General features: G+C 61.8%; 7 protein-coding genes and 1 long non-coding RNA gene across 18 annotated transcripts in view; 5 read left to right on the forward strand and 3 right to left on the reverse strand.

Annotated features, from left to right (window-relative positions):
• Positions 1 to 5,781: 5,781 nt before the first annotated feature.
• Positions 5,782 to 12,751, reverse strand: LOC125644576 (tubulin alpha-1D chain). Of its 3 annotated transcripts, none has more exons than XM_048868723.2 (5): positions 12,648 to 12,751; positions 11,446 to 11,668; positions 10,879 to 11,027; positions 7,352 to 7,438; positions 5,782 to 6,864 (listed from the first exon to the last, which is right to left on the reverse strand). In XM_048868723.2, exons 1-5 carry the CDS (start codon positions 12,648 to 12,650, stop codon positions 5,881 to 5,883), a joined length of 1,446 nt encoding a protein of 481 aa, XP_048724680.2. In that variant the 5' UTR covers positions 12,651 to 12,751; the 3' UTR covers positions 5,782 to 5,880. The 3 variants fall into 3 exon arrangements, with proteins under 3 accessions (XP_048724680.2, XP_048724683.1, XP_048724682.2); XM_048868726.1 differs by lacking the exon at positions 12,648 to 12,751 and adding an exon at positions 11,804 to 11,821; XM_048868725.2 differs by lacking the exon at positions 7,352 to 7,438.
• A 3,322-nt stretch (positions 12,752 to 16,073) lies between these two features.
• LOC142068510 (uncharacterized) lies at positions 16,074 to 22,383 on the forward strand. The gene is made up of 3 exons (XR_012664317.1): positions 16,074 to 16,276; positions 19,497 to 20,162; positions 20,790 to 22,383. It is a non-coding gene; the product is annotated as an uncharacterized LOC142068510 (long non-coding RNA).
• Positions 22,384 to 33,724: 11,341 nt separating this feature from the next.
• On the forward strand, positions 33,725 to 39,581 carry LOC125644587 (tubulin alpha-4A chain). Its single transcript, XM_048868748.2, has 4 exons — positions 33,725 to 33,833; positions 37,078 to 37,300; positions 38,030 to 38,178; positions 38,522 to 39,581. The coding sequence occupies exons 1-4, from the start codon at positions 33,831 to 33,833 to the stop codon at positions 39,494 to 39,496; spliced, it is 1,350 nt and encodes a 449-aa protein (XP_048724705.1). The 5' UTR covers positions 33,725 to 33,830; the 3' UTR covers positions 39,497 to 39,581.
• Positions 39,582 to 40,856: 1,275 nt separating this feature from the next.
• On the reverse strand, positions 40,857 to 46,306 carry STK16 (serine/threonine kinase 16). 2 transcript variants are annotated; one of them, XM_048868787.2, is made up of 7 exons: positions 46,115 to 46,301; positions 43,827 to 44,046; positions 42,770 to 42,903; positions 42,370 to 42,490; positions 41,918 to 42,013; positions 41,689 to 41,810; positions 40,857 to 41,602 (listed from the first exon to the last, which is right to left on the reverse strand). In XM_048868787.2, exons 1-7 carry the CDS (start codon positions 46,198 to 46,200, stop codon positions 41,464 to 41,466), a joined length of 918 nt encoding a protein of 305 aa, XP_048724744.2. In that variant the 5' UTR covers positions 46,201 to 46,301; the 3' UTR covers positions 40,857 to 41,463. The 2 variants fall into 2 exon arrangements, with proteins under 2 accessions (XP_048724744.2, XP_048724745.2); XM_048868788.2 differs by lacking the exon at positions 41,918 to 42,013 and having other exon boundaries at positions 46,115 to 46,306.
• Positions 46,307 to 53,148: 6,842 nt separating this feature from the next.
• GLB1L (galactosidase beta 1 like) lies at positions 53,149 to 75,040 on the forward strand. 4 transcript variants are annotated; one of them, XM_048868707.2, is made up of 16 exons: positions 53,149 to 53,259; positions 54,640 to 54,812; positions 55,380 to 55,530; positions 60,130 to 60,190; positions 60,549 to 60,643; positions 68,704 to 68,884; positions 69,483 to 69,541; positions 69,902 to 70,023; positions 70,877 to 70,917; positions 72,032 to 72,150; positions 72,439 to 72,513; positions 72,596 to 72,685; positions 72,864 to 72,977; positions 73,433 to 73,564; positions 73,825 to 74,040; positions 74,312 to 75,040. In XM_048868707.2, the coding sequence occupies exons 1-16, from the start codon at positions 53,206 to 53,208 to the stop codon at positions 74,537 to 74,539; spliced, it is 1,911 nt and encodes a 636-aa protein (XP_048724664.2). In that variant the 5' UTR covers positions 53,149 to 53,205; the 3' UTR covers positions 74,540 to 75,040. The 4 variants fall into 4 exon arrangements, with proteins under 4 accessions (XP_048724664.2, XP_048724665.2, XP_048724668.2 ...); XM_048868708.2 differs by having other exon boundaries at positions 72,599 to 72,685; XM_048868711.2 differs by lacking the exon at positions 54,640 to 54,812.
• On the reverse strand, positions 74,864 to 90,288 carry ANKZF1 (ankyrin repeat and zinc finger peptidyl tRNA hydrolase 1). Of its 3 annotated transcripts, none has more exons than XM_048868702.2 (16): positions 90,217 to 90,288; positions 87,361 to 87,503; positions 86,782 to 86,891; positions 85,977 to 86,079; positions 83,078 to 83,268; positions 82,407 to 82,522; positions 81,673 to 81,826; positions 80,033 to 80,255; positions 79,585 to 79,686; positions 79,108 to 79,248; positions 78,689 to 78,814; positions 77,478 to 77,802; positions 76,974 to 77,085; positions 76,480 to 76,614; positions 76,284 to 76,354; positions 74,864 to 76,134 (listed from the first exon to the last, which is right to left on the reverse strand). In XM_048868702.2, the coding sequence occupies exons 2-16, from the start codon at positions 87,485 to 87,487 to the stop codon at positions 76,014 to 76,016; spliced, it is 2,157 nt and encodes a 718-aa protein (XP_048724659.2). In that variant the 5' UTR covers positions 87,488 to 87,503; positions 90,217 to 90,288; the 3' UTR covers positions 74,864 to 76,013. The 3 variants fall into 3 exon arrangements, with proteins under 3 accessions (XP_048724659.2, XP_048724660.2, XP_048724662.2); XM_048868703.2 differs by lacking the exon at positions 90,217 to 90,288 and adding an exon at positions 89,050 to 89,270; XM_048868705.2 differs by lacking the exon at positions 79,585 to 79,686.
• Positions 90,289 to 90,412: 124 nt separating this feature from the next.
• Positions 90,413 to 105,090, forward strand: ATG9A (autophagy related 9A). Of its 2 annotated transcripts, XM_075117675.1 has the most exons (15): positions 90,413 to 90,495; positions 90,923 to 91,044; positions 91,437 to 91,479; positions 92,116 to 92,181; positions 92,567 to 92,728; positions 94,382 to 94,523; positions 95,718 to 96,466; positions 97,012 to 97,165; positions 97,604 to 97,783; positions 98,415 to 98,660; positions 99,054 to 99,271; positions 99,977 to 100,094; positions 100,576 to 100,798; positions 101,303 to 101,445; positions 102,111 to 105,090. In XM_075117675.1, the coding sequence occupies exons 2-15, from the start codon at positions 90,942 to 90,944 to the stop codon at positions 102,114 to 102,116; spliced, it is 2,553 nt and encodes an 850-aa protein (XP_074973776.1). In that variant the 5' UTR covers positions 90,413 to 90,495; positions 90,923 to 90,941; the 3' UTR covers positions 102,117 to 105,090. The 2 variants fall into 2 exon arrangements, with proteins under 2 accessions (XP_074973776.1, XP_048724657.1); XM_048868700.2 differs by lacking the exons at positions 90,413 to 90,495; positions 90,923 to 91,044; positions 91,437 to 91,479 and having other exon boundaries at positions 92,128 to 92,181; positions 92,571 to 92,728.
• A 7,871-nt stretch (positions 105,091 to 112,961) lies between these two features.
• ABCB6 (ATP binding cassette subfamily B member 6 (LAN blood group)) overlaps positions 112,962 to 133,493 on the forward strand; it is a 25,839-nt gene continuing 5,307 nt past the window's right edge. The window contains exons 1-15 of one of the 2 annotated variants that reach the window (XM_048868698.2): positions 112,962 to 113,060; positions 115,669 to 116,200; positions 118,423 to 118,560; positions 122,316 to 122,505; positions 124,232 to 124,324; positions 125,015 to 125,207; positions 125,575 to 125,696; positions 125,986 to 126,095; positions 126,364 to 126,429; positions 126,788 to 126,913; positions 127,141 to 127,217; positions 127,579 to 127,642; positions 128,215 to 128,300; positions 129,124 to 129,181; positions 129,430 to 129,534. In XM_048868698.2, coding sequence (XP_048724655.1) covers positions 115,685 to 116,200; positions 118,423 to 118,560; positions 122,316 to 122,505; positions 124,232 to 124,324; positions 125,015 to 125,207; positions 125,575 to 125,696; positions 125,986 to 126,095; positions 126,364 to 126,429; positions 126,788 to 126,913; positions 127,141 to 127,217; positions 127,579 to 127,642; positions 128,215 to 128,300; positions 129,124 to 129,181; positions 129,430 to 129,534 — 1,944 coding nt within the window. In that variant the 5' untranslated portion in view covers positions 112,962 to 113,060; positions 115,669 to 115,684. Of the gene's footprint in view, positions 113,061 to 114,151; positions 114,493 to 115,668; positions 116,201 to 118,422; positions 118,561 to 122,315; positions 122,506 to 124,231; positions 124,325 to 125,014; positions 125,208 to 125,574; positions 125,697 to 125,985; positions 126,096 to 126,363; positions 126,430 to 126,787; positions 126,914 to 127,140; positions 127,218 to 127,578; positions 127,643 to 128,214; positions 128,301 to 129,123; positions 129,182 to 129,429; positions 129,535 to 133,493 lie in introns of those variants that run through there. The other variant, XM_075117676.1, reaches the window with a different exon arrangement.

Below are 133,493 nucleotides of genomic sequence, written 5' to 3' on the forward strand. Positions count from 1 at the left end.
ACAGTCTGGTACACTGTGCTGCAGTCAGGTCCATAGCGTAGACATAACCTAGGGAAAACTTTCTCTCTGCGTCATTAAATTCTAGAATAGGCTCCCAAGGGAGGTTGTGGAATCCCCATCGGTGACCCTCGGTAAACCCTGATTCACACCGTAAAACATTACTGGAATAATATCTGTACCAAATATGCCTCGTGAGCGATCACATGAAAGCTAATAACGTGCCGGTTGTTAGTATCAGTGTAAAAGGCAAGAGTTAATGTTCCATGTGAAGTTAGGGATTCCCTCTGTTTGATGTTACTTGACCATGTTTAAGACAAGACAGACCACCCTAGGTAAAGGTGATAAACAGGGCTGTCCTAGATAGAGGAATGTGGGTTTACCTCAATTTACATATTAGCAGTAAACAAAGCCATCGAGCTAACGTAGCCGGGGTTATCCTGATCCTGAACTCGAGAGACAAAGAATTGTTAACACAGCTCCTGCACCACAAAGAGACACAGGAGACTGAATCCCAAACAGGCCTGGGATGTAAACCAGGGTCAGAACCTTTGGGAATATAAGGAACAGAAAGCGACTCCATCTTTATCCTTCATTTAAGGAGACAAAGAATTCTTCTGTCAGCAGCCCTCTGATAAGGCTGCCTTTTTTATGCTTACCTGTGTGCTTTTGTCACCTTCCCCTTGAACCTAGCTTAGAGCACTCCTCGCTAGGTTTCTGAGTCTGTGTCCTCCATCTCCTCCCACTGACCTCCTGCCTGGAACAGCATCCCATGGTCACGGAAGCCAAAGCCCTCCTGTCAAGGTTCCTTCCCCACTCTGAACTCTAGGGTACAGATGTGGGGACCTGCATGAAAGACCCCCTAAGCTTATTCTTACCAGCTTAGGTTAAACGCTGCCACCACCAAAGTGTTACACAAAGAACAGGGGAAGTGCCCACTTGGAAACGTCTTTCCCCCCAAAATATCCCCCCAAGCACTACACCCCCTTTCCTGGGGAAGGCTTGATAAAAATCCTCACCAATATGCATAGGTGAACACAGACCCAAACCCTTGGATCTTAAGAACAATGAAAAAGCAATCAGGTTCTTAAAAGAGAATTTTAATTAAAGAAAAAGTAAAAGAATCACCTCTGTAAAATCAGGATGGTAAATACCTTACAGGGTAATCAGATTCAAAACCTAGAGAATCCCTCTAGGCAAAACCTTAAGTTACAAAAAGACACAAAAACAGGAATCTACATTCCATCCAGCACAGCTTATTTTATCAGCCATTTAAACAAAACAGAATCTAACGCATCTCTAACTAGATTACTTACTGACTCTTCACAGGAGTTCTGACCTGCATTCCTGCTCTGGTCCCGGCAAAAGCATCACACAGACAGAGAGAACCTTTGTTTCTTCCCCCCAGCTTTGAAAGTATCTTGTCTCCTCATTGGTCATTTTGGTCAGGTGCCAGCGAGGTTATCCTAGCTTCTTAACCCTTTACAGGTGAAAGGGTTTTTCCTCTGGCCAGGAGGAATTTAAAGGTGTTTACCCTTCCCTTTATATTTATGACCTCCCATGGACACCATCTGCACAGCCATGAGTTCGTCTCCAGCACACTTGGGCTCCTGCCTGGCCCTTGCCCTCAACCAGGAGGATGGACAAGAACAACCTGTGCCCCTGACTCCCAGGCAGTTGGTATCTACAATCATCTCCAAATCAGTGTCACTTCCTTCCAGACTGTAATTCGCCATTCCGTACGTATGACCTGCAGTCTTTGTCCCTAGATGTGTGACGTTGTGATTGGCCATATTAACCCGTGCTGTTGATTATGCCCAGCTGTCCAACCAATCCAGATTGCTCCATGTAGGGGTTTGGTCCTTGTCACTATTTACCGCCTCACCCCAAGCCTTACGTCATCTGGAAACTCTCTGAGCAATGATTGGTTTTCTTCCAAATCATTAATAAAAATATTAGATAGTGTTGGGCCAAAAACCAGTCCCCGGGGATTCCACTAGAAACACCCCCACTTGTTGGTTATTCCCCATTAACAGTTATATTTTGAGATCTATCAGTTGGCCAGTTTTTACTCCTTTTAATATGTGTTGCACTGATTTTATACAGTGCATGTAGTTTAATCAGAATATTGTGCAGTAATGAGTCAAGTGCCTCACAAAAATCCATGTATAGTAGGTCAACACCAATCCCTTTTTCAGACCCACTTGTAACCTTGTCAAAGAATGATCTCAAGTTTGTCTAACAAGACCTGCTTTCTAGGAAACTATATTGACTGGTATTAATTACATGGTCATATTGATAGTCTCATATCAGCTGTTCAATAATTTTTCCTGGGAGTGATGTCAGACTCACTGACGTATAGTGACCTGGGTTATCCTGTTTACCCTTTTAAAATAATTACACAACTTTAGCTTTCTTTCAGTCCTCTGAAACTTCTCCAATTTTCCAAGACTTACAAAAAATGAATACCATTGATTTGGAGAGCTCCTTGGCCAGCTCTTTTAAAACTCTAGGGTGCAAGTTATCTGATTTTAAAATGGTTAGCTTCAGCAGGTGCTGTTTAACATCTTCCTTTGTTACCGATGAAAAAGCAAGTAAGTGATCGTCGTGTATAATGTGGAGACATCATTCAGCTTGGTTTGAGATACAGACCGGAAATATTTATTGAACACTTCTGCCTTTTCTACATCATTATTGACATTTTTACTGCTCTGTCTCGAAATGGGCCCATACCATTGCTAACACTAGTATTTTTCTGATATATTGTATAAACTTCTTCCTATCTTTAAGCCAATTGGCCACAGATGTTTTGTTGATACTCTGGGTGAGATCTGAGCAGCTTCCCTCGCTGTGGTTCTCAGACATGCAAAGAGAGCTTTAGCCCACAAGCCAGACCCATCCCTGTCCTGGCAGGGGAGACCTGCTGGGGTCGGGAGGGTGTTGCGCTCACCGTTGGCTGAGGTTTATGGCCCTTCCCAGGGCAGAGCGTGGGGCCAGGCTCCTAGGCCGTGGGTATTAGGCCCATGCCCAGGAGACCAGCCCTTGTCTGACCCTCATGCTTTTTCCTACATCCCCTTTCCACTCTCTGCTCTGCACCAATTGCGTCAGGCGCTCTCCAGTCACCACCTCTCCCCTTCACCATCCCCCGTCCCTCAGGTCTCCACCCAGCTCGTCCCTCTCCAGGGTATTTCAGTGCTTGCTGGGCTCCCCACCCCTCTGATAAAGCCCAGGCCCTACCTTACTGCATCAGGAGAGATCTGCACTGCAGGTGGTCTCGGTGGTACACAGGGGTGCAGGGCAGGAGCTCACCAGCAGCCCATCACATTCCTCCCCTGCTGACTGGCAGCTGCTGCAGCCAATGGAAAGCTCAGGCTGATTGTGATGTCAGGGCAGTGCACTGGGAGGTTACAAACTCTTGATGTGCCACTCGTACAGTCATCGAGGTGAAGGCCAGGAGGGACCTTTAGTTCACAAAATCTGACCCCCTCTCTAGCCCAGGCCATTCCCTGCCTGGAGCCCAGGGACTTGTCCGGCAAAAGCATCATCCAGGAAGGCACCAGGCCGGATGGGAAGCCAGCCAGTTGGCAGTGCCCGTGGCTAATCACCCGCACTGTTAATTTGTGCCTCGTTTCTCATTAGAATTAGTCTGGCTTCAGCTTCCAGCCCTTGGCTCTGGTTCTGCCTGGCTCCACTAGACTAAAGAGCCCGTTAGCACCCACTGTGTTCTCCCTGAAGGTCCTGACACACTCCAGGCAAGTCACATCTCGAGCTTCATCTCGAAAAGCTAAACAGATGGATCTCTGTAAGTCTCTCGTGGCAAGCCGTTAGCGCTGGCCCTCAGTCATTTCTGGGGCTCTTTTTTGTCCCATCTCCAATTTTTCTACATCCCTAGAGAGGATCCTCCTTTCAGGACATGCCTTTCAGTTCCTTGTGGGCGTCACCCTCGCTATTAACCCTTTCGCTGCTGACGTGTGTTACTGTTTTTATTTATTATCCAGACATTGCCCGACTTGTGCAGAACCCCTGACATAGACGTGCTCCATCGGGTCACACAGGACACCTAGTCCTGAGCCCCCAGAGACACTGAACATGCTCGAATGCCCTGCTGAAATTCACAGCACCCAAACCCAGGTTGTTGTATGAACTAATAGGTTCTGTGTTGGTCGGTTTGTGGAGCTGGAAATTATTGTTCTGAGCCTAGATCATCTGTCCTGTGTTTCTAGCGCACCTGTCTCCTTGGGGTGGAGCCGCGAGGTCAGCCACTGCTGGGCTGGGTTGGTGAGTGCCAACACGCACCGCTCCAGGACGCTCCCAGAGTCCCCCCGGCACGGACAAGGTGCTGTTCCGAGGGCGCTGGCGCTGCCTACTGGAGTCCCAGGTGAGCTCGGATGGGCACTGCCAGACACCCAGCACACACGGCGCTGATAGGGCGTGGGGAGGCTGACGTCCCTTGTGTGAGGCTCCTAGAATGAGCGGGGGAGGGAATCGCTTCTATTGGACCCGTTTCTGTAGGTGAGAGGGACAGAGCTCTGCCTCAGGCCTGCTGAAGAGATCTGTGAAAGCTGCTCTCTCTCACCTACAGCCGTGGGTCCAATAAAAGCTATTCCCTCCCCCACCTTGTCTCGCTAACGTCCTGGGACCGACATGGCTACCCCCCTAGAACGGGCTGTTCCTCTTTGTAACCTCTCCATGAGTGGTTTCAAAGCTGTTTAGATTCCAGCAGCCGTTCCTCCCAAGAGCACAGTTGCTAGGAGCCAGGGGGCATTTTGGGACAGTCTCCCTTGGACGGGGTGACACAAAGCGAGTCAGCCCAGGGGACAGAGCAGAGAAGGGGTGGAGAGCACTTAGGTTAAAGGAAAAGAGAAACAGGAAAGGATGCTAGCAAGCAGCCATCGGTCCTGTGGGGGTCCGAGCTCTCAGGATCGGCCCCTGCAGCGCTCTCCCTCCCTCCCGGCTGACAATGTCATCGCTAACGGCTGTCCAGGAGATAGGGGAGCTCAGACAGCCTCTCCCACCCAATCTGACTGCCTCATGGAAGGAATTATTATTGCCAGACGGGTGACCAGTGGATGGCCTATGGGTCTAAGGTCAGGGGAAGACCTCTCCCCTCCCCCTGTATTCTTAACCCCACATTGAAGGAGTGAACCGGGTTCCAAGGTGCCAGGGTACTGGAACATGGAAATGGATGGATACAGTCAGTCCTCTCATCGCCAGTATCTGTGTTGTACGAGGTCCCGTGTGAAAGGTATCGGAGGTGACATGGGAGGCAAAGGGAAAAGCTAACCAGCAGAGATGGACGAGAAGACCTGGGAGAGCAATGAAGAGACCAGGGAGGGTTATTTCTTAGCAGCACCATGGAGGAGGGTTCCGTGTCCCCAGCCAATATATAGTGTTGGATTGGGCCCATGATCCGTGGGGCCCATGTGCTGGCCCCAGCATCCCGACCCCAGGGATCTACACAGCCCACCGGTTCCCCTCTTCCCCTCCATCTGATTCTCCCTGTCACTCATGACCCAGTCGGCATTGTCTAGGGTTAGGGTCTGTGCGCCTCACCGGGAGCCCCTCGCCCAGAGCGGTGCCAGGGGATGGGACAATGGCACAGCGGCTCTGTCTCGAGCCAGTGAAGTGCGCTCGGCAGCTGGCAGATTGTAGAGTTCAGCCTGGCAGACAACGGGGGTTGCGTCCACTTCCTTCCTGTGGCTGCACCAGGCGTGGGATGAAGGGGCATAGCTCAGACTGGGAACAGGTAAATGGATGCAGCAAACTAAAGCCCTACAACGTGACTGGAGGAACTGTTTTATTTAAGGTGGACAATCGTCCCAAGTGCATCAGTGAGGAAGACATCAGGTTGATTCCCAGCCATCCAAACAGGACATTTACCCTCTAGTATTCATCACCTTCCTCTTCCTCTTCTTCTCCATCCACACTGTCTGTCCCCACCTCCTCGTAATCCTTCTCCAGGGCAGCCATGTCCTCCCGGGCCTCTGAGAACTCCCCCTCCTCCATGCCCTCTCCCACGTACCAGTGCACGAAGGCCCGCTTGGCATACATCAGGTCAAACTTGTGGTCCAGCCGAGCCCAGGCCTCGGCAATGGCCGTGGTGTTGCTCAGCATGCACACGGCCCGCTGCACCTTGGCCAGGTCGCCGCCGGGAACCACCGTCGGGGGCTGGTAGTTGATGCCAACCTTGAAGCCAGTTGGGCACCAGTCTACGAACTGGATGCTGCGCTTGGTTTTGATGGTGGCAATGGCAGCGTTGACATCTTTGGGCACCACGTCCCCGCGGTACAAGAGGCAGCAGGCCATGTATTTCCCGTGGCGGGGGTCACACTTCACCATCTGGTTGGCTGGCTCAAAGCAAGCGTTTGTGATCTCAGCCACAGAGAGCTGCTCATGGTAGGCCTTCTCTGCAGAGATGACGGGGGCGTAGGTGGCCAGCGGGAAGTGAATGCGGGGGTAGGGCACCAGGTTGGTCTGGAACTCTGTCAGATCCACATTGAGGGCACCATCGAATCGGAGGGAGGCGGTGATGGAGGACACAATCTGACCTATTAGCCGGTTGAGGTTGGTGTAGGTGGGGCGCTCGATGTCCAGGTTCCTGCGGCAGATGTCATAGATGGCCTCGTTGTCGACCATGAAGGCGCAGTCCGAGTGCTCCAGGGTGGTGTGGGTCGTCAGGATGGAGTTGTAGGGCTCCACCACCGCGGTGGAGATCTGAGGCGCTGGGTAGATGGAGAACTCCAGCTTGGACTTCTTGCCATAGTCAACGGAGAGACGCTCCATCAGCAGGGAAGTGAATCCGGAGCCGGTGCCGCCCCCGAAGCTGTGGAAGATGAGGAAGCCCTGGAGCCCCGTGCACTGGTCGGCCTGCGGGGATCCAGGAAAGAGAGAGGGCTCAGCCTGGGAAAGGGGCAGGCAGCCGGGAGTGAGATGTGTGTCCCAGCTCGGCTCTCCCAGGCCGTGTAGCAGAGCAGCCTGTATCACTCAGCACCCTGCCAGGGGCTCAGTCGTCCCATCCCTTGTGCAGTAGGGCCCCAGGATTTCACAGCTGTGCTGTGAGATGACAGGAGGGCTCCGGAGGACTTTCAGTGCTCAGGAGCCCGTGGGGGAAGGTGGAAGTGTTCCAGCAGAAAGAGATTTATGGAAAATGTGTCAGCTTCCAGGACCCCCGTACTGATTCGCTGTCACCCACTCTCTGTCTTTCACCCCTTGCCTGTCTTTATCCTGACTCCTGAAAGCCCCCTACACACACACCCAACTCACCTTCTGCTCCCAGAGCCCTATTACTAATCCTCGCTTTAGTCTCCTTCTCACCATGCCGGGCCCGGGGCTTCTCTCTGCCATAACCACTCACCTCCCGGCTCACCGAGGAGCATGCTGGTGTGAGCTCTGGTGGCACCAGCATGGCTTCAGCATTGGATGCGCAGTCACACCAGCACCACTGAAAGCAAGAAGAGGCTGGAGGCACAGAGCCTGTCCACCGGCTCCTTTCCCTGTGTGGATGGAGAACCCATCCCCTCTCATCGTCCCCCGTCCCAGGCTCTGCCATCCTGGGCCTCCCAGGCCAGAGCCTGTCCTGGAGGTGCACTTCTCTGCCTCTTCCCTGAGAGCAGTTTGGGGTCCGCTGCCCCGGGCGTGAAGGGACCTGTTCTAGCTCCCTGGGAAGGGGTGAGACAGCTCCAGCCAGTGCCCGAGACAGCTTGAATTCACGGCACACACTTGGGCACCGAGTTCCCCTGCACCCTGAGGGCATGGACAGAACCCAGATGAAGGCTGCATAAGCAGGTCACATAAACACCACCCTATACCGGAAACCTACTGACCGCTATTCCTACCTGCATGCCTCCAGCTTTCACCCTGACCACACCACACGATCCATCGTCTACAGCCAAGCTCTGCGATACAACCGCATTTGCTCCAACCCCTCAGAAAGAGACAAACACCTACAAGATCTCTATCAAGCATTCTTACAACTACAATACCCACCTGCGGAAGTGAAGAAACAGATTGATAGAGCCAGAAGAATTCCCAGAAGTTACCTACTACAGGACAGGCCTAACAAAGAAAATAACAGAACACCACTAGCCGTCACCTTCAGCCCCCAACTAAAACCCCTCCAACACATTATCAAGGATCTACAACCAATCCTGAAGGATGACCCAACACTCTCACAAATCTTGGGAGACAGGCCAGTCCTTGCCTACAGACAGCCCCCCAACCTGAAGCAAATACTTACCAACAACCACATACCACACAGCAGAACCACTAGCCCAGGAACCTATCCTTGCAACAAAGCCCGTTGCCAACTGTGCCCACATATCTATTCAGGGGACACCATCACAGGGCCTAATAACATCAGCCACACTATCAGAGGCTCGTTCACCTGCACATCTACCAATGTGATATATGCCATCATGTGCCAGCAATGCCCCTCTGCCATGTACATTGGTCAAACTGGACAGTCTCTACGTAAAAGAATAAATGGACACAAATCAGATGTCAAGAATTATAACATTCATAAACCAGTCGGAGAATACTTCAATCTCTCTGGTCACGCGATTACAGACATGAAAGTTGCGATATTACAACAGAAAAACTTCAAATCCAGACTCCAGCGAGAAACTGCTGAATTGGAATTCATTTGCAAATTGGATACAATTAACTTAGGCTTGAATAGAGACTGGGAGTGGCTAAGTCATTATGCAAGGTAACCTATTTCCCCTTGTTTTTTCCTACCCCGCCCCCCCAGATGTAAACCCTGGATTTGTGCTGGAAATGGCTCACCTTGATTATCATACACATTGTAAGGAGAGTGATCACCTTAGATAAGCTATTACCAGCAGGAGAGTGGGGTGGGGGGAGAGAAAACCTTTTGCAGTGGTAAACACCCATTTTTTCATGGTTTGTGTGTATAAAAAGATCTTCTGTACTTTCCACAGTATGCATCCGATGAAGTGAGCTGTAGCTCACGAAAGCTTATGCTCAAATAAATTGGTTAGTCTCTAAGGTGCAACAAGTCCTCCTTTTCTATTAGCAGGTCACTGTGACCCTGAGGGCTGCGCCTAGCTGCCGTACAATGGTGTGGATTCTAGCCATCCTCGTATTCCAGACTGAGGTGTGGCCTGGGCAGGCAGTTGCAGGTCTCAGCCTTGCAGCCTTCCAGCTAGATCCAAGCAGAGAGGCCATTCACCTTTCAGTGGATCCCTGCATGCTGGGCCCTGCAGACTCCGCAGTCCAGCTGCATGTTGGCCACCACTGCTCTTGCCCCAGGCTGACGGAGGAAGCTGGTGATGCCCAGCGAATGTGTGGGCAGCAGAAGCTGATTTTGCTCTGTGACGAAGTGGGACTGTTCTTAATGTTTCCTCTGAATAGTGTGGGGGTGCCTCAGTTTCCCCTAGGCAGTTCTTAAGTATCTAGGGGGTGGAGTAAGGGTGTATGATCATTGCAGAGCCCTAGAGGGCATGTGTGTGCAGGAGTCTGGATGCAGAGAATGGCCAACACCCTGTTTCCTGGCAACTGATGGCCTGGGCCCTTCCCCCCCTGCAAGGTGAGAGCTGAAGGGTTGGAGAACAAAGGGATCAGGTGACTGTCACGGAGTCCCCGGTGATGCTCTGGAACTGCTCCCCATGAAGCCAGTCAGGACTCTGGGGCAGTCGCCTTTCTGTGAGCAGCCTGTCTTCAGGACACACAGCTCACCCGGCTTCCCCCTTCCTGGGTCTGACCTCGGAGCATTCAGCATCCTCTGCCCCTCCGTGCGCTTCCCCCCAGCGAGTCCGCCCAGGCGGGGCTCCTGGGGAAGCCAGAGGGTCCTGCACCCCAACTTCGCAGTCAGACGTGACTCTCAGCCAGCCAGTAAAACAGAAGGTTTATTAGACGACAGGAACATGGTCTAAAACAGAGCTTGCAGGTGCAGAGAACGGGACCCCTCAGCTGGGTCCATTTTGGGGGGCAGTGAGCCAGACAACCACGTCTGCACTTCACTCCATGTCCCAGCCAGCCCCAAACTGAAAACCCCCTCCAGCCCCTCCTCCTCTGGGCTTTGTTCCTTTCCCGGGCCAGGTGGTCACCTGATTCCTTTGTTCTCCAACCCTTCAGCTCTCACCTTGCAGGGGGGGAAGGGCCCAGGCCATCAGTTGCCAGGAAACAGGGCGTTGGCCATTCTCTGTGTCCAGACTCCTCCATGCCCTCTAGGGCTCTGCAATGATCATACACCCTTACTCCACCCCCTAGATACTTAAGAACTGCCTAGGGGAAACTGAGGCACCCCCACACTATTCAGAGGAAACATTAAGAACAGTCCCACTTCGTCACAGTGACCACCTGGCCCGGGAAAGGAACAAAGCCCAGAGGAGGAGGGGCTGGAGGGGGTTTTCAGTTTGGGGCTGACTGGGACATGGAGTGAAGTGCAGACGTGGTTGTCTGGCTCACTGCCCCCCAAAATGGACCCAGCTCAGGGGTCCCGTTCTCTGCACCTGCAAGCTCTGTTTTAGACCATGTTCCTGTCGTCTAATAAACCTTCTGTTTTACTGGCTGGCTGAGAGTCACGTCTGACTGCGAAGTTGGGGTGCAGGACCCTCTGGCTTCCCCAGGAGCCCCGCCTGAGCGGACTCGCTGGGGGAAGCGCACGGAGGGGCAGAGGATGCTGAATGCTCCGAGGTCAGACCCAGGAAGGTGGAAGCTGTGTGAGCTGTGTGTCCTGAAGACAGGCTGCTCACAGAAAGGCAACTGCCCCAGAGTCCTGACTGGCTTCATGGGGAGCAGTTCCAGAGCATCGCCCAGGGACTCCGTGACATGCTCCCTCACCATCCAACCACCACTCAGCATTATCTCCACCTGGAATCCGAGAGCTTCCCAGAACCCTGCCTGCCCTAGCGTCTTTACCAGCTTCCGGATCCTGTCCAGCACCAGGTCGATGATCTCCTTCCCAATGGTGTAGTGCCCGCGGGCATAGTTATTGGCAGCATCTTCCTTGCCGGTGATGAGCTGCTCTGGATGGAAGAGCTGGCGGTAAGTGCCGGTCCGAACCTCGTCTGGAATTCACAGCACAGCCCGGTTAGCGCCCGCCCCACCTGGAGGAACCTTGGTGCCCATGCACACCTGAGCAGGGCTGCATGGATTAGCGAGTGAGAGATGAAGGGCTCACGTAGCTTTGTTCCCAGCAGCTGTTCCTGTGACACTGACCAGCCCATGGACCCTGACGTTCCCGCCCTAGATGTTTGTTGCCCCTGCCGGCCCCACAGAGGGCTCATAAACCTGCTCTGTGCTATCTGATTCCAGAGGGTGGCCCAAAGAGTCAGAGCCGGGATGCAGAGCCTTTCACACCAGACCAGTGGGGCTGGGTGGCTCAGTTTATTGTGACTGGTGCGTGCAAACGCCGAGGCAGGCCGTGCTCACACAGGGATCACTAGGTCCCCAGCCCCATCCCTCCCCCCGGCGCTCAGCACTCACCAATCACTGTGGGTTCCAGGTCCACAAAGACGGCTCTGGGGACGTGCTTCCCGGCGCCCGTCTCGCTGAAGAAGGTGTTGAAGGAGTCGTCCCCTCCCCCAATGGTCTTGTCGCTGGGCATCTGCCCGTCCGGCTGGATGCCATGCTCCAGACAGTACAGCTCCCAGCAGGCATTGCCGATCTGCACGCCGGCCTGGCCGACGTGGACGGAAATGCACTCGCGCTGGGGGCGAAGAACAAGGAACCGTCGTGGGACAGGGGCCCAGCCGCTGTCTGTGGGGCATGTCGTGCAAGGACAGGACCCGCTGCAGACAGTCTCTGGGCGTGAGGGATCCCGAGACCAGGGAGAGCCACCTACCATCCCCGCCCACCTCAAACTGGGCTCGGGGGGGCAGGGAGAAATTGGCCAGCTGCTTGTGCATCAGAAAACCAGATTTGTTCACTGGCCTCTCCCCGGTTCTGGTGCTGCTTCCTCCAAGTTGCTAGCTGCAGCCCGGAGTTATCTTTCCTCTCCATCCCTCTGCTTCCCTGCCGAGCACTGCTGTCCTGCCTCTCGGCCCGGCTCAGGGCTTTGCTTCCTCACGTTCGCCCCACATCTGGCCTCTCCCGCTGCATTCCCCTACAATCGCCCCTTCCCATCATCTGCACAGATCCAGCCCCCGTCACCTCTCCCCTCCTCCTCTCTGGCCTCCCTCCATCTCTCTGGCCCCTCTCTCCCAGCTCACCTCCCTTCCCTGGCTGCCCCTCTCCTTCCCCAGCCAGAGTCAGGCTGCCTACCCTCCACACAGCCCCACTCGCCTCCGTCTCAGCCTCCTTCCAGCCTTCACCTGCCCCCCTCCCACTGCGCGGCCCCAGCTTGTTCTGTCTCCTTTGCCCACTCCTGAATTTGTGCTGTCTGCACCCCCTTCCCCCTCCCAGCCAGCAACAGCTGCTGGACAAACGCCCGCCAAGCACCGTCCCACTCCTGTGACGCCTCTGAGCTCTGGAGTCTGCTCTGCTCTGGGGCTGCTCCGCGTGCTTCTGCCCACATGGATCACCTTTAGGAGCAGGGACCAATCCCCCCGTACAGCTCTCTTACGTCTAAACCCTCCCAGGGCACCACAGGAACCAGGGAGCTCAGGAGACCCTGCTCCTCCCTAGCCTGGGACTGCCCCCCACTCGCGCTGGGGGGACGGGCAGCCCCAGTCCCAGGCGGGACTCACCATGCTGCAGAGGTTCTTCGATCCGACAGCAAAGGGCTCGGAGGACGAAGGCTGGGAACGGGGGGGGGCTCCAAGCTGCACCTTTTATAGTAACCGGGAGGGAGGGTTTGTTGTTAGTAACAGCTGCGATGGGGTGGCTGTGCTGGGCGCTGCTCATCACGCTGCCCTTTGCTGAGCTGTCTCTGGGTTACAGCTCCTTGCCACACACAGCAAGGGCCTCATAGGGCCTTGGTTACACCAAACAAATCAGTAACTGGGCCTGGCTCCTCCCTGCCACTGCCCGGGGGTCTCATGCTGGCCCCAGCGCAGCGCCGAGCTGCATGTCTCTGCAGAGCACAGGTCTCAGGGGCACAGGAACGCAGGCATCACCAGAGGGATCAGGCCTCAGGTCCTTCGAGCTCCGTCTCCTCTCTGGGACAGTGCCCGGCCCCAGATGCTGCAGAGGAAGGTGTAAGAACTAAGCAGCAGCAGAGGTGGGATAATCTGCCCCTCACCCACACCCACACATTAGGTCTCATCCTGGTCTCTAATAGTTCGAGGTTGGCTGAAGCCCTGCATCCAGAGGGACCAGAGCCCTGCCACAGTCTGTTCTAACAACCTCGGAGGGTCCTGTTTTCCAGAGAAATGTCCAGTCCCTTTTTCCATTTTGTTAAATTATTGGCCTCAGTGGCTTCCTGTGGCAATGAGTTCCACCGGCTAATTAGACAATATGAAAAATATTTTTGTTTCATCAGTTTTGAATTTCCCACCTTTCAATTGCATCCATTGTCCCCTTTTTCTTGTTCTATGAGATGGGAGAACAGACCCTCCTTCTCTCCCTTTTCTCAACCAGTCAGTATTTTATAGACTTCTGTCACCTCCCTCTTTTCCATCTCTATAGGTTCTGTTTAGGGGTTGGGGTGCAGGAGGGTAGTCTGGGCTGGGACCGAGGGGTTAGAGGGTGGGAGGGGGATCTGGGCTGGGGCAGGGGGTTGGGGCACGGCAGGGGGTCAGGGGTGCAGGCTCCAGGCGGCGCTTACCTCATGCAGCTCCCAGAAGCAGTGGCATGTCCCCCCTCCGGCTCCTACATGGCGACATGGCCAAGCAGCTCTGCACGCTGCCCTGTCCGCAGGCATCGCTCCTGCAGCTCTTATTGGCCACGGTTCCTGGCCAATGGGAACTGCGGGGGCAGCGTGCAGAACCCCCTGGCTGCCCCTATGTGTAGGAGCCGGAGTTAGGACATGCTGCTGCTTCCAGGAGCTGCGCAGAGCCATGGCACGCACGGAGCGGGGTAAGCCCCAAACCCTGCTCCCCTGCTGGAGCCATGGAGGGGCACAAGCCCTGGACCTTGCTCCCTGGTGGGAACTTGAGGGCCAGATTAAAATGTCTGAAGAGCCAGATGCGGTCCCCGGGCCGTAGTTTGCCAACCCCTGAGCTAGAGGCTGGATGAGATTCTGGAGAATTGCAGCATCTTCAGCAGGGCGCTGGTGTGGCACACCCCAGGCTCTGGCTGTTCCCGAGCCCTGGCCCTAGGAGCGAGGTCGGCCTATCTCTGGGGCCCATTCACAACTCGGCCTCTCTGGGACTCACTAAGGGGGCAGCTGCCCGCTAGGAACAAGACCGAGACACCCTCCAAACTCATCTCACATGGTGGCCGCCGCACAGCCACCGGGTGGAAAGGACTTTGTCACGTGGCCAGCGTCTCTCCCAGTTCTCAGCACTGGAGCTAGATCCGACTGCGGGGAGCAGATGAGTTCCCCCTTCTCATAAATGTGTTAGTCTCTAAGGTGCCCTAGTCCTCCTTTGCTTTTTGTGGATACAGACTAACACGGCTGCTCCTCTGAAAAGTGTTCAGCAGCTGTGTCAAGTTCCCAGCGTCCTTGTTACACGCTACGGGGATGGGAACAAACCACAGAACAGTGGCAAGGGACTCGGACTCCCCTCCCCCATCAGCACAGTGTGTACCGGGATGCCCCTCACAGCTGGGCACTGGTGATTGCATGGGGCGGGGCGTCACTTGGCAGCCCTGCAAAGGCTCCTTGTCTAGTCTAGTCGCCCGTCGCACCACGGAGAACCCATTTCCAGAGCCCGGTCTGTGCCGATCGCGCTCCGCCCAGCCGCACGACAGCTAGTGACAGGCAATGACTGGAGACTGTGCCGTCACCCAGGCCACAGTTCACCCCGGGCAGCAGGCCAGCTAAAGGCCTCTGCTCCCCTGAGCACCGAAGCGCTCTGCCCAGGAGGAGCTGCACAAGGTGACCAAGTCAGGGAAGGAGAGTAACAAAAAAATACCCAGGTTGCTACAAGTCTGGGGCCTTCTTGGCCATCCCAGGTGGGCAGGGCTCGGCCTTGTTTGCACAGCAATTCCCTCAGCGTGCCGTGACTATGGAGACGTGGCCTGTGAAGGGGAAGGAGTTATTCCTGCCTGAGTTCAGGCAGGTGGGGCAGGCTCTGGGTGCTGCCCAAAGGCTGGGCAGTGCTCTAGGGTCGGCGACATCCCCCCAGGACCCAGTGGCCCAGTAGTCAGCATCAGCAGCCTCCCCGGGTACGACTGAGGCCTGCAGTCCTGCTGGGCGGGGAGCAGCAGGGTGGCGGAGGAGTCCCCACCGGCCAGGAGCCGTGCCTGGGAAGGAGAACGGCAGCACTCAGTGGGATGTCCTGGGCTGCGCTGGAGGCCCAGAAGGCAGAGACCCCGAACAAAGGCCTGTCTGTCTGTGCACCTCTCCCGGTGCCGAACAAACGGCCAGTGCTCAGGACCCCCGCTGTCGCTGAAGCCCAGCGGGCGTGCCCAGGAGCAGGGGCTCCGCAGGTAAGAACAAATGCAGCAGCATGGTCAGGAAAGGGCACACACCGGAGGCATGGCAGTGGGTGTCTGTGCTGCGGGAGCTCCCAGGGGCCCGTCAGGAGCAGGCTCCATTGTGCTGGGCACTGCCAACACCCTCCAGTACCCTTGACTCAGGCACATTCTGGGTGCCCCCCACAGAGGTTCAGCCAGGTCGGATGCCACGTCCCTGCGGTGTGCTGGCAGGGGCTGCCCCAGCCTGGGGACACCCTGGTGCCCAGAGTTCATCCCCTGTGTCCCCTCTGGAGGAGAAGGGCCATGGCGCCTTGCATGGGGCTGGAGCACCCTCTTGTGGTGGTAAGTGGCACCGTGACAGGCTGGAATCTGCAGTGGGGCTGTAGCCGTGTGGGTCCCAGGATATTAGCAAGACAAGGCGGGCGAGGGAATATCTTTTATTGGACCAGCTTCTGCTGGTGAGAGAGACATGCTGTCAAGTCACACAGAGCTCATCTGCAGAGCTCACGAGAGCCCTGGGCAAGCTGGAACGCTGGTCTCTCTCCCCAGCAGCAGCTGGTGGCTCACCCGCCTTGCCACATGAGGCTGGAGGGCAGCTCTGGAGTCAGCAGGTCCCATGGTGCCTGAGCAGGGGTCCCTGTAACGGTAATAAAGGGAAACACAGAGGAAGAAACATCTCGCTCAGCCCTGGGAGGTTACTATTGCATTTCTCTCCCTCTCGCTACAGGGGTGAGCCACTCTCAGCTCCGGCGCTGAGGAGCTTCTAAAGAACTGGGCCTGGCTTCTGGACCCTTCCTGGAGACGAAACAGCTGCAGGGTTGTCCGGCCATGGCTGGTTCAAGGCTCACAGGAGGTAGGTCGAGTACCCACCAGGCCTGGCACTGGACAGCAAGTGTCTAGTTATTGCCGATTCTCCAGTAACTTGACAGCATGGATGGATGGACAAATGTGTCCAGGAAGTCCCTAAAGCGCCTCCCTCAGGCCTGTTCTTGTCTCACTTTTGTGGCCAGGATGGCTGAATGTAATTCAAGGGAACAAGTGCGTGATTCCTTCTGGGCTGCTCAGCTGCTGGTGCAGAATCATAGACATCTAACTGGTCCCTGTGGCTAGACTGAGCCCAGCGCCCCTGGACTAGAGCAGGGGAGCCCAACCCAGCCAGTTAAAGAGGGCGGGGTGGCACCAGAACCTATAAAGGGCTGCTCAGGGGCAGCTGGGAAGGAAAGACTGAGACAGGCTGAGCCTGGGGAGGGAAAGCCACGCTGGAGTGGAGCTAGCTCCTGTGGTGAGTCCCTAGAGCAGGGGGCCAAGGGCTCAGGGAAACAGCCCTGCAGCTGCAGCTCCAGGAAGGAGCTCAAGTTGCAGTGGGGGAGGTTTAGATTGGATATTAGGAAAAACTTTTTCACTAGGAGGGTGGTGAAACACTGGAATGTGTTACCTAGGGAGGTGGTAGAATCTCCTTCCTTAGAAGTTTTTAAGGTCAGGCTTGACAAAGCCCTGGCTGGGATGATTTAATTGGGTATGGGTCCTGCTTTGAGCAGGGGGTTGGACTAGATGACCTCCTGAGGTCCCTTCCAACCCTGATATTCTATGATCCTATGATTCTATGAACAGTCGGTCAGGGGGTAGCCAGGAGGAATCCCAAAAGAACAGCCCCCCCCCCCCCCCCCCGATGCAGAGAGAGAGTCACCATGGGGCCTCCCAGCGGGGAAATAGGGGGAACCCCCTCCAAAGGGGAACGCCTGGCGTCGGGCCCCTCCGACCCGCTCGAGGGGACCAACGTGACCGGAGCTGCTATCACTGTGGCCAGAGAGGCCACGTACGGACCCAGTGCCCCGGGCTCAGGGACAAACTGAGCAGACCCAACCTACCCAGGGTTAACCAGGTAGGGACCCAGCTGGACGAGGGGCAGACGACCCAGGCAAGGGGGGCTACCAGTTTACCACCTGTGCAGGAGGGAAGAGTACCCCAGGCCAGCTCCACCAGAGGGCTGGAGGCTCTGGACTCAGGGTGCTCGGTTTACAGGGTGGGCGCGGGGCTGTCCCTCCGGAGAGAGTGCCTTGTTCCCCTGGAGGTGAATGGGAGGAAGATCAATGGATACTGGGATACGGGCGCGGAGGTGACGCTGGCCCGGCCCGAGGTGGTGGCCCCAGATCGGGTGGTGCCCAACACCTACCTGACCCTGACAGGGGTGGGCGGGACCCCATTTAAGGTGCCCGTGGCAAGGGTACACCTGAAATGGGGAGCCAAGGAGGGCCCCAAGGATGTTGGGGTGCACCACCATTTGCCCACTGAAGTTTTGATGGGGGGAGAGCTAGAGGACTGGCCAAGCAATCCCCAGACCGCCCTGGTTGTGACCCGTAGCCAGAGCCGGCGAGCAGCACTGCACCCTGACCTTGGGCAGGGTACCACACCGGAGGTGCAGGACCCTACCCTGGTGGGGAGGGAGCGCCGAGGGGCACGGCTCAGAGAGGCTGAGGCCTCAGACCTGGCCACTGAGGGGGAACCGGGCCCCATCCCTTCCCCAGCCGCTGAGTTCCAGGCCGAGTTGAGGAAAGATCCCTCCTTGCAGAAGCTCAGGGACCTGGCTGACCTCAGTGTGGGACAGACCATGAGGAGAGGCTGCCAAGAGAGGTTCCTGTGGGAGAAGGGGTTCCTGTACCGAGAATGGAAATACATTCTGGTGGTGGTAGATTTTGCCACCCGCTACCCCGAGGCAGTGCCCTTAGCTTCCATTGAAGCAGACACCGTGGCCGACGCGCTCCTGACCATTTTCAGCCGAGTGGGGTTCCCCAAGGAAGTCTTGACAGACCAAGGCTCCAACTTCATGTCGGCCCTGCTCCGGTGCTTGTGGGAGAAATGTGGGGTCCAGCACGACTGGGCCTCAGCTTATCACCCCCAGTCCAACGGGCTGGTGGAGAGGTTTAACGGGACGCTAAAGATGATGCTGAAAACCTTTATGCACCAGCACCCGCAGGATTGGGACAAGTACTTACCTCACCTGCTCGCGTACAGGGAGGTGCCCCAGGAGTCTACCGGATTTTCGCCTTTCGAACTGTTATATGGCAGGAGGGTGAGGGGCCCCCTGGACCTGATGAGAGACGAATGGGAGGGGAAGGCCACTCCCGATGGAGAGTCAGTGGTGGAGTATGTCCTGATCTTCCGAGAGAGACTGGCTGAACTCATGGGCCTGGCCAGGGAGAATCTGGCCAGAGCCCAGAGGAAGCAGAAGGTCTGGTATGACCGCACGGCGCAGGCCCGTGCCTACGCCACCGGGGATCCGGTGATGGTTCTCATCCCCGTGAGAAAGAACAAACTACAGGCCGCCTGGGAGGGCCCTTTCAAGGTTGTCAAGCAGCTCAAGGAGGTAAACTATGTGGTGGAGCTGTCGAACCGGGCGCACCACCGCCGGGTGTACCATGTGAATATGATGAAGCCATATTATGCCAGGGGGAATGTGGTGTTGGCCGTGTGTGGACAGTGGGAGGAGCAGGGAGATGACCCTTTAGTAGATCTGTTCCCTGGGACCAGAGCTGGTTCCCCCCTGGAAACAATTCCCCTCTCGGATCAGCTAACCCCTGCCCAGCAAGCTGAGGTCAGGGGGGTGCTGCATTCGTACCGACAGCTGTTTTCCAACCAGCCTGGAGGCCCTAATCTGACTGTCCACCGGGTGCAGACAGGGTCGCACCCGCCGATAAGATGATCCCCCTTCCGAGTCACAGGGAATACTGCTCAGGACCTGGAAAGAGAGGTCCGGGACATGCTGGCTTTGGGGGTGATCCAGCCATCTGCCAGCCCTTGGGCCTCGCCGGTGTTCCTGTTGTCCAATAAACCTTCTGTTTTACTGGCTGGCTGAGAGTCTCAGTGAATCCCTGGAAGAGGGGTGCAGGGCCTGGACTCCCCCATACTCCGTGACACTCTCATTCTGTTTGTGATCCACTGTGACCCCCAGGTCCTTTTCAGCAGTGCGACCACTGAGCCAGTTAGTCCCCAGTTTGTACTTGTGCATCTGAGTTTTCCTCCCTACGTGTGGTACTTTGCACTCATCTTTATTGAATTGTGTCTTGTGATTTCAGACCAGTTCTGCAATTGTCAAGGTCGCTCTGGATTCTAATCCTGCCTCCAAAGTGCTTGTGACCTCTCCCAGCTTGGTGTCATCTGCACATTTCATAAGCATCCTCTCCACTCCATTATCCACGTCATGACTGAAAATATGGAATAGTGCCAGGCCCAGGACTGACCTCATGAGGCCCGACTAGTTCTTCGCTGCGTGACTGCTCATGTGCATTCCACTCTTGGAGTGTGCTCGTCTCCAGCCCAGTGGCTGGAAATTTGTATCTCAGCGGCTTGAGCACCCTCTGCTGCCACGTGCCACTGCACGCAGGTATAAAGGGCGAAACCATCTGTGATGGGGTACACCAGACCCCCTGAGGCCCCCTGCTGGAGGCCTTGTGGCCCTGCCACACCCTGCCCCCAAAGAGGGCAGTGGAGAGAGTCCTCCAAGCTGCCTAGAGCGGCTGTGTGGCACACAGCCAATCAGGGCCCAGCAGCCAACTATAAGAAGAGCTGCAGCGCCAGGGGGAGTCCAGTTCCTTGCTGGTGCTGAAGGAGTGAGGATGGGGTGTGGCTGGCTGGTGGGCGGAGCTACAGGACCTCGGACAAGGCCATGCTGCCAGAAGCCAAGGAGAGCAAGAAGGAGCCCAGAGCTGGCTGCTGGGTCTCCATCAGGACAAGGCCCTGAGGTAAGAGTGAAGATGCCGTGGGGAAGTGGCCCAGGGAATTAGAGCAGCAGCATGACTTAGATAACAGCAGACAGCTGCTATCTACAGGTCCCTGGGCTTGGACCCGGAGTAGTAGGTGGGCCTGGGTCCCCCCTAACCCCCTGGAGGAAGTGGCCTGTACAGTGAGGCACCCCAGAGAGGCAACTGAACTGGAGTGGCCTAGCTGGAGAGCTGTGGCCAAGAGGGCAAAGACATTGTCTCCCAGGAGGGAACCCTGGGGCACTGCTCTCGTCCGGAGCAGAGACAAACTGAGCGACAGTGTGCAGCCACATGCACTCAGCCAAGGGGGGGCCCCACAGGGTCACCATCCCTGACCCCCTCACTTCCTCCTTACTGCCTGTAATGATTGTTGGAATCTGTTTATCTTGCTTCAGCAAGTTTTCTCAGCATCCAGATGCACAGTTACCTGTTCATAGACTCCTTTTTTGGTGTTTTTGTTTAGTAGGCGTTTGTTTTTTGGCTCGCCAGTTCTGGGGTTCTGTTCCTTGGTACCAAGGAACACCGGGGTCACCGGGCTTCAAGCTCTGCCTTTCATGCTCTAAACCAGGCCCGTGAGTGACCCACACTCTAATTTTCTAACGTGTCTAGGTGAGTCTCACATAGGGATCAATGCCAGATTTGTATGGACTTCAAGCTGAGGACCAAGCACGAGAGAGAGGCCAGGCCGAAGTTTTCTTTGTTGGAGGCTGCTCGTGAGACCGTCTTCAGTCCCAGGGGTACTGAGCACTTCGGCCTGTGTGAGAAGTGCACCTCCAATACTGTCCCGGCACCACTCAGCCTTGCTGGTGCCCAAGAAGGAACACCAGGCTTCCAAGGATGCTGCCAGGAGAGGCAGATCACCGCCCCTAAATCTACCACACAAGGGGGTGAAGGGTCGAGTAGAGCGCAGGCAAAATCGAAGCGCTCCTGCACTCGCTCATCAGGTAAGACAGCACCGGGGCAGGCACTGTCAGACCTGGGCCCAAAGTGGCACCTTCATTGTCTGGAGCACCGTCTTCATCTCTTGTGCATTGGTCAGAGACTATTCCAGGACTGTCCATGCCAGACGCATAGGCAGTGGCCAGGGACTTGTTGAGCTTGTGAGTTCTGGTGTGCCCAGGGGTGCAGGAGATTCCTTCAGTGGTCCCTGTAGACTGCATGGCACCAGCCTCCTCAGTACAGCACCCGGTACCATGTCATCCTCCAGCCTCCCAGAGCTCTCAGCCATCGGTGCCATCGGTGATGGCTTCTCCATTATTCCCCAGACCTTGGTACCAGTCTCCAGCCCTGACAGGTTTGGCCCCTCCGTGGTTGGGAGATGATGATTCTTCTTCTTTGGACTCTTATGTCTCCCAGCCCAGAGTGTGTCTCGCCACCCCATGACGTGTCCATATTTTCATAAGGAATATGGCTTATGATATGAATACGACATAACTGAGATGTACTTTATGCAAGATGGCTCCTGTGAGAGATCATTGGAGAGGTTGTGATTTACTGAATGGGATTATCCAGTGGGTATGTCTGTATCATTTCTGATCTGAAGTTAGGAATATTGATTATGTATCTGTATTTCAACTATGCCACTTTGGGTGATGCCCCCTGCTAACACTTCAGATACAACAATGGAAAAGCCGACAGGGCGGATGGCTCATCAGCGAGGACAATGGATCGTGAAAAGCTTGGCCTTCCTGCGGATGCTCCCTCCTGCCCCTGGCTCATGGATGCTGTGATCCTACAGAGTCAGGTGGTCTTGTCACCTGATCCTAAACATTACCTGGGACTTGTAACTTTCCACTGGAAACGAAGGGGGGGGGGGGGGGTCAAGTTTGGGAAACGAAGGATTCCCGCCTTATGTAAATCCTATTGAAGGGTGGGGAGGAAGGCAAACGGGACTCCTCCATTCCATGGCCTGTCTGCCCAAGAAGACAGACTGCAAAAGGGAAGGCCGGGGAGGGGGGGGTCCAGACTGAGATGGTCCCAGTCTGAAAAGGAATATAACAGTGAACCACAGGAGCTTTGCAACCTGCCTGCAACAGTATCTAGGGGGAGAAATACTGTTTGTCACCAATTTCTTTAGTGCAACTAGCTTAGTTTGCATGTTTGGTTTCATTTGTTTGTTATCTGCTTTGTTCTGTTTGTTACCCTTTTACCACTTAAAATCTGCCTTTTAGAGTTAATAAAACTTGTTTTGTTTGTTGTTAAACCCAGTTTGTCATTTCTAACTGGGGAGGGGGGAAGACGTGTGCACACCTCTCTCCACATAGAGGGAACAGGCGAATTTCGTAATAGATCCGTGGGTCTGCACCCCAAGGGAGGGGACATCTGAGGACTGGAGCAAGTCTCTTAAGCTGAGTCTTCCCAGAGCTGATCTGCAGCTGGGGGTGGCCTTGCCTGGGTCTGAGTTCAAGGAGGTTTTCAGAGCCTGGCTCAGCAAGACAAGTTAATGGGGGCTCAGGCTGGCAGAACAGGTAGACTCGGGGGTATCTCAACACATCAGGTGGCTTCCCAAGGGGTTTGACTCGTCACAACCCCCTCCTAGACCTTACCACTCTGGGTACTAGCGAGATTCTGCTGCCAGCACTGGCATGAAAGATGGCAAGGAAGTCATTGGGGTGCAGTGCCCTTTCAGTGACCCCTCCCATTTCCAGATCCTCCCCATGCCATTCACATTCAGTATCTTCACCTAGACCTGGGGAGTCGTCTCATCCAGCTCCTCCTGATCTGGTGCCGGGCTTGGTACCAAGCAGAAGGAAGAAGTTCAAGAGGACCTAAGGGGCAACTGTCAGAAGAGGCCCAGCCTCACCCCTGTTAGCTTCACCCACCTCCTCCCCACATGAAGCACCTTGCTCTGGAGTGTCTTCACCCCCACAGAGTGACTGCAGAGCTCGCCAGCAGCTCTCCAAAAGGGTTACCTCAGCCTTGGGCATCCAGGTAGAGCTGGGGAGTCTTCTCATAGTCTCACTGATGCTTTGGCCTTGGCTGCTCCATCTTGTGCGTCCCAGACGAGCTCCATCTTGTCTGATTAACTAACTAGGTGATTTTGGAGCCCACCAAGATTCAGTGGCAAACTCCCTCCTCTCTCCCTCTGTCACAGTCACCGGGCGATGCTCTGGAACTACGCCCCATGAAGCCAGGCAGGACTCTGGGGGAGCCTCCTCTCTGGGTGCAGACTGTCTCCAGGGCAAGAAACTCACACTGCTTCCACCTTCCTGGGTCTGACCTCGCATTCAGCCTCCTCTGACCCTCTGTGCGCTTCCCACAGCAAGTCTGCCCAGGTGGGGTCCTGGGGAAGCCAGAGGGACCTGCCCCCCAACTCCGCAGTCAGATGGGACTGTTTCTCCAGGGCCAGCCAGTAAAACAGAAGGTTTATTAGACGACAGGAACATGGTCTAACACAGAGCTTGCAGGTGCAGAGAACAGGACCCCTCAGCTGGGTCTGTCTTGGGGGGGCAGGGAGGCCAGAGCCCCCTCTGGGCCTCCCTCCATTTCCCCAGCCCCTCCTCTCCTTTGTCTCTTTCCCGGGCCAGGAGGCCACCTGATCTTTGTTCTCCAACCCCTCCAGTTGGCACCTTGCAGAGGAGTGAGGATCTTCTCTTTCACCCCTTTGCCTCCGAGCAGGGGGCCTCGGCCTCCCTGGTCCTGTCACTGGGGCTGCGACAGTCCAAAGGGACAAAAACAGGCTCGGAGGAACCTTGGTTCCTGGGCCCCGTGATCTGCGCCTGGCTATGTGGCCAAGGGTCTGGTGCAGCCCTGGAGATGCAGCACGCTCTGAGTCTGGCTCTGGGGGCTGGAGGGGAGCCCACTGGCCTCACGCGGGAAGGTGGCAGGACGCTGAGGACTCTCAGCAAAGCCATGCCCAGTGCTCCCCGAGAGTCTTGGCCTTCTACGTCCCTCGTCCTTTTTGCCCAAGCCCTACAGCAGCGCCCCTCTGCCCTTGTCTTGCCTGGGGTGTAAACGAGGTGCCAGTCCGTGTGGGCTAGCTTGGGCTAACACCTTCCAGCAGTGGGCTTGTCTGTCCATCCGCGTGAGGGAGCCAGTCTGTCCAGATGCCACCCCAACCCCGCCAGTGGAAACCAAAGCACGCCCCCCTCTCCCTTCACCCCTCCCCCAGTTTTCCGTGTGAAATCCTGTCCCTCATTCCTGGCCGGCTGCCAGCACTGCCATTCCAGGCCAACCGGCCCATTAAACCTTGACCTTCTACAGAAGGGTGGAGTTGCCATCAGCCCCCTTCACACCTGTCTGCACCTGGCACTCTCCCCACAAGTGCTCTGCAGGAGGCAGTCACTGTCCCTGCCTTGCAGAGACCCTGCATCCATGGGGGGCTGGGGAACTGGACTTCCTTTCTAAGGGCCAGTGCCCTGCCCCCTGGGGAGCCCCAGCCGCTCGCCTCCAAAGCCCGCTAGGGAGCTCCCACCATCCCAGCTGGGAGCCATCTATAAACCAGCTGGTGCAGGAGCTTCTGTGGGACCTCCTAGAAGCCAGGCGCTCCCAGACCAGGGGCTGGGCAGGGGCATCCCACAGCGCCCTGGCTGTTCCTACATTCCAGTCGTTCTTGTAGAGGGACCGTTCCCCTCCTGCTCCGTTTGGCTGTATCGTTCTTCTGAACAAACCTGACACCCGAGGCAGTCCCGTGTGTCGCGGGCGCGACGCGTCACGCTGAGAAGCTAGAAGCAGAATTTCCTGGCCACTAGGCACCAAGCCCTCACTAACTGTCACCTTACACAGCAGAGAACGGCTGAGAGCAGAACCAGCTGATTGTTGCTGAGGTGGCTGGCGCAGCAGCCCAGCTCCCAGACCTAATGAGCAGCAGAGATCTGTGCGCCGCCGGGGGGGTTTCTGGGCCCACGACAGAGCTCGCTGTAGCCAGACACTGCTGAGTGGGTGCAAGCCACCCCCAGCTCTCCTCGTCGCCGCCTGCAACGCCAGCCCTGCAGGCCCCTGGCTTTGGGAGGGGGACACGGCAAATTCACGCTGCAGTTTTTGGACATATTTCAGAGTAACAGCCGTGTTAGTCTGTATCTGCAAAAAGAAAAGGAGGACTTGTGGCACCTTAGAGACTAACCAATTTATTTGAGCATGAGCTTTCGTGAGCTACAGCTCACTTCATCGGATGCAACTGTAGCTCACGTAAGCTCACGCTCAAATAAATTGGTTAGTCTCTAAGGTGCCACAAGTCCTCCTTTTCTTTTTGGACATAGTTTGTCTAATGCACGTAACAGTCGTACTGCCGTGAAGGGAGCTTTGTGAAATCACACTGTCCCTAGGCTCCGTTCCCAGCAGGCAGGTGCTCAGCAACCTGGGCTCCACAGTGACCTGTTCACCGCATCCCCCGCTGCCCCGACAAGCCCTGGAGTTGGAGGCCTCAGTCACGGCCACGAGCACCCAAAGCCCTGGAAGGGAGAAGCCGGGTCCACAGTCCTGTCTGTGCTCACCAGATGGAGCCATTCACTGGTCTCTAACCACCAGGATTTCTCCACCTAGTCCAGGGCTTGAGGCAGGCTCAGGCAAACGGTGCGGCAGGGTGTCGAGCTGGGAATTGGCTTCCTGCCTCTCCCCGCAGGATACGCTCTGGCCCCTGGCAGGAGAACACCCTGGCAGGAGTTCAGCACCCATCTCCCGTGGGCTGTGTGTGGAATCAGGGAGCTGAAGGGAACTCCGCCACCCCCGGCTTGTCTCTCCAGCCCTGGTCCTCCTACAGCTCCCGTCACTGGCAGCTAGTAACACCGAGGCCAAGGGCCAGCTCCATGGAGTCCCCAGAGGGGACAGAGCCGGGAGCCCGCTGTTCCGCTCCTAGCAGGCCTGTGTCACCCGCTGCCCCGAGGCGGAGAGATGGTCACAGCCGTAGCAGATTCCAGCCCAGTCACTGGCACATTTGCTCTGGGCGTCACGCTGAGAAACTGGCCGTAAAGAGAACTAGGACCCGCCACAGCCCCGGCGATGCTGGAGGAGGAGGAGTGGCCTTCGCAGCACTGAAGGGGGCAGGCTGGGGACCGTGCAGCCCTTCCCCGCGCACTTGCAAAGGCAGCAGGCCACCGGGCGTGGCTGTGTGTCACCCAGGCCGGGGCAGCAATTGAGCCTCCCCCGCAGGGCACCGCTCTTCTGTGCCCAGCACAAAGGCCTGGCCAGCCAGCACAAAAGTCCATCATGTGCTTTGGAGGCTTGCCTGGCCCCTCAGCGGCAGGGCCAGGGCTAAGCTCTCTGCCTGTCTCTCTCATGATCCCGCAGCTCCAGGCTCCTTACCGCACCCCTCGCCACCTGCCTGGGCGTGGGCACCAGGTGTGCTCAGGAGGGCGTTAACCCTGCGAGTGCCGGGGGCGCTGTGCTGTGTCGCACCCCTGTGGCCCTGCTGAGCTGGGGACAAGTGAGAGCCCTGGGAGCTGGTGCCTCTGCTAGCTGCCTTCAGCCTTCCGCTAATTAACCATTTCCTCTTGAAGCCCTCTGCCTGGCTTGGCTGGCTGCCCGGCCACTTCCTCCTGCTCCCAACGGCTCTGAGCACCCATGCGGCTGGGCTGGTTCCACCTCTCTCTGCACACCCGGGTCAACAAACTGTTTGCACAATGACGGGATTCAGAGGAGCAGCCGCGTTAGTCTGTATTCGCAGAAAGAACAGGAGGACTCGTGGCACCTTAGAGACGAACCGATTTATCTGAGCATGAGCTTTCGTGAGCTGCAGCTCACTTCATCGGATGCATACTGTGGAAACTGCAGCAGACTTTATATACACACAGAGACCATGAAACAATACCTCCTCCCGCCCCACTGTCCTGTACGTTCGTGAGCCACAGCTCGCTTCATCGGAGGCACAATGTGGCTTTTGCGCAGTCTGCAAAAACACGCACTGAATAAACCCGCCGGGGGGGGAGATCCAGAGGGCGGGGGCGGGGGAGAGCCGGGGTTCCTGCTGGGGGGCCACTGTCTGCAGCATTCTTCTTCCCCAGCCATTGCCTGTAGTGGGACCGAGTTCCTGGGGGACTCTGCTTTGGGCTCATGCCTGGGATGTTCTGCAGGCTCCCTGGAGCTAGGCCATGGCTCCCGGGGAGAGGGGCACAGGGTGTAAACTCGCTGTAATGAACTGGCTAGCGTGTCTGTGTCCCCTCTGCCTCTGCTGTGTGCCATTGGCCCTGTACTAACAGTGATTCTCCTTTGGCTCAGGTGGGCGGGGCTTATGGCTCTGGGGAAGCAGGGCCTGAGGTCTGCCCTGCCCCCCTCGCTGGGGTCTTCCAGAAGCAACGCTGATGCGCCCAGCCGACCGCGCGTTTGTTCCAATATTGCAGAGCAGTCGGCCCCGACGGGCACAAGGGCGCTGCCCTGCTGGAGCCGGCTCCCCGGCCCCGCACAGTGCAGGGCTCTCTCCTGGCTGGCCGGCTGCAGCGTGGCCCCAGCCCTGGGAACGTACCTAGTGCGGGGGGAAGCAAATCCCGTGTTGCTTTCCCAGCCCCAGGCAGGCTCTGCTGTCGCTTGTGCATGGTGAACTCCACGTCGTGTCCATTTACGGCCTGCCTGCTGTCCCCACAGGCTGTGAAACCTGCAGGAGAAGGGAGAGGAGAGCGTTAGCTCGCCCCATGGCACACTGGGCCTCCACCTACCTGTGGGGTGCAGAGAACATGCCGGGGAGCAGGCCCGGCACGCCCGTCCACTGCAGGGGCCCCCCACTCAGCTGGGTCTGCTCTGGCTCCTGGGGACCTCTCAGTCACACAGGGCATGGTCAGAGGACCTTACTACGAGCATCGTTTACTTTTCCTTGGAGGCCACTTTCATTAGCCAGTTGCCACCTATTTCACTGCTCTGGGCATCTGCCTGGTTGTCCCATGGTGTCAGTCGCACCCTGCCCCGAGTAGGGGAGGGCTTCTGGCTCCCCCTGGTTTGTGGACTAGCCCCAATCTATCTGCTAATCCTTTCCGACTGGCTGATGGGCGAGCCGTGTTTCTCGGGCCCGGTCTGTCTGCCCCCTGCCCTCGCCCAGCCTGGCAGGGTTTGGGGGCCGGAGGCAGAGGTGGACATCGCTTTCTCCAGATGTTTTGTGATCTCCGCAACTCTCTGCATTTCGCTACTGCTTTTATTTGATCTAAACCAGCAGTTAAACTGCATCTGCTCAGTATGTGTCCAACAGAGAACGTTCCTGTCAGACCAGGGGCAGATCTTCCATCTCTTGGTGGCTTCAGAGTCAGGCTGGTGCCTTCCTGCAAGATGCTTTAGTCAAACACAAGTTCTTGGGCTCATTATAGGAGTCTCTGGGTGAATTTTCTGCCCTGTGCTATACAGGAGGTCAGACTGAGAACTGGTCCCTTCCCACCTTAAAATCTATTAATGTCGGTAATATGGGTAACTGGTTTGGTGAATGGGGGAATACGATGGACTTCAGCAAGGTTTTGAGACAGTCCCACACGGCATTCTGATAAGTAAGCTGGGAAAATACAGGCTCAACAGAACCACCATTAAGTGAATACGTAATTAACTGCAAAAAAAGCATCCCCATTAATGGACTGATGTCAGAGCAGAGGGAGGGCTCAAGTGGGGCTCCACAGGGAGCTGTTCTGGGTCCGGTGTCGTTTAACGTCTTTATCAGTGCCCCAGGTGGAGGACTAGAGAGCAGACTGATCAGATTTGCACATGACACAAAGCTGGGGGGGTTGCCAACACTTTGGAGAACAGAGATAAAATTCAGAGGGATCTCGATAAATTGGAGACCTGGGCCCAGCTTTGGTCCCCGCTGTGTAGAAAGGATGGAGAGAAACGAGAAAGGATCCCGAGGCGAGCGACAGGGATGATCACAGGGATGGAATGCAAGTCGGACGAGCAAAGGCTGAAGGAACTGGGTATGTTCAGTTTGGAAAAGAGGAGATTGCGGGGGGGCATGATAGGGGTCTTCAAATACTTGAAAAGCTGCCACAGGTAAGATGGCGAAAAGTTTTTCTCTCTTGCCACGGGGGGCAGGACAAGAGGCGATGGGTTCAAACGACAGAAAGAGCAGGTTTCGATTAAATCTCAGGGGAAACGTCCTCCCCGTAAGAGCAGTCAGACAATGGCACAGACGCCTCCGGAGGTTGTGGAAGCTCCTTCCCTGGAGGTTTTCGAGAGGAGGCTGGAGCTGTCTGTCTGGGATGGGTGAGACCCAACAAGTCCTGCATCTCATCGGGGGTTAGACGAGATGACCCATGCGGTCCCCTCTAACCCTGTGGGTCTATGTGTTACGCAGCCATCTTGCTGTCTGCAAAATGTGCCAAAGTATTTGATGATGGTGCTTCCGAGCCCGAGCCCGTCGTAACTTCACCAGCAATAGACTAGGCCATTTGCTGCTGGCTCTCTGCACAGGGGCAATTTCACTCAAAAATCCCTGTGCACTGACTCTTTGAAATGCCTCCACAGCAGAATTCACACCCATGGGGACCCGGGCTGCACTTCCAACACCCAAAAGTTGTCAGGCACTTGTCAGACTCCACCTGTCAGTGCTTGACCTGCATTGTGCTTCTGAGAGCTTCGCAGCGGCAGCTCCTTCCACAGCTGAGTGCTGGGGGCTCCTGGGGGTCAGATTTGTGGGTTTTCATTTATTGCTCGAGTACTCAGCACAGCCGGGCCTGGAGAGTCGAGTGTCTGGGAGCCAAGGCATGGGCGCCTCCTGGGCTGCGCAAGACACCACCGTGTTCCCTGTCTTCATACGCAGCCTGGTCCCTCCCCAACCAAACCCCTCCTCCCCTCATTTCCACCCCCACTCCCCCGCTCCTGATTCTCCCCACGTCCCAGCTCGCGTTCAGGGGTGTGTCTAACCTGCTCTTTAATATCCCAAGTGACGGAGATTCCACAACCTCCCTAAGCAGTGTATTCCCATGCTTCACCACCTGCAGAGTTAGGACGTTTTTCCTAATGTCCGACCGAAACCACCCCGGCTGCGATTGAAGCCCATTGCTGCTTGTCCTGTCCTCAGAGGTTAAGGAGAACAATTCTTCCCCCTCCTCCTTCTAATATGCTTTTATGTACTTGAAAACTGTTCTCATGTGCCCCCCTCAGTCTTCTCTTCTCCAGACTAAACAAACCCAATTTTTTCAATCTTCCCTCATTTTTGTTGCTCTTCTTTGGACTTTCTCCACTTTGTCCACATCGTTCCTGAAACGTGGCTCCCAGAACTGGACGCAATACTCCAGTTGAGGCCCAATCAGTGCTGAGCAGAGCAGAAGAATTACTGCTCGTGTCTTGCTTACAACACTCCTGCTACTACAGCCCAGAGTGATGTTCACTTTTTTTGCAACAGAGTTACACTGTTGACTCATATCTAGCTTGTGGTCGACTCTGACCCCCAGATCCCTTTCCGCAGTGCTCCTTCCTCGGCCGTCATTGCCCATTGTGTGTGTGTCACCGATTGTTCCTTCCCACGTGGAGGACTTGGCATTTGTCCTTTTTGAATTTCATCCTATTTACTGCAGACCATTTCTCCAGTTTGTCCAGATCATTTTGAATTTCAATCCTATCCTCCAAAGCACTTGCAACCCCTCCCAGCTTGGTATCGTCCGCAAACTTTATCAGTGTACTCTCTGTGCCAGTATCTAAATCATTGATGAAGAGATTGAACAGAACTGATCCCTGCGGGACCCCACTCGTTATGCCCGTCCAGCCTGACTGTGAACCACTGATAACTACTCTCTGGGAAGGTTGTGTTGACTGACTTAACTGCTTATCACCTCAATTGTTATGTTTTCATCCTTTGGTGACATCTGCAGTCCAGCAACCTTCCCTGGGTTTAAATTCATCCTTCTTCATGTCAGGACGAATTTAAACATTTCTGGGAAAACATCTCATTGCGGCTAGCCCCCATCAGCTCCAGCAGCATTCGCAGCCCTGGGACCCCCCCTGCAGACAGCCCACTGCTGCTTTCCAAGCACCGCGTCCATTAGACCTGCTCCGAGCGTTCATGGCAACGGTGCTGTTGGCATGAATGACCTGAGAGGTTCAAATCGCTCATTTTCCACACTTCAGTTTTTCCCAACGAGAAGCAGTGAAGACACTTTCCGTGGGGTCCCAGTGACTTCATCAAAATGCAAACTCATGCATCTGCCATTACAACACGGCATAAGTGTCTGCAGAGAGACGACAGAGCCTGTCGCTGGGAGTTCATAAATCAGGGTGCTGAGAGAGGCTGGGGTTGATTTGTGGGGTGCTGGGTGGGTTTGATTGGCTGGGGCTCAGGACAGGTGAGTTATACAGGTCACAGGGGAGGGAAAGGATAGCTCAGTGGTTTGAGCATTGGCCTGCTAAATTTAGGGTTGTGAGTTCAATCCTTGAGGGGGCCATTTAGGGATCTGGGGCAAAAATTGGGGATTGGTCCTGCTTTTTTGAGCAGGGGGTTGGACTAGATGACCTCCTGAGGTCCCTTCCAATGCTGATGTTCTATGAAATGAGGTCTAATAAACCTTCCTAGCAGCTGCCCAAGCCCTGCTCACTGAGTCCGAGAAGGACCTGTATTGCATGGAAACGCAGGTCTGCGGGATGTTTCTGAGTGCTTTAGAAGACGGTATGTTTTTATGAAGAGTGGGAAGGAATTAGCAGAGTGGGTGAGAAGTGCACCCCAGGCACCGAACGCGGCTCAGGGAGTGATTTCGGGGGGCTGCCCTGTCTGCAAAGGGACCTGCCAACGGAACGGACATGGAATGGGGCCCCTTTTTATTACCGCCTTCTCTCTGACCTTCAGAGGCCTGGAAGATTCTTCTTTGCTTCTAAAGTGTTTTCTCTGCTTGTTTCCTTTAGCAATTCAGGTCTTGTCTCACCTGGTTTTCCTGGAAGGCTCTATGGGCGACTGCAGAACTGGTAGGTTTCTGGCGTCGTGGCTGCCGAAGCAGTGATCCTGGTTAGGTGGGCGAGGGGTAAGTGAAACCCTTCACCGTGCTCTGCGTTCTCTTTGACTTTCTTAACCTCCATTTAACTCAAATCCCCAGCAAAGCTCCCTTTGTTGAAGGTGGAGTACTGCACGCCTTCAGTGAGCAGAAGCGGATTAGGATTTATTGGTGCCCTGGACACAAAGAACATTTTGGACCCCCCCAGCACCCTGAGGCCCCCAAATTGTCCGGGGCCCCTGGGCACAGCTGTAGATAAATCTCTGCATTAAGCATCTTCACATAACTTTCATATGACTTGGTGTTATGTCTCTTCATATAACCTTGTATTAAGTCTATCTGCATGTAACCTCTATTTTTATACAACTTTTGTATCGAGTCCTTTGATACAGGAACTTCGCATCAGATCCTTATATAGAAACTTTGTATTGAACCTTGATATAATGTTAAGGCCCCTAAGATAGTATAATTAAGGTAGAAGAAAATTGTCTTTTTGCTAGGAATAGAGTAAGATCCCCCCCCCCCCCCCCACACACACACACACTTTGTAATCCATTGCCCTGTTGAATGAACGAGGTGTGAATGAGCAAGGCGTGGAAGGCCCACACCTCCAGACAGCTGCAATAGTTGGAGAGGGGATGGGAGCCAGACCCAAGAACAATAAAACTTGCCAAGTGGGCTCACTAAAGAAGAGCCGACATATTGACAGGCTTGGGGGTTAGAAGCCAGCACCTTCTTTTGGGAACACCCAGAGGGAAGCGGCACAAAGGACCAACAGACGCAGACCCAGATTTTGAATCTGGGACAATTTGCATGAGAGGGAAGCGGCTATAAATGCGAGGGGTCTTGCAGAGGACCCGGGTTTCATCTTGTCAAGATTGGAGCATCGATCCGGATCAGCAGAAGCCCGGCTCCACCCCCCCCCCATCTAACTCACCTGGCCAGTGAAGTTAAGGGGAGCAACTCGTTGGTAACAACAAGAAGACGGCGTGTGCGTGTGTGTGAGTGCCTGAGTGTAATATGTATCTTATGCATATGATACAGTGTTGATTGATACATGGATTACCAACAAATGTGGCCTTTGCCTTATTCCCCCTGAAAAGACCCTGTGCAGTACAACACAGGCCCCGTGGGCCCGTGCGTTAATTCGCCACTGTCAGCAAGGGGTGAGAGGGTCCAGCCTTCCCCGAGAGACTCCATGGGACTGGGAGACCAGGATCCCCATTCCAGATATTTCTAAGACATATGACACCAGAAACAGGCTGCCCGAAGGCGGGGGTAGCTCTCCCAGGGAGCCAGGCCCCGGGGGCCGCGGTATCCTGGGGCAGGCCAGGCAGCGCTCTGCAGGGAGCACGCTGCAGCCATGCATGCTGGGGCCTGTCGTCTCTCCCGGCTGCACTGCTCACCAAGGCTGCAGTGGGCTTGAGCCCAGTGTGGAAGGGGCTCCCCCAGACCTGCTTCCCAGACAGTGGCTTGGATTGGGACCCCTCCCGCAGCCATGTTCAGAGACATGGTTTTGCTACATTGAAGCACATTCCCTCTTTGCTGGGGGGGAAAGGGGGGAACACCATGGGATTGCGGGGCGGGGTAATCTTAGGGTGGGCCTTGCATGGTACAGTGTGTTAGGACACCCCCGCTCTGAAAACAAACCACGCCCCCTGTGCAAATCTGGAGGTGGGGGCGTGGTCAGACTCGTCATCCCGCCCGTGGGCGTGGCCCAGCCCCCACCCCCGTATATAAGGCCGGTGCGCCAGGACTGCAGTAGGCGAAGCTTCTCACCGAGACCTCGTCGCGCAGACTCACGTGAGATCCCGGCCACTACTGCGTCATGGTGAGTGCGGGGCCCGGGGGGCTCGGGGGCCCCGCTCGGGAACGGAGCAGCCCGGGGCGCTGCACTGACCCGGGGGCCCCGCCGCGCGCGCGCGCGGAACCCAGGAGTCCGGGGCCGGGCCCCGCCGCGCGCCTCCCGCCCCGGATCCTGTGCGGGACTCCGCGCCCCGCAGCGTGCGCGGTGCCCGGGCCGCGCGTGGCTGGTGCGCTCCGCGGCGGGCCCCTCTCCCGAGGGTGCCGGGCCCCTCCCGCCGAGGGGGCGGCCGGGCCGGGCTCTCCATGGCGCGGGGCCGCCCGAAGCGACGTGTCCGGGCCTTGCTGGGTCCCTTGAAGGGCCCGCGGCGCTGGGTTGGGGGGCAGAGCCCTGGCACCGCCAGCGCCCTCCTGCCCTCGGCGCAGGATGGGCGGGGAGAGGGCGACCTTGCCCTGGCCATAGGCAGGCGCCAGCGCAGTGGGGGCTGCCCCGCGAGCGGGGATCCCCAGCCAGGCCCCCCCGGGCTGGGCTTGCTCCAGACGGGCAGGGGCAGCTGGACAGGGGCGGGGGGGTTGGCGCCCGGCCCGACTCGGGAAGGACACGAGGGTGCGGGGGGCTCCGCCTGCTCAGTGGGGGGCAGCGGCTGCCTCCGGCCGGGGGGTTATTAATAGGCGGGGGGCTCGCCTGGAAATAGCTCTGCCGGGCTCCTGGCCCAACGAGGAGCCGTAGCCCTGTCTCGGGGGCGGGGGGGATATTCGCTGTTCCAGGGAGCGTGGGTGAGCCGGGGGCAGCCCCGCTCGCTGCCCGTGTCTGGCGGAAGGGCCCTCAAGGCCGCCCGCTCGGGCGCTGCCGGTCCAGTGGCGGAGCCGGTTCCCCCACCTCGTGGCGAGGCCGCGGCCTGGGCGCGCAGGTGGATCCGGGCCCCTGGCGAGGAGGCAGCGCCCGTCCCCCCCCCTCCCCGGCAGCGTTTCCTGGCTCTCGCCCCTCGGGCTGGGCCCCGCGCCCCTGGAGACGGCTGGGCCCCTGCCCGGGAGCCCTTCGGAGGGGCCGGTAGCGCGACGCCGCCAGATCCCCGTCCCCCCTCGGCGGAGGAGCCCAGGCCCACGGGGGCCAGCCCAGCGCCGTGCGCCCGGAGCGGGGTCTCCCCGGGGAAGGGGTTTCCTGCCGTCGCTCCCCCAGTGCGGATGGCGGGAGGGAACGTCTGGCGGGCGGGGCTGGTGGCTTCGCAGCCCTCCCTGGTTGGCCTGTGCGCGTTCAAATGTCGGCTGCCTGGTGACTCCCCCGGGCGGGGCCGGGGCGGGACACACAGGCGGGGGCCGGAGATGGTGCGTCGGCGGCCCGGGTTCAGCGCTGGCGGGGCCTGGAGAATGTCCCCCGCCCTGCTGATGCCCCCCAGTCCTGACCCACAGCCCCCTGCGTCCAGCACCGTGGCAGGGACCGGAACGGCTGCCGCGTCGCACAGCCCCAGCTTGGGCTGCCAGCCCTGGGGGGGACGTGGCGGGCGCCGCAGAGCTCTCCGCGGGCTGCCATCGGGGACGGGGATGCAGGCCAGCCCTGAGGTGGCAGCTGCAAGGAGCTGGGTGCTTCCTCCTTGTGGCTTCCCCATGAACGGCTTGAGTTTGGGGCTGATGCTGCGGAGGGGCCTCCTGGGCTTGGCCCTCTGGCTGCTGCAGGGATCCTGGCTCCCGTCCCAGACCCCCTGGGGCCCCCAGAGCGGGTGGCTGTGACCCTGCGGCTCCTGCGAGCTGGACCCTGCCTGTGCCCCCTGCCCTGGGAGCCCCATGGCTGGTCCAGCTGGCTCCCTTGCTTGTGGGGGTGGGAGGGCTGAGTGACCAGAGGCCTCTGTCTGGCCTTGCAGGCCTGGGGGGCAGAGCTGCTGGGGGGAGGGGAGTGTTTAGGAAAGGGGGGTTCTGCGTCCCGGCCACCAGCACCCACCGGATGCAGCCAGCTCTGTGCAAACAGCCCCTGTGCTGTTGTGGGCACAGATGAGCCTGCTGCCTTGTGGAAAAGCTCCCTATGTCGTCCCCTCCCCGCAGCCCTCCCACGGGCCCTGTAGCGGCTCCAGGGGGGCGCTGCTCTATGCCGCTAGGTGGAAGGGCCTTATTCCCCATTAGAGCACGGGCAGGTACTGGGCAGCCTCCCTGCCCTCCCCCCACTCTGATGCCCCGCAGCCCTGCCCGCTGCTGGGTTCCCTTGGGATTGGGAATGGCGCTGCCGTGCCCAGGCTGGCTGGGAGCAGCGAGGGTGGGCCTGTAGCTCATGCATTAGGTATGTGCTTGTCAGCTCAGCACCTGCCTGACGCTGCAGTCCCGGCTCCTCCCCTCTCGCTGCAGCGAGATGGTGGATGGGAGCCAGAGCTGGTCCTAGGGACAGCCAAGCCTCCGACCTGACCCTGGGGGGCTCCAGGCAGCAGTAAGCTGGCAGGGGCTGCTGCAGTCCTGGGACAGTGAGGGGCTGTGGGCTGGGTCCCAGGGGGATGGGCACCACTGAAGAGTCTGATCCGAGCCCTCCCACCAAGGCACTGTGTGGCCTTGGGTGAGGAGTCGTGTGTGCCCCCCCCACCCCACCCCCGGCTGCAATTCCTCCCCTGCTCCTGCCCTGGCGTTGCCACCTTCAGAGCCAAGGACAGGTATCGAGCAAGTGCCCAGCATGGTCCCTGTAGCAGGGACCTCCCACAACGCTGCGGCCAGCGGTTCTATCAGCAGGGTGTGGCAGACACAATCCTTAGGAGTGTGACTGCTGCTGGATCTAGGGCAGGGCCTGCTTGGGGGGGGGGGGGGGGGGGAACACTGCTGGGCTGCTCCCCCACACCTGCAGTCTGGGCAGTGCTGCAGTGGGGGGGGGGACACACACGCAGCGTGGCAGCCAGTTGCAGCCTGCAGTGTTTCCCTGTGCTGCACGACTCACCTGGCCTCCATGGTGCTGGGCACCAGGGTCGGGGGCTGCCGGGAGCAAGCAGCCCCTTCTCCCCCGTGGAATGGACTCTCTGCTTGAGAATCCCAGGCTCCTTCTGGGCTGGGCCAGGGCTCGGTGCTGCCCCAGGCTGGGAAGCTGGTAGCAGGACTGTTCTCCAAGGTCCCTTCGCCCGCTGTGCTGACCCGCAGGCACTAATGTCCCGGGCTGTCTGGCAGCTCTCGCTGAACAGAGACCGGCACTGTGATCCCCCAGGAGTTTGGGGGAGCCGCGGGCCCCACCTCGCCACCAGCGCTGGCATGGAGCTCTGGGTCCACTGGCCTGGAGAGGCACCTCAATGGCCCTTCTCTCTCTGCAGCGTGAATGTATCTCAGTCCATGTCGGCCAGGCCGGCGTCCAGATGGGCAACACCTGCTGGGAGCTGTACTGCCTGGAGCATGGCATCCAGCCGGACGGGCAGATGCCCAGCGAGAAGACCATCGGGGGAGGGGACGACTCCTTTACCACCTTCTTCTGTGAGACGGGCGCTGGGAAGCACGTCCCCAGGGCTATCTTCGTGGACCTGGAACCCACCGTGATCGGTGAGTGACGGTGCCTGGGTGGGGTGGGGGGGGGCGCTCACTGGTGAAGGATTTAGGCCCCCCAGCTACAGCCATGTCTGCCTCCTGGACTGCCAAGCGCAGCAGCTGGCTTGTGCGGCCTCAGTCACTCCTGCCCATGGGGCAGCCCTGCCCTAGCTCTGTGCCAGGCCCTTCCGCCTGGCCTGGGACTGGCCTTCCCCACTGCAGGGGGGGCTTTGAGGATGAGAAGCATCATGTACGCTGATGCTCGTTATCCGTGACACAGGCTTGGTGCCCAGAGAAACCTACCCAACCGGCAGGTCTGCTCCCGCCACGGCACTGCTCAGAGCTAGACTGAACGCCCTCGGGGCAGCTGGTGCCACTTCCTGGTGTGGGCGAAATGCTGTGTCCCACACCCTCCGCCACACCCTGGCGGCTTCTCCAGGGACGTCAGCCTGTGCCCCAGGCCCTCCTGTTGGGTGGAGGATGGCCGTCCTCCACCCCCTGCGCCAGCAGGCCAGCTCAGTGCACCGGCCTCTGCTGATGTCCATGGGGTGCACACGGGAACGTTCAGAGGGGGTGAGCAGCAACGCCAGGCTGCTTGGGCCAGCCCAGTGAGGCCAGGCTGGGGCGGGAGCCTGGGCTGTGAGGTAAGGGGGGTGGGGTGCAGGCAGATTCTGTTAAGGGGGGTGGGGGGGACCACCACTGGCCTAGAGTCCTGTCCCACACCCCTCCTTTCGTCTCTTCCAGATGAGATTCGGACCGGCATCTACCGCCAGCTCTTCCACCCAGAGCAGCTCATCACCGGCAAGGAAGATGCTGCCAATAACTATGCCCGTGGGCACTACACAATCGGCAAGGAGATCATCGACCAAGTGCTGGACAGGATCCGGAAGCTGGTATGCAGCCTGTCAGAGGGAATATTGGGGGGGGGGTCTGCGCTCTGCCCAGCCAAGGAGCTGGTAAGAGGGCTCCAGCTTCTCGCTGTAAGTCCCCACAAAACATGGCTAAACATGCTCTTGTCTGGGGAGGCCTTGGGAGCTGGCTGTACTTGACAAGGGGTCTGGGACCTGGAGGGCTCCCTTTCTGACACTGGGGCTTGTTCTTCCCCTGGGTTGGCTGGGCTGGCCTGGGAACTGGTGGAGGTCTCGGCCAGCTGGTTCTCTATCTATCCTTCTTGGCCATGTCTGGGCTGCAGCCTGGACTTAGTCTAATGAGCTCTGATGTTTGTTTTTCCCGCAGGCTGACCAGTGCACGGGGCTCCAGGGCTTCCTGGTTTTCCACAGCTTCGGGGGCGGCACCGGGTCCGGATTCACTTCCCTGCTGATGGAGCGTCTCTCCGTTGACTATGGCAAGAAGTCCAAGCTGGAGTTCGCCATCTACCCAGCGCCTCAGGTCTCCACCGCGGTGGTGGAGCCCTACAACTCCATCCTGACGACCCACACCACCCTGGAGCACTCGGACTGCGCCTTCATGGTCGACAACGAGGCCATCTACGACATCTGCCGCAGGAACCTGGACATCGAGCGCCCCACCTACACTAACCTCAACCGCCTTATTAGCCAGATCGTGTCCTCCATCACCGCCTCCCTCCGATTCGATGGTGCCCTCAATGTGGATCTGACAGAGTTCCAGACCAACCTGGTGCCCTACCCCCGCATCCACTTCCCGCTGGCCACCTACGCCCCCGTCATCTCTGCAGAGAAGGCCTACCATGAGCAGCTCTCTGTGGCTGAGATCACAAACTCTTGCTTTGAGCCAGCCAACCAGATGGTGAAGTGTGACCCCCGCCACGGGAAATACATGGCCTGCTGCCTCTTGTACCGCGGGGACGTGGTGCCCAAAGATGTCAACGCTGCCATTGCCGCCATCAAAACCAAGCGCAGCATCCAGTTCGTAGACTGGTGCCCAACTGGCTTCAAGGTTGGCATCAACTACCAGCCCCCGACGGTGGTTCCCGGCGGCGACCTGGCCAAGGTGCAGCGGGCCGTGTGCATGCTGAGCAACACCACGGCCATTGCCGAGGCCTGGGCTCGGCTGGACCACAAGTTTGACCTGATGTATGCCAAGCGGGCCTTCGTGCACTGGTATGTGGGAGAGGGCATGGAGGAGGGGGAGTTCTCAGAGGCCCGGGAGGACATGGCTGCCCTGGAGAAGGATTACGAGGAGGTGGGCCTTGACTCCTATGAGGATGAAGAGGAGGGAGAGGAGTACTGAGGCACTGGCTGAAGGACTTTCATGTTATAGTGTTAATTGCAAAATCCTTTAAACAATAAACCATCTCCTTGGTCTTGAACCCAAAGCTGAGGCTGTGGCTGTTTCTTGCCAGGGGCAGGGCTGTAGTGAGTGTCCCAGCTCTGCTGCACTGTCAGTCCTAGGCCCACTGAGCTGGTGCTGAGCAGGTCCAGTTACAGCCCTGGGGCCAGGCTGTGTTGGGGCTGGGAATGGGGTCCCAAGACATCCTGGGCAGCACAGTAGCATAGGCCATCAGCAGGGCAGGTTGCCCCCAAATCAGGTTACCTGGCTCCTAGCTGGGGCTGTGGGCAAGTGGTGGCTTCTAAGCCCTAGGCCTGACCAGGTGCCCAGTGTGGCTTGGGCTCTCGGATCTATCCTGCTCTCTCACTGGAGGAGGGGTGGACAACTCCACCAGCAAACTCCAGGTCCTGGGGGTTGCCCCCCATATGCCCAGCTGTAAGTGGCCTGCTGAGGGCAAGGGCTCTCCCAGGCTGCCCCCCACCCCTGCACAAAGCAGCCAGCATGGCATAGCCAGTTCCGTTGCTTTAGTGATGGGAAGCATCCTCCACGTGACACGACTCCCTGAGCAGGGCTGAGCCTTGGAGCCTGCCTGGGGCCATGGCCAGGGCTGAGCCCAGGGCTGGACTAGCTACATGGGAAAAGGGGGCATGCTGTCTGTGCCTCTGCAGGGAGGGGTAGAGCCTGCCCCTCCCCCAGGCCTTGCTTGGGAAGGCCCCTGGCAGTGCCAACTCCCCTGGCTATTGGCTGGGAAGGTGAGCTGGCATCTGGCTGGGCTACACTGGCCGTGCCCTGTTCCCCTCTCCTGGGGGTGGGAGGGAACCTGCCTGGGCCAGGCTCTGCCCCTGCTCCCAAGGCCCTGGGTAGTGCCAGCCATGGGGTACTGGCTCTCCCTGCAGCCCATGGGGGAAGGGGGCAGCCTGCACTGGGAACAGCAGGGCTCTCAGGACAGGGCTGGGGTTAATCATTGATTTATGCTCTGGCCCCTGCTCCCTAGTAACAGTCCCAGTGCCACCCTCTGCTAGTTGAGCCCCAGCAGCAACACTCTCCCTCCTCCTTTCTCCCCCCTCCCCCCCAACCAAAGGAGGCTGCTTGCCCCCTGGTGCCGGGGGGGGGGGGGGTTATTTTTCATCCCTGCCCCATTGGCGGCCCAGACAGCCACAGCCCCTTACCCCCACCCCAGCAGGAAAGCCTCTGTTGGGCTGGAGTCAGGGCCAGACAGTTGTAGAGGTTGAGCCTATCCCCAATCCCATATGTTCCCAGGTCTTCCCTCCCCCCAGGCTGCATGGGGGGGGTCACAGGAATCCCAGGGAGTCAGGCCACATTCTCTGTGCACACACTTTACTAAACAGACAAGCCCTGGTGGGGGTACAGGCTGGGCCCCACCTCCCTTCCAGCAGGAGAAGGGGAACAGGCTGCCCCTGGAGGGGGACGCTGGGCCTGGGGAGGTGCTGGGTAGAGCCCAGCAGCAGATTCAGGCAACACCCCTGACTGAGGGTCAGAAGGCAGCATCTCTCCCCATGGCCAAGGAAATGCTGCGAAGGCCACCCCAGCTGGATTGCTGGAGGCAGCCCAGGGCCCTGGGGAAGGTGAAGTACTCGTACCACCTTCCCCTCCCCAGCCAAGTGGAGCTCTGTGGTGGGCAGGAGGGAAGGGGCAGGCTGCTGTGTCCTGCCCAGGCCCAAGGCTGGCGGAGTTCCTAGCAGCAGGGCAGGTGCCCAGCGTGGTGCTGAAGCAGACAGCATATGCCAGCCTGGCACTGGTGGCAGGACTTAGCCCCACAGGGCTGGTTTTGCTTTTAACCTAAAATTCCATTTTAAAAGCAATGCTGTGAGTCCATCCCTGGGGCAGGTCAGCAGCTGCCCGTAGGCCTTGTGCGTGTACACCCCCCTACGCACACCAGTCCCTGTGGGTACAGAGCTGTGCAGGGCTCAGATCCGTGTGGTGTCCTGGCCACTTGGTGCTGACTGCAGCCCCTCCAGCTGGTCAAGTATGTGGGAGACGTGGGGCCGCTCCTGAGGGCTCACTGCCATCATGGAGGAGAGCAGGTGCTCCAGGACAGCGGAATACCTGCAAGAGGCACAGCAGGTCTGTGAGGCTGGGCCCCTGTGCAGGGGGTGAGCACAGAGCAGACCCTCCCCTCCCCTGTTCCTCACCTGCTGCTGGGGGGCACGCGGAGCTGGTTCTGCACAGCCAGAGCCACGCTGTCGCCCTTCTGGAAGATGAGGTCATAGGGGCCCTCGCCGAACATCATGCAGTACAGCACGCAGCCTAGGGACTGAACCAGGCCAGGTCAGCCACTCCCCTGAGTTCCCCCCTAGCCAGCACAGAGAGGGAGGGGAGAGAAGCTGCCCCGGGACAGGGGGATGCCAAGGGGTTCCTTACCCAGATGTCTGTTTGCTCGTCGATAACGCAGTGACTCTGCACCGTGAAGAGCTCAGGTGCCCGGTAGGAGATTGTGCAGCGCTGAGCCGCCCAGTCCTAGGAAGGGCGGAGCACAGGGTGAGCCCCGCACCAGGACCCCGGGGGCTGGCAGGACAAGACGAGCCATTTTCCACAGGGACTGAGCCAGGCTGGGGAGGGGCTATTCTCAGTCACTGCTCAGAGCTCGCCTTGTGCCCAGCTCTCAGCAGTGGGGGGCAGGGGCTGTTCAGGGGTAGCAGGGCAGGAGGCCTGTGACTGGTGTGGGACAGGGTTACACAGGGCCTCCTCCCCAGGAGAGCCCCAGCTGATGAGAGAAACATTCCCAGGACCTCTAAGACCCCACCAGCTGATCCCAGCCCTCCCCCAGGGAGGGGCTGCAGAACCCTGCACCCCTTGGGCAGAGAGCCTCATACCTGCACAGCCATGGCTTCCCGGGAGCCCTTGACCTCAATGCGGGCCCGGTTCATGGAGCCCAGGTCCATCAGCACTGGCTGCTCCTTGTCATCCAGCAGCACATTGGTGGGCTTCAGGTCTCTGTGGGGACCAAGAGACAGCAAGTTCCCTGCAGCTTCCCAGGCCCTAGAGAGGGCACAGAGCCTTCCCCCACCAGTCCAGTGCTGATGCCCCACTCTGACCCACACCCATGGGTCCAGTGTTGATGCCCCCACTTTGACCCATCCCCCACCAGTCCAGTGCTGGTGCTCCAGCTCTGCATGTGAGGATCTCGTGCCCGGTTGCCCACTGCGAGTGCTCCTGCAGTCGTGAGGGGGACAGGTCTGGTGGCCAAGGGCACTAGCCCGTGGCTGGGCTCACCTGTGTGCATAGCCCTTGGCATGAATGGCCTGCAGCCCTCGGCAGATGCCAAGGAGAATGGGGACAATCCGCTCCTCAGCCAGGAAGATGCCTTTGTCTCGCAGAGCTTCCACCTCGCTCCACAGGGTCCCTCTCTGGCAAGCAAACAGGCGGCCGGTTAGTGGGACACTCCCTGCAGGGCACTGGCAGAGGGGGCATAGAAAGCACCTTCCCCAGCTGCCTAGCCTGCCAGCACTGGCCCACACTGGGGGATAAGCCATGAAGGGCTTCCTGCGCCAGCTCCTAGTAAGAGCCCTCTGCTAACAGCTCCCAAGATTTCTCAGATAAGTGACAGCAGGTGGAGGGGGGGAGCAGAGACAGCTTTGGAGAGTGACAAACTACAGCATCCTGGCCCAGGCCTCGTTTCCCAGCAAGCAGCTGCTCTAAGCTATGGGCCCCACCTCATCAGCAGGGACAGTGATGCTGCACACAGACACCAGTCATCTGTGGAACTCACTGCCACAAGAGACCAGGGGGGCCCCAGGGCTCTGCCAAATTCAGCAGGGGCTGGAGGGGTGTCTGGACAGCATGGACCCCTTTCTAAAGGCTATTTGCCCCAACTCAGGACCCCCACTGCAGCCACCTGGGAGTTTTAAACTTTCCTCTGCAGCTGCTGGGCCCAGGCCCTGCCCAAGCCAGGATTCTGCTGGCTGGGCGGTTCCAGTCCCCAGCTCACAGCCCTGGCTGTGTGAGGCCCAGTGCAGACCCTCACACCGGTGGCTCTGACCCAGGTGCAGAGCAGGGCTGGAGTAACAGCTGCCTGGAGGGACAGTAACCACCCTCCTCCTCCCCCACACTGCCCCAGGCTGCATCTCCTACTCCCTTTGCCATTGGCCTAGAGTGCTGGCCCCCAAGACTGCCCCTCCCAGGATGCATTGCTGCACTGGGCTCCAAGGCCAGCTGCAATCTGACCCCTTGGCTACAAACAGAGCCTGGCACCAGGCACGGTGCCCCTGGGGCAGGGGGATGAGCACCTCCGGCCGTGTCATGGCTCCCCTGGGAGGGAGGGTGGCCTCACCCTGAGAAAGGGCAACAGCAGCCAGGCCTCGTGCTTGGGCCCTTTCTCTACCATGCAGTGGGCCTCGAGCCGCAGGATGTTGGGGTGCTCGAAGAGGCCGTGCATTTCCACCTCGTGCAGGGCTTCCCGGCAGTCCTCCTTGTCATGGCACAGGATGCGTTTCAGGGCATAGAAACGGCCGTCCTGCAGCCCCTCCACCAAGTCCACGTAGCTGAAGCCTCTGAGGGGCAGAGAAGTGTGAGTGGGGCAGGAGCAGCTCCCAACACCCCAGAGCAGGGGGGCAGAGACATCATCAAAATGGCAGATGAAATTCAATGTTGGTAAATGCAAAGTAATGGGGGAAAACATAATCCCACTTCTACCTACAAAATGATGGGTCTAAATTAGCTGTTACCACTGGAGAGAGATCTTGGAGTCACTGTGGAGAGTTCTCTGAAATCATCCACTCAATGGGCAGCAGCCGTCAAAAAAGCGAACAGAATGAACAGAATCATTAAGAAAGGGAGAAAGAATAGGACAGAAAATATCCTATTGCCTCTCTATAAATCCCTGGTACGCCCACACCTTGAATACTGCGTGCAGATGTGGTCACTGCATCTCAGAAAAGATAAATTGGAAAAGGATCAGAAAAGGGCAACAAAAATGATGAGGGGGATGGAACGGCGGCCGTATGAGGAGAGATTAATAAAACTGGGACTTTTCAGCTTGGAAAGAGACGATTAAGGGGGGGATCTGATTGAGGCCTATAAAATCACCACTGATGTGGAGAGAGTGACTAAGGAAGCGTCATTTACTCCTTCCCATAACACAAGAACTAGGAGTCACCAAATGTAATTAATAGGCAGCAGGTTTCAAACAAACAAACAAACAAACAAACAAAAGGAAGTATTTTGTCATACAACGCCCAACACCCTTCACCAGACTATAACTGGGTTCAAAAAAGAACTAGATACGTTCCTGGAGGACAGATCCCTCAATGGCCATTAGCCAGGATGGGCAGGGACGGTGTCCCTCGCCCCTGTTTGCCAGAAGCCGGGAATGGGGGCCAGGGGATGGATCACTGGGCGATTCCCTGTTCGGTTCATTCCCTCTGGGGCACCTGGCCGCGGTCAGAGGACAGGACACCGGGCTAGACAGACCTTTGGTCTGACCCAGTCTGGCCGCTCTGATGTTATCTCCAGGGGTCCCTGCGCCTCTCCCGGGAGCAGGACAGGCTGCTGAGGGGAGGGCGACATGCCAGAGATAACCAGGCCTAGAGACAGAGCCCCTCCCGCCCAGCAGCACGGCAAGCGGGCACACCATCACCCACTGCTCCAGCCCCGCTCCTCTCCCATCCGCCTCAGCGCCCAGGCTCCACGGGGCCCCACTCGGCTCCGTGCCGCCTACCCATGGGCAGCCTCCCCTGGGGCCCAGCGCCCCACGCTGTCAGGGGGCCTGTTCCGAGCGGAGAGCTATTGCACCGGCCGCGCCGCGGGGCCAGGACCCGGCCTCGCCGCCCGCACACCGGAACACAGCGAGGGGGCCGGGGTCCCGCACAGGCGAGCCCGCAGCCGCTCCCGTCCCGCGGGGCTGGCCCCGGCTCCCCAGGCCGCGACTGGCCCCGGCTCCCCAGGCCGCGACTGGCCCCCGGGCTCACGGCACCAGGAGCGGGGCCGAGCCCCGCGGGACGGGAGCGGCTGGGAGGCCCCGGGCTGGGAGGCGGGCGTGTGTGCCCAGGCCCCGGGGAGGGCTGAACCCCCGCCGCCGGGGGGGCCCCCTCGCCAGAAACGCACCAGGCCCCGGGACACTCTGGGGCCCGGAGAGCAGCAGCCAGCGCCGCCCCCCGGGCCGACACCCGCGGCCAACTCAGGGACGGGTTCCTGCGGACGCGTCCCCCATGGCACCTTCCTGCCTCAGTTTCCCCGGCTGTACAGTGGGGGAGGGGGAATGACACCGACCCTCCCGCCCCAGGCAGCACCAGTGGGGGGGGGGGGGAGCGGAGGCGTCTCAGGAACCGGCCGCTGCTAGAGCCCCCCCCGCGCGCACCCCCCTCCCCCGCCTCAGGCCGGCCCCCCCCGCGCTCCCCCCCCCCGCCCGCGCTCCCCCCTCCCCCGCCTCAGGCCGGCCCCCCCCGCGCTCACCCCCCCCGCGCTCGCGCTCCCCCCTCCCCCGCCTCAGGCCGGCCCCCCCCGCGCTCACCCCTCCCCCGCCTCGGCCCCTCCCGGCCCGCGCTCGCCCCCCCCCAGCTCGCCCCCCCCCGCGCTCGCGCTCGCCCCCCCCAGCTCGCCCCCCCCCGCGCTCGCGCTCACCCCTCCCCCAGGCGCTGCAGCAGCAGGTAGCGCTGCCCCTCGATGCTGAGGCTGCCCCGCGCGCAGGCGCACAGCGCGTGGCCCATCGCCCGTCCCGGGCCCGGCGCTGGCGGCGGCTGGGCGGGGGCGGGACCCGGACCCCGGCGGGGACGTCATGACCCGCGAGCCCCGCCCCTTCCCGGCCGGCGCCTGGGCCGGAACTGCCGCCACGTCATCACCCTGCGCCGGCAGCCGCGGGGAGGAGAAGGGGCGGGGCTGTGGGGAACTGGGAGGGGGAGGGGCTGTGGGGGAGGGGTGGAGGAGAGGGGAAGGGGCGGGGCAGAGGGGTTGTAGGGGGGAGGGGAAGGGAGGGGAGGGGTGGAGGAGAGGGGAAGGGGCGGGGCAGAGGGGTTGTAGGGGGGAGGGGAAGGGGCAGGGCAGAGGGGCTGTGGGGGAGGGGTGGAGGAGAGGGGAAGGGGCGGGGCAGAGGGGCTGTGGGGGAGAGGAGGGGAAGGGGCGGGGCAGGGGGTTGAGGGGAGCGGTGGAGGAGAGGGGAAGGGGAGGGGAGGGGTGGAGGAGAGGGGAAGGGGCGGGGCAGAGGGGTTGAGGGGTGGGGTGGAGGAGAGGAGAAGGGGAGGGGAAGGGGCGGGGCAGAGGGGTTGTAGGGGGGAGGGGAAGGGGCAGGGCAGAGGGGCTGTGGGGGAGGGGTGGAGGAGAGGGGAAGGGGCGGGGCAGAGGGGCTGTGGGGGAGAGGAGGGGAAGGGGCGGGGCAGGGGGTTGAGGGGAGGGGTGGAGGAGAGGAGAAGGGGAGGGGCAGAGGGGTTGTGGGGGGAGGGGAAGGGGCAGGGGCAACAACCTTTGGCCCGTGGCCTGTCAGGGTAATCCGCTGGCGGGCCACAGAGTTTATTTACCTGACAGGCCGTGTGTCAAAAGTTGTTGCTGACCCCATTTTTTTCAAAAATATATAATTGGATTTATTTTTGCAGGGCCAGGGCCCCCCTTAGCCTGAGGCCCTGGGCTGCAGCCCCTAAAGCCCCTGCATTAATCCAGCCTGATGTCAGTGTCCTCACAGAGACCAACATCTTCAGTGTTGAGGCCCTGACTAGCCAGCACCATCTGAGTTGGAGCGGGCCCTGCATGCGCACGCCTGATGTGCGCTTACCAGAACAACGGCTGTATGCCCAGCTCACCAAAGGAGAAGGGAAACGAGGAGGCCCAAAAAACCGCTATAAAGACATCCAGAAGATAAACTTCAAGAGACGTGACACCACATACTGGGAGACAGCAGCCCAGGAGAGGAGTAACTGGCAAAGGAGGGAGGGAGGGAACGTCCACCTTTGAGGAAAATCACCTTGCCCTGGTCATGCCAGAAAAATGCCAGAAAAGAAAGGAAAGACAACAGTCACACAGCAATCACGGCCCGACCCTGTCTTCTAACACCACCTGCAGTGTCTGCCGACGAGCCTGCGGCCCAGGGATTGGACTCCTCAGTCCCCAAAGGACCCATGAAAAATAAAACCTGAGACAGAGACCCTCCTCGACCTCGAGGGATTGCTGACGACCATCCACCCCCTCTCTTCCACAACCCCTGGAGTCCCTCCCAGTCCCAGGTGTTCTTATAGTTAATGAAAAGGAGGCAGAGGGGATGCAGAAACCCTCCCTGTCTGCCTTTGGCTCCAAACACCAGAGAGGCCTTTCGGGGAGGTGGGTGTTAGCCCTTTTGAATTCACAAAAAGAAAAGGAGTACTTGTGGCACCTTAGAGACGAACCAATTTATTTGAGCATGAGCTTTCGTGAGCCACAGCTCACTTCATCAGATGTGTACCGTGGAAACTGCAGCAGACTTTATATACACACAGAGAATATGAAACAATACCTCCTCCCACCCCACTGTCCTGCTGGTAATAGCTTATCTAAAGTGATCAACAGGTGGGCCATTTCCAGCACAAATCCAGGTTTTCTCACCCTCCACCCCCCCACACAAATTCACTCTCCTGCTGGTGCTAGCCCATCCAAAGTGACAACTCTTTACATAATCAAGTCGGGCTATTTCCTGCATAGATCCAGGTTTTCTCACTTCCCCCTAGCACAAATCCAGGTTTTCTCACCCTCCACCCCCCCACACAAATTCACTCTCCTGCTGGTGATAGCCCATCCAAAGTGACAACTCTTTACACAATGTGCATGATAATCAAGTTGGGCTATTTCCTGCACAAATCCAGGTTTTCTCACATTCCCCCCACCCCCATACACACACAAACTCACTCTCCTGCTGGTAATAGCTCATCCAAACTGACCACTCTCCAAGTTTAAATCCAAGTTAAACCAGAACATCTGGGGGGGGGGGGGGGGGAGGAAAAAACAAGAGGAAACAGGCTACCTTGCATAATGACTTAGCCACTCCCAGTCTCTATTTAAGCCTAAATTAATAGTATCCAATTTGCAAATTGATGGCATATATCACATTGGTGGATGTGCAGGTGAAGGAGCCTCTGATAGTGTGGCTGATGTGATTAGGCCCTGTGATGGTTGTTGTTAACAACGATCAACCTTGGGTTCTTTCTGTTTGTCTCCTGGTTTCTGAGTCATTGTGTGTGGGGAGCGGGGGCATGTTTCTAAGCTTTTCTCCCCATTCAGGAGGGCTAGAAACATACTTATTTTTCAAATGGAAGCTGAGATTCTCCCATCATCACCTGACAAATTAGAGGATTGGGCGAAAAGAAATCTGATGATATTCACCAAGGACAAATGCAGAGTCCTGCACTTAGGAGGGAAGAATCCCATGCACCGCTACAGACTAGGGACCGAATGGCTCGGCAGCAGTGCTGCAGAAAAGGACCTAGGGGTTACAGTGGACGAGAAGCTGGATATGAGTCAACAGTGTGCCCTTGTTGCCAAGAAGGCTAACGCATTTTGGGCTGTATAAGTAGGGGCATTGCCAGCAGATCGAGGGACGTGATCATTACCCTCTATTCGGCACTGGTGAGGCCTCATCTGGAGTACTGTGTCCAGTTTTGGGCCCCTCACTACAAGAAGGATGTGGAAAAATTGGAAAGCGTCCAGCGGAGGGCAACAAAAATGATTTGGGGGCTGGAGCACATGACTTATGAGGAGAAGCTGAGGGGACTGGGATTATTTAGTCTGCAGAAGAGAAGAATGAGGGGGGATTTGATAGCTGCTTTCAACACCTGAAAGGGGGTTCCAAAGAGGATGGATCTAGACTGTTCTCAGTGGTGGGAGATGACAGAATGAGGAGCAATGGTCTCAAGTTGCAGTGGGGAGGTCTAGGTTGGATATTAGGAAACACTGTTTCACGAGGAGGGTGGTGAAGCACTGGAATGGGTTCCCTCGGGAGGTGGTAGAATCTCCATCCTTAGAGGTTTTTAAGGCCCAGCTTGACAAAGCCCTGGCTGGGGTGATTTAGTTGGGGTTGGTCCTGCTTTGAGCAGGGGGTTGGACTAGAACCTCCTGAGGTCCCTTCCAGCCCTGATAGTCTGTGATTCTATGACTCTGAGAGTTGGGGCTTTACGAAAAACATGGACTGTCGCAAGACTCCTGCTAAAATCAGGAGAGTTGGCAGCCTGCAAGTGTCACCTCCTGCCCAGAGGAGCTCGGGGGACTCGTCGAAGCCAGCTAGTGAGAGCGGATGGCACCACAGGCCCCAGCGTTGAACCCTCTGTGTGAATACGGCGGCACCTGTCAGGCCTGCGGCACCCAAAGGACCTGGCTCTCACATGAGCTCCCATTAGTGAGAAAGGAATTACACCCGCCTGTGCCGGGGAGGTCCTGAGAGCCCCGCCGGGGCTGCTCGTGTGCGGACGGGCCTGTCCCAGGAGAGCTGGGATTCTCCTCTCCACACTGGGGATGGCCACAGCCCCAGGTGCCTATTTCAGCCAGGCTCCGCTCTTGCCCCGCATGGCGCTGCAGCCAGTGGCCTTCTGAACATCACCAACTGGCTGCTTTCAGCGGCATCGTGCCGCTGCCCGTTCCGGCTCTGCACCCGCACTGCCCTGGCTGGGCAGAGAGCTGTTTGCTGATGGAGGGGGAGGGGGAAGGGGGGGTGGGCAGCAGCCTGGCTCTGCACAATCAGGGCCGTGCGTCAGCCCAAGGTGCTCTCCCGCGGGTGGCCCTATGTGGGGAGCCACTCTCTGCTGTGGCTTCGTGACGGCAAGGCCAGGAGGGGGCAGCTGCCGGGAGGGGTGTGAAGGGTGGGCTACCGGGATGCAAGGAGAATGCCTGTTGCGTCAACATTCAGCATCTCTGGTCTCTGCTCCAGAAGGACCCTGCTCCCCCACCCCCTTCCCGTCCCTTACAGTTCAGTGAGCAGCTGGCCTGTGCTTCACCGCAGGGCAGACCCCTCACAGTGGCCGCGTGCCCCACTCTGGCTGCGCATGTCTCCTGAAGGGCGCGTAAATTCGGTCTGGAGCCCCAGCCTTTTGCCAGCCTGCCCCGAGGCGCTGGGGCCCTGGAAGCAGAATGGTGGGTTACTTGCTGGTGAGAGCCAGCTCTCGCGGCCGGTCTTGGCGCCGTGGTTTAACCGCGTCCCAGACAGCAGCAGGTTCCAGGCAAACGGCGCAGGAGCGAAGAAGGGCGAGGCTGGCAGAGCGGGCAGTCCCGGCCATGGGCCCCGCCGGCGATCGGCGCTGCGGTAGCATCCGCACACCCACCAGGAGCGCGTTGTGCCCGGTGGCCAGCTGCCCCCTGGCCTTGCCGCGGAGCCAGTCGCTACTTTCCAAAGGGAGCAAGAGGGAGGGGAGGGGAGGGGGAGGGAGCAAAGGGGGGCAGAGACGGGCACAGAGCAATGTCCTGGGGGGATGGGAAGCTGCCCCGGCTGCGCCCTCATTGTGAGCTGTCATGGAACATGGTGATGTCCTGCTCTGGGGGGCGCCGGGGCCAAGGCAGCGGGCAGCGTCCAGTGGAGTCGTGGGCCTCCCGCTCTCCAGGGAGCTGGCCTCGACCTGGTGATAACGGGGCAGCTCAGCTGGCCAAGGGGCTGCCCTGCCCCAGCCGCTGGGACACAGGACTCCAGCGAGGGCAGCTGGGCTTCACCGGGCACTGCCCCAGAGGGACGAGTGTGCCTAGCGGGCACTGCCTGTGGCTGGCACCCGGTCAGCAGCCCTGCTCCTTGGGACTGTCCCGGGGGATGCCCAGCAGAGGGAGCCCCCTCCCCGTCTGCCCCCAGCACAGACCCCCCTAGAGATCGCTGCTCCCCTGTCCCCCCGTCTGCCCCCAGCACAGACCCCCCCTAGAAATCGCAGCTCCCCAGGGTCCCCGTCTGCCCCCAGCACAGACCCCCCCAAGATCACTGCTCCCCTGTCCCCCCATCTGCCCCCAGCACAGATACCCCCCTCCGAGATCTCTGCTCCCCTGGGCTCCCGTCTGCCCCCAGCACAGACCCCCCCTCACAAAATCGCTGCTCCCCTGGGCCCCCCGTCTGCCCCCAGAACAGACACCCTCCCGCAAGATCACTGCTCTTCTGGCCCCCTATCTTCCCCCAGCACAGACCCCTCCCCAGAGATCTCTGCTCCCCTAGGCCCCCCATTAACCCCCAGCACAGACCCCCCTAGAGATTGCTGCTCCCCTGTCCCTCCCCATCTGCCCCCAGCACAGACCCCCCTAGAAATCGCTGCTCCCTGGGGGCCCCATCTGCCCCCAGCACAGACCCTCCTCCCCAAAGATCGCTGCTCCCCGGGCCCCTGTCTGCCCCCAGCACAGACCCCCCCGAAGATTGCTGCTCCCCTGGGCCCCCCGTCTGCCCCCAGCACAGGCCCCACCCCCAGAGATCAGGCGGGAGGGATAGCTTAGTGGTTTGAGCATTGGCCTGCTAAACCCAGGGTTGTGAGTTCAATCCCTGAGGGGGCCATTTAGGGATCTGGGGCAAAAATTGGGGATTGGTCCTGCTTTGAGCAGGGGGTGGGACTAGATGACCTCCTGAGGTCCCTTCCAACCCTGAGATTCTATGATCCCTGGGCCCCCGTCTGCCACCAGCACAGATCCCCACCTCCCCCCAGAGATCTCTGCTCCCCTGGGCCTCCCATTAACCCCCAGCACTGACTCCCTAGAGATTGCTACTCCCCTGGGCCCCCGTCTGCCCCCAGCACAGACCCCCCCAGAGATCTCTGCTCCCCTGGGCCCCCCCATTAGCCCCCAGCGCAGACCCTGATGCTGGGTCCCTTCCCTCGGGTGGAGTCACCGGGGGCCCTGGGGCCGCAGCTGCGGGCCGGGGTCCCCGGCTCTCCTGGCTCTGGCCTGGCCAGTGCCGTGCGCAGAGGGGACCCTCGGGCGCTGTCCGCACTGCGGGGTCGCTGGCGGCAGAGCTCCCAGCGGTGCCTGGGCCGAGCCCGGCTCCGTCCGCACGCGCAGGGCACGGCCCCAGCTGCTCAGTGACTGCCCCGGCTGCGGGTACGAGCGCCCGGCTGAGCCCAGCGGCCTGGCTCTGGTGCGGTGCGAGGACAAGGAGCGGCCAGGGGCTGCCCCCGGGGAGGCCTCTCGCCCAGTGGCTCTCAGCCCGGGGTGCACGGGGGGGACACCAACGGGTCTGTTCTGGGGGGACACCAACCCCGCTGGGGATTTGCCGAGTTTCACGGCAGGCTCCAGACAAGCCCTAGCGAAGTCGGTGCAAACGGACCCTTCCTGCCGCCAGCGACCGGGTCGCAGGGCTCTGGGTAGGACGGACCCCCGGCCACGGGAGGACCATGGCCCGCTTCCAGTCGATTCCTTGCCCCGGGGCACCGAGAGCGGGGCCGGGGCACTGGGGTCCTCGTGTCTGGTTTTGTCAGCAAGTCGTTTCTAAGTGAGGCGAAACGTGGGGTCCGCAAGACACAGCCGGCCCCTGCCAGGGGGCCAGGGTCTGGCCAGGCTGAGAGTCGGGGCGCTGGGCCCGGCTGGCACGGGGGGGGGGCTGGTGTGGGGTCCAGGCTCGTGGGGGTGCGATGCTGGGGCTGGGGCGCTGCACAGAGCCCAGGACGGGGGAGCTCGGGGGGGGGGGCGCTCCCTTTGCCCCACCCCGTGGGGCTGGTGTCCCTGGGAAGGGGCCTGTCTAGGGCCGGGAGGGGCCGAGGCGGGTCATGTGACGGCTCCTGCTTCCTTCCCAGCTGCGGGGGGCTGTGACCATGGGGCCCGGGCGCCGACTCCTGCTGCTGGCCGCGGCGCTCCTGCCGCTGGAGGTGAGTCGGGCCGGGCCGAGCCGAGCCGAGCCGAGCCGAGCCGGGAGCCCGGGGGGCGCTGGATCCCCTTTGACAGAGACCCGAGCCTGGGTCTGTCTCCCCGCCCCCCCCCCGCCCCTCTTGGGGCTCGGCCCCGCCCCCGCCGGGGGCGCTTGGGGGCTCCGGGACTCGGAGCTCTCCGCGCCCCCCGCCACTCCGGCCCCCAACCCGCCCGAGGCGGGGGCGGCAGCGGCCCGGGTGCCACAGAGCGGGGCGGGGGGGCGGCCCATGGCCAGTGCTGGGGAAATCCCGTGGCCATCGCCCTGCTCTGGCACCTGGCTGCGCCCCCCAGGCTAACCTGCCGGGCGTCGCGGAGAGCAGCCCCCCCACCCCGGCTCGTCCCTGCCTTGACCCCCCAGCCATGGGGCAGCAGGAGGTGCCTGCACCTTCCCTTCGATCCGCCCCCAGGGCGCCCCCCAGCTTCCCTTCGACCCTGCCCCCCCGGGCGCCCCCCAGCTTCCCTTCGATCCGCCCCCCCCGGGCGCCCCCCAGCTTCCCTTTGACCCTGCCCCCCAGGGCGCCCCTACCTTCCCTTTGACCCTGCCCCCCAGGGCGCCCCTACCTTCCCTTCGATCCGCCCCCCCAGGGCGCCCCCCAGCTTCCCTTTGACCCTGCCCCCCAGGGCGCCCCCCAGCTTCCCTTCGATCCTCCCCCAGGGCGCCCCCCAGCTTCCCTTTGATCCGCCCCCCCAGGGCGCCCCCCAGCTTCCCTTTGATCCGCCCCCCCAGGGCGCCCCCCAGCTTCCCTTTGATCCGCCCCCCCAGGGCGCCCCCCAGCTTCCCTTTGATCCGCCCCCCCAGGGCGCCCCCCAGCTTCCCTTTGATCCGCCCCCCCAGGGCGCCCCCCAGCTTCCCTTCGATCCGCCCCCCCAGGGCGCCCCCCAGCTTCCCTTCGATCCGCCCTCCCCGGGCGCCCCCCAGCTTCCCTTCGATCCGCCCTCCCCGGGCGCCCCCCAGCTTCCCTTTGATCCGCCCCCCCAGGGCGCCCCCCAGCTTCCCTTCGATCCGCCCCCCCAGGGCGCCCCCCAGCTTCCCTTCGATCCGCCCTCCCCGGGCGCCCCCCAGCTTCCCTTCGATCCGCCCTCCCCGGGCGCCCCCCAGCTTCCCTTCGATCCTGCCCCCCCCGGGCGCCCCCCAGCTTCCCTTCGATCCTGCCCCCCCCGGGCGCCCCCCAGCTTCCCTTCGATCCTGCCCCCCCAGGGCGCCCCCCAGCTTCCCTTCGATCCTGCCCCCCCAGGGCGCCCCCCAGCTTCCCTTCGATCCTGCCCCCCCAGGGCGCCCCCCAGGGTGAGGCCAGCACCCTGGGTAGGGCAGCGTGTGCTCACAGCCCCCGTGGGGCCAGGCCTACGCCGGCGCCCGCTCCTTCCAGGTGGATTACACCCACGACTGCTTCCGCAAGGACGGCGCCCCCTTCCGCTACGTCTCGGGCAGCGTCCACTACGCCCGCGTCCCGCGCCCCGCCTGGCGCGACCGGCTCCGGAAGATGTACATGAGCGGCCTCAACGCCGTGCAGGTGTAGGTGACCCGCGTGCTCCGACGGGGCTCCCACGGGGCGGGCTGCCCCCAGGGCCGGTCCTGCCAGGGCCACTCGCCCGCCCACGGGCTCTCCAGGTCACGGCTCTCGCCCTGGGTCCCCGGTTCCTGCCCCAAAACCAGAGCCTCGTGTGGGGCCGAAGTGATCTCCGGTCCCCGAGCCTGGGGCTCTGATCCCAGCCCCACCCCTGCAGCCTCCGGCAGAGCAGCCATGGCCCCGGCGGCTGGTGACGGTGGCTCTGTGCTGGCTGGTGCGATGGCCAGGTCGGCTCACAGGAGACACTTGTCCCCCGCCCAGCGCGGCCAGTCGGCCCTCTGGCGTCCGAAGAGTTAATGCACCGATAACTGGGTCAGGGCCCTCGGTCCTGTGCCGCGCCCGGGACCCACACGTGTCGTTAGGGATCTCCCTGCCGTGCTGGGGTGCTCGGCCTTCCGCCACGGGCCGAGCCCCCCCCAGGGAGTACAGACCCCGGCAGCTGTGCCCCCCACCCCGAGGGCGAGCAGACCCCGGCGGCCGCTCCCCTCACTGATCCTGTCTCTCTTCCCCAGCTACGTCCCCTGGAATTACCACGAGCCACTGCCCGGGGTCTATGACTTCTCTGGGGACCGAGACCTGGGAAGCTTCCTGGACCTGACGGCAGAGCTGGGCCTCCTGGTGATCCTGCGGCCCGGGCCCTACATCTGCGCCGAGTGGGAGATGGTGAGGGCTGGGCAGGGGCTGCTCTGCCCTGAGTCTGACCCCAGCCCCTGTGTTCCCGGCCCAGCCCCCAGCGCCCCACCCCGGTCCGGCCCAGCCCCCTCTTCCCCCGCATCCGGCCCAGCCCCCAGCGCCCCACCCCGGTCCGGCCCAGCCCCCTCTTCCCCCGCATCCGGCCCAGCCCCCAGCGCCCCACCCCGGTCCGGCCCAGCCCCCTCCTCCCCCGCATCCGGCCCAGCCCCCAGCGCCCCACCCCGGTCCGGCCCAGCCCCCTCTTCCCCCGCATCCGGCCCAGCCCCCAGCGCCCCACCCCGGTCCGGCCCAGCCCCCTCTTCCCCCGCATCCGGCCCAGCCCCCAGCGCCCCACCCCGGTCCGGCCCAGCCCCCTCCTCCCCCGCATCTGGCCCAGCCCCCAGCGCCCCACCCCGGTCCGGCCCAGCCCCCTCTTCCCCCGCATCCGGCCCAGCCCCCAGCGCCCCACCCCGGTCCGGCCCAGCCCCCTCTTCCCCTGCATCCGGCCCAGCCCCCAGCGCCCCACCCCGGTCCGGCCCAGCCCCCTCTTCCCCCGCATCCGGCCCAGCCCCCAGCGCCCCACCCCGGTCCGGCCCAGCCCCCTCCTCCCCCGCATCCGGCCCAGCCCCCAGCGCCCCACCCCGGTCCGGCCCAGCCCCCTCTTCCCCCGCATCCGGCCCAGCCCCCAGCGCCCCACCCCGGTCCGGCCCAGCCCCCTCTTCCCCCGCATCCGGCCCAGCCCCCAGCGCCCCACCCCGGTCCGGCCCAGCCCCCTCCTCCCCCGCATCCGGCCCAGCGCCCCACCCCGGTCCGGCCCAGCCCACTCTTCCCCCCACATCCGGCCCAGCCCCCAGCGCCCCACCCCGGTCCGGCCCAGCCCCCTCCTCCCCCGCATCTGGCCCAGCCCCCAGCGCCCCACCCCGGTCCGGCCCAGCCCCCTCTTCCCCCGCATCCGGCCCAGCCCCCAGCGCCCCACCCCGGTCCGGCCCAGCCCCCTCTTCCCCCGCATCCGGCCCAGCCCCCAGCGCCCCACCCCGGTCCGGCCCAGCCCCCTCCTCCCCCGCATCCGGCCCAGCGCCCCACCCCGGTCCGGCCCAGCCCACTCTTCCCCCCACATCCGGCCCAGCCCCCAGCGCCCCACCCCGGTCCGGCCCAGCCCCCTCCTCCCCCGCATCTGGCCCAGCCCCCAGCGCCCCACCCCGGTCCGGCCCAGCCCCCTCTTCCCCCGCATCCGGCCCAGCCCCCAGCGCCCCACCCCGGTCCGGCCCAGCCCCCTCTTCCCCCGCATCCGGCCCAGCCCCCAGCGCCCCACCCCGGTCCGGCCCAGCCCCCTCCTCCCCCGCATCCGGCCCAGCGCCCCACCCCGGTCCGGCCCAGCCCACTCTTCCCCCCACATCCGGCCCAGCCCCCAGCGCCCCACCCCGGTCCGGCCCAGCCCCCTCCTCCCCCGCATCTGGCCCAGCCCCCAGCGCCCCACCCCGGTCCGGCCCAGCCCCCTCTTCCCCCGCATCCGGCCCAGCCCCCAGCGCCCCACCCCGGTCCGGCCCAGCCCCCTCCTCCCCCGCATCTGGCCCAGCCCCCAGCGCCCCACCCCGGTCCGGCCCAGCCCCCTCTTCCCCCGCATCTGGCCCAGCCCCCAGCGCCCCACCCCGGTCCGGCCCAGCCCCCTCTTCCCCCGCATCCGGCCCAGCCCCCAGCGCCCCACCCCGGTCCGGCCCAGCCCCCTCCTCCCCCGCATCCGGCCCAGCGCCCCACCCCGGTCCGGCCCAGCCCACTCTTCCCCCCACATCCGGCCCAGCGCCCCACCCCGGTCCGGCCCAGCCCCCTCCTCCCCCGCATCCGGCCCAGCCCCCAGCGCCCCACCCCGGTCCAGCCCAGCCCCCTCTTCCCCCGCATCTGGCCCAGCCCCCAGCGCCCCACCCCGGTCCGGCCCAGCCCCCTCTTCCCCCGCATCCGGCCCAGCCCCCAGCGCCCCACCCTGGTCCGGCCCAGCCCACTCTTCCCCCACATCCGGCCCAGCCCCCAGCGCCCCACCCTGGTCCGGCCCAGCCCCCTCCTCCCCCGCATCCGGCCCAGCCCCCAGCGCCCCACCCCGGTCCGGCCCAGCCCCCTCTTCCCCCGCATCCGGCCCAGCCCCCAGCGCCCCACCCCGGTCCGGCCCAGCCCCCTCTTCCCCCGCATCCGGCCCAGCCCCCAGCGCCCCACCCCGGTCCGGCCCAGCCCCCTCCTCCCCCGCATCTGGCCCAGCCCCCAGCGCCCCACCCCGGTCCGGCCCAGCCCCCTCCTCCCCCGCATCCGGCCCAGCGCCCCACCCCGGTCCGGCCCAGCCCACTCTTCCCCCCACATCCGGCCCAGCGCCCCACCCCGGTCCGGCCCAGCCCACTCTTCCCCCCACATCCGGCCCAGCCCCCAGCGCCCCACCCCGGTCCGGCCCAGCCCCCTCCTCCCCCGCATCTGGCCCAGCCCCCAGCGCCCCACCCCGGTCCGGCCCAGCCCCCTCTTCCCCCGCATCCGGCCCAGCCCCCAGCGCCCCACCCCGGTCCGGCCCAGCCCCCTCTTCCCCCGCATCCGGCCCAGCCCCCAGCGCCCCACCCCGGTCCGGCCCAGCCCCCTCCTCCCCCGCATCCGGCCCAGCGCCCCACCCCGGTCCGGCCCAGCCCACTCTTCCCCCCACATCCGGCCCAGCCCCCAGCGCCCCACCCCGGTCCGGCCCAGCCCCCTCCTCCCCCGCATCTGGCCCAGCCCCCAGCGCCCCACCCCGGTCCGGCCCAGCCCCCTCTTCCCCCGCATCCGGCCCAGCCCCCAGCGCCCCACCCCGGTCCGGCCCAGCCCCCTCTTCCCCCGCATCCGGCCCAGCCCCCAGCGCCCCACCCCGGTCCGGCCCAGCCCCCTCCTCCCCCGCATCCGGCCCAGCGCCCCACCCCGGTCCGGCCCAGCCCACTCTTCCCCCCACATCCGGCCCAGCCCCCAGCGCCCCACCCCGGTCCGGCCCAGCCCCCTCCTCCCCCGCATCTGGCCCAGCCCCCAGCGCCCCACCCCGGTCCGGCCCAGCCCCCTCTTCCCCCGCATCCGGCCCAGCCCCCAGCGCCCCACCCCGGTCCGGCCCAGCCCCCTCCTCCCCCGCATCTGGCCCAGCCCCCAGCGCCCCACCCCGGTCCGGCCCAGCCCCCTCTTCCCCCGCATCCGGCCCAGCCCCCAGCGCCCCACCCCGGTCCGGCCCAGCCCCCTCTTCCCCCGCATCCGGCCCAGCCCCCAGCGCCCCACCCCGGTCCGGCCCAGCCCCCTCCTCCCCCGCATCCGGCCCAGCGCCCCACCCCGGTCCGGCCCAGCCCACTCTTCCCCCCACATCCGGCCCAGCGCCCCACCCCGGTCCGGCCCAGCCCCCTCCTCCCCCGCATCCGGCCCAGCCCCCAACGCCCCACCCCGGTCCGGCTCAGATCCCTGCTTGAGCTGAATTCAGGCCAACGTGGGGAAGCTCATCACAGAGGCACCTCGGAGACCCGCATGCGCCCACCAGCAAATGTCTGGGAGCAGAGAATACGCGGCATGGATGCCAGACGGGGCAGCTGGAGCCGGGAACATCAGAGCGACCCCTTCCATCTGTGTGCTCACGAGCACCCCACACACGGCTCTGCTATTCCCTGCCCTAGGCTCCCCCCCCACACCTCCGCTGGTGCCCCTCACTCCCGACCCACAGCCCCCTCCTAGCTCTGCTGCCGCCCGTGAATTCTGACCCCTTTGTGGTGGGTCTGTGACGCAGGCTGTCACGGAGTTCCTGGGCGATGCTCTGGAACTGCTCCCCATGAAGCCAGTCAGGACTCTGGGGTAGTCGCCTTTCTGTGAGCAGCCTGTCTTCAGGACACACAGCTCACACAGCTTCCACCTTCCTGGGTCTGACCTCGGAGCATTCAGCATCCTCTGCCTCTCCGTGCGCTTCCCACAGCGAGTCCGCTCAGGCGGTGCTCCTGGGGAAGCCAGAGGGTCCTGCACCCCAACTTCGCAGTCAGACGTGACTCTCAGCCAGCCAGTAAAACAGAAGGTTTATTAGACGACAGGAACATGGTCTAAAACAGAGCTTGCAGGTGCAGAGAACGGGACCCCTCAGCTGGGTCCATTCTGGGGGGCAGTGAGCCAGACAACCACGTCTGCACTTCACTCCATGTCCCAGCCAGCCCCAAACTGAAAAACCCCTCCAGCCCCTCCTCCTCTGGGCTTTGTTCCTTTCCCGGGCCAGGAGGTCACCTGATTCCTTTGTTCTCCAACCCTTCAGCTCTCACCTTGCAGGGGGGGAAGGGCCCAGGCCATCAGTTGCCAGGAAACAGGGTGTCGGCCATTCTCTGTGTCCAGACTCCTGCACACACATGCCCTCTAGGGCACTGCAATGATCATACACCCTTACCCCACCACCTAGATACTTAAGAACTGCCTAGGGGAAACTGAGGCACCCCCACACTATTCAGAGGAAACATTAAGAACAGTCCCACTTCGTCACACAGGCCAATGAAACCTTCCTGCGCCTTCCACTTGGCCCAGAACCGCCATGTGTCTGGGGACTTACGAGTCTCTTTCTCCTCCGGGCTGTTTCTCTAGGGTGGCCTCCCTGCCTGGCTGCTGTGGAAACCAGACATTGTCCTTCGCTCCTCTGACCCAGGTAAGGGGCATCCCTCGAGGACCAGCCCACCGGGCTCCTGCCCTCAGCCACGCAGGGCCACTTAGTTGGTGCCAGGACGCTGTGGGGCTCTTGCGTTTACCTGCTAGGCTTCTCCCCATCCTTGGAGACCCGAATGCAGAGCAGCTGGGCTCCTTCTCTTCCCCCTCCCTCCCCGCCGCCCGCTGGAGACGGGGGTCAGCCTCTCACCCCTGGGCGAGCCAGGAAAGGCTGGCAGGCTCTGCCAGCGCCCTGTGCCCTCCCCACAAACCACAGTGGGCTCCTGGCTCTCACACGAACCTTGCACCTGCCAGTGCAGTCCGAGACGGGGGCTGAGCCCAGCTGCTGTCTCTGCTCCCAGATTACCTGCAGGCCGTGGATTCCTGGCTGGACGTCCTGCTGCCCAGGATCAAGCCCCGGTTGTACCAGAATGGAGGGAACATCATCAGCATCCAGGTGGGGTGGGGTGGGGGGCTCAGGGTCCCTTCCCTGGCTCACTGCTTCTTTCCAAGCCTATCCCAGCAACCCAGAGCCCTCTGTGCTGTCCCCCCGGAGCTCCCTGCCCCTATAACCCTCCCACTAGAGTCTCCTACCCCTGCAACCCCCATTGCCCTGGAGCCCTCTTCCCATCACTCCTGTCCCCCACAGAGCCCCCTGCCCCAGTTGTTACCCGCACAAAATTCTCTGTTACTTGCACTCTCTAGGACATCCCACCTCTACCTAGTTCCTAGGGCTCAAGGTGTAACCCAGTTGATTTTAGCACCCCAACCCTTTCCCAGTTCCTAGGGCTCCCGGCAAAAGGCACCTAATTTTACCCCTTCATGGCTCCACTTCTACTCCAGGCTCAGAGCAAACACCCATTCCCTGTGGACTCAGGGCTTAATCTTTTGTGGGTTTACGGAGTCTTTTACCAGTGAAAGAGCCTCACACAGTAATAGCCTCTTGACCTCTATTTATTAACAGTCACCAAAACAGAACGCGCATGCTACACATACAACCCCCACCACTCCCAATAAGACAGATGAACTTTTCTTGATGGCCAGTCAGGATCAGGTCCGTCTGGGGGACTCCAGTTTCTGCCCAGTGTCATTGGCAGAGGGTTGGTGTCTGGCAGCTCTGGGGCTCTGTCCTGGAGTTGGTTCCCAAGAATTCCTTTTGGACATCAGTTTATATAGTGAAACTTGCATCTCGCTTAGCTGTACCTTCACCAATCATTTTACTAACCAAGCCTAACATTGTAACAAAATTCTCTAACCACTCCTACCCCACCACCTTAATTAATTTACACCTAGCAAAATTAACTATGTAACAGACAGAAACAATAGGGAAGTGGGGACCATGCAGATAAAACAAGACATGAGGATTTCGCAACCCCAACTATTGAGAAGTGATTTCTTGCCAGACAGGACGCTATCAAACTACGTTGTCTTTAACCAGCTTGAGATCTGTTTCTTTATCCGGTGAGGGTGCATGCTATTTGGATGGGGTCTCCTTCTTATCAGCCCGATATTACATTGTTTTAATGTCACTAGTTGGAATGTGAGGATGTGACTTCCTGCTTCTCAGCGAACGGCTGCTGCTCTCCTAACATGGCTGCAGACAAAGGCCTCAGGCCTTACAACATGGCTACAGGAAAAGGCCTCAGGCCTTACAGTCCCTTCCTTAATGACGCTTTTACCAAAGCTGCCGTTACTATCCCACGAGTCTGACACTGCAGGCCAGCCTCCCATGTTCTTCCAACCGTTCTCCTCCTCCAGCAAGCCAAAGCCACTGTGCTCACTAATAAAGCCAATTGGATTCCAATGATCACCACAATGGGGTGAACCGTAGAATATCAGGGTTGGAAGGGACCTCTTGAGGTATCTAGTCCAACCCCCTGCTCAAAGCAGGACCAACCCCAACTAAATCATCCCAGCCAGGGCTTTGTCAAGCCAGGCCTTAAAAACCTCTAAGGGAGGAGATTCCACCACCTCCCTAGGGAACCCATTCCAGTGTGTCATAGAATCATAGAATATCAGGGTTGGAAGGGACCTCAGGAGGTCATCTAGTCCAACCCCCTGCTCAAAAGCAGGACCCATACCCAATTAAATCATCCCAGCCAGGGCTTTGTCAAGCCTGACCTTAAAAACTTCTAAGGAAGGAGATTCCACCACCTCCCTAGGCAACGCATTCCAGTGTTTCACCACCCTCCTAGTGAAAAAGTTTTTCCTAATATCCAACCTAAACCTCCCCCACTGCAACTTGAGACCATTACTCCTTGTCCTGTCCTCTTCCACCACTGAGAATAGTCTAGAACCATCCTCTCTGGAACTACCTCTCAGGTAGTTGAAAGCAGCTATCAAATCCCCCCTCATTCTTCTCTTCTGCAGACTAAACAATCCCAGTTCCCTCAGCCTCTCCTCATAACTCATGTGTTCCAGACCCCTAATCATTTTTGTTGCCCTTTGCTGGACTCTCTCCAATTTATCCACATCCTTCTTGTAGTGTGGGGCCCAAAACTGGACACAGTACTCCAGATGAGGGAGGCCTCACCAATGTTGAATAGAGGGGAACGATCATGTCCCTCGATCTGCTCGCTATGCCCCTACTTATACATCCCAAAATGCCATTGGCCTTCTTGGCAACAAGGGCACACTGCTGGCTCATATCCAGCTTCTCGTCCACTGTCACCCCTAGGTCCTTTTCCGCAGAACTGCTGCCTAGCCATTCGGTCCCTAGTCTGTAGCTGTGCATTGGGTTCTTCCATCCTAAGTGCAGGACTCTGCACTTATCCTTATTGAACCTCATCAGATTTCTTCACCACCCTCCTGGTGAAATAGTGTTTCCTAATATCCAACCTAGACCTCCCCCACTGCAACTTGAGACCATTACTCCTTGTTCTGTCATCTGCCACCACTGAGAACAGCCGAGCTCCATCCTCTTTGGAACCCCCCTGCAGGTAGCTGAAAGTGATACAACTGTGGTTTAAACTTCAAAGTAGTTCACAGTCCTTACTGATACGTAGTGTTCACAGTCATAACTTTTAACCTTTGTAATGTTGCAAAAACTTCTCTTAACTAAATAAGTCATAAAATACAATTCATTATTGTCTACTCCTGCCATTGGACAATGACTTCTAACACAAACACATCCCCTTCCTGCCTATACAACAGCTGGCTTTTGTTCGGTGAATATCTCAGACATACAGCTTGGGTTCCTTTGTCTTTAACATAGACACGTCCATCTCTTTCTTGTAAATTTTGATCCTCACACACATACCCCAAATTTTCATGGGCTACCCGCTGAAACATGTCAATGGTTTTCCGCTCTTGGGTTTCTTTATATGCCCAGGGATGGTGATTTTTTGCTCGCCGGGTTCCCACAGGTACCACTGGATATATACCAGTAGCGAGAGGGTGTAGAGTTACTAGATATGCTCATAGAACCCTTTGATCTTTATTTAGGGTAAAGTTCACCAATTTCCATCATGCCGTTAATTGTCTCTCCCCTTCTGTAACATTTTCCCACAACAGTTTTTATTTCCAAAGGCAAATTTCCTCACATGCCTTCCCAGATTATTTGAATGACCACGTGCTGCCTTATTTCCTGGGCCCGCGTACAGGCGAATGCTCAGGACACGTGTCCTTGTACTGAGTCCATAGTCCCTGCCAACAATAACGAATCCTTTTCACCTCGCTGTTGCCACACTGGCAGTATTTTAGAAAATCATTGTTGCCCCATCCCTCTATGTGAGCAGCACCCAGTACTCAACTCCTAATCCAGTTCCACCCAAAGCAGTTTCCAGTACACCCCTTGGGAGCCTAGGCTACCCACCCCTCCTGGCTGCCAGGCAAATCCAGTAACCTTCAGTGGTTCACACTGAGGAAATGTTGGGGCAGTTCTACCTTTACCGTACTGCCCCGTATAGTAATCAGGGAAGGTGTGGCAATGGCCTTCCTTCCCTTCCTTCCAACTTTATACAACACCCAGGTGCATTCAGCTGCGCTTGCGTGCTGGAAGTTGATTAAGGCATGCCGATTATTACTGATTTTCAGGGGCGGCGGGTCGCATAGGCTGGGGGAGGCTCAGCCTCCCAAAACAGCCGGGCGTGACCCCACCGCTTGCCGTGACCACTCCCTGGGCTCCAGTTCTCTGGCTCCTTGAGCCCCCCGTGCTCCAGGGCAAGGGGGGCTGGGGCCACAAGCCGCTCTCCCTCCTGGCGCTCCTTTGGGGTTGGGGGGCTTGTCATGGGACTGGGCCAGTAGCCGCGGTGTGGGGGGTGGGGCTCTGGCAGGGTGTGGAAGGGGCGGGGCTGGGGGTTCGCCTCCCCCCACTGGGGGTTCACGTGCCCCTGGTAACCAGTGGTTTCACATACTTTTCTTTCCCTTGGTAATTTCACTTTGAGCTTAAAATGTTTTATGTCCATCCTTCCATTCCCACCAACAGATAAACCTTGTGTCTGAGGCACGTTCTGCCTTTAAACGTGCCTTTACCACCTGGGGATGTTTCCCTGTTCGCCTCTGCCTTTGACCTCTGCCATTCTGCACTATTGGTTTCTGTGAATACAGTTCAAATCCTCATTAATCCTGTTCTGCCTACTGCAGTAGTTAAAAAACAAAAAACAAAACGCAACACACAGCAACGGTAGCACAAGACAAACAACAACACAACACAAAATATAAAGCACAAAACACACTATCTGCTGTGGCAGTGGATCCGCGGTATTCTGGGTTGCTCTTCAGCGGGTAGCAGCTTTCCCTGAAGTTCTGAAAGACAAAGAGCATTTTTCTACCCCCTCTGGGGGGCGGCAGATTATGGCTTAAAATATCTCTTCCTTTTACAAATCTCCTTGCGGATTGCAGGCAAAACAGAGGAATTACCCCACATTCTTTCCTTTGGTTTTGTTCTATAGGCAGGCCAGGATTTAATGGCGTCTACCTTTTAAGGGTTTAGGGTGAATTATCTCACTGTTCAGTCATTAAATTCATGAGGTGGTGTACCTCAGTTTCCCTTTCCATACAGCAAACCAAGTTTGTAATCGATTTTTGTTAGGTTGCTTTCTTGCTGTGCTAAGCGTTAAGTTTATTCCCAGGTCATAGCTGAGAAGCATCATTATCATAATGCTTTTTTCTTCCTTTTTTTTTTTTTTTAAAACCACGAGGTGTGTTTCCAATTACCATTTCTAGCAGACTTAAAAGTTTTTTCCCAAAAAATCATATACATTGTTACAGGGTTACTCGTTAACATTACATTTATCCCAGTGTTTAATATTAACAATAACATTTGCATCAAATGTATTACAAGTGGGCATTTAAACATATCTTGTTATGCCTCTTACTTAGACAATTTGTCAGTGAGGCCAGTGTGTTCAATGTCCTCTTGAATCTTTGCATAGGCTTTAATTTAATCATATCCTTGGGATTTAGGTGAATTACACGGTAGGGGGATCATGCATGTCAGCAGACCCCTTTTGTATCTGTCTATAGATTTCAGCACTGTGCATACACACACATGCACACAAAAAATTCTGCTTAGGGTTAACCTGTCCTTATTCTCGGGCTTGACTCCTTTTTCCTTCCTTCCTTTCCAAAGGGTCATAATTTGAGCCTTTTGGTTTCAGGTAGTTTGTTTGCTGACCAGGTATGTCCTTTATCTGTGGCTCCTTTGTGCTGCCATTTATGGGCAGCTCTCTCCTTCCTCTATCAGTTAGGTAATTTGCATCAACACAGACGCTTTCTGGCTTGCTTTTGGCTCCAAAGCCATCAGCAGCTCAGAGACTCTGTCTTAAAAGAGACACAATTAACTTCCACCAGAGTTTTGATTACTTTCCACTTTCAACTCCTGCTTCCAAAAGACACACAGTGATCTGAAAAAGAAAACACAACTGTCAAGGCTGATTCCCCCCTCTGGCACTTCAAGTGCAGAAGGTGGGGGCCTGCAAGGATTCTAAAAATTAATACTGGCCGCTCCAGGCTTGTATTAACTCCCAAGGTTACAGCTTCTCTCTGGCCTTGGCTTGGTAAACGCTGCCACCACCCAAATGCAAAAAAAACCCTTTGAACCCAGGAAGGAGCACTTGGGAATTCCTCCCTGTGGGGTACCCTCAAGCTCTTTCACCCCCCTCCAGGGAAGAGCTGAGAAAGAAAACAAAGGAAATTAGCTGTGGCTATCAGCTACTCAAACAGCATACTGGCAGGTTTCAGAGTAACAGCCATGTTAGTCTGTATTCGCAAAAAGAAAAGGAGGACTTGTGGCACCTTAGAGACTAACCAATTTATTTGAGCATGAGCTTCCGTGAGCTACAGCTCACTTCATCGGATGCATACTGTGGAAAGTGTAGAAGATCTTTTATACACACAAAGCATGAAACCTCTTAGGACACCAAAAATCCCACACTGTTCTTAAAAAGGTAAATTTTATTAGAAACCAAAAGGAAAAAAATGCATCTGGAACTTAGGCTTTTTGCTAGAACTTAAAAGAAACAATTACAAAAATTAAGCACCCAAAATAGCTTTCTTGGGGGTTCAGCTTAAAAAGGTTACAAGCAAACTAAGGCTTCTGGGGTTAGCCCAGAGGAGATCCACAAGCCAAAATAAACTAAAAAAAACCTAATTGCGGCTATTTAAACATGCCCTGTCCAATAATTTCTTCTAGGTATGGAAGATGCATTTTTACATCTGGTTCAAGCCTTACACAGAATTCCTGCTGCCCTCTGTTGCCCTCTTTCCCGGAGAGACACAACACACAAACCAAGGGAAGTTTTCCCCCCACCCCATTTTAAAAAGTTCTAGCCCTCCCATTGGCTCTTTTGGTCCGGTGCTCACTCCTTTTCCTTTACCTGGGGAACTTTGTTAATACTTTACAGGTAAAGCAAGCAGAGAACAGCCACCAAGAGGGACTTTTTAGCTAACTGGGTGGCTGGGTGTCCATAAAAGGAAACTACCCCCCATTCATTTATCACAACAACCTACTGTGGCTCCTTTTGGAGTCCTAATAGGATTTTAATTAAGTAGCATGTTTTGTTTGTATTTCTTTTACCCCTTCTACAATAGACACTGCACATGTCCTGGGGAAAATGCACCTTCAGTGAGCTGTTGCTCACGAAAGCTCATGCTCAAATAAATTGGTTCGTCTCTAAGGTGCCACAAGTCCTCCTTTTCTTTTTGCGAACACAGACTAACACGGCTGCTATTCTGAAACCTTCCTTCCCTAGTTTAACTTCTATAACGTTAGCCATACCAGTTTTTACATACAGTGTAACTGTTTCTTTTGAGCTCAGAGAGTTTTCATGTGCGCTTATCACAGTGACAGTCTGATTACGCAGAGCCACCTGATCAGTGTTCCTGACGTTGTTTCTTTGTGCACCTCACCTCTGCTGTCACTCCAGAGGGCACCGTCTGTTCGTTAACAAGAAAAAGTTAGAATCTCTCTCCGTTCTCCCGGTTCTGGCTGCCCCTTACTACAGCCCCGACTTTGGTCTATAAAAAAATATTGAACTTTATAAAGCACTGGGGTATCTTAAGGGTTAAATGCTAACTACCAAAGCCGAACACCACTAGTTACCTGTGTCTGGCAAAAAGCCTCCCTCAGTTTTGCAGCTTTGAGTGAAAGATTCAAATGGATTTTTAGTGGTATTACTTAAAACAAACAAAGAAACAAACAAAAAGCCAATTCATCTTAAACCTACAAAACAGGGTTTTACAAACCAGGAATGTTGTAAAATACACGTTTACACAATATATTTACGCCCCCCCCCCCCCCCCCGATATGTACCTACAGTCGCTTTTTCCTTAGCAGCCCTTACACTGCTTTAATTCTCACACAGCTGTGCAGCCTCTTATACACTTGGGGGCAGGTAAATTCCAATAGAAACCCCTTCTTCTTTTAGCAAATTTGACTAAATTGTCGATAGTCCAATTATTTAAATCAGATTATCTCTGTGCCTGGATTATTTACAGACATTTCTTTGGAAAAGGGCCCATTTTTCCTTCAGAATCGCTGCAAAGAAACCAAGAATTCTCTTTCTGTAACACTTCCCCATCTTTCAGCTGTTCCGTTCCCTCCAGCCTCTGCATAGTTAACTTCTCACTCTCTGTCCTTACATCACTTGTTTATCTCCCAAAATGACACCTTCACACCATTCCAAGTATTGTCCCAGGGATCTGAAATCCCCATGCCTGGACTTACTTACTCCTTCCCTTACTCCTGCCACTATGCCCCTCAGGGCTCCTAACCTGTTTTCCAATCTCTTTATCTGTTGCCTGTCTGCTTGTCTGGGCCTGATCCTGCTTTCCTCGCTGAACTGCCCCTGCCCATGGGCACAGGCCTTGTCCCACTACCCATTTCGCAAGGAGGGTGGGCTCCTCAACTAGCCCCCACCCCTCCTGGTCCCTTTTCTTTGTTCCCTTTCTCTCGTGTTGCTCTGGGGGGGTCACGCTGCCAGGTTGGTAGCGACCCTTTCTGACAGCAGGCACAGCGGGGGGGGGCAGGCCAGGGTCCCGCAGCGCCCCCCCCCTCACGGCTGCCCGGCCCCGCAGGTGGAGAACGAATACGGGAGCTACTCCGCCTGCGACTACGACTACCTGCGTCACCTGCTGGCCGCCTTCCGCGCCCGGCTGGGGCCCGATGTGCTGCTCTTCACCACCGACGGCAACAGCGCCCCCGAGCTGCGCTGCGGCACCCTGCAGGGGCTCTACGCCACCGTGGACTTCGGGCCAGGTGCCCCTGGGCGGGGGTGGGGGTGGGGGTGGGGGCAGGACGGTGGGGGACTGGCTCGGATGGGGGGCAGGACGGCAGGGGGAGCTGGCTCGGATGGGGGGCAGGACGGCAGGGGGAGCTGGCTCGGATGGGGGGCAGGACGGCGGGGGGAGCTGGCTCGGATGGGGGGCAGGACGGCAGGGGGAGCTGGCTCAGACGGGGCAGGACGGCAGGGTGAGCTGGCTCGGATGGGGGGCAGGACGGCGGGGGGAGCTGGCTCGGATGGGGGGCAGGACGGCGGGGGGAGCTGGCTCGGATGGGGGGCAGGACGGCAGGGGGAGCTGGCTCGGATGGGGGGCAGGACGGCAGGGGGAGCTGGCTCGGATGGGGGCAGGACGGCAGGGGGAGCTGGCTCAGACGGGGGCAGGACGGCGGGGGGAGCTGGCTCGGATGGGGGGCAGGACAGCAGGGGGAGCTGGCTCGGATGGGGGCAGGACGGCGGGGGGAGCTGGCTCGGATGTGGGGCAAGATGACGGGGGGGTATAAGGGAGGGGGGCTGGCAGACAAGCCCGATGGGGGCCTAGAGCCCTGCACTGACCTGCCCCCTTCTGTCCCCCAGGCCCCAATGTCACAGCCGCGTTTGCCCCTCAGCGACTCTATGAACCCAAGGGACCTCTGGTGAGAGTGGGCCCCGTGGGCATGGGGGGCGGGTGCTGCCTCGGCCTTTGTGGGTTGTAGGAGTTGGGGGTTGGTTGTGGCAGGAGCTCTGTGCTCAGAAGGGCTCTGGGGGATGTCGCTCTGGGGCGTGGGGAGGCTCTGTGGGGGATGGGGGGGCTCTGTGGGGCACAGGGGGCCTGGGCAGGGGGCTCTGGACCCCCTTGTCTCAGAAGCGACTCCTGCAGGCTCAGTGCTGGGGGGCGGGGAGCGGGGGGGCTGCCCGGTGCCTGGAGTGACTCCCTCTGGTGGCTGCTGGGAGCTGGGGGCTTGGGGGGCCCTGGCTGGCTGCCGGGGCTGTGGGTAACGGCCCGTCTGCCCCAGGTGAACTCGGAGTACTACACGGGCTGGCTGGACTACTGGGGAGAGCCGCATGCCAGCAGCAGCCCCGCCCAGGTGGCTCAGGGTCTCCAGGACATGCTGCAGCTGGGAGCCAACGTCAACATGTGACTGTCCGGCCGCGGGGGGGGGCCGGGCCGGGGGGGGGGGGGGCTGGGCGGGGCAGAGGAACCCCTGGCCATGGGGCGCCTGCTGCCGGATCCCAGCGGGCGCCAGGCCCCCAAGGCCCGGGGGTTCCTCTGCCCCAGGCTGCCTGGGGAGGTTCTGCCGGGTCCGGCCCCAGAGCTGTTTCGTGCGGGAGGGAGGGGGATTGGTGCTGCCGTGCTGGAGGGCCAGGGCCATCCTCTGCTGGGGTCTGGCCAGCCCCGCAGGAGCCGCCCTCGGCAGTGGGGTGCGGCTGGCCCTGCCCCAGGGAGCCCCGTGCGGCCAGTTCCTTTGTCCCTGGTTCCCCGTCTCCGCACCACCCCCAGCACCCAGGGGTCCCTGGGCTGAGCCAGGTGCCAGCCCTGCCATGCAGGTCGGTGCCGTGGCCCTGGCACGATTCTGGGCCACGCTGCACTCCCTGCACGGGGACTGGTAGCAAAGGGCCCCAGGGGCTTCCCCTTCCCTGCTCCAGGCAGGAGGCCCCAGTGCAGCCCTGGGTCAATGCAACCTGCCCTCTCCTTCCTGCCTCCCCTCCCCCCGGGTCTCTCTCGGTCCCTGTCCCCCCTCCCGGGGTCTCTCTCTGTCCCATGCTCCCCAGGGGCTCTGGCCCTTTCCCTTGGGCAGTAGCCGGTTTACACGGCTGGCTGCATTTGGTGATTTCCAGCCTATGGTGGGGCTGGGTCCCTCTTTGGGAACTGGGGGGTCAGGAAGGAGGGAGGTGATGGGGGGTAGCTGAAGGGAGGGTGGCTGCCCAGCCCTCAGGCCTGTCTGGGCTAGCTGCTGGGGGCTGATGGCCCCCTCTGGGTTATCACGTAGGTACATGTTCCAGGGAGGCACCAACTTCGGCTACTGGAGCGGTGAGTCCCCCCGCCCCTGCCCCTGGGGAGCAGAGGAGCCGGGGAGCAGAGGAGCCAGGGAGGGCACAGGGCTGGGGGGGCTGTCCCGGCATCCCCGGGCAATGCGCTGGGATGGCTCCCTACGAAGCCAGGCAGGACTCTGGGGGAGTCTCCTCTCGGGGAGCAGCCTGTCTGCAGGACACACAGCTCACCCGGCTCCACCTTCCTGGGTCCGACCTCGGAGCATTCAGCCTCCTCTGCCCCACCGTGCGCTTCCCACAGCCAGTCCGCTCAGGTGGGGACTTGGGGAAGCCAGAGGGTCCTGCCCCCCAACTCCGCAGTCAGACGGGACTCTCAGCCAGCCAGTAAAACAGAAGGTTTATTAGACGACAGGAACATGGTCTAACACAGAGCTTGTAGGTGCAGAGAACAGGACCCCTCAGCTGGGTCCATTTTGGGGGGCAGTGAGCCAGACCACCACGTCTGCCCTTCACTCCTTGTCCCCAGCCAGCCCCAAACTGAAACTCCCTCCAGCCCCTCCTCCTCTGGGCTTTGTCCCTTTCCCAGGCCAGGAGGGCACCTGATTCCTTTGTTCTCCAGCCCTTTAGCTCTCACCTTGCAGGGGGAAGGGCCCAGGGCATCAGTGGCCAGGAGACAGAGTGTCGCCATTTATGGACCCTGGCCCTTTGCTCTGCAACAATTACATCCCCTTATCCCACCCCCTAGAGACGTAAGAAATGCATAGGGGAAACTGAGGCACCCCACTGTATTCAGAGGAAACATTAAGAACAGTCCCGCTTTGTCACAGCGGCTGCCTGGCGGGTCCCTGCAGGGCTGTGGTACCTAGGCTTTGGCCCATCCTACTGGGGCCTGGTGCAGCGAGCCCCTTCTCTGCCCTGTAGCCCATGCCGGCACCGGCCCTCATCCTCCAGTAACGTGCCAGGCCACGGTCCATGTGGTTTCCGTGCCACGGGCCAGGCCCTGTTCCCATGGGGTTCCCGGAGCCCAGCGGCCCCTGGCCCTTGCCCCTGTCTCCCTCGGCTTGCCAGGCTCTGAGCCAGTGGGGGGCACGGCAGGGCTCAGGAAGGGGCACCGTTGGGGCCCAGCCGTGGCTCACTGCGCCTGCCTTGGCCAGGTGCCGACTACAAGGGCCAATACAAGCCAGTCACCACCAGCTACGACTACGATGCGCCGCTCTCGGAGGCCGGCGACCCCACCGAGAAGCTGTTTGCCATCCGGACGGTCATCAGCAAGGTACCGAGCCCAGCGGGCCGGCGGGGAACCAGCCCCGGGCACAGCGCAAAGCCGGTGCGGCTGCCTGTGTCTGGGGGCAGGGCTCTGTCCTGCCCGCACCGTAACACCCTGCTCTCCGCGGGGACAGCTGGGGGCGAGGGCGGCTCGCAGGGCGGAGGGAGGGGGGCACCCCCGGCGCGACCCCTGGGTTGATGGCTCCGGCCCCCTGCCCCACTTCCATGGCATCAGGAGGGGGCACCGTGCCCCTGACCCAGCCTGGCCGGCTCCTAATGGGGGTTTGCTGTTCAGTTCCAGCCCCTGCCTGAGGGTCCGATGCCGCCCGCCACCCCCAAGTACGCCTACGGCTCCGTGCCCCTGCGGAAGGTGAGTGGCTGCCCTGGGAGCTCCCCCCGCCCGGCCCCAGGAGGCGGCCACCCACCCACCCACCCTCTCTCCTCTCTTGCAGCAGGGCGAGGTGCTGGAGCTGCTGGACGTGCTGTGCCCCAGCGGGCCCATCCGGAGCCGGTTCCCCCTCACCTTCGAGGCCGTGAAGCAGGTGAGGGGGCAGGGGTGGGCACGGGGTCCTGGCGCCAGACTCCTCGCCTCTGCCAAGGCTCTACCTGGGAAGGAAGGAGCTGGGCCTGCTGCAGCCGGGAGGCCCTGGGGAGGGTTTCCCATGGGCAGCGCCTCGGCCCCCTGCTCCCATGGGGCTCTCACCCTCCACTCTGCTGCAGGCTCACGGCTTCGTCCTCTACCGGACTCGCCTGCCCCGGGACGTCTGGGATCCAGCCCCTCTGAGCTCCCCTCCCAACAGCGTCTGCGACCGCGCCTACGTGCTGCTCAACGGGGTGCGTACCGGCCCACTCCGGGGCCCTGAGCTCTGTGGGGCGATGCCCAGCCCCTCTCTCTGCAGCAGAAGGGGGGTTAGTGCCCATGGGGCAGAGGGGCTGGCAGTGCTGGAGACAGCCTGGGGTGGGGGCTGTGCAGGGGTCCCTGCTTCTGGGCACTTCTGTGGCGCTTGCTTGTCTGTGGGCCTTTGCCCTGGTCCCCGTCTCTGCTGTGGGGGCGGATCTGTGGGGGGTTTGCTTTGGCGTTCACCCCCCCAGGGTATCCATATGGGAGGGAGACCTGGGAGCTGGTTCCGCCCGCCCCCCGCTGGGGAGAGTCCATCTGGTCGCTTGCCTGTCCCGGTGTGTGCAGGGAGTGGGGGCGCCCAGACCGGACCTGGAAGGCCTGGCACCAAGGGGCCTCTGGGGAGGGGAGGCTGGTGCTGACCCAGTTCCCCATGCCTGCCTGGCGCCAGGAGTACCAGGGGAGGCTGGAGCGCGACGGGCAGACAACACTGAACCTCACGGGCCAGGCTGGTGCCACGCTGGACCTGCTGGTGGAGAACATGGGCAGGATCAACTTTGGTGTGAACACCAGCGACTTCAAGGTGAGGGGCGGGAGGTGGGCGCGCTGCTGCCAGGTGCCCGCTGGGCCGGGCACCCTCAATGCCTGCTGTCCCTGCGGACATAGGGGAGGGGCTGGGGAGGGACGGGGCAGCAGCTGGTGGAGCCGGGGCATGGAGCAGGGCTGGGCAGCCTCCCCAGGTGGAAGGAGCAGGGTTCGCCCTGTGTGGGGAGCCCGCGGGCGGAGCCGTCAGTGCCCAGGACGTTGCTCCTCCCCACCGGTCTCCCGTCCCCGTGTTGGCAGGGCCTGCTCCGGAATCTCTCCCTGGACTCGGCTCTGCTCAGCGACTGGCTGATTTACCCCCTGGACGTGGACGCGGCCGTGGTGCGGGGCTGGCCCCTGCCCACCCCCCAGGCTGAGGGGAGCAGGGCCACGCTGCAGCCGGCTCTCTATACGGGGACCTTCCAGACCCCTGGCATCGCCTGGGACACCTTCGTGAAGTTCCCAGGCTGGAGCAAGGTACCGAGGCAGAGGGACAGCTGGGGGCAGGGGAGCCGGCTGGAGGCGGGGGGCCGGCTTGGGGCCTGGCTGCGATGGAACAGCTGCTCACTCCCCTCTGCCCACTGCTTGGGGGGGGGGGGGGGGGGTCAGGGGAGAGGGCACCGGGTGGGTGTGTAGGGTGGAGGCAGTGGGCAGGCAGGGTGCGGGGCGACAGTGGGCAGGGGCGGCAGTGTGCCAGGCTGAGAATGCCCCCCACACACACACTCAGGCCCTCTCTCTGCCCCTCCAGGGCCAGCTCTGGATAAATGGCTTCAACCTGGGCCGGTACTGGCCGGCACAGGGGCCCCAGCAGACGCTCTTCGTGCCCGGCTCCCTGCTGCACGCTTCGGCCCCCAACAACATCACCCTGCTGGAGCTGGAGGGGGCCCCCCCCAGGCCCTTCCTGCTGTTCCTGGACCGGCCCCTGCTCAACCGGACCGCCAGCCCCGGGACTGGGGCCAAGCTGCTGACTCCCTAACACGCCCCCCCCAGTGTCTCCTGGGCCCCAGAGGGCTCACCCTGGCCCAGCTGTGCGGAGGGCAGGGCCTGGGGGCCCCTTGCAGCCGCAGAGGCGGGGGGCAGCGTTGCTCCTGGTGAAATAGCAGGTACTGGCTGGGGCAGGGCTGCCCAGAACCTCATCATGGCCCCCCACAGCTGGGCCAGCCCCCAGCGGGCAGAGTCTGTCCCCCCACCAGTGGAAGACCCCAAGTGCCGCCCCTGGGGCCCGGCAGGCGCCCGGCCCAGCTGCCTGCAGCAGGACGAGCCGAGGGGCCCCCGTGCCCCGCAGAATGGAGACACAGCGTTCACTGCCTGCGGCTTTGGCTTGCCCTTTATTGCCTGGTGCGGGGTGTGTTGCGGCCACGTGCCGCGGGGGCTACTCCTGCGGCGCTGGTTTCCCGCCTGCCGACTCCCCCCCCCAGGCTGGGCACCAAGGGTTACATTTTATTACCTGGTAAAACAAAGAAAATCTCGTGCCTTCCCTGCCGTGTCCGGCGTGTTCTGTCACCCTGGCGCCGTGCCCGCCCCAGGGTGGTTCACCGCAAACCTCACGGGTCGTGAACAGCTCTGAGTGACCACGGGGGCACCAGCCGAGCCACCCTGAGCCAGAGCCCGGGTTCAGAGCCCCGGGGGGCACTCAAGGGCCATTGGGGGCTTGCTCAGGGTACTGGGGTCAAGGTACTGCACCCTGGGGAAAAACCGGGCACCCGTCCACAACATGGCCCCCAGCACCCAGGGGGTGACTAGGACCTTGGGCACTGGGGGGGGGAGGTTCCTCCCCCACCTCTGCAGGACAAGGGGGAAGCGGTGCGGGGGCTATATCACCTTCCCCCCCTTCCCCAGATCCAGCAGCAAGGGCAGGCGCGTGCTGGGCTGAGCTTTAGGGGCAGCGTCCTGAGTCAGTCACCGCTTGGGCTACCCCGGGCCAGCCAGCTCAGCCCCTGGGTAAAGGGGAAGATTCATGGGTGCCGGGCAGGGCCCAGGGTGCTGCAGGGAGCTCCCCCCAGGGCAAGGGGCTGCTGCCCTGAGCCAAGCTGCCCGTCATTAACCACCCTCAGCCCAGCTTGTGGGGCACACTCAGGTGGATCGCACAGCACCAGCGTTGAGCCGTCTAGTCCCTCCTCCATCGATCCACCAGCCACGCTGCCCCTTCAGCACCCCCTGCCCCAGAACAGGACCCTGACCCCGTGTTCCGGTGACGCTCCTGCCCAGGGGTCGGTGCTCGCCCCCCACCCAACCCATCCTGCGCCATGATCCCCTTCCCGTTGAGGCAGGGGCATGGGGCTGCCCCCCGTGCTGGGAAGGAGGCCTTGAGCTGCGACAGGGATTTACACTCGGGCTCAGCCCCCCGGGAGCTCCCAGCGCCCCCCCCCCAGCACCTGGCAGGCGACTGTCCATTTCCACACAACCCCCGTTGCGCTCGGCAGCTGCCTGCCTTCCCGGCGGCGCGGGCGCTAGGTGGGCCCGGCGCGGCCCCGGCGGTGAGCCTGCAGGCAGCCCGTGGAGCAGAAGGAGAAGTCGAGGTAGTGGAAGGGGATCCGGCCCAGCAGGGACTCGCCACACTGCCAGCAGCGTCTACACAAACCAGAAGGTACGGCATGGGCCAGCGTCTGGGGCCAGGCCTGCTCCCTGCCAGCAACTGGACAGGGGAGCTGCCAGCCCCACAGGGGAACAGGGCCTCCCCGCTGCCCCCCCGGGCCCGCAGCAGGTTCAGTGCCTGTTACCTGGTGTTGGCGAGAGCCGCGCCCGTGTCCGACAGCTGGGCAGCCAGTCTCCGCTCGGCAGCGAGGGCCCTCTGAGGAGCAGAGAGCCAGAGCCCCAGTGAGTGGGGTGAGCCCTGTCCCCCGGCCTGAGCAGCCCGAGAGCCAGGGCAGGGAGCCCCCCATGGGGGTCGGGGTGCCTGGGCCCCCCAGGCCTCACCTTCTCCCGGTCTGGCAGGGCCTCAAAGCGCCGCTTCTCCTCCTGCTCCTGCGCCCACTGCTTCCGCTGTGCTTTCTGCGCCCGCTGCTTCTCCAGCCGCCCGGCCTCCATCTCCGCCGTCAGGGGCCCGGGCACCTGGGGAGGACGAGCTCCGTCAGCCGGGGGGGTCCTGGCTCCCCGGCCCGTCTCTGCGGACAGCCCCCACAGCTGGCTCGCGGTGGGCCGGGGGTTGGGTTCCTCGATTGTACACAGGGGCCTTAACACTACAGCCCCTCCTGGCTCCTCACACGGCTCCCCCCGCAACTCAGAGCAGGGCAGGTGCAGCCTAGGGGCAGGGCCCCCCAGCCTGGGGGAGGGGGCCAGCAGCCTGGAGCCGGATTGGTGCTCCCCAGGGAGGGCTCAGGCACCCCGGGGTGGGAGGATTTGAGCTCCCCCAGCTGTCCGAGGGCGCCAGGGAGGGACCTCAGGGCTGAAGGGCAGCGGGAGGCACCCACCTTGGCCCGCCTGTAGTCGTACTTGGCTGGGTGATCCACCATGAACCTGCGGAAGACGTTGCGTGTCGACTTGTCGGCAGAGACGCAATACGGAGGTCGCTCCTGCCAGTCCCTGGGAGCCAAGCAGAGAGCGGCTCAGGGCCGGGATAGGCCAGGGCTTGCTGCTGCCCTCCCCCAGCCCCTGCAGGACGGGCAGCCCCACGAGCCAGCCAGGCCCCGGGGAGAACTGGGAAGGGGACCCCGCCCCGCCCTGCTCCCTGGCCAGCCCACCCACCCAGCTGGCTAGATGTTTTGGGGCAGGGGAGAGGGAGCAGGCTGGGGGGCCCAGAGGCTGGAGCGGTGCAGGCGGAGGGCACCTTCCCGCAGGCCCCCGGGACCAGACCAGACAGGGCATTGAAGGGCGAACGAGGAAGCTGCAGACCCCCGGGCCCACAGGCAGGGCCAGCCTTGGGCGGGGGGGGGGGGGTGACTGCCCAGAGCGCTGGCCTCAGGGGGTCGCTGTACCTGAGTGCAGGGTCGGCACCAGCCTCCAGCAGCAGTCGCACGGCCGCCCCCTTCCCTGCCGCAGCCGCCACGTGCAGCAGGGTGAAGCCGGTCCCGTCGATGGGCTCGCTGAGCAGCGAGAGGAGCCCAGGGGCCGCACAGGTGGGCTCTGACCCCTCACTCTGCACCCTGCCAGGGTGGCCTTGGGGCTGCCCCACAGCACCATCCTCGCTGCCCGCAGGGGGGGCCCCACTCTCCGCCGCACCCAGGAGGCGCCGCAGCGTCCCCGCGTCCCCCGTCTTGCAGGCCGTGAACAGGGCGTCACGGAGCTGGCCCAGCAGCGTTTCTGGCAGGGAAGGACAGAGCAGCTCAGAGCTGGCCCCAGGGGCCCCCCAGCCCAAGCAGCACAGGGGTCTGACCCCTGTGCGGCATACACCAGAGTGCGCCCCCGGCCCGTCACCCCTGGCTGTGGCTAAAGCATGGGCCAGGATGGCACCAGGCCAGATGCAAAGCCAGCCAGAGAGGAGATGCCATGGTTAACGACCTGCAGGGTTAGCGAGGTGCACCAGCTTTTCGTTTGTCTGGCTCTGGCTCTGCCTGTCTCGGCTGGCCTGAGGAGCTGTTAGCCCCCGTTGGGCTCTCCCGCAAGGAGTGACGCACCGCGATCACCACCGCTCCAGAAGGGATGCAGACGGTGCTCCCCACAGGTCTCAGTGCAAGAGACCTCTGCTTCTCTGCACCTCTCCGTTTTTTCAAACATCCTCCTTAAACTGTGGAGCCCAGAACTGGACGCAGGACCAGGGGCGGTCTCCCCAGGGCTGTGTACAGAGGTAAAATCCCCCGTTCACACCCCACGGCTCACGTTAGCCCTTCGCCACAGCACCACCCTGGGAGCTCATGCTCAGCCATTTACCACTGACCCCCGAGTCCTTTCCAGAGGCCCCCACTCCATGGTGTGGCCTGCAGCCTCGCTCCTAGGGGTGGGCCTTTCCACCTGCCCATATTACAGCGCAGACTGGGCGATCCGGATCGCTCAGTATGGCCACCACTCTGCTGATCTGCCTCTTTGGCCCCCCTCGACCCCTGCTTGCACACAGCAGCACATGGAAGGGGTGAGCTGGGGGGGTCTGACAGGGCAAATGGGGTGCAGGGGAGGAGCGGCCTGAGCCCAGAGCCCCGACGTGGCACACGTGGGCAGGGCAGAGACAGCAGCATGGCCCAGCCTGACTTACCTCCATTCTCCCAGGGAGCAGGCTCTGCCCCAGGCCCATCCTGGGGCTCCGCCACCATCCCTGCTCCTGGCTGCGGTGCTGAGCCCTCGGGCTCTTCGTGGCCTCCTGGCCCCTCGGCGCAGGCCCCTGCTCCGGGAACGACCAGGAGAGGGATAAACACGGTCCGGGGCCAACACCTTCCCCCCATCCCAGGGGCATGCAGCTTCCCCCAGCCCCTGCCAGCAAAGGCCAGGTGCCAGCTGCCCCCAGCGCCAGAGGCAAAGGCAGGGAAGCCAGCAGCTTCCACCTGCTCATGCACCCCCACCAACACACACCAAAGGACACCCATGTTAGCCCCTTGTGCCGCGAGGGCTTTGCCCTTGAGTGGGTCTGGCAGGGCCACCAGCAGCGCCCGTCCCAGGGGAACCCCCCGTTCTTACCTCTCCCCACTTTGTTTTTCTTCTTCCTCCTCTTGCGGCTTCGCTTAGGCATCACCTCAAACTCCTGGAGCTGCAGCGTGCTCAGCGTCACCTCCACCGTCTCCAGCTCCCCAGCCTGGCTCTCCTCCTCCTCCGACGGGGCTTTGGGGGAGACAGGTGGGATTGGGGCTGGTGGGCCCGCCCGTGCGCTCGGCCAGAGGAGGCCCCACCCCTTCTCTGCAGGTGAGTTGGGGGAAGGGCCCGCTGGGAAGGACTGTGCCTGGATCAGAGCAGTCCAGGAGCGCCCCCCACGCCCAGACCGTGCCCTGCGGCACCGTGCTCTTACGGGGTGCCCAGATGCCTGGAACCTGCTGTCCCAAGGGGACCACAAGGCTGGGGCACAAACAAGAGCAGGTCCCGTGCTGGGCACCCTCCCTCCCCGATTCAGGAAACACCGCTGGGGGTGGGAGTCAGCCGGTGCCCTTCCCCCTCACTCACTGCTGGCGTCACCCTGCTGGGGCTCTTCCACCGGCGCACACGGCACTTTCCTCCAGCCCTTCCGGGGGGAGCCAGCGAGATCCGCCACCGCTGTGTCCTTCCCTGCGGGACAGGAGCCTTGGGGCTGCGGGCCACCAGCTGGGCCCCGCAGAGACCATCCCCAGACAGAGGGCAGAGCAGGGAGCCAGCCCACCCCCCTTCCACAGAGCGTGGGGCAGGGCAGGTGCTGCAGACAGAGCGGGATGGGGCATCGCAGCCAACCACCATCCCTGGGGGAGGAACCCACTGCCCCCCACCTGAAGTAGGCAGCTTGGCACTGCTACCCTGGCCTGGGCAGAGTCTAGAAACAATGCCATCCCAGCCTGGTGGTCAGGGGAACAGGCAGCAGGGAAGCAGACCACTCACGCCTGGCCCCCCAGCACCACTGTCCCCGCACCCCAGTATTCACCATACACCTGCAGGGTGGCCAGGGCCACGTGCACCCGCAGCACCTCCCTGAAGGTGGCTCTGCGGGTGCTGAAGGGGATGTTGTAGACGCGTGGGTCGTCCTTGTGCAGAGGGGGGTTCCTGCCGCCGAAGAGCAGTGCCCGGTTGGCACGGGGGGCACGCAGGAAGATGCGCTGGGCTCCCTGCAGATGCTGTGCCCAGCCGGCCAGTAGGTCCTGGATGTCCTGGGGGTGGAAGGGGAGGGATCACCGCTAGCTCCTGGGCCCCACCTGCCAGCCCTCCTCTGGACTGGGGTATGGCCAAGCACAGCCAGCCCTGTGCAGCTGGGGGGTGCCAGGGCGGGGGGGACGGGGATTCAGAGGTTGTGGCCGCACAGCTTAGTGGTTCTGCTATTATCAAGGCATCAGTATGGTGCTCGCTGCAGGATCCCCCGTGTGCTGCCTGCCGGCCGCCCCTCCCCCCAGCCTAGGGACAATGGGGACTCATTAACCTTAACGACTGCTCTGATGCCTAACGGGTACACAAAGGGGCTTGGCTGAAGGCACAGGTTTTCGCCACAGCTGGTTGGAGAGTGGGCACTTCCCGGAGGCAGAGGTGACAAAGCAGGGTTAAAGGACTCCTGGGGAGAAGCTTTGGAGAGAGATCCAGGAAGATCTGGCACGACAGGGACAGGCAGGCTTTGCAGCAGGGGGCCTGGGGCAGCGGTGGGACCACCCAAGGACCGAGAAAGCAAGTAGGCCATGGTGGAGAGAGGGCGCCGGCCTGGAAGTCAAGCCAAGCTCTGTAGCAGGAAGATCCTGGACCCCCGAGGACCAGGGCCCTGCAGAGCACGCTGCAGCGGGGAGGAAGCTGGGGCAGGGAGATGCGTGTAGGGATTATCGGTTAGGTCTAGATCTGGGCATTTCTCGAGCTGTGAAGTGAAGAGCAGTGGTGGGTAGGATTCTGTGCGGGGATGTGACCCCAGAGCGCCCGGCCGGTGGAGGTCTGCCAGGGGCTGAGTTTAAGCGATGGGGCCCGTCTGAGGGGCCAGCAGCAGTCCCCCGGGGCTGGGCAGGGGCCCATGAGGTCTCAGCTCTCGGGAGGAGGAGCTAGAGAGGGGTCTGCATTTCCACTGTGCGCCGGACACCCCGAGCCAGGGCAGCGCCTGGACTGTTCAGATGCCAGCCAATAAGGGGCACTCAGCTAGATCTGACAGGGCGCCTGGCAGGCTGGCCTCGGATCCTGGGATGGGGGGGGGCGTTATCCCTAAATGCCTCTCTCAGGGACTGCCAGAAGCCTGGAGAGGGAGCCCAAAGGCCTGGCCCTGAGGTAGGAGGCAGGGCATCCCAAGCACAGGGGCGCCTCTCTCATGCCCCAGCCCCTAAGCAGGGGGACTGGAACCCAGGGTGGCATCCCAGTGGGGAGCATGGCACTGTCCTAGCCTCCCTGCCAGGCCCCGCGCGCCCCCTCCATCCCCACTCCCGGGCACTCCAGCCATAGCACACACCCTGTCCAGCCTCTGCCCACGGAGCCACCTGCAGCCAAGGCCTTGGAGGGGCTGCTCATGGCCTAGGCAGCCCCCACCCAGAGGCTGCCCCAGAACAGTGGCGTGGCCAGCACCGAGGGCCCAATCCTGAACTGGGCCCGTGCGATCGCCCCTACCTTGAGCAGAGCCGCCTCGTTGTAACGCCGCAGCGAGGCACCAGCCGATTTGGGCATGGAGGCCTGGCCCTGGGCATCGCGCACTCCCTGCACCGTGCCGCGGCGGGCACGCACCGTGTACCGATGGAAGGTCTTGTGATCCAGCACCTCAGGCCTGGGGGAGAGAAACCGCAGAGTGGGCCAGGGCAGCAGGACCCAGACCCTTGTTGCCATGGGGGAACAGGGCCTAAGCCCCACTCCATGAGGGCAGGCCTGGCCATGGGTCTGTGCGGCACACACTGGGTGGGTGTCAGGACTCCTGGGTTTTCTTCCCAGCTCCGGCACTGACTCACTCTGGGACCCGGGTGAGCTCCTGCCCCTTTTGGGGCCTCCATACAGAAGGGAAATGAACACTCCTCTTCCAGCCAGAGCACACTGCCAGCTTCGGGGGACAGATGGGCAGAAGAAGGGTATCCCAGGAGCTGCTGCTGCTAGGGGCCCGTGAAGGCTCTGGGAGTGCCACATGTCCCTGGGGAGAGGAGAGACGCCTTCTGGGCCAGCCCCACAAGCAGACAGGGGGCAAGGGCCCATCTCACCACGTCCCCTCTGATCCCCTCTGCCAGGGGAAAACAGCCCCAAACCACCCACAAGCTACAGAGCTCTCCTTCCCACGCCAAGGCCCTCACAGGATTCTGCCCACTGGAGCAGCAGACCCTGCCCCAGCCCCATGCTCAGGGCCAGACTGGGACACTCACCCCCTGAAGACGGCTCCTGCAAAGTGTCCACCGCCTGTCATCAGGATAACCCAACAGGTGCCTGCGCCCAGGCTCTGCAGAGATGCCACCAGCTCCGCCTGCTGCTCACCACCACCCTGGCACAAGGAAACCCTCCTGTTAGCAGCCTGGTGGCACAGGCTCTCCCTCTGCTGGAGCCGATGACCCAGCGGGGTTTGCCAGCTGGGAGCCATTAGCCAGGGGCTCTGCAGGCAGTCGAGGAAGGGGCAGTCTGGGGGCTGACCCACGTGGCAGGGGTCGCCCCTTCCTGCTGAGGCCAGACAGGTGATCATGGCAGCAGCAGCTCCCATCTGAACAGGGCTCATCATGCACCAACTAAAGCCTTGGTTCCAGCCGGATGAGCTGGGCCTGGCCACCCCCCTGCACTTGGACAAGGATCCTCTGGCAAGCACCGCTCCAGCTAAACCCCGACCACTTGTACAATGGAACAGCCAGATCCCGACAGAGCTGGCGCCCGGCTCCCCTGCACACGCGTCCAGCTGCCCGCAGGATCATAGGGGGCAAAGAGGGGTCAGGGGTCCCAGCCAAACCCCGCTTGCTGGCCCGTCAGGGCTATCCCGGACCATGACCTGTTCCAGGACCTCTGGCAGGTCACTGGGGATGGGGCTCAGCACTGCTGGGCCGTCGCTTACCTTCTTACTGCCCAGCACACAGCGGTAGGCGGAGAGCAGCTGGCCCTGGGAGTTGCGGAACAGAACCTTAGCCGAGCGGTGGCTCTGCTGGCCGCTCCCTGGGTCTGCATGGCCTCGGGGAGGGAGCAGGTTGGTCTCGCTGCCCGAATCGGAGTTATCAGAATCGGACCCGGAGATGCTGGAGACATCACCTGCAAACGGGGCAGGAGGGGGACAGGGCTGTCAGATGCTAAGGTGCCCGAGGAAGGCACGAGTCCTAAAATGAAGAGGAGGGAACAATTCCCAGTCCACTAGGATCACAGAGCCACCTCCTCCACGTCCCACCTGGAGACCTAGAGATCCCGCGAATATCCATTGCCCTCCCCCCAGCCTTCTAGGTCATGTGCGATGGCCTCTCACAGCCCAGCCAATGTGAACAGTGTGGAGACAACCCACCTGGTGCTCCTGGGGTAGCGAACCAGGCAGATGCTGTGGAAGGACTGCACCACATTCTGGGGTGCAGCAGGATCCTAGGGTCGGGGAGAGCGAGTGTTTGAGGAGGGAGGCACCCGCAGAACATACAGTCCTCACTGAGATACCCGTCTATGGCCTGGTCCCACTTGACAGGTCAGAGCCAGCCAGCTCCAGGGGGCAGAGGAGGGGTTAGAACAAACCTCACCACAAAGAGCAGAAGAGAGGCCAGCCTGGGTCAGACCAAAGGTCCATCTAGCCCAGTCTCCTGTCTGCCGACAAAAAGAACAGGAGTACTTGTGGCACCTTATTCTTTTGCAGATACAGACTAACACGGCTGCGACTCTGAAACCTGTCTGCCGACAGTGGCCAGGGCCAGGTGCCCCAGAGGGAATGAACAGAACAGGGAATCACCCAGTGATCCATCCTGTTGTCCACTCCCAGCTTCTAGCAAATCTTTTTTGAGATGGGGCAACCATATCTACATGCAGTCTTCAAGATGTGGGCATACTATGGATTTATATAGCGGTAATGTATGACATGACATGACAGGACCTGAACTCATCTCAGAGGAGCCTCCCACATGGGGCAGGAAAACAAAGGGATCCAGGAAGCAGGCAGCTACTAGGGAGAAAATAAGTGGGACTGGTGCTCAGAGCTTCTCCACACAGTCAGGTGCCAGCAGAGAGGCTTCCTGCTGCCTATGGGCCCTGCTGAAGAGTTGCTGTGATGGAGTGTACCAGACATTTGATGCCCCTGCCACATTGCCACCTCTCCATCCAAAGAAGGCATGCTCTCTGGGGAGAAAAAAGTAGCAAGTTTAAACCTCCAAGAGCTGCCTAGAAAGGCCACCCCTAGGATCAGCTGCTAGTGGAGCCAACAAGAATTGTTCCTCCAGCAGGTAGAAAGGCCAGGAGTGGGCAAAACCCAGTCAGGGCCCAGCAGCCAAGATAAAAACAGCTAGCTGCCTCCTCCAGTGGCCAGTTGCAGGTGAAGCTAGGATGGGGAGGAAGGATTGGGTGATGTGTAATTAATATCACAGAGTAATTACATGGTTACTTCATCCGTTTAAAAATATATAAATATCCTCTGCTGAGTGTTCAGTGAGAGCAGCCAACACCATCCCCGGAGTTCTAAGAAAGCAAGCAGCGCCTTGGGCTGCCTGCCTGCAAAACTCTGAATAAAGACCACACAAGGCATTAAAACAACAAAGGCAGGAGCTGGGGCTGAACAAAGAGTTTTAAGAAGTGAAAATGTCAGAGGGCGAAGGGAACGTTTTAGTTCCAAGGGGAAGCTGGGCGGTGTCCAGGCCCCTGGTGACAACTAGCAAGGATTAGCCATCTCTCTCTCATGGACTCTCCCACCGTCAGTGGCAGCAACTTGCCCGTCCAGCTCCACTCCTGACTGTTGCTGTGGAAGGCAGCTCCACCAGCAGCTGGCCACAAAGGGCAGCACCCAGTGGTGTGGATATGTCTAGCTGCCTGCGAAGCCGTGCATTGCATCATTTACCCCCAGGTGGTCCTGCTGCTATCTACCAAGACTCAACAGAATCACTGCAATTAATTAGTCTTCTGTTTTAAACTGATGAAGTGTCCTCATCAACCTTCTTCTGTGTTTCTCCCCATTACTACCTCCCATTAAAGCAACCTCATGGTTAGGTCACAGCAGTGTTTGAGCTAGTAGAATGTCGTTGTCAGCCAAGGGGAAGAATTTTTAAATTAATGTCACAATTTAAGACCCTCTCTCTGATTGGCCCTTGGTGTTTCAAAGAGTATCTGGATTGGAAAGGTACTGGATTATTTGCTGAGACTATTACTGGTGGCCCTGGTTTGTGGGTGATGCAGGTAATTCAAGATCCACCACACAACTTTTTCTACTCGTCAGAGGGGTTTTCAGGAGGAATCCAGGGTGCCCCCTTGAAAGCCCTGCAGTGCAGTGACCCTTGCGCCACTCAAACAGGACTGGATGCAGCTCCAGGAGGAACCATCTGGTTCCATTCCACAAAGCCCTTCCTGACCATTGGCTGAGCGCACTGGTTCTGCAGCCCTCCCTGCCCTGCTGACGCAGGATGCTTGGAACTCGGATGCCTCGCATGGCTCTATTGGAGTCATGGCTTGACAAAGCCCTGGCTGGGGTGATTTAGTTGGGGATTGGTCCTGCTTTGAGCAGGGGGTTGGACTAGATACCTCCTGAGGTCCCTTCCAACCCTGAGATTCTATGATTCTATGATTGCTCCAGCTGATCCCAAAAGCCAGTCTGGTCAGGGGCCTAACCCCAGCCGCACCTTTGGATTGAGCCAGTGACAGATTGTTTTATGTTGCAGAATTTGCAGCGCAGGGGACACCTAGCGTTGGATATCAACTGATAATTAAAGGGTGCTTGCTTCGTGCGGCACTCCACCAGCTCAAGCAAGCCCGTGACAGCAGCCCTTCCCGTCTGCCCCCCTCACCTGCACGGGTCTTCTCCTCAAACTCCTCTGCTGCAAGTGCCCGGCGCCCCAGCAAACGCTGCTTCAGGTTAAAGCGGTGCCAGTCCAGGCGGTAATGCTCAGTCTGGGAAGGAAACGGAGTGAGAAGGGGCCTCCCATACTGATAATCCCCCAGGTCGGATGAATGGAAGCGCACCAACCCATGCCCCGGGACTGGACAGTGCGGAGGTCCCCTCAGCCAGATGCCAGCCTGCCGGGGACTTGGGAATCAGCAGAAGCTGCCTTGCTTTATTGGCACGTCATGGTCACTTGGTTAGCTGATGCCCTTAGCGCCAAGTTCCCACCCTGCCCTCAGGGTTGCAGGGCCTTGGCACCAGCTTTCTGGCCCAGGGCTTTGCAGCGTGTGGAAGCTGGTAATGTGGCTATGCCAGAGCTCCCAGACCCTGCCCAGCTGAGAGATGCAGCCGCAGTTTACCAGGGGCCTGAGGAATGCACTTGACTGGCTTAAAAAAGAATCAATTGCAGCCTCCCTCGTTCTGTGGGTGCGGCTGATGGAGACTACAAATCCCAGCGTGAAATACTCCACCTTGTGCCAAGTGGGTAAGCCCAAAATGGAGCACTGCATTTCAGGACCAGTAGTCTCTGGGCTGCATCTCCACGTACCCAGGCCACAACTGCAGATCTCTATGGTCCACATTTCGGCCATTCACATACCCATTTCACACAACCCGGCTTCCCCAGCTGCCTGCTCGCTCACAGCACTGCCTGCTGGGGGCAATGGAAAACACACCACCCCTCCGCCTCCACCCCCGAGGCTGCTGCCTACCTGCTCCTCCCTGCTGTCAAACACCCGGGAGCAGGCTGAGCAGCACATCCGGTCCGATATCTCTGGGACCCCTCGGGCTCTCTCCTCCCTAATGGCCACCACTAGCTTCTCTGAAAGAGGGAGAGGAGCTCAGGGAAGATAAGCCACTTCCATTGGAGAGGGACAGAGGGCTACAGGACAGACAGATCACTCCAAAGTGTGGCTAGAGCAAACTGTGAAGAGTCAGTTTGACTGTTCCTGACTCTGCCACTCACTTTATGCATGGCCCTGGGCAAGTTACTGCACCTCTGTGCCTCAGTTTCCCCACCTGTAACACAGGGATGATACCGACCCACCAAACAGGATTAGTTTCAGTGTGCGTGTGAAGTGTTTTGCGCTCCTCAGGCTGAAGGCTCTTGACTGGGGTAAAGCAGCTCAAACCAGAGCCCATCACCCCACCAAGCCCCAGAGAGTGGGATACCTCTTAGTATTGGACTGCAGCAAAATCCCCCCACTGGACACTCTCCCACCCTCCCCCCAGGAAGCCCCTCCGCTGGCTCCACTACCCCTCTAGCCAGCTCACTGGCTTTTATGCACTACCTTGCGTTATGGCATTAGAGTCTATGGACCGCACGTCCTCTGAAACGCCATTGACGAGGGAGAGTCCATGCAGGAAGGTGGGGTCCTGGGCAGCCTCAAACACAGACCTGACCTCGAGGGGCTGCATTGTTTCCAGCAGGAGTCTGAAGAAGGAATGAGAGTGAGGCAGAGAGAGCCATCGACAGGCTCCCGTGCCCTGTGACTTGGCACCCGTGACCTGGCAGGGGATGGGCAGTTGTGCCGCACCATTAGCTGGAAGAAAAGGAGGACTTGTGGCACCTTAGAGACTAACCAATTTATTTGAGCATAAGCTTTCGTGAGCTACAGCTCACTTCATCGGATGCATACTGTGGAAAGTACAGAAGACGTTTTTATACACACAAACCATGAAAAAATGGGTGATTATCACTACAAAAGGCTGGGGGCTGCCGTGAGGAGGGGGAGGGCTGATGGGGGGGAGGGCTGTATTGATGGGGGTTCTGGGCAGATGGGGTGAGTGCTGGGAGGGTGAACTGAGGGTAGTGGGAGGCAATGGGGGAGGGGGACTGAACTGAGGGGCACTGAAGGGGGGGTTGGGTGAGGAGAGAACTGGTGGGGGGCTGGGGGACAGGATAAAGTGCTGGGCAGGAGACTGCAGATGTGGGGGTGAGAGCTCATTAGCTGGGGGACACGGGGCAAAGAGCCCGCAGTGCTGCTCTTGGTGATGGAGGTTCCCCTCCAGGACAGGGCTGCTGGCTTTGGAGCGAAAGGTCCCAAGTTCTATCACTGCGGCCATGTGACCGCCGAGTGCCTGGGGAGCCTGCCACGGGCTGCGCCACGGACACCAGGCACCAACCACATCATGACCCCGCCGCAGACGTGCCAACTCTTGGGGAAGAGAACGCTCACATGGCAGGATGATTCTTTCCAGTCAAACAGGAGTTACCCGCCCTGGACAAAGGAATGCGGTTTCTCCACCAGGCAGCTAATTACAAAGTACTTTGAAAGACAATGAGAATTCATTTACACCTCTGATAAACAAAGCTGTCAAGCTAACAAGAGACAGGAGCCGACACTCCAGCAGGGAAGAGAAAATTCATCTGGGGGGGGCCCCCTCCACAACCCTCAAATAAGCAATTGAATCAGCTAGAAAAAAATGAGAGTTCTAAAAGTGAGGCTTAATTTTATTTAGAAATCCTGTCAGCCACCCCGGGCCTGAGCAGGGCTTTGGCTGTCAGCCCAGGCGGCTGCTCCCCTGCTAGCCTGGGAAGTGGGAGAGGGGACCCCACTGCAGCCCTGCCCCCCTCCCCGAGGTCTGGAGAGGGTGAAGAACCCTAAGGAGCAGAGGTGAGGCTGGGGGCTGCCATGAGGAGGGGGAGGGCTGATGGGGGGGAGGGCTGTATTGATAGGGGGTTCTGAGCAGATGGGGTGAGTGCTAGGAGGGTGAACTAAGGGTAGTGGGAGGCAATGGGAGAGGGGGACTGAACTGAGGGGCGCTGAAGGGGGGGTTGGGTGAGGAGAGAACTGGTGGGGGCTGGGGGACAGGATAAAGTGCTGGGCAGGAGACTGCAGATGTGGGGGTGAGAGCTCCTGCAGCTGGGTTTCGGGGCGAGCCGTGTCAGTCTATAGCCACAAAAACAACGAGGAGTCCGGTGGCCATATCCAGCCCGTGTGGGGGAGCGGACGACACTAATTGCCCCACACACGCACCTTGGGAAGGGGTGCGAGGGGGGTTTCAAACACCACGAGACTGGCCGAAAACACACAATTAAATCTGGGTTTAAATGTCGCCATTTGGGGGCCAATCTCCGGGTTCCTGAGGGTCCGACGCACGATTGTCGATCTCCTGAAGGCGGCAATGTGGTTAGAGGGGTCAGCGCAGGCCAGGACGGGCCACGGGGACCTTGTGCCCTGACTGCCCAGCAGAGCCTGGAGGATCCCGCCCCCCCCCCATTGGCCAGGGGGACCCAGGAGACCCCGCCTCCCCCCATTGGCCAGGGGATCCTGCCCCCCCATTGGCCAGGGGCACCCAGGAGACCCCGCCCCCCCATTGGCCAGGGGATCCCACCCCCCCATTGGCCAGGGGATCCCGCCCCCCCATTGGCCAGGGGATCCCAGGAGACCCCGCCCCCCCATTGGCCAAGGGATCCCGTCCCCCCCATTGGCCAGGGGGACCCAGAGGACCCCGCCCCCCCCATTGCCCAGGGGGACCCCGCCCCCCCATTGGCCAGGGGGACCCAGAGGACCCCGCCCCCCCCATTGGCCAGGGGCACCCAGGAGACCCCGCCCCCCCATTGGCCAAGGGATCCCGTCCCCCCCATTGGCCAGGGGGACCCAGGAGACCCCGCCTCCCCCCATTGGCCAGGGGATCCCACCCCCCCATTGGCCAGGGGGACCCAGAGGACCCCGCCCCCCCATTGCCCAGGGGGACCCCGCCCCCCCATTGGCCAGGGGGACCCAGAGGACCCCGCCCCCCCCATTGGCCAGGGGATCCCAGGAGACCCCGCCCCCCCATTGGCCAGGGGGACCCCGCCCCCCCATTGGCCAGGGGATCCCAGGAGACCCCGCCCCCCCCATTGCCCAGGGGCACCCAGGAGACCCCGCCCCCCCCCATTGCCCAGGGGGACCCGCCCCCCCATTGCCCAGGGGATCCCAAGAGACCCCGCCTCCCCCCATTGGCCAGGGGATCCCACCCCCCCCATTGGCCAGGGGGACCCAGGAGACCCCGCCTCCCCCCATTGGCCAGGGGATCCCGCCCCCCCATTGGCCAGGAGCACCCAGGAGACCCCGCCCCCCCATTGGCCAGCCCTTCCCGACCGTGCCCCGCGCGGGGCCAGAGGGGCCCTGCCCCCCGAAGGCCGCGAGGGCGGCGCTCACCTGTCCCGGGGGGAAGCGAAGCGGGTAGCGCCTCACCCGGAAGCCAACGGCAGCCGCGCAGGACGTCACATCCGCCCCACGACGGAGCGCCGTCGGGGACAACCCTGTAGCCCCGCCCCCGCCGCCTCTCACCCTCCCTCGGATTGGCCCCCGCGGTCCCGCCCACAGGCGCCGATTGGCCGCCGGAGCCGCCCGTTCGGAGGTAGTGACACAGGAGGCGGCGGCCCGGCCTGGTGCAGGGAGGGGGCGGCTGGGGCCGGTTACCGGGGAGACCGGCAGGTGAGGGGGGGTCCCCGCCGAGAACCCAGGAGTTCGGCCGGGCTCGGCCCGGGGCCGCAGGGTCCCGGCCCGAGCCCCCCCCCGGTCGAGGGGCGGCCCCGGGCCGGGGGGGGGGCTGGTCCTGCTCCCCCCTGCTCTGACCTTCTCCGCCCCCCCCGAGGGGCGGCCCCGGGCCGGGGGGGGGGCTGGTCCTGCTCCCCCCTGCTCTGACCTTCCCCCCCCCCCCGAGGGGCGGCCCCGGGCCGGGGGGGCTGGTCCTGCTCCCCCCCCTTGACCTTCCCCCCCCTCCCGAGGGGCGGCCCTGGGCCGGGGGGGGCTGGTCCTGCTCCCCCCCCTGCTCTGACCTTCCCCCCCCCCGAGGGGTGGCCCCGGGCCGGGGGGGGCTAGTCCTGCTCCCCCCTGCTCTGACCCTGCCTCCTCCCCGCAGGGCCTGGCGGGCCGGCGCCATGGCACACTTCGACACGGAGTACCAGCGCCTGGAGGCCTCCTACAGCGACTCGCCGCCGGGCGAGGAGGATCTGCTGGTGCACGTCCCCGAGGGCAGCAAATGTGAGCGGGGCCCGGGGCCTGGTCTCTGACACGCCCGGCGGGGCAGCTCCCCTGGGTCGGGGCGAGGGGCAGAGCGGAACGCCCCCGTCTCCCAAGCCCTTCCGTGGGGCGGGGGATCCTCTCGATGCCCCTAGCTATTGGCCACTGCTGCAGGCCAGACGCCGGGTCTGATCCGGCGTGGGGACTCCTATTCCTTGCCCTGTGTAAGTGCAGTAGCCGCCCTTTTGAGCCTGGGCCCCAGTCGGGGGCGACTGCGGGGCCCCAGCCCGCTTCGTGCCCTGGGTTGTGTCACGAGAATAACTAGCCAGTGGCAACCAACTGACCCCCCTCGCTGGGCAAACCACCACGTAGCGAGCCCCAGTCACCCCCTTTGCCTCCTCTCTCTCCTGCAGCTCCTTGGCATCACATAGAGAACCTGGACCTCTTCTTCTCTCGCATATCCTTGCTGCATGTCGGGGGGGGGGGTGGCTGCTCCAGCCCTAGCAGGATGGTCAGGCCAGCATCAGCTTGACACAGTTCGTCCATCTGGCGCAGATCGGAGTTGGAATAGTCGGCGCACGTCCCGTCTCCTCTGGGTTGGGTTGCTCCCTGCCCTGTGGAGTCCAAACAGGCCAAGCAGAGGCGTTGCCACCCCTTCCCTTGTTGGAGAGGGTTGTAGGGGGACAGAAACGGGTCTCTCCAGCCCTTTGATGATGGCCTCCTGGCCATTCTTTGTCGCTCTGATTGTTAGGCTCTGGATATGTCTTTACCTCCCTCTGTGCTGGCCAGGTCCTGCCCTTGCAGACTTTAGAGAGGGCTCCGGGGGGCTGGTCTGTGACTGGAGTGTTCACAATCCCCTGCTGGGTGTGGTGGGGGGTTGGGTTTCTGTGACAGGCTAGCATTACCCTCAGCCTGGGACAGGCATGGAGTCTGGACCCACCAGCATTTTGTAGCTGAGCAGAGAGTACACTTGCTTGGCAGCCTCTGTCCTGACTGGTGGCTAGGGGGTGGCTTGGCATGGGAGAGGTTTTCTCTCGACTGGTGGCCGGAGAGGAGGGGTTGCCAGGCTGTTCTCCTTGACTGCAGCTCCCACGTCTATAATCTGCATCAGAAGAACGGCTTCACCTGCATGCTGATTGGCGAGATCTTTGAGCTCATGTATGTCTGGAGTCCCCCTGCTCTGGGGGTGGGGATGCCGGGGAGGCGGCAGGTTCTCTCCATGCTCTCGCTGCCATTGGGGTGAAGGGCCTTGTTCCCTTGGGCCCCAGCATTCCCGCTATCCCTGCACAGCCATGGCTGAGAGTTGGGTTTCAAGAGGTGAGGTGGGAGGTGGTCAGGCCACTCCCCTTTCAATCAGGACCTGTCTCCCTCTCTCCCCCCACTCTTTTTTGGCCATCTCCATCCCCAGGAAGATCCCCTCGTCATGCCACGGACAGTGGGATGTAACCTAGTAGCCACTCCTGGCTGTGGTATATTAGGAGTTGGGGGCAGGAGGAGGGGAATCCCTCTGGGCTGCCCTTCATGGCTGCTGCCTTTCCCACAGGCAGTTCATTTTTGTGGTGGCCTTCACCACCTTCCTCGTCAGCTGCGTTGACTACGACATCCTGTTTGCCAACAAGATGGTGAATCACAGCCAGCTCTCCAGCGAGCTTGTCAAGGTGACGCTGCCAGATGCCTTTCTGCCTCCCAGCATGTGCAGCGCAAGGTAAGGGCAGCAGCCACACCTCTGCCCCCAGTCCTGGCAGCCTGCCACCCTCCAAAGGCCATGTTAGTGCGAGCTCCCTCTTTGCCCATTTCCAGACGGGAGCTAAAGATCCAGTGGGAGTGGCCAAACCTTACCCATGGCAGCCCTTGCCCTCATCATCGGTAGAGGCATGTAGCCTGCCAAGATTGCAAGTCACTGGTTTGTCTTGGTCTGAGTGGCCAAGCTGCATTGTATTCTGGGTCATGTAATCGCCAGGAGATGCGTCTCTGGGTATGTGCTTAATGGCAGGGTTGCTGTGTGCTGTTGCACAGCTGGTGCATCCCTCCCCAGCTGTGGCTACGTTCTGGTGGTGGGTGAAGCGATCCCTTGACAGTGTGTATAGCTTGGGCTCCTGTGGGATGAGGCTCTGCTGTGGGGCATGCCTTCTAATTGCTTTCTATGACGAGATAACTGGCTCTGTGGATGAGGGGAAAGTGGTGGACATGTTGTTCCTTGACTTTAGCAAAGCTTTTGACACGGTCTCCCACAGTATTCTTGCCAGCAAGTTAAAGAAGTATGGGCTGGATGAATGGACTATAAGGTGGATAGAAAGCTGGCTAGGTCATCGGACTCAACGGGTAGTGATCAATGGCTTCATGTCTAGTTGGCAGCCGGTATCAAGTGGAGTGCCCCAAGGGTCGATCCTGGGGCTGGTTTTGTTCAATATCTTCATTAATGATCTGGAGGCTGGCTGTACTGACACTAAACTGGTAGATACGTTGGAGGGTAGGGACAGGATACAGAGGGACCTAGACAAATTAGAGGATTGGGCCAAAAGAAATCTGATGAGGTTCAACAAGGACAAGGGCAGAGTCCTGCACTTAGGACGGAAGAATCCAATGCACCGCTACAGACTAGGGACCGAATGGCTCGGCAGCAGTTCTGCAGAAAAGGACCTAGGGGTGACAGTGGACGAGAAGCTGGATATGAGTCAGCAGTGTGCCCTTGTTGCCAAGAAGGCCAATGGCATTTTGGGATGTATATGTAGGGGCATTGCCAGCAGATGGAGGAACGTGATCGTTCCCCTCTATTCGGCATTGGTGAGGCCTCATCTGGAGTCCTGTGTCCAGTTTTGGGCCCCACATTACAAGAAGGATGTGGAAAAACTGGAAACCAGACTCCAGCGGAGGGCAACAAAAATGATTAGGGGGCTGGAACACATGACTTATGAGGAGAGGCTGAGGGAACTGGGACTGTTTAGTCTGTAGAAGAGAAGAATGAGGGGGGATTTGATAGCTGCTTTCAACTACCTGAAAGGGGGTTCCAAAGAGGATGGATCTAGACTGTTCTCAGTGGTAGCAGATGACAGAACAAGGAGTAATGGTCTCAAGTTACAGTGGGGGAGGTTTAGGTTGGATATTAGGAAAAACTTTTTCACTGGGAGGATGGTGAAGCACTGGAATGGGTTACCTAGGGAGGTGGTGGAATCTCCTTCCTTAGAGGTTTTTAAGGTCAGGCTTGACAAAGCCCTGGCTGGGATGATTTAGTTGGGGATTGATCCTGCTTTGAGCAGGGGATTGGACGTGATGACCTCCTGAGGTCCCTTCCAACCCTGATATTCTATGATTCCATGCCAAAAGGGAAGCATTGCTGTGAATCTCTTCTCCCTTGCAGAATCCAGCAGAATGGATTTCTCATTTGCATCCTGGTGATAGCGGGGGTTTTCTGGATCCATCGACTCATCAAATTTATCTACAACATTTGCTGCTACTGGGAGATTCACTCCTTCTACATCAACGCTCTCAAAATCCCTATGGTGAGTGACCCTGGGGCTGGAGAAGTGGGCTGTTGTGGCTAAGCAGGGAGCTCCCGCTGCCTTCACCCCCCAGCTCAGGGTTGCCTTGCTGAAGCTGTAGGAGAGGGGTTCACCCACCCATTGCCCTCAAGGGTTTTGGTCTCTCCCTCTTTCGGACTTCCTTTGCAAGTTAAGTAATCCTGTGTATCTCCTTACAGCTTGTTTTCAGGCAAACCTGCCCCTGCACGCTGTGTGTGTCTGGGTGTGTCGTGGGACAGCTCTGTTCTGCTGACTATCTGCCAGCCAATCACTTTGCTTTATAACCTCTAGGCTTTTCTTTGCCACGCTCACAGCAGTGTCACAGCCTCAGAGGTGTAAAGCAGTTTATTCTCATGTCTTCCCCAGGAGGTGGGGCAGGATCTCTCTCCCCATGTACAGGTAGGGAAACTGAGGCATGGAGCAGCTAGGCGTTGCCCAAGGCCATGGGGGAGTCTGGCGGAGCTGGGTATTGAGCCCCAAGTCCCAGCCCAGGGTCTCCCTCAGAGAGAACTTGGATAAGTTGAGTAACAGCAGGATCCTTTACGTTAATTTTTGTGAGGCTATAAGGAATAGGCTATGAGGCTTTACGTTAATTTTTAATTTTACGTTAATAGGCTTTACGTTAATTTTTGCGAGGCTATGAGGCTATGTGGAATAGGCAAGGGCCTGGGACTCGAACACCTGGGTTCTCCTCCCAGACAGCTGCAAGCTCCCCATGGGGCACTGGGCATGTCCCATCACTTCTCTGTCTGGGAAGGGGGAAGCTATGAAGGGCTCGGAGCTCTCAGTGGGACGAGTGCCTCAGCGGGAACGGAGACATCGGCACGCCACCCTTTGCGTGCATGTGGCGATGACACGTGTAGTTCTCTAGCTCTTTCCTGCCAGCCCGGGTGGGGTGAATGAGGCTCCCCGCCCCCCCAAGGGCTGCGTTTATCCCTCATTGGGAACCCCAGAGCAGCACACAGCAAGCATCCTGCTGAGCAGGGTGCAGCATTGATGTGAGACGGAAACACCCAGCCTGCAGCACGGCCCGTGTCTGTGGCACGTTGGAGCAGTGCGTGCTGGGACCTGTAGTTTCTGTTGGCTGCTTTGTAGCGCTCCCCGTGCAGCACTTACCCTGCAGGCCCCTGTTGGTCTTCCCCAGGTTCTAACACTGCCTCCTCTCCTCCCGGCCAGTCCAACCTGCCCTATTACACCTGGCAGGAGGTGCAGGCTCGCATTGTGCAGATCCAGAAGGAGCATCAGATCTGCATCCACAAGAAGGAGCTGACAGAGCTGGACATCTACCACCGCATCTTGCGTTTCAAGAACTACATGGTGGCCATGGTGAACAAGTCACTGCTGCCCATCCGCTTCCACCTGCCCGGGCTGGGCGACACCATCTTCTACACCCGCGGCCTCAAGTACAACTTTGAGCTCATCTTCTTCTGGGGGCCCGGCTCGCTCTTTGAGAACGAGTGGAGCCTCAAGGCGGAGTACAAGCGGGGCGGCAACCGTCTGGAGCTGGCTGACAAGCTGAGCGCCCGCATCCTCTGGATCGGCATCGCCAACTTCATCCTCTGCCCCCTCATCCTCATCTGGCAGATCCTCTATGCCTTCTTCAGCTACACCGAGATCCTGAAGCGGGAGCCGGGCAGCCTGGGCGCCCGCTGCTGGTCGCTCTACGGCCGCTGTTACCTGCGCCACTTCAACGAGCTGGACCACGAGCTGCACTCGCGCCTCAGCAAGGGGTACAAGCCAGCCTCCAAGTACATGAACTGCTTCATCTCCCCCCTGCTCACCATCGTGGCCAAGAATGTGGCCTTCTTTGCCGGCTCCATCCTGGCCGTGCTCATCGCTCTCACCATCTACGACGAGGACGTGCTGGCCGTGGAGCACGTCCTCACCACCGTCACCCTGCTGGGTGTGGGCGTCACCATCTGCAGGTGAGACGGGCCGGCGCCGCCCGCCTGCCCTGGGGGGAAGGGGGAGGCCCTCTGCTCCCAGCCCCCCGGAGGCTGCAGATCTGTCCTGGGCCACAAGTGAAGATAAGTCTGCTTCGGGAGGCCCAGGCCTGGAAATGGGGAGCAGTGGGTCAGGCCAGGAGTGAGAGGCACTGGCAAAAATCTTTTGGGGGGGGGAGAAGAAGAGGCTGGGGCCAAAATCCTGGTGGGGGAGGGAGGATTGCATATCAGGACTGAGGGGCTTTGGCAGAGCTAGTGTGGGGCCCGTCTGGGGTGGCAGGGGGCTGCAGGCCGGGACTGAGGGGCACTGGCAGGGCTGGGAGTGAGCAGAGCTGGAGTAGCAGGAGGCTGCAGGTTAGGGCTGGGGTAGCTGGGGGTTGCGGGTCGGGACTGAGGGGCACCGGCAGGGCTGTTGGAGAAGCTCTCGCAGCCCTTCTCTAGGCGTACTCTCCCCCCAGCATGAGACTCCAGGCTGGGGTTCTCTGGGAAGTGCTGCCCTTCCTATCCTTGTCCTGCTCCCCCTATAGGTCCTTCATCCCTGACCAGCACCTGGTGTTCTGCCCAGAGCAGCTGCTGCGGGTGATCCTGGCACACATCCACTACATGCCTGACCACTGGCAGGCCAACGCCCACCGCTACGAGACCCGGGACGAGTTTTCTCAGCTCTTCCAGTACAAAGCGGTGAGCCCGGCCGCTCTGGCTAGCTCGGAACCGGGGCGGGATTGGACTGGCTCCGGCGCTCAGCTAGGGGCACTCGCAGCGCCCGGGGGGGCAGGGCTGGGGTCTCTGACACACGGGTGCCACCTCAGGGCCGCTGTCTGTCGGGCTGTGATGCCCAGAGAGGCTGGTGCATGCGAAGGGGCGGGGCTGGGGCCGTGGGCCGTGTGTGTGATGGCTCAGCAGCTCCTGTGTGGTTCCCCAGAGCAAGGGACGTGGGTGTGTGGGTGGGGGACCATTGGTCAGCTGGGGGCAGAACACTGCGGGGGCGATGCTGACGTGGGGCTGCTGTTCCAGGAACGTTCCCTGGGCGGCCCCTCACAGTCACCGTGCAGCAGCCCCCTCGGCCTGCCCGGGCTGCTCTTGTCGCTGCCTGCTGAGCACCCACCTCTCCCTTCCCAGGTGTTCATCCTGGAGGAGCTGCTGAGTCCCATCGTTACCCCCTTGATCCTCATCTTCTGCCTGCGGCCCAAGTCCCTGGAGATCATTGACTTCTTCCGGAACTTCACCGTGGAGGTGGTGGGTGTGGGCGACACCTGCTCCTTCGCACAGATGGACGTGCGCCAGCATGGGCACCCGGCGGTAGGGCCTGCCTGCAGCATGGCATCTGCTGGCGCGTTCCCTTCCCCCTCCCCCTGCACATGGGGGGTCCTGCCTGTGGCTGGAACCGAGGCGTGGGCTGACATCACCCATGGAGTTCTGCCAAGCAGCCTGTAGTGAGAGAGATCTTACACGCTGCACCTCTGCAGCGGCTGCCAGCCCCAGAATACTTGAGGCCAGGCTGCGCCAATCAAGCTGAAGCGTTGCATGGTGGGACCTGTAGTCTCAGTGGGCTGTGTTGTTGCAATCTCATATCTAACATCCGGGCACGCTCTGTGGGGTGCCCTGTCCCTTGGGTGCATGAGCCCAGCTGGCCAGGTGAGGGCTTGTGCCCTGGAGTTGGGGCCCGTGATGCTGCCCCTTGGCCTTGGAAGGCCCTGGAGCTGGGCGTGCTTGGCTATGGCGCGCTTCTCCTCCAGCGAGCCGTGTCCCAGCGTCTGCGTGAGGCCGAGCTGCAGCTGCTGCGGGGGTTCCTGGTTTTGTGCGTTGATGGGTTTTGTGCAGCCTGGCCCTTTGGGGCTCCCCAGGCCCCCCGGTGGGTGTATAGCAGGCCCTGGGCGGGTCCAAGGCTGGGTGTGGAGTGGACCCCTCACCCCACCTGTGTGCTTTGCAGTGGATGTCAGCGGGAAAGACCGAGGCCTCCATCTACCAGCAGGCCGAGGATGGCAAGACTGAGCTGTCCCTCATGCACTTCGCCATCACCAACCCCAAGTGGCAGCCGCCCCGCGAGAGCACGGCCTTCATCGGCTTCCTCAAGGAGCGCGTGCTGCGCGACAGCAGCATGGCGCTGGCCCAGCAGGCCGTGCTGCCTGACAACGCCCTCTTCACCTCCATCCAGTCCCTGCAGTCAGAGTCCGAGGTGCCCCAGCTGCAGCGGTCGTGCGTGGGCGGGAAAGGAAGGGCTCTGGTGCTCCAAGGCTGCCTGGAGGGCAGGGGTCTTGCAGTAGCCCCGCATTGTCTAGCTAGCCCAGCGGGGCTGGCTCAGGTGGCCGGTGCAGTGAGTTTCCTGGGTCTGAACTGGGGTTGGGTTTCCAGGGAGGGCTGGGCCCATCTCCAAGGGTGTCAGCATGTTCTGGCCTGTGATCAGGCAGGAGGGGCTGCCGTGGAGGGTGAGGTGTTCTGGGGTTCTGCCCGGCAGCATGGGGGGCTATGGAATCTGGAGTGCCCCAGGGAGCTGGGTTGGGGAGTGGCCCTGTCCTGTTGTCTGGTGGCCTCCTGTCCAGGGTTGTGACTCCCCCACTTCTCACTGCAGCCTCACAGCCTGATTGCCAACGTGATCGCGGGCTCCTCGGCCCTGGGGTACGCAAGCCACGAGCTGCAGGCCTCCCGCCAGCTCTCCGAGGTGGCTTCTGCCCTGCGCTCCTTCTCCCCACTGCAGTCAGCCCAGCAAAGTCACAGCAGCTTCCAGACGTCTGGGTCCCATGTGGAGGGGGCACCGCCCCGGGCCCACAGCACCATGACGGCTTCCGGGTAAGAGTCTGCTGAGCTGCGCCAGGCACCTACTCGGTGATCAGAGACCTTGCAAAGCCCAGGCCCTGCTCTTGAGGTGCTGGGTGCCCCTCGTGTGCCTGAGATCGAAGGGATTGCTCCCCTGGGCCCATGCTGCCCCTGGGCACTGCCGGGAGCAGCTCACAGCGCCTCCTGCTGGCACACTCTGCGGTCCGTTCCTCGCCCACGAGCCTGGGGATGAGTCCCTGAAGGGGCGGGGAAACTGGGCTGCTCTGAGCCCTCCCCTGCAATGGAGCAGGTTACACAGATGACTAGAACAGGAATTGCCCCGAGGGCTGGCTCCTTAAGTGACTGCTCCGCCCCAGGAGGGGGTGCTGGAGCACTCCTGACCCCCTGCAATGGGACACTGCCGCAGCCTCGGACACTGGCTGTCAGTCCCCTGCTTTGGGATCTGTGGCCCTTGGGGGGTGCCTGTGTTGGGGCTGGACCCCACTGAGCGAAGCCTACATGTCTGGGCAGAGGGGGCCCTTTCTGAACCGGTGCAGGGAGCGGGTGAGGTGGCACCGTGGGACACCCCGTAGCCCAGCAGTGCAGTGGGGCTGGGCAGGGGCACATCCCCGATCGGCTCGAGAAGGGCTGTGCTGGAGCCCATGGGCTTACTAGGGCCTCGGCCCTGGGCAGCAGACCCCCCAGCCCCCCCAGCCCTTCTCTGTGTCCCGGCTACAGCACAGATGCCAGAAGAGCGAGCTCAGGGAGCAGTGCCTGGGAGGCCCAGCTACAGAGCCTGATCCTGTCGGAATACGCCTCCACGGAGATGAGCCTCCATGCGCTCCACATGCATGAGGTGAGCGGCCTGTGCCCCAGGCCAGGGCTCAGACACCGGGGGCCGGGGCGGGAGAGGGCAGCTCGCGTGGGGGTCTGCCTGCCGAGGCAGGCTCGCAGCACGGGGGGGTGCAGGGCGGCCTGACAGCTGGAGAGAGGTGTGCTGTACCCGGGGCGTAAGGGAGGCCCTGCAGAGACAGCCAGGCACATATCCTTCTCTGCGGTGCTCCCCGGCGCTGGCTGGCTCTGCAGGGCCCCACGTGCCATCCCGGAGCGCAGGAGAGCGAGGGCTAGTGCAGAACGGCCCCCATCCTGCACTGGAGTCGCAGAGGGAGCGGTGGGACCTGGCAGCGCAGGGGGAGGGGGAAGGAGCCAGCACCACTGTGGGGCTGCCACGGCGGCGGGGCCGCTTCGCCCTGGGCTCCTGCGGGCTGGATGTGGGGTGGGGCCGTGGCTCTGCCCCCCCCCCGCTTGCCTGACCCCCCCCGTCGTGTTGTGCGCAGTTACACAAGCAGCACACCCAGAGCGAGCCCGAGCGGCACGTCTGGCACCGGCGGGAGAGCGACGAGAGCGGGGAGAGTGCCCCGGAGGAGCCGGACGCGCAGAAGGGCGCCCCCGCCGCCATCCCCCGCTCTGCCAGCTACCCCTTCTCCTCGCCGCGCCAGGCTGTGGAGGAGTCAGCCACCCTTCAGACGGGCTTCCAGCGCCGGTACGGCGGCATCACAGGTACGTGCTGGGGCCGCTGGGCGCCACGGCTGGGGCGGCCTCGTGCTGTGGGACCTCCCTCCAGACAGGTCCCCCACTCCAGGCGGAGCCTGGGAACCTCTCAGGATATTCCCTGGCCAGTTCGGAACGTGCCGTGGGTCCACGTGCTGGCTTGTCATCGTTGGGTCATTGTTTAAATGCCAGCGAAGTGTTGGAGATTCCCCTCCCCTCCCCCCCACGTGCCAGGAGATCAGCTGGGGCTGGTGGCTGGCAGGTGCCACTGGCTGGCAGTGTGTGTGTTGAGAGTGCCATGGGCTCCTGCCGTGATGTTCCCATGTCACCCTGCGTGCTTTGGGGAGGAGCCTCTACCGGGGAGCTGTTGGCTCCCACCCAGTAACAGCCCCTCCCTCACTCGGGGGGTTGGAGAGATTGGCGTAGAGCCCCCGGACTGGTGTCCTGCTGGCACCAGAGCCTGTCTCACCCGCATCTACACGTTCTGCTGACTCTTCTGTGCCCATGCCGCAGATCCGGGCACAGTGCACAGAGCCCCTTCGCACTTCTCCCGCCTGCCTCTCGGGGGCTGGGCTGAGGACGGACAGTCGGTGCGACACCCGGAGCCGGTTCCAGAGGAGAGCTCAGAGGATGAGCTTCCGCCTCAGATACACAAGGTACAGCCCAGGTGCCCGCCCTGCCCGGCTCTGCTGGGGGGGGAGTGGTGTGTGCAGGGCATTGCTTACCCGGGTAGTGAATGCTGCCCTGACTGGGTGGGGCTGGGACTGTTGGCAGGCCGGTGGCGGTAACTCTCTCCCCAGGAGAAATTAAAAAGACGGGGACTTTTCAGCCTGAAAAAGAGCCAGCTAAGGGTGGCTCTGGTAGAGGTCTATAAGATCGTGACTGGTGTGAAGAAGGTGAATAGGGCAGTGTTGGTTACCCCTTCCCATAACACTAGAGCCTGGGGTCACCCAGTGACATTAACAGGCAGCAGATTTAAAACAAACAGAAGGAAGTATTTCTTCACACAACACATAGACAACCTGTGGAACTTCTTGCCAGGGGATGCTGTGAAGGCCAAAAGTATAACTGGGTTCAAAAAAGAACTAGATAAGTTCCTGGAGAATAGGTCCAGCAATGGCTACTAGCCAGGTTACTAGCCTGCTCTGGGTGTCCCTAAACCTCTGACTGCTAGAAGCTGGGAATGGGTGACAGGCTGGCTCATTCGATAATTGCTGAGTTCTGTTCATTCCCTCTGAAGCACCTGGCCCCGGCCCCTGTCAGAGGCAGAGCGCAGGGCTGGATGGCCACTGGCCTGACCCAGCATGACTCTCTCCTCCAGGTGTAGCTCTGGGGGCTGAGGATCGCATGGGACTCTGGACTCTGGAGCAGCCTGGGCAGCAGGACCTGGGGTCCCGACCCCCTCGCCTGTCCCCCAGAGGTGGGGCAGGCAGAGGTGCCTAGCGCTGGCGTTCATGCCCAAGGGACAGAACCACCACGTCAGCGCCTTGCAGTGGAAGCTTCTGTACAGACGTGTGTCAAGCCAACGTCACTCTGACTCGCGTTGGGTGAATGCGTGTGTGAGTACATACGTGTGTCCGTGTCCGCATATGTGTTGTCCGTGTGGGAGGGAATCGGCGAGAGCTGCACGGAGCACCGCAGAGCCTGCGAGAGGCCAGCGACCCACAGCTGGCAGGGGGAGCTCCGAGTTCCGGCTGCCGGCAGGAGAGGCTACGGTGGAGTCCCTGAGCAGAGCCAGCAACGCCTCTTCCACAGTCCAAATAAAGACCCACTTCAAGCTGCAGCCGGCCCGGCCCAGCCCAGGTTCCCGCGGGGGGAGGGACGCATCTGAATCTATTTTTGTAAGAAGGGTGGAGAGTTGGTTTCCCCCGAGGCCGAGCGGGCTGGAGTCCGACCCCTGCTGGGAGAGGGACTGGCTCAGGCTTTACAAGGCCGCGCCCTCCTCCAAAGCCCATGCAGCTGCGTGTGTTCTGGCCCCGAGCTGTCCTGTCTGTGGTGCAGGGGGCGCCAGGGTTCCTGGCTCAGTGCTCCCCCCAAGTGATCCCACGCCCCATTTGCTGCTATTGTCCATGAGTCAAGGTGGCTGAACTCCTCTAGCCTCAGAGCGCAGACAGCCTGGCCAGCAGCAAAGTGAACCCCCCACGCTGCCCCTCCAGCATGCCAAAGCCCTGCTGTCTCGGGGCTAGAGGGGAGCTCCATCTCCAGGGCCTCTCTGCTGAACCTGCCGGCCAGCGGGCTGCTTCTCGTGCTGGCCCTGGCCCTCTGGGAACTACACCGAGCCCCCCTCCAGCAGCCTCCAGGGTGGGGAGAGGCACACTCCTCTGCCCCGGCCCCCTCAGTCAACACTAACCTAGCAAGTCAAAGGAAAGAATCAGGTGACTAAAGTAGCTTTGCCCCCCCCTTTTCCCCCTCCCTGGTGCTATGGGGAAGCCCAGCCCAAGGGGAAGTCTGGCCTGGGCTCCTATCATCTGACAGGACCCCTTGCTGGTTAGCTGGGGCCACACTGTGCCTCTGAATGGTCCCTTGGCCAGGATCACTTCCCCTCAGCAGGGTCCTGTTGCAGTGCCAGACAGTGGCTCCCATCCTGCTGCCAGGGGATCTCCTCTGGGCTGTCTCAGCTTTTCAGCTAGTCCCCCCTGGCCCTGAGAGACCCTGAGCCCACGGGGCACCTCCAGTCCCATCTCCCCTTCCCCGACTCGGAGCCGGGAGCCTCTGCCCAGTTCACTCGGCCTTCAGGTTCAGGGGAGGTTCTGCTACACCTGGTCTGTCTGCCCAGTGTGGCCATCGCTGTGATTTCAGGGCTGCTGGTGCCCTCCCGGCTGGTGGCCCTGCAGACGCTATCCCAAGCTGGAGCTGACTGCGGGAGCCGGCAGGCACCAGGCATCCAGTCTCCATGGCAGACCTGGGGCCAGGGGGCAGAGGCAAACCAGACCCCCCCACCATAGGTGGCTGGTGGGGTTGGGGGGGCTGTGCTGCTGCCTCCCTGCATGACCTCAGAGGTCCAGGGAACCCCCCTCCCCACTACCAGAGTTCATTATAAATTATTAGCACAGGGGCGGCCAATCACGGCACGGGGAGGGGGAGGCTTCAGCCAATCAGAGTACAGCTCTCCTAGGTTTTCTGAGTGACAGCGGCAGCTCCCGGCTGATTGCTAACCCTTTCTCCCTGCACCCACAGCTGACAATCGCCCGCATGGCCCCCCCAGCCCAGGGGCGCCCTGCTCCCCCAGCGCTGACCCCTCCTAAGAGCCCAACCGCTGCGCTCCCTGCCCGAGCCAGTGCTCGGGCTCGGCCCCGTGGTGCTCTGCACTGTACCGCTGGGGGGCAGGACTCCTGGGTTCTCTCCCCAGCTCTGCCACTGGCCTGCTGTGTGATGTTGGGGCGGATCACTTGGCTGACTCTGTAAAGCAGGGCTGAGGAGGCTCCCCTGCGGCCCGGGCTGCTCTGGCATCCTGCCTGTCGGGCAGAGCACTGACTTCCGGCCGTGGGGGGGCTCTGCTGCCTGTTCCTTCAATACCCCCACCCAGTTCCTCTGACGGGGCTTGGGACCCCCTGCCTCTCTGTGGTGCAAGCCCTGAGCTTTACTAGCCCAGCGTACTGGTGCTTTACAGGTTTGATGAGGGACAAGGTGCTTCAGTGGCCTTTGAAACAGGGCAAGTCTCCAGCACACCATTGCCAGGCCGGCCCCTCTCTGCCCTGGGGCCTAGACCAGACAGACCTCAGGCTCCCGGCCGGGTATGGACCCCTTCACAGCAGGGAACGCTCTCCCTCGGCCAGGCATGGCCAGAGCGCAGCCCGCAGCGGTCTGCCAGTGTGGCCCTGGCAGGGGCTGTGCACTCTGGGAAATGTAGTCTCCATGGGTCGCACCCCCGCATTAGTGGCTGCCCTCGGTCGTGCTCTGTACATACTAGCTGGGCAGAGCTTGTCCCCCCCGCCGATGCGCTCAGCCCAGAGTGCCTGTTCTTAGAGCATCTCCAAGCCTGAGCTGCAGCCTCCCCCAGGAGAGCTCTGTGCCCCAGGGACGGCTGGGCCTTTCTGAAGGGGGGCTGGCAGCTGCGGCTCCTAGAGGCGGGGGCAGGGAGGCAAGGCCTGGAGCAGCCGGAGAACCTTGCCATGTGCTGTGCTTGTATCTGTCCGTCTCCTGTGTGCCCGTGTGCATGGCAAGTTGCCCCCCCACCCCCCATTCCACTTGTGACCCCAGCGGGGGGTGTGCGGGCACGGAGCTCTTTGGGAATGTGCTGGCTAGACAAGCTCGCGCCCCTCGCTGTAGAGCCATTTAATAAAGAGGGGGCATTTCGTTCACGCCGGTGTCTGGGCCTGTGTTAAAGGGGAAGCTGCTCACTCTGTGTCCTGGGAATCCAGCCGGGGTGCTCATGGGGTGTTTGCCCCCAGTGCTGGAGCCCTGATCAAGCCCTGTGTGCCCCTGCAGGAACGGCCGAGAGCTGCAGCAACAGGGAGCAAAGGGTGGCTCTGACCTGCTGCCCTGGGCGGAAGAGCTAGAAACCCTGGCCCAGTCTGTGCCCTGGAGCCCAGCTTGGCTGCGGCCTGTCTTGTTCTCTCAGCCTGCTGCTTAGGGAAGGTTAGCAGGGCCTGGCTCGCCGCTGGCCCTGGGCCAGGCCAGACCACTTCCTGGGGCCCAACCAGTGCTCCTTACGCAGGCTGAGGCTGCTCTGCCAGGCGATTAAAACTGCAGCCCCCTCCCTCTTTCACTCCCTGACAGCCTAGGCGTGCCCTAGTCCCTGCCAGGACACAAGCCGAGCCTGGATCATAGCACCTGCAGGGAGGAGCACTGCTGTGGGAAGGGGAGGGGGAAGAGCAGCCTCAGGGAGGCCATGTGGGGAAGGGAAGCCTGGCCCGGCCCAGCTTGGGGGCTCAAGGTACTGGAGTGGGTGCAGGGCACAACGGTCCCACTGAGGTGATGGGAGCCGCTCCCAGGAGGCTCTTGGGAACCCGGGTCCGCGGGAGAGGCCTGTTAGCGCCTTCCTCACAGGCTGGCTGAGCTGGGTCCAGTGCGAGTCAGTGGGGCGGGGGTGGGGGGGCTGCCGCTGGACTCCTGCAAAGGCCTGGCCTGGCGGAGGTGCTCTCAAGTAGGTTGTTTTCTCGTTGGTCGAGCCAGCTGCTCTTGGAGGCAGAGATCTGTGTACCAGCAGCCTCCCTTCCCTTGGGAAGCAATACGTGAGGATTGCAGGTTGTCACCGACCCGCGTGAGCAGGCCACAGCCCCAGCTTTGGAAGGGCTCAGGGAGACCCCATTCAGTGGGCCAGACCCCCTAGGGGTCTCTCCTCCAGGGGAAGCCACACAGCTTCATCAGCCCCTGGGGCTGGACCTCTGGGTACTGCAGGCCCCCTGCTCCCCCCTATGAGCTCCGGGCAGGGCATCGAGTCCCACTGCGACAGACCCCACCGGAGACTTGTCTGCTCTTCAGAGCCTAATGCACCTCGCCCGGCGTCTGCAAGGGGGTCAGCCGTTCCCCGGACCCAGCACAGGGAGGCCTTGGGTAGCCCCCTGGAATGAAGGCTAAAGCAGGGTCCATGCTGGTCGCCCAGAGTCCAGCCACATTGTAGTGAATCCCATTGTTCAAGCTCCATCGGTCTCGGTCTGACCTCCTTGGCCAGACACCAGGTGAGTCCCGACTCCTACCAGCAGCCAGCTCTGATCTCCTCCCTCTCCCGGCCTCTTCTCCAGCTGGGGCATGTTGCTTAGCCTCCCTGGGGAGCGGTGGGGAAACCCGCCCCCTGGTCCTTGGTTGCCAGGTGTCAATGTCAGGGCAATTGGACTTACCATGGTCTTTTCAAATGCTCCATTGCTGGGGGGACCTAGTCCCAGACACCCACACCCCTGGTTCTTGGCCTGCCCTCAGAGCAAACGGTAGTAATGCAGCATAGGAGGGAAACTGAGGCACAAACAGGACTCATACAAATATTCCCACTTCCTCACAGGTGAGTGTCTTTAAACCTCCTCCCTTTCCTCAGAGGTAAGTGTGATTTTTTTTTTTATGGCCAGTAGCATGAGCCTTGTATCTCCAAAGGAGGAGAGACGGGTCTTTGTCTGTCTGTCCAGCTCTGCGGGCCAGTCTCTTGCACGCTAAGCTGCTTCAACACCAAATGATTCTTTGCTTCATAAGGAGACCGCTCCGAGGTGCTTGCTGGCCATTTAGCGCTGGAGAGCAGCAGGCTGGGCTCATGGGGGCAGCTCTGGGAGGCCAGAGAGCTGCCTTCTAGTCTCTGCTCTTATGGGCCTGTCCCTTGATCCCTCGGTGCTAATGGGCCCCTGGCAAGGCGTCTGGGGGGCTCAGCTCGCAGAGTGACAAGCACCAGCCAGGAGCCACAAGCTAACTAAGAGACATACCAATGACCTGCCCTCCTGCGAGGAGGCATACGGCTGCTGCCTCCTGTCACAGGGTCCCCGGGCGATGCTCTGGAACTGCTCCCCAGGAAGCCAGGCAGGACTCTGGGGAAGTCTCCTCCTCTCGGGGAGCAGCCTGTCTGCAGGACACACAGCTCACACAGCTTCCACCTTCCTGGGTCCGACCTCGGAGCATTCAGCATCCTCTGCCTCTCCATGCGCTTCCCACAGCGAGTCCGCCCAGGCGGGGTCCTGGGGAAGCCAGAGGGTCCTGCCCCCCAACTCCGCAGGCAGATGTGATTCTCAGCCAGCCAGTAACACAGAGGTTTATTAGACGACAGGAACATGGTCTAAAACAGAGCTTGTAGGTGCAGAGAACAGGACCCCTCAGCTGGGTCCATTTTGGGGGGCAGTGAGCCAGACAACCACGTCTGCACTTCACTCCATGTCCCCAGCCAGCCCCAAACTGAAACTGTCTCCAGCCCCTCCTCCTCTGGGCTTTGTCCCCTTCCCCGGCCAGGAGGTCACCGGATTCCTTTGTTCTCCAACCCTTTAGCTCTCACCTTGCAGGGAGGAAGGGCCAGGCCATCGGTGGCCAGGAAACAGGGTGTCGGCCATTCTCTGTGTCCAGACCCCTGCACACACCTGCCCTCTAGGGCTCTGCAAGGATCATACACCCTTACCCCACCCCCTAGATACTTAAGAACTGCCTAGGGGAAACTGAGGCCCCCCCACACTATTCAGAGGAAATTTTAACAGTCCCACTTCGTCACACCTCCTTTTGCTCTTGTTTTTATTACACCGCCAATGCAGAGGTATTAACCCACCTGCGTTCTCCACCCTGCCCCCTCAGCCGCCACAGCAATGGCGGTGTCATGGTTAAAAACACACCCCCTCAAAGCCGCCACGAACAGCACATTCGGTGAGTGTCAAGGTCAAGCCCTCGAAAGTGAGGAGATGGCAGAGAAGCAGCTGCCCGCGCAGTCGTAAGTCCCCTTGCGTGTCCCACCTGGGCACGGAATGGGGCAGGGCCTACAGACCAAATATGAACTGCTGGGGGTGTTAGACAATGTCCGGGTGCTTCTGCACCAGGGCAGTTCTCCGTAAGGGAAAGGATCGGGCACCAATGTAATGTCCTGCCAGCTCCGGTACTATTCATCGCTGCTCAGAGGAGATAGGGATCATGCCGTATAATGCCTGCAAAGGGCTAAGTAAACCCAAATCCCCTCCCTGCGTCCTGCTGACAGGGGAGGCCTCAGACTGAGCTTTCTTTTCAGGGTGACCTCGGCTTCCCTCTTTCCACCAGGGCTGAAGGGTGGAAGTAGACGAGTCAGTTTCACAGTGGTCCCTGTCAATGTCTCGTCAGTATCAATTTCCAGTCACCCCCCCAGGAGAGGGATTTGTTTCTGTGCTTTCCTCCCTCCCAGAAGGGGAGGGCCGGGTTGCTTAAGGTCACTGAGCATCTTTGCAAATCAGACCCTTCCTGCCTCGATGTCCCAATGCTGGACATTTTGGGCATTCAGCGGGGAACGCGGCGTGGTGGGGTCTAGGGGGCTGAGAGGAGGGGGTGGGTCTGGTTTCCAGGCTGGTCTCATTACTGATTCCCCATGCTCCTAGGGAGGAGAGCCTGGACTTTGCCTCCGCGCGGCCCAAGGTGTGTCAGTGTCATGTGACCAGGATTCCCTCGTTTGCAGGTCCAGGGCACGACACGCTGTAGTGGCCCCACGCAGGAGGATTCCCAAGTCCGAGGCATGGCTGCTTGGCACACAACCCTCTCGACACGAAGTCCCTTGTCCCTAAACGAGACACAGACTGCAGCAATGCCCTGGGCCTGCCATGCAGGGGCAGGGCAGCTAAATATACCCTGGCAGAGAGCCCGGCAGGCGGCTGGATGCCTCCTGCCCTAGGTGACCTTTCTCCGGGAGGGTGTGTGGGTCCTGCTCACTCACCCTGCGGCGGGCGGGATGTGTCAGTGGGCAGGCGCTGCGGCTGACTGGCTGGGATCAATGGAGGGTGGTCAGAGCAGGGATCTGCTTTAACCAGGAGCCCTTCCCCCAGACCAGTTCCCTGCTCTGGTGTGACTTCCCCAGTGACTGCTGATGCCCTGGCCAGGTGCATGAAGGGGCACAGGGCTGGGGGCCACCCACGCCGTGGTGCTCTCCCGGCTCACCCATCCTCCAAGCCCAACCCTAATCCTGTCACACCCCCCATCCCACCCCCTGTTCCCTGGCTTTTTGTCTTCCTCCCTTGAACTTCCTCCAGAGTGGAGCAGCAAAACCAGTCCCTCCCCAGCAGACAGACAGTCAGACGGCTGGCTATGCTCGCCCGTGCCCACTGCCGTCCCTGGCTCTGCCCCTCTGCCCACAGGGCACGAGCACATGGGGCCTCCCTCAGCCCACCCCTGAACTGGGGGTGAATTACCTACACGTGAGTTCCCATCCAGCGAGCCTGCCAGGCTGAGCGGGAAGGGAATGGTGTCTAGTGGGTAGAGCAGTGGCCTGGAAGCTGGGAATCCCGAGTTCTCCTGGGAGTCCCTTGTTACAATGCCTGGTCACAAGGTTGGGGTGATGTCCCGGCCCTGCCCCGCGCCGCGATGACGCAGCCTTGGGGGTCTCGCGCTGCCGCTGAGGAGCTGGCGAGGTGGCACCAGGGATTCTCCCCACACGCTCTGCACCCTGCTCCCTGCAGAAGACACAGGGCGATCGCAGCTGTTCCCTGCTGGGACTGCAGCGAGCTGGGGCCTCTGCCTCCCTCTGGGCCTAGGTCAGCTGGGGCTGGGGGAAGCACAGGGCTGGCTAGCAGGGAGCTGACAAGGCTTCTCTGGGCAGGCTGCACCGTGGTGTTAACTGGTTTACAATGCGCTCCGGGGGAGCCTCTTGGTGCCCTGTGCGCTAACCTGGCCCTGCACCAGCGTCAATGGGACACCTTGGCTGTGGGTGGCTTGGTGTGAATGGACACACAAAGGGGATAAGTCCCATTCGCTCCCCCCCCCCCCCCAACATCTACAGCTCTTGAGGTTGGGTGGCGGGGGCTGGGGACTTGAAGCCAGGATTCCTGGGTTCTATTCCCAGCTCTGGGAGGGGAGGGGTCTCAAATGGTTAGAGCACCAGGTGGGGATAGGGGACACTAGAATTTGGGAGACCAGGGTGTGACAAAGTGGAAATGTTCTTAATGTTTTCTCTGAATACTGTGTGGGTGCCTCAGTTTCCCCTATGCAGTTCTTAAGTATCCAGGTGGGGGGATCAGGGTGTGTGATTGTGTCAGAGCCCTAAAGGGCCAGTGTGATGGGGTCTGCACAGAGAATGGCCGACACCCTGTCTCCTGGCCACTGATGGCCTGGGCCTGCCCTTGCAAAGGGGCCAACTGAAGGGGTTGGAGAACAAAGAGACCAGGTGGCCTCCTGGCCGGGGAAAGGAACAAAGGCCAGAGGAGGGGCGGGAGAGTTTCAATTTAGAGCTGGCTGTGGAAATGGAGGGAGGCCCAGATGTGGCTCTGGCCTCCCTGCCCCCCAGAGGGACTTGGCTGAGGGGTCCTATTCTCTGTACCTACAAGCTCTGTGTTAGACCATGTTCCTGTCGTCTCATAAACCTCCTGTTTTACTGGCTGGCTGAGAGTCCTGTCTGACTGCGGAGCTGGGGGGCAGGATCCTCTGACTTCCCCAGGACCCCGCCTGGGCGAACTCGCTGTAGGAAGCGCACGGAGGGGCAGAAGATGCTGAATGCTCCGAGGTCAGACCCAGGAAGGGGGAAGTCGGGTGAGCTGCGTGTCCTGCAGACAGGCTGCTCCCAGAGAGGAGACGTCCCCAGAGTCCTGACTGGCTTCGTAGGGAGCAGATTCAGAGCATCGCCCGGGGACTCCGTGACACAGAGTTCTATTCCTGGCTCTGCCACTGGCTTCCTGGGTGAGCTTGGCCCCCTTCCCCCACTCTGTGCCTCAGTTTCCCCATCTGTGCAATGGGCTGGAGATCCTGGCTCAGCCCGGTAGGTTGTGAGGCTCAGTTCACTCGAAGTTCCGAGGTGCTGTGAACCTTGCACTGACAGCACTAGGGCAGGGTCCAGGGGTGCTCTGTGTGTTGCCCCCCACACCTGGGCCTGGCCCTCCTGGTGGGGTGGGGGCTGCCTCAGCCTCGCTTAGGCATTTGGGAGCGGTCTGGTCAAAGAGCTGTGGGGCCAAAGGCCCCCCTTGCAGCTCAAACACCCACAGAGCACCAGGAGTCGGGCCAGCTGAGCGCCTGGCTGGCGAGCAGCCCCAAAGCTCAGCCACGGGGAGGGAGAGGCCGCTGCGCTGGGCCCCAGCCTGGCTGAACAAACACACCCCACACGGGCCCCACCACCCTGGAAATGGGCTCAGAGAAGAGGCTGGTTCCTGTGCAGGGCTCCTGAAGAACGTCCTGCCCCTAGGCCCACAAGAGCAGCCCCGGGGTCCCCCAGCCATCGCTGTGGGGCCTTGGCAGCAGAAGCCTGATGAGCTGGGGCCCTGCACCGCTGGAGTCCACCCCAAGTGCAGCTGGGACCTGCACTGGGGGCTCTGTCCAAGCATTACTGTGCACAACCCCCACCTTCGGCCTTCAGCATGGGGGATCAGGTCCCGGGGTGTCTGGATAGAGGGAGCAGGGGATGGGGGGGCTGGGCACCGGGGGATCAGGTCCTGGGGTGTCTGGGCAGAGGGTGCAGGGGGGATTGCGGGTCCTGGGAACAGGGGGGCCGGGCACGGGGGGATCAGGTCCTGGGGTGTCTGGGCAGAGGGTGCAGGGAGGCTCAGGGGGTCCCAGGGAAGGGGGACCAGGGCACTGGGGAATCAGGTCCCAGGGTGTCTGGGCAGAGGGTGCAGGGGATGGGGAGGCAGGGCACGGGGAGATCAGGTCCTGGGGTGTCTGGGCAGAGGGTGTAGGGGATGGGGGGCGGGGCACGGGGAGATCAGGTCCCGGGGTGTCTGGGCAGAGGGTGCAGGGGATGGGGGGGCGGGGCACAGGGGGATCAGGTCCCGGGGTGTCTGGGCAGAGGGTGCAGGGGATGGGGGGGCGGAGCATGGGGGGATCAGGTCCCGGGGTTCTGGGCAGAGGGTGCGGGGGGGATTGGGGGTCCTGGGAAAGGGGTGCCGGGCACGGGGGGATCAGGTCCCAGGGTGTCTGGGCAGAGGGTGCAGGGAGGCGAAGGGGGACCAGGGCACTGGGGAATCAGGTCCCAGGGTGTCTGGGCAGAGGGTGCAGGGGATGGGGAGGCAGGGCACGGGGAGATCAGGTCCCGGGGTGTCTGGGCAGAGGGTGTAGGGGATGGGGGGTGGGGCACGGGGGGATCAGGTCCCGGGGTTCTGGGCAGAGGGTGCAGGGGATGGTGGGGCGGAGCATGGGGGGATCAGGTCCTGGGGTGTCTGGGCAGAGGGTGCGGGGGGGATTGGGGGTTCTGGGAAAGGGGTGCCGGGCACGGGGAGATCAGGTCCCGGGGTGTCTGGGCAGAGGGTGTAGGGGATGGGGGGCGGGGCATGGGGGGATCAGGTCCCGGGGTTCTGGGCAGAGGGTGCAGGGGATGGGGGGCGGGGCATGGGGGGATCAGGTCCCGGGGTTCTGGGCAGAGGGTGCGGGGGGGATTGGGGGTCCTGGGAAAGGGGTGCCGGGCACGGGGGGATCAGGTCCCGGGGTGTCTGGGCAGAGGGTGCGGGGGGGATTGCGGGTCCTGGGAGCAGGGGGGCCGGGCACGGGGGGATCAGGTCCCGGGGTGTCTGGGCAGAGGGTGTAGGGGATGGGGGGCGGGGCATGGGGGGATCAGGTCCCGGGGTGTCTGGGCAGAGGGTGCAGGGGAGCTCGGGGGGTCCGGGGGGTCCGTAGCCAGGCCAGTGGCCGTCCGGGCACTAGGACCCGGCGGGAGCCGGCAGGCCGCAGCGTGTGCGCAGCTGGGCTGGGAGCTGGAGCCGCGGCCGGAGCGGGGCAGGTGAGAGGGGCCGGGCAGAGCCCCCGTGTGGGGCGGGGGTGTGACGCGACTGACCCCGTGTGGGGCTGGTGGGGGGAGGCGAGGGGGCCGGTCCCCCCGTGTGGGGCTGGGGGGGGGTTGAGGAGGCCGGGGGAGGCGAGGGGGCCGGTCTCCCCGTGTGGGGCTGGTGGGGGGAGGCGAGGGGGCCGGTCCCCCCGAGTGGGGCTGGTGGGGGGAGGCGAGGGGGCCGGTCTCCCCGTGTGGGGCTGGTGGGGGGAGGCGAGGGGGCCGGTCCCCCCGTGTGGGGCTGGGGGGGGGGTTGCGGAGGCCGCAGGAGGCGAGGGGGCCGGTCCCCCCGTGTGGGGCTGGTGGGGGGAGGCGAGGGGGCCGGTCCCCCCGAGTGGGGCTGGTGGGGGGAGGCGAGGGGGCCGGTCCCCCCGTGTGGGGCTGGTGGGGGGGTTGAGGAGGCCGCAGGAGGCGGGGGGGCCGGTCCCCCCCATGTGGGATAGATGGCGGGGTTGAGGAGGCCGGTCTCCCCCATGGAAGCTTTCGGGGCTCCAGGGTGTGAAGGGGCCGGAGGGAACTGGGGGTGGCTGAGCCTGAAACCCGTCCGCCCCCCCCTCCCCGGCTTCAACACTGGTCCTTTGCCCCCCCGGGTCCCCCTGCCCCTCTGCAGCCTTGGGCCCCGTCCTGTGCTCCCCTTCGCCCCCTGCAGAACGCTTGGTGCTCAGGTGCCCCGTGGGGCAAGGTGGTCATGGGGCACCTCGTGGTGCCGGGGGGTTCAGGACCACTGGTGTATGCAGCTCGCGCTCTGCCCCCCCCCCCGTGCAGGGACCCCCCTGCCTGCCAGCATGGCCGGGGCAGTGTGGAATCGCACAGGTGGGTGGGTGGGTGCGCGCTCAGGGCCGTGCCCCCCTCGCAGCTCGGCTGCGTCCTGCACCCGCTGCCGGCTTGGTGTGATTGGTTTCAACTAGGGCTGTCAAACGATTACAAAATGAATCGTGATTAATCGCAGCTTTAATTGAAGTATTATAAATATTTGTGGATGTTTTTCTATGTTTTCCAATATCTTGATTTCAGTGACAACGCAGGATACGAAGGGTACAGGGCTCACTTTATGTTGTTGGTTTTTATTACAAATAGTTGCACTGTAAAAAACGTTAAACAGAAGTCCGTGCAATCTGCAAGTCGAAGCACGAAGGGGCAGCTGAAGGTTTAGCGCATCTGGCGCGTAAATATCTCGCAACGCCGGCTACAACCGTGCCCTGCGAACACCTGGTCTCACTGTCAGGTGACGTGGTCAACCAGTCATTTTCTCCTGCAAATGTAACCGAAGCTGTTTGTCTGAGCGACTGGCTGAACAAGAAGTTGGACTGAGTGGACTTGTGGGCTCTGAAGTTTTACAGGGTTTTGGTTTTGAGAGCGGTTATGGAACAAAGATAATTCCACCTTTGTAAGTTGCACTTTCAGGACAAAGAGAGATCTCAGGACGGGACGTGTACGGGGTGACCTGAAAAATATTATTTCTTTTGTTTATCTTTATTACGGTGCAAATATGTGCAATCAAAACCAATAATGTAAAGAGAGCCCTGTACGCTGTGTATTCTGCGTTGTCATTGCATTCAATATACTTGAAAATGTAGAAAAAATCCACAAATATTTATAATCAGTTTTGATGGGTATTCTATTGTTTAACACTGCGATGAATCGCAATTAATTTTTTTAACCGTGTTAATTTGTGTTGAGTTAATTGCTTGAGTTAACTGCGATTAATGGACAGCCCTCGTTCCAAGGCGTCCCAGGAGCCATTGCTCTGGGCAGCTGGGCAGAGAATTACGGGGTACCTACCCAGAGGGCGGTACGGCTGCACTGGGGGAACACAGCCCCCTGCCCCCACCCACCGTGGGCACGCTGCCCGGCTGGGGCCACTGGATGAACGGCCACTACTCAGCCTTGGCCTCAGAGAAGTGCAAGGCCCGGCCTCTGGAGCTCATCTCCTGGGGGGGGGTCGTGTTGGTTTATAGCCCCCTGAGGGGCACGCCAGGCACCAGTGTGAAGTGCCATGCCCCTCTGATTACCAGCCCCCTCCCTGCCTGTGTCCCAGCAGGGTTTGAGCTGGTGCAGGGCCAGACCAGGCCAGTGCTGTGTCCAGGGAGGGCTGCGGGGAATCCCAGCCTTCCGATGGGCCCAGGCCATGATCTCTGCAGGACGCTGCGGGGGAGGGAGATCCAGGGAACTGTATCCCGCCATGGGAGTGCCTGGGCACTGGCTTGGGGATTTGACCCTGCAGTGCAAGGGTCTGTACGCACGCGTGGGCTTGTGGCCCTGTATTTGCACACCCGTCACACAAGATGGCTGAGTGGTGGCAGCCCTGGATTGCTAATCCGTTGTGCTGTGCATCCCACTCTGGACGGAGCCTGTCTTCCTGGGGGCTGAGTTGCTGGGGTGAGGAGCGTGGTCGGAGAACCTACGCAGAGTAGAATATCTGTGTGTGCAGAGGTCAGTGTGTGTTTGCACACCTCGGAGCAGGGGTGCTCACGCGCGTCTGTGCGCGGCCATGTCCGCGTCCACTCGCCTCGGTGCCAGCCGCCTGCTGAGCGCCCGCGTTTGTGCCGTTGTGTCTCCGCAGCCTCTCGGCCGGCAGGATGGCGGTGCTGGGGAGTTACTGCCCGGGGAACGGCACCCTCTCCCAGGCCTGGGCGCAGCAGGGGCTCGCCCCCTGCTTTTACTTCACGCTGGTGCCCGCCGTGCTGCTGAGCGTCTGCCTCCTGCTGGGCGCCCTGCAGTACGGCTGCTACGCCCGCTTCGGCCGCGCCATGGAGCCCAAGCACGTCCCCCGCTCGCGCCTCTACCACGGGCAGGTGCTGCTCTCGCTGCTGCTGGCGGGGCAGCCCCTCGGCGCCCTCCTGTGGCAGGCGCTGGGCGCGGGGCCGCTCTCCGGCTACTTGGTGCTGTACGGCTGCCTCTCGGCTGTGGCCTGGGGCTGCTCCCTCGGCCTCCTGCGGCTGGAGCACACCCGGGTGCTGGCACAGGACAGGACCAGAGGCCACGGCACCGTCCTGCTGCTCTTCTGGGCGCTGGCCTTTGCGGCCGAGAACCTGGCCCTGGTGTCCTGGAGGAGCCCCCTGTGGTGGTGGTCCCTGGGAGACGCCCCTCAGAAGGTAGGTGGGGGGCGAGGTCCTGGAGGGTTGGCGGAGCCCGGAGTGGGGGGCTTGGGGCTGTTGCTGGGCTGCACCCCAGTCCCTCTTTGGGTAGAGACAGGAAGCCTCCCCCCCCAGCCTGAGTAGGGTCCGGTTTGGGTTTGGGCCCCCACGCCCTGGGAACGCTGCCAGGTGCAGCCTGCCCCTGGGGTTAGCCCATCGATTGCACCCCCCGAGCCCAGGGCAGAGCAGAGCCCTGCTGGTCTGGAGCCCCACCTGGCCCCATAGATGTCACTGGTGCTGGCTGGTCCGGCCCCTAATGCCAGGGCACCGGAGGATCCCCCGTCTGCCAGGCTGGCTGCCTCTGAACCCCCTTCCCCAGGCAGCCCTGCGGTGAGGGCTTGCGGGGATGGTCCCAGATGTCCCTTCCCCATTATCAGGGCTGTTCACTGGGCAGCCGTGTGCGGTGGTACTGGGCCAGTCACTGCCAGCGTCCGGCTGTGGGGAGGGCTGTCCCCGGCTCGGATTGGAAAGCCCCGAATGCCAGGGCCCCGGCCCTTCCCGTGGGGACCGTCCCAGCGGAGCCGCCCCCCGGCTGGGGAGTTTGTCCTGCTCTCCGGCCCGTATCGTTCAGCCCCCTGGAACCCCCCCAGCACTGCCTCCCCCTCCAGGGCGTTTACCCTGCGGAGGCCGGGGACCCCGGGGAGAGGCAGCCCCTGTTTCTCCCCCCCACCCGGGGCCTCGGCTGCCCGGCCCTGGGATTCCTGCTGAGTCACGGTGGGGTGGGGCAGGCCCCGTGGGGCAGGGCTCCCGCTGGCTGTGTCCTGCTGAGTCACGGTGGGGTGGAGCCGGCGGTGGGGCAGGCCCGTGGGGGGCGGGGCTCCCGCTGGCTGTGTCCTGCTGAGTCACTGGCGGGGGGGGGGGGGGGGGTCTGTGTTCCCGGGGCTGGATGTGGGGTCCCCTTCCCTCAGGGAGCTCATCCTACTCCCGGGGCCAGTGGCGCAGGCTGGTGGGGGGCTCTGCGGTGCTGCATGAACCCCCCGGGCCCTGCCTCCCCCTCCCCACACCCCGTGGGTCGGGATGTTTGTCTCGTCCCTCTTTGGCCCCACTGCGCAGATGGGGGTAGCTCCGAGGGGAAGGGGGGGCTTTAGATACCCCTCCCCCCCAGCCAGACAGCTGCCCCACTTCAACCCAGCCCCGATATCTCATCTAGGGGCCCCTCACTCACCACAGCTCCTCCAGGGATGGGACCCTGGCTACTCTCGCCGAGCCTCACCCGGCAGCCGTGGGGGGCGTTATCGGGGCGTCCCCTGCTGTGGGGTGCTAGGGGTACCCGTTCCCAAGCAAGGGGGGCCCCCAGCCACATCCTAGAGCTCCGGCTGGCCAAGCTCCCCCGCCCCTGGCTGGGGCAGGATGGCTCCCACTAGCCTGGGCCGCGGGCCCCACTCCACGCTGGGAGAGAGGTGACTGCCCAGCGCCCCAGATCCTGGAGCTCCCAGACCTCACCGGCCTCAGAGTGGAGAGACTAGCTAGAGGGGGAGCAGCCGGGACGTGGCATGAACGCCCCTTCTCCACCCCTTGGTGCCCCCTGGGGCCTGGTCCTCAGCGGGACCCACAGTCCCGGATCCCCAGGATCCCCGGCCGTTGAAGAGTCCCTGGAGGATCCATCAGTGGGCCAGGCCTCGGGTCCCACTCCCCTCAGGGCAGGGCATGCGGCTGGCCCTAGCCCTCCTGCTTGGCCCGTCAGCTCTGCCCAGCGAGCGCAGGCTGTGGTCGGAGACGTTTGCACTGCACCAGACCCGTGCACCGGCGTCGGCAGCGCCAGGCCCTTCCTAGCGCCCTGGAGCCAGCCTGTGGGGGCCGCGGGTCAGCACGGGGGAGCGGAGGCTCGGACGAGGCCAGACCGGCCAGCGGCAGGACCGTTTGGGCTCTGTCTCCCCCTCTCTGTCCGGCCCTGTCTCTCCAGAGCCCGGCTCGCATCGCAGCCTCCTCTCACCTGGTTCGTGGGCCTGCCACCCCGAGACGCCCCCCACGTCTGAGCCCATCCACGCAGGCACGACCCAGCCCAGCCAAGCGTCCTGCCTTCGCCCACGCACCTGGGCCCTCCCAGCGCCGCTGGGGCCCGCTTGTCTCTGAGCCCCCGGCCTGCTCTCCAGGTCTCTGGCTCAAAGCTGAGGGCTCCGGCCTGCGAGGGGGGCTGGGATCTCGGGGCTGCAGGTGGCTGATCCATGGCTCCCATGCAGGTGCAGTTCAGTCTGTGGGTGCTGCGGTATGTCTGCACCTTCGCCCTCTTCGTGCTGGGGATGAAGGCGCCCGGGCTGCCGCACAAGCCCTACGTGCTGCTGGTGAACGAGGATGAGCGCGATGTGGAGAACAGGCAGGTGGGTCCCCCTGTCCCTCGCAGGTGTCCGGGGGCGGGTTGTAGGGGGGCGAGGGGCATCACCAGAACAGGGCTGTGTTGGGTTATCACAGTGGTTTGTGAGAGGTCGATTCTGCTGGGAAAGGGTTCCGTGGGTCCTGCTGCCTCCCTGGGGTGGTGGCTCAGTGCCCCACTTGGGCACAAGGGAGATGGGAGCAGCTCCGTGAGGTGGAGAGGATCTAGGGTGTGGGCTGAGCAGGCCAGAGGGAGGAGCCCTGCACCAGCCCAGCCTGGACGAGTTGCACTTTCCCTGGGTGCTGAACCCTACCCAGCCCCAGGCTTTGGGGGCAGTTGCACCCTGCAGGACGGGGATTGGTGCTGCTGATGGTTCTGAGAGTGTCCCAGTCACCCGGCCTTGCCATCCGGCTGCAGCTCCCTCCTGAGGGCGTGAATCCCTCCAGCTTCAGTGCACAGCAGGTGCTTATGTCCCGCAGCTGCCGGCTGAACCTGGCCGACCCCTCAGGAGGGCGCTTCCACACGGACCTCAACCCCACAGCTGGCCCAGGTCAGGGGCTGCGGCTGCGGGGCTATAAACCACAGTGTAGGCACCGGGCATGTCCCAGAGCCCGGAGGTCTACATGCCGTGTTATAGCCCAGTCCCACACTTACTCCCTTCCTGCTGCCCCACACCCAGCCCCACACTCCATCCACACTGCCCCACACCCAGCCCTGCGACCTGACACCGCCCCATACTCCATCCACACTGCCCCACGCCCAGCCCTGCACCTAGCCCACAACACCCCATTCACTCCCCTCCTGCTGCCCCACACCCAGCCCCACACTCCATCCACACTGCCCCGCACCCAGCCCTGCGCCCAGCCCCCCATTCACTCCCCTCCTGTTGCCCCACCCCCAGCCCTGTGACCTGTCCCCAGTCCCACACTCCATCCACACTGCCCCACACCCAGCCCTTCGCTTCCCCAGGAAGTACCCAAAGCCTGGCTCCAGCCCTCACCCCTCCTTGCGGGCACCTGGTGCCCCCTGCTCCACTTCTCCCTGGAGCGAGGAGTGTCCGGTGCCCATGGGCACTGAAGGACTGCAAAGGGGGGAAGCCGGGGCACAGGGTCACAGCACCACTCAGATTTGGTTGGGCGCCCCTCTGTCATGCCAGGAGGGAAGGGGCTCTGCCATTAAGCCACCCAGCTCTGGTCAGGGAGCGGGGGGGCCCGGGCCCCCCTTGCTGCACCCCTGGTACGTGTGATCTCTTCGAAGGGCCCCGTCGCCTGGGCACTCAGTGTGCGTTACTGGCCCCCGCTTGCCTGTGTCTTGGTGTGATGGGCACCGCACCCCCAGCCCTCCAAGAGGAGTTGGGGGGCAGATGCCCTGCCTGGGGGATGATGGAGCTGGAGAAGTTTGTGTCCGGCTGAGGGAGGCGAGGACCGTCCCCCTGGGTCAGACTCCCTCCATTCCCTGCCCAGACATTCCTCGTCCCTTCGAGGGCTGTGTTCAGGTCTCTGTCTGAGCCCCCCCAGCCCCACCCCCTTGGGGGCTCATCCACCCACCCACTGTTCTGTTCTGACAGGTTCTTCTCCCGCCCCCTTCACCAGCATCCGGTGCCTTCCTGCTGTGCGTTAAACACCGCGACTGGCACCTGTCCCAGTCCTTTTCCGGCCCCATCCCCATCGCATGTGGGTATCTCACCATCTTCAGCCCCACAGCAGGCCTGGCAGGCAGGCCAGCTACCGCCCCATTGTACAGAGTGGCTGGAGGCACCGAGCATGCCACAGGGAGTCTGGGGCCCAGTGGGGAGCTGCCCTTCCCGCTGGGCTGTCCTGTCTCTTGCCTGGCCAGGGTGGTCTGTTCTCCCTCTCATCCCCGGCCCAGGGGGAGCGCTGTGTGCGCCGGGGAAATGTCCCCACTGCGGGATGTTTGTATCGGGGAGGGCTGGGGTGAGCCTTAGTCCCAGTGAGTTCCTCCCTCAGCCTGGGTCCGGCCCCGAGGATGCTGTCCCCTGCCCAGACGAGCTCTCCCCGGAGAGCAGAGCAGCCGTGGGGCCCGGGGTGTGGAGCTGTATCTGCGGTCTCCAGCCCGGATCCCTGGGCCCGGCCCACGGAGATCAGGACTGGATCCTGGGACTTGCCTCAGTACTGTCCATCCCTGTGCCTAGGGTGGTGACCAGGGGGACACAGGCCTGGGTGGGACCCCCTGGACCATCGACTCCAGCCGCTGCTCTTGCAGGCGACCCTGAGAGGTCAGCCCATTCAGACACGCACCATGCTCCATCTTCAAACCAGACAGGTGGCCCCCGCTGCTCCCAGGGGAGGCTGTCCCAGAGCCTCCCTCCACCGACCCGAAGCTGTCTGCCCGTGTCCAGGCTGTGTGTCCTGCTGGCCAGTTTGTCCCATTGCTCCTGCTAGCCCCCACCCCCGCAGCCCAAAGGCACTGCAGGCCCCCAGGCTCAGGCTCGGGAGGAGGAACCGTGGTGGGAATGGAGCTGTCCGCAGGGTTTATTCTGTCCTTGGTTTCAGCCCCAGGATTGGGGTCCGGGGTGGGGCGGGGGTGGACACCAGCACCCCAGAGCCCTGGGCTGGAGCCCGCTGGGCAGAACTGAACAAAGAGCAAGCGACAAGGCAGGGGAGGGAATCTCTTGCCTTGGCCCAGCGCCTGCTGGTGCCAGCTGCCGAGCTCTGCGGGGCTCTTCCTGCGGCCCGAAGAGGGAAGCAGAGGGTGTGTCCTGTCCCGGGCCTGGAGCTCTGCGGCGCTCAAGAACGGGCACCTTCCACCCACAGGCCTTGGGCCGAGAAGGGCTTCCCGTGGCACCTCGTCTCTCCTACCCTGGGGCCGCCATGGCAGCCAGAAGCAAGGTGGGAAGGCAGCCGTGGCCCTGATCCTGCCACCGCAGTGCCCAGGCGTGGGGACCCACCCACCCCAGCATTCACCCCGGCAGGGTCTGGATCGAGTGTGTAAACGTGACCAGCAAAGAATGGGTTTAAGCGAGGAGTGAATCTGCCAGCAGATGGTGCTGCTGGCTCGGCCGTGTCCCGCAGCCGGCCTCCCCCCACCCCAGCGCTGGCCTGTCCCTTGGCAGGGGATGTGAGCTGCCAGGGTCGGGCCACCCCCTGGCTCACGCAGCGTCGCCAGCAGGGGGGCAGCCAGACTCTGGCTCCTTGCCCTGGCGCTGCGGGATCGGAACCCTGGGGTCAGGGGTCAGGCCCCCAGTCTCCCCCATGCCTGAGCACAGCACGGTCCGTACCGCTGGGGTCGGGGCCCCCCATCAGTCCTCTCCCCTCCCACAAACCTGGGGCGCTGTGCACTAGAGCCAGGGTTCCTCCTTCCATATCCCCGCTGCCCCACTTGGGTGGCCCCATATGAGCGGCAGGACTCACACTTTGGCCTCCTCCTCCAAGGCCTAGGAGTATCTGTGCCCCACACCCCAGTGCCAGGATTGCCCCAGGGCCTGGTTCACCCCACATCCCCGTGCCTGGTTTACCCCAGTGCCTGGTTCACCCCACACCCCAGTGCCAGGATCGCCCCAGTGCCAGGTTCACCCCACACCCCAGTGCCTGGTTCTCCCCACACCCCAGTGCCAGGATCGCCCCAGTGCCTGGCTCACCCTGTGCCAGGCTCACCCCAAGCCCAATGGGATCAGCACCCCAGGGCCGGGAGCTTTTGCCCCCCTGCCCAGGTATCCCCAGTCCTGTAGTGCTCTGAGGCCGGGGGTGAAGGGACGGATCGCCCTGGGCACACAGCCCTCCTCACCCCTTTTCTCCATCTCAGCCCCTCCTGGCAGGCGACCGCGACACCCACTCCACCTGGAAGGGTTTGGGCCGGAAGCTGCGGCTGCTGGTGCAGTATGTGTGGCCGCGGGGCAGCCCCCTGCTGCAGGGCCTGGTGCTGTTCTGCATGGTGCTGATGGGGCTGGAGCGCGTCATCAACGTCTTCGTGCCCATCTACTACAAGAACATCGGTGAGGCCCGCGGCGGGGGGCCGGGAGGGGAAGGGGTCGCGCCCCCAGGGCAGGGCAGGCTGGCACTGCCCAGTGACCCCCTCTGCAGACACAGCTGCGTGGAGCTATGGGCCGCCGGGAAGCAGGTGTGGGAGGGGTGTCTGATGCTTGGTTGCCAGGCCCAGGGGACCCCCTCCCCCCCTTGCCCCAGTACGCGCTGGTTCCCATGGCCCCTGCTCTGTCTGCAGCCCCCTGGGCAGAGGCCCTGTGCGGAGGGGAGCTGCGGCACGTATTGGGCAATGCCTCGGCTTCTCCACCAGGGGGTGCTCTCCTATGGGGTTTTATAGGGGGCCTGGGATGAGCCCGGTGTTCGGTGCCTACTCTGAGGGGGTTTGGGGGAGGCTGCCCTCAGCCGAGGGCCAGCCAGGATCCAGTGCAGCATGGGGAGGCGTTGCTCAGTCCCTGCCCAGGGCATCCAGCCCTGCATCCAACCCTGGGGCCCAGCCCGGCACCGCTGCATGCCCAGCCCGCTGCGGGTGTCGTAGCAGAGGCCTTGTGGGACGGAGGCAGCCCAGCTCTGGCCTGGCAGGAGAGTGTGTCCTGGAGCTGAGAGGGGACCTGCCTTCTGCACCCTCCATCAGGTGCTGCTGCTCTGGTACGGTCACCCCGCAGGCGCCCAATGCCCTTGTCACACAGGGATCCCTCCCCCCAGGGATCCCTCCCCCAGCGCTGAGCAGCCACCTCTGGGGTGGGGCGAGGGCACTGTTTATACAGGGATCCCTCCCCCAGCGCTGAGCGGCAGCCACCTCTGGGGTGGGGCGAGGGCACTCTTTATACAGGGCTGGGGGTGTGGAAGGGCATCCCAGGACAGGATACCTGTGGGGAGCAGGACTTGGGCCTTGGCTGACTCAGCCTGCGGTGGGTCTGCGCTCCAGTGCCCCCATCCTGCCCCAGAGCACCGGGAACACCCTTGCCCGGGGTGGGGTGAGCGGCCGGCTCTCCCATCCTGGTCCCTTCCCCCCGAATGACTCATTGCCACGGGGCTGAGCCTGGCACCCCCAGCAAGAACTGACCTGTGCCTGGCTGGGAGGGTGCTGCCCCGGTGAGAGTCCTCCCTGCCCCAGTGATAACGAGCCCACACACGCCAGACCCCTCCTGCCCCCCAGCCTGTCCAGGTCTAGCTGCGGGGGCCTCCCCAGGCTGGGGAGGTGAGGCGCTTGGGGGGAATTCTCTGGAGCTAGGGGGCACAGTCTCTCAGGACCCCCCACCAGCCCCCTGCATTCACAGCCTAGCCCGGGGCCCTTTCCCCAGGGTCTCTATTGGCCCCGGTGTCTCCTCTTGAGCAGTCCCCTTCGGCCTGCCAGAGTGCTGAGGAGCCCAGGACTTCACCTGGGCCTAACCCCACAGTGGCTGTCATGCCCCACCCCAGAAGAGGCTGCATTTCAGCCCGGGGGGCTGCTGCCTGGTGGTCGCGGGCGTGAGCCGTGTTATCTCTAGCACCACTGAGGTCGGGGCGGGTGGATCCCAGGCCCCTGCCCCGGGAGCTGGCGGGGCGGTAGCAGGAGAGCGCTGGCTGGGCAGCGGCACCCTGGCACGTGGCGGGGGAGCGGTGCCGTGAGAAGCTGGGGGCGGGACGGCATGGGGGTTGGGGTGCCACGCAGGCCCCAGCTCCCTCCCGCGGCTGCAGGGAAGTGGTGCCAGCCGCCTCCACCCCCAGCGCTCTGATCCGGGTCTCCCGTCTGCCCAGTGAACGAGCTGACTGAGGGCGCTGCCTGGCACACGGTCACCTGGACCATCTGCACCTACGTGTTCCTGAAGTTCCTGCAGGGTGGAGGCGCCGGTAGGAGCAGCCTTGGGGCTGGGCATGGGGGGCTCCAGGCAGGGCCTGAGGCCCTGGTGGAGATGGTGAAATGCTGTCCCGTGGGAGGGTAGCGGGCAGTGCCCTGCACACAAGCCATCCTTAGCCCCCAGCCACGGACGATCCCCGGCTGGGCCCCCCGACCCTCTGGACCTGGCAGGGGGCGGTCCCTCGGGCAATCCTGGGGGCGGCAAGGCTCTGCGCGTGCCCTTTCCGGGTGCTGCCCTGCCCAGGCGGGAAGCTGCTGTGGAGACTGGGGCTGCCGTGGCAGGGGTGTGGGCATCAGCTCTGCTGACCCAGTGCTGGGCACAGAGATGGGGGGAAGCTGGAGGGCAGCAGTGGGGCTGGGGGCATTCCCTGGAACGGGCTGGCAGAGGGAGCAGATTAGCCAGCCCGGGCCCAGCCCCTCCCTGCTTTGGCCAGCCAGGGCCCTGGGGTGGGTCCCAGCTCCCCTTGGGTGCCAGGGTTTGGGCGCTGGGGGCAGGTGTCTAGGCGTTTCCAGGGGCCCCGTGGCACTCAGGGCTCTGGGGGGAGCTGCTCCAGGCCTACGCCTGGGGGTGGTTCTGGGTGCCGGCTGCGTTGCTGCCCTGGCCGTGCCCCCTCGGGTACCAGCGCTGGGCAGTGGGCGGGGGAGGTCTCCGCCGATCCATCGCGTGCCCCCCCCCACCGCAGGCTCCACCGGCTTCGTCAGCAACCTGCGGACCTTCCTGTGGATCCGGGTGCAGCAGTTCACCAACCGGCAGGTGCAGGTGCGTCTCTTCGCCCACCTGCACGGCCTGTCCCTGCGCTGGCATCTGGGGCGCAAGACGGGCGAGGTGCTGCGCAGCGTGGACAGGGGCACCAGCAGCGTCAACAGCCTGCTCAGGTACCGCGGGGGGGCCTCCTGCAGCCGCCCCCAGAGCCCCCGCCCCGCAGTGGCCGCTGAGCCGGGGAGGGGGCGAGAAGGGGGTAAAGTGGGGGCAGGTCTATGGGACAGAGGGAGAGGTGGGGGGTGAGGGTGAGTCAGGGTGGGGGAAGAGGGAGAGGGGCAGGGCAGAGGGGCGGTAGAGGGTGGGGATGAGGGTGTGAGGGGTGGACAGGGCTGTGGGGCAGCGGGGGAGGTGGATCGGGGTGGGGGGATAGGGAGGGCAGAGGAGGTGGGGGGTGGAGAGGCCCATGGGGCGGCGGGAGGAAGGGGGTAGGGGTGACCCTGGGCTGACACGACCCTTCCTGTTCCCCCCACCCCCCCACAGCTACATCATCTTCAGCATCTTCCCCACCATCGCGGACGTCGTCATCGGCATCATCTACTTCAGCTCGGCCTTCAGCCTCTGGTTCGGCCTCATCATCTTCGTCTGCATGAGCCTCTACCTGAGTGCGTGCGTGCGGGGGGCCCTGCGGGGGGGCCCTGCGCTGACTCGTGGAGGGCGGCGGGGGGGCCTGCCCTGATTCGTTCTGGCGGTGGGGGGGGCCCTGCGCTGGCTCGTCCGGGCGGGGAGGCAGGGGGGGCCCTGCCCCGGGGGGGCTTGTGCTGGGATCTGTCCCCCACCCGCAGTCGGTGACCCTGGGGCGCAGGTCTGGGGGAGCAGTGGCCGAGGGGCTGGGCGTGGGGGGCCGTGGCAGCAGGACAGGGTGACGTGTGACCCCTCCCCCCCCCCCCGTAGCCCTGACCATCATCATCACAGAGTGGAGAACCAAGTACCGGCGGGACATGAACACCCGCGACAACGAGGCCAAGGCCCGGGCCGTGGACTCTCTGCTCAACTTCGAGACGGTACCGAGCGGCGGGCGGGTCCTTGGGCAGATCCCCCCGGGGGCCGAGCTCTGGTGGGGGGCGGGGGGAGGCTCAGCTCCCGGGAGGTGCTCGCAGACTGGGGGGCGCTCTGGGTGGGGAGGCTGTCCCGGGAGGGGGCATGGGGAAGTGGCAGGTGGGAGAGAGGAAGGAGGTGCTGAGTCCTGGGGGCGGGTGGGGGGCCGGTTCTCAGCCCAGGGGTGGGCTGTGTCCAGGGCCTGGGACTGAGCCCGGGCTCCATGTGTTTCAGGTGAAGTATTACAACGCGGAGAGCTATGAAGTGAATCGATTCAATGACGCCATCCTCAAGTACCAGGTGCTGGGGCAGGGGAGTGGGGCTGGGGGGGGCTCCCATTCCTGTGCCTAGCTCCCCTCGCCGCCCTGCACTGGGGGATGGGCGCCAAGGAGGGGCCTCGCGCGGGGCAGTTGACAGCCCCAGGGGGCTAAGCATGACCCCAGCCCTGCAAGGGGAGTCCCAGCTGCCTGCATCCCCATGGGGTTTCCAGCAGATACATTGTGGGAGGGGGGCAAATTCAGCTCAGTGGTGCGGGGTGGGGGGTTGCAGTGGGTTGAGCATGGGGCACTCCTGTGGCTGGGGACGTGGCTCTGGGTGGAAGGGAGGCCCTGAGCCTGCTGGGGGGTCCCTAACGCTCCCTCCCACCGCCCCCCGGCAGGTCTCGGAGTGGAAGGTCAACGCCTCACTGGGCCTGCTGAACCAGACCCAGAACCTGACCATCAGCCTGGGGCTGCTGGCGGGGTCCCTGCTCTGCGCCTACTTTGTGACGGAGAAGAGGTTCCAGGTGAGCCTGGGCCAGCCCGTGCCCCACGGAGCCCTGGCATGTTCTGGGCTGCGAGCCCCCCGCGGACGAGATGCCCCTGGTCGGCTCTGCCCCAGCCCCCACCGCTGCCCCCCGGCTAGGTGCCCCTGACCCCCGGCTGGGTGCCCCCGACCCCTGCCGGCCCAGGGGAGCCAGGGGTGGGGGCCCTGGCTCCAGCTCTGAAGGGCGTCTCTCCCCGTCTCTGCCAGGTGGGGGACTTCGTCCTGTTCGGCACCTACATCATCCAGCTCTACACGCCGCTCAACTGGTTTGGCACCTACTACAGGTAACGCCAGTGCGGGAGAAACCGACCCCTGCCAGGCCATTGGGCCAGCTAGCCTGTGGCCCCGCCCCTTGCTGCACTGGGCCAGGCCATTGGGCCATACCGCCTGGTAGCCCCGCCTCCTGCTGCACTGGGTCAGCCCATTGGTCCATCTAGCCTGATAGCCCCGCCTCCTGCTGCACTGGGTCAGGCCGTTGGTCTGCCCAGCCCACCCTGTTGCTGCCGGCACTTCCCTGGTGAAATCCCCCTGGAGGTGTGACCAAGGCAGTTCCCCCCGCCCCACACCATGGGGGTGGGAACGTCTGGGCTGAGTGGGGCAGTGGCCCCCTGCCCCATCTTTACCTGCCCTGTCCTCCGCCTGCAGGATGATCCAGAGCTCCTTCATCGACATGGAAAACATGTTCGAGCTCTTCAACGAGGAACAAGAGGTGGGTGCCCCGCCCCCTGCCCTCAGCTCCGCCCCCAGGAGGGGCCACACCCCCTGCCCTCAGCTCCGCCCCCAGGAGGGGCCACACCCCCTGCCCTGCCCTCAGCTTTTCCCCCAGGAGGTGGGTGCCCTGCCCTATGCCCTCAGCTCTGCCCCTAGAAGGGGCCACACACCCCCTGCCCCGCCCCCTGCCCTCAACTCCACCCCCAGGAGGGGCCACACACCCTGCTCTGCCCCCTGCCCTCAGCTCTGCCCCCAGGAGGGGCCACACGCCCTCCCCTACCCCCAGTTTCTCCCCCAGGAGGTGGGTGCCCCACCCCCAGCAGATCAGCTGTTCCCCTCCACAGGAGTTGAGGGTCACCCCCACACACACGTTCAGGCAGCTCCTCTGGACTCGGCCGGGGGCTCTGGTCCCCTGCGCTGGCCCGTTTGCTCCTCCTGGGGCCCCAGGGGGGCAGGGGCAGGGAACGGAGCTGTAGTGAGGGGGCTGCTCTGCGCTCCCTTCCCCCCACCGCGTCCGGGGAGCATCCCCGGGGGGGCAGGGCTGAGAGGCCGCGTGTCTCTGTCCCGCAGGTGAAGGACGAAGTGAATGCAGGGGACCTTCGCTTCTGCTCGGGGCGCATTGAGTTCGAGAACGTGCATTTCAGCTACATGGATGGGTATGGGGGGCATGGAGCCAGCACAGAGATCGGGGGTGGGGCAGGGATGGGGGCTACGGGGTGCAGTGGGGATGGATGGGTACAGGGATCAGGGCTGGAGGGAGGAGGGGGGCGTGGGGTGGGTACAGGGCTGGGGCGTGTGGGGATGGGCCGTGGGGTGGGTACAGGGCTGGGGCATGCGGGGTGGAGGGAGGAGGGGCTGTGGGGCGGGTACAGCGCTGGGGCGTGTGGGTTGGAGGGAGGAGGGGCTGTGGGATGGATACGGGGCTGGGACGTGCAGGGTGGAGGGAGGAGGAAGGTGTGGGGCAGGTACAGGGCTGAGGTGTGCGGGGTGGAGTGGGGATGGGCCGTGGGGTGGGTACGGGGCTGGGGCGTGGAGGGAGGAGGGGCTGTGGGGCAGGTACAGGGCTGGGGCGTGCGGGGTGGAGGGAGGAGGGGCCGTGGGGTGGGTACGGGGCTGGAGGATGCGGGTTGGAGGGAGGAGGGGCCGTGGGGCGGGTACGGGGCTGGGGCGTGTGGGTTGGAGGGAGGAGGGGCCGTGGGGCGGGTATGGGGCTGGAGTGTGGAGGGAGGAGGGGCTGTGGGATGGGTACGGGGCTGGGGCGTGCGGGTTGGAGGGAGGAGGGGCCATGGGGCGGGTACAGGGCTGGGGCGTGCAGGTTGGAGGGAGGAGGAAGGTGTGGGGCAGGCACGGGGCCGGGGCGTGCGGGGTGGGGGCAGGTATGCGGGGCAGGACGCGGCCGTACAGCCCCAGCGTGAGGTCCCCGTGCTGAGGGCTGGGGGGGATCTGGGGGGAAGCAGCTGAACCCTTCTCTGCCCGCAGGAGGGAAATCCTGCAGGACGTCTCCTTCTCGGTGATGCCCGGACAGACCCTTGCCCTGGTGAGAACGGGACCTTGGCGCTGGGCTCCGTGGGGATGGGTCCGTGGGGGGGTCCGTTGGGAGCCTGCCCACCCTGCCCCGCCCTCCCGTGCCAGTCTGCAGAGTGAGCGGGCACGCAGGGGTCTCCGTACGACGAATTCCCTTTGCTCAGGATCCTGCCCCGGCCCGTACGGTGCCTTCTCTGGGCCCCGGCCCCACCGCGCCGAGCGGCCCCTTGGCCTGCTGACCCTTGTGCTCTTCGTGCCCAGGTGGGTCCGTCCGGCTCCGGGAAAAGCACGGTCATCCGCCTGCTCTTCCGCTTCTACGACGTGTGGGGCGGCTGCATCCGCATCGACGGGCAGGACATCGCCAAGGTGAGGGGCAGCGCTGGGGGTGCCTGGGGCAGGGTCCAGGGAGGGCGCGAGGGGCTCTGGGGGTGCCTGGGGCAGGGTCCAGGGAGGGCGCGAGGGGCTCTGGGGGGGGCAGGGTACCCAGCGTGATGGGGTCTGAGGCTGCCCTGCCCGGGGCTGGATTCGTGGGATGCCCAGGGACCTTGGTGGGATCAGAGCCCGGGGCACCCAGGCCCTGGGTCCCTCCCGCCCTTGCTGCACTGGCCTGTGCTGGGTGCACCTGGCCGAGTGTCCGGTGCCTGGGTCCCGGGCAGGGGCCCCACCCACTCAGCATCTGCCCCGGTGTCCGGGCACCCGGCCCCAGGGCGGCTAGCGGAGCTCTGCTGGCCCGGCCCCTCCCCTCCCCTGGGGGCCCGGCCCCTCCCCTGGGGGCCCGGCCCCTCCCCTGGGGGCCCGGCCCCTCCCCTGGGGGCCCGGCCGTCTGGCGATTCCCAGGCTGGCCGGGGACACCCCGATGGTTACGCTCGCGGGGCACCGGGGAGAGTCCGCGCACCCACCCCCAAGCCCTGAGGTGCAGCCGCCCCCAGCCACACGCGCCCTGGGCATGGACGGTGTCACCTCCCAGCGGCCCCAGGGTGGCCTGTGCCGGGGCTGGGCAGCATTGGAGGGAGGGAGCCCCGGCCTGCAGGGGGTGAGACAGCCCCTGGCTCCCCGATGGGGTGGATCCGGGCAGGAGCCCCGGCCCCCGGGGTTCTTAGGACAGGCCAGGCCCAGCCAGCCTCAGCGCTGGCAGGGAGGGAGCCTGCCAGGAGCCGCAGTCCAGGGACGAGAGGGACCTGCCAGGCCTTCCCCATCTCGGCCCCTGGGTTTGTCCCGCAGCCCCTGGTGCCAGCACCTCGGGGGCCCCAGGAGGGGGCCTGAGCCTCTGCTGCCAAGGGCAGGTCGGGGGGCCATGTGCTCCCCCAGGAACTCAGCCTGCTTTGTGGGACCCTGTCACGGAGTTCCTGGGCGATGCTCTGGAACTGCTCCCCATGAAGTCAGTCAGGACTCTGGGGCAGTCGCCTTTCTGTGAGCAGCCTGTCTTCAGGACACACAGCTCACACAGCTTCCACCTTCCTGGGTCTGACCTCAGAGCATTCAGCATCCTCTGCCCCTCCGTGCGCTTCCCACCGCGAGTACGCTCAGGCGGGGCTCCTGGGGAAGCCAGAGGGTCCTGCACCCCAACTTCGCAGTCAGACGTGACTCTCAGCCAGCCAGTAAAACAGAAGGTTTATTAGACGACAGGAACATGGTCTAAAACAGAGCTTGCAGGTGCAGAGAACGGGACCCCTCAGCTGGGTCCATTCTGGGGGGCAGTGAGCCAGACAACCAGGTCTGCACTTCACTCCATGTCCCAGCCAGCCCCAAACTGAAACTCCCTCCAGCCCCTCCTCCTCTGGGCTTTGTTCCTTTCCCGGGCCAGTAGGTCACCTGATTCCTTTGTTCTCCAACCCTTCAGCTCTCACCTTGCAGGGGGGGAAGGGCCCAGGCCATCAGTTGCCAGGAAACAGGGAGTTGGCCATTCTCTGTGTCCAGACTCCTGCACACACATGCCCTCTAGGGCACTGCAATGATCATACACCCTTACCCCACCACCTAGATACTTAAGAACTGCCTAGGGGAAACTGAGGCACCCCCACACTATTCAGAGGAAACAATAAGAACAGTCCCACTTCGTCACATCTCTCCCCCCTTCGAGATCGAACTGAGCGGGGTCACTTTAGCCGGTGACCTGGGGAAGTTCGAAGCCACCAACGTTCCCATGGATGCCCCAGCATCTCTCCCATTCCTTGGTAGGAGTTACACCAGGCCCTTCCAGTTTCACGCCCTCCCTTAGATCAGGGGTGGTCGATAGCACTCGCAGGCCGCATGTGGGAAGGTTTATGCAGCCCATGCCCTTTGGCCACCCCAAGAATGTCTCCCCATTGACCATCACCTTCTACTCCCACTGGAGGTCCGGGGGGCCTGGCCCCAGGAAACTCCACACAGACATATAGGTTGGGGTCAGGAGTGGGAGCCTGTCCACATCCCCAACCACCTGGCTGACGGAGTCTATGGCCTTGGGACCCAGCAAGGGAGCTAGACACCGGGGCTTTTCCGCAGGGTCCCCTTGGTTCAAATCGCCAGCCTGCTCAAAGGCAGTGAGGTGGGCATCCACACCCCCCCCCTCCTTAACCAGGGGCAGCAATTTAGTCTCGAGGTTCCCTGCGGAACTGGCCCCCCGGGATCTATCCCCACTCACCCCGGGGAGGTCCCCTAGGCCTCTCCGCCCCACCACCGCCAGTTCATGCTGCTGCTGCTTCTGCAGCTCTTTCTCGGGCTCTCGCTGTCTCCCAGGGTCCTCTTGCTCTCTCAGACTCCGCTCCAATCCCGTCCGTCTCGATCCCCCGATGGGGAACCCGATCATGAAGACCCTCGTCTGGTTGGGGACAGGAGTCTTGGCGATGCCTGGCTCCCGCTTCAGCTGCTCCCAGATCCTGCTATAGCCCCAGTTGGGGTCAGGAATCTGTTCCTTAGAGCGGTCATCCTCCTCCAGCTGCACGATTAACTCTGCTTTGGTGAACTTTCCAATGCTCAACCCTCTCTTTCTGCACAGGGTTACAATGTCCTTCTTAAGGAGACAGTGACAGGCCATCACTCCGCTCCTCCCAAGTTGTTGTGGACTCACAGGCCCGTGTGTTCTCAGCTCCCCACGGTTTCCAGGGAGAACCCCTAGTGTGCCAGCCCTTCTCAAGGTCACCACCTCTTTGCCAGGGTCGAGCTGCAGACTCCTCCGCCCCTGAGACTGCTCACTGCAGTCCCCAGGGGGACCCCATTACTGCACAGTACTTCTCGCTGGTCACACACTCCCAGGGGTTAACCGCCCCCCGAAACCGCTCCTCTCTGAGCCTTCAGCAGGCCTGGTCCTCGGCAATCCCCCTTCGTGTTACTGCTCCCCAGTCACTTACTGCAGGAAGCGCCATCCACGGGGTGCAGTAGATCCCACCGCTGCCACCAGTTGTCACGGAGTTCCTGGGCGATGCTCTGGAACTGCTCCCCATGAAGTCAGTCAGGACTCTGGGGTAGTCGCCTTTCTGTGAGCAGCCTGTCTTCAGGACACACAGCTCACACAGCTTCCACCTTCCTGGGTCTGACCTCGGAGCATTCAGCATCCTCTGCCTCTCCGTGCGCTTCCCACAGCGAGTCCGCTCAGGCGGTGCTCCTGGGGAAGCCAGAGGGTCCTGCACCCCAACTTCGCAGTCAGACGTGACTCTCAGCCAGCCAGTAAAACAGAAGGTTTATTAGACGACAGGAACATGGTCTAAAACAGAGCTTGCAGGTGCAGAGAACGGGACCCCTCAGCTGGGTCCATTCTGGGGGGCAGTGAGCCAGACAACCACGTCTGCACTTCACTCCATGTCCCAGCCAGCCCCAAACTGAAAAACCCTCCAGCCCCTCCTCCTCTGGGCTTTGTTCCTTTCCCGGGCCAGTAGGTCACCTGATTCCTTTGTTCTCCAACCCTTCAGCTCTCACCTTGCAGGGGGGGAAGGGCCCAGGCCATCAGTTGCCAGGAAACAGGGTGTCGGCCATTCTCTGTGTCCAGACTCCTGCACACACATGCCCTCTAGGGCACTGCAATGATCATACACCCTTACCCCACCACCTAGATACTTAAGAACTGCCTAGGGGAAACTGAGGCACCCCCACACTATTCAGAGGAAACAATAAGAACAGTCCCACTTCGTCACAGACCCCCCCTCATTTCCAGCAGGGGCGGGGGCAGAGCCCAGCCCGCCTGGGCTAATGGGACAGGCCAGCTCCCAGCCTGGCTTCAATTACGCACCAAAGGGAAGGGAAGCTGCCGGCGGAGGGGGGGTCCAGGCAGCCCACTTTGAAGTGCTGAGGGGGCCAGATCAAAGACTTCCCGTGTTACTGCAGCCCCCCAGGGGGGCAGAGGGGGTTCC

Source organism: Caretta caretta, chromosome 11, assembly GCF_965140235.1.
Source record: "Caretta caretta isolate rCarCar2 chromosome 11, rCarCar1.hap1, whole genome shotgun sequence".
Taxonomy (NCBI): domain Eukaryota; kingdom Metazoa; phylum Chordata; order Testudines; family Cheloniidae; genus Caretta; species Caretta caretta.

Excerpts from the sequence above, each read along its gene's own strand:
- ANKZF1 (XM_048868702.2), bottom strand. The coding sequence starts at position 87,487 with ATGCAGCCCCTCGAGGTCAGGTCTGTGTTTGAGGCTGCCCAGGACCCC. Across the intron at positions 80,256-81,672 it reads ACGAGGCGGCTCTGCTCAAG|GACATCCAGGACCTACTGGC; the intron begins GTAGGGGCGATC and ends TTCCACCCCCAG. Across the intron at positions 79,687-80,032 it reads GGCCACCCTGCAGGTGTATG|GGAAGGACACAGCGGTGGCG; the intron begins GTGAATACTGGG and ends CCTGTCCCGCAG.
- LOC125644576 (XM_048868723.2), bottom strand. Across the intron at positions 11,028-11,445 it reads CCTGGAACCCACAGTGATTG|ACGAGGTTCGGACCGGCACT; the intron begins GTGAGTGCTGAG and ends TGTGAATTCCAG. Across the intron at positions 7,439-10,878 it reads TGGACAGGATCCGGAAGCTG|TGGTGCTGGTGTGACTGCGC; the intron begins GTAAAGACGCTA and ends TCTTGCTTTCAG.
- LOC125644587 (XM_048868748.2), top strand. Across the intron at positions 37,301-38,029 it reads CCTGGAACCCACCGTGATCG|ATGAGATTCGGACCGGCATC; the intron begins GTGAGTGACGGT and ends CGTCTCTTCCAG. Across the intron at positions 38,179-38,521 it reads TGGACAGGATCCGGAAGCTG|GCTGACCAGTGCACGGGGCT; the intron begins GTATGCAGCCTG and ends TTTTTCCCGCAG.
- ATG9A (XM_075117675.1), top strand. The coding sequence starts at position 90,942 with ATGGCACACTTCGACACGGAGTACCAGCGCCTGGAGGCCTCCTACAGC. Across the intron at positions 100,095-100,575 it reads ATGCGCTCCACATGCATGAG|TTACACAAGCAGCACACCCA; the intron begins GTGAGCGGCCTG and ends TGTTGTGCGCAG. Across the intron at positions 100,799-101,302 it reads CCGGTACGGCGGCATCACAG|ATCCGGGCACAGTGCACAGA; the intron begins GTACGTGCTGGG and ends CCCATGCCGCAG.
- STK16 (XM_048868787.2), bottom strand. The coding sequence starts at position 46,200 with ATGGGCCACGCGCTGTGCGCCTGCGCGCGGGGCAGCCTCAGCATCGAG. Across the intron at positions 42,014-42,369 it reads GGGAAGCCATGGCTGTGCAG|GACTGGGCGGCTCAGCGCTG; the intron begins GTATGAGGCTCT and ends CGCCCTTCCTAG. Across the intron at positions 41,811-41,917 it reads ACGAGCAAACAGACATCTGG|TCCCTAGGCTGCGTGCTGTA; the intron begins GTAAGGAACCCC and ends GGCCTGGTTCAG.
- GLB1L (XM_048868707.2), top strand. The coding sequence starts at position 53,206 with ATGGGGCCCGGGCGCCGACTCCTGCTGCTGGCCGCGGCGCTCCTGCCG. Across the intron at positions 55,531-60,129 it reads TCTGCGCCGAGTGGGAGATG|GGTGGCCTCCCTGCCTGGCT; the intron begins GTGAGGGCTGGG and ends CTGTTTCTCTAG. Across the intron at positions 72,978-73,432 it reads CCTACGTGCTGCTCAACGGG|GAGTACCAGGGGAGGCTGGA; the intron begins GTGCGTACCGGC and ends GCCTGGCGCCAG.